The sequence below is a fragment of the Acinonyx jubatus genome, chromosome D3 (assembly GCF_027475565.1).
Source record: "Acinonyx jubatus isolate Ajub_Pintada_27869175 chromosome D3, VMU_Ajub_asm_v1.0, whole genome shotgun sequence".
Lineage (NCBI taxonomy): Eukaryota > Metazoa > Chordata > Mammalia > Carnivora > Felidae > Acinonyx > Acinonyx jubatus.
In genome coordinates this window covers 43,627,584-43,743,914 of record NC_069392.1, presented here as the reverse complement: position 1 = coordinate 43,743,914, position 116,331 = coordinate 43,627,584, and the positions used below count along the sequence as shown (strand labels likewise).

The 116,331-nt window shown below is 43.2% G+C and overlaps 2 long non-coding RNA genes across 2 annotated transcripts; both read right to left on the bottom strand.

The window, feature by feature from the left end:
• Positions 1–8,026: 8,026 nt before the first annotated feature.
• Positions 8,027–20,709, bottom strand: LOC128312445 (uncharacterized). Its single transcript, XR_008291785.1, has 5 exons — positions 19,859–20,709; positions 16,434–16,615; positions 15,759–15,797; positions 8,606–8,752; positions 8,027–8,142 (listed from the first exon to the last, which is right to left on the bottom strand). It is a non-coding gene; the product is annotated as an uncharacterized LOC128312445 (long non-coding RNA).
• A 32,856-nt stretch (positions 20,710–53,565) lies between these two features.
• On the bottom strand, positions 53,566–111,966 carry LOC106981859 (uncharacterized). Its single transcript, XR_001431277.3, has 3 exons — positions 111,163–111,966; positions 110,893–111,040; positions 53,566–54,150 (listed from the first exon to the last, which is right to left on the bottom strand). It is a non-coding gene; the product is annotated as an uncharacterized LOC106981859 (long non-coding RNA).
• Between the last annotated feature and the right edge of the window lie 4,365 nt (positions 111,967–116,331).

Here is a 116,331-nt window from a genome sequence, read left to right as displayed (position 1 = left end):
ATCACAGGCCTTACATCAAACGGTCGTAGTTCTCCAGAACTTATTCATCCTATGGATTAAGAAGATGTGGTCCATATATACAAGGAATACTACTCTGTGATAAAAAAAAAAAAAAAGGAATGAAATCTTGCCATTTGGAGCAATGTGGATGAAACTGGAGCGTATCATGCTAAGTGAAATAAGTCAGTCAGAGAAAGACAGGTATCATATGATTTCACTCACATGTGGAATTTGAGAAACTTAACAGATGATCACAGGGGAAGGGAAGGAAAAATAAGATACAAATAGAAAGGGAGGCAAAACATAAGAGACTCTTAAATACAGAGAACAAACTGAGGGTTGATGGGGGTGGGGAAAGTGGGTGATGGGCATCAAGGAGGGCAGTTGTTGGGATGAGCACTGGGTGTTGTACGTAAGTGTGAATCACTGGATTCTACTCTAAGACTACATTGTATGTTGTCTGACGCGAGAATAAAAAAATAAAATAATAAAAATAAAAAAGAACTTTTTCATCCTGCATGACCAAAACTTTGTACCCTTTGACCAGTATGTGCCTGTTTTCCCTTTCCCCCTGCCATCATTTTAGTTTCTGCTTCCACAAGTTTGATTATTGTATATTCCACAGATAAATGAGACTACACAATATTTGTGTTTTTTTCCCTCTGACATTTTTCATTTAACATAAGGTCCTCCAGGTCCATCCATGTCTTGCAAATGGCAGGATTTCCTTCTTCTGCAAGGCTGAACAATTTTCTATTATATATATTGGTCTCACATTTTCTTTATCCATTCATCTGTTGGTGGGCATTTAGGTTGTTTCCATGTCTTGGCTATTACAAATAATGTTGCAATGAGCATGAGAGTGCAGATATCTCTTCAAGATCCAGATTTCAATTCCTTTGGAAATATACCCAGAAGTGGGATTGCTTGATCAAATAGTAATTTTTTTTTTAATTTTTGAGGAACCTCCATATTGTTTTCCATAGTGGCTGCACCCTTTTGTATTCCCACCAACAGGGTAAAAGGATTCCCTTTCCTCTATATCCTTGCCAATACTTGTGATGTGTATGAGGAAGCCCTTTTATATATACGTATATATGCATAATCCATCCTAACAGGTGTATGGTGATAATTCATTGTGTTTTGTTTTCTAGGGGTGGGAAGAAACTTTTAGAGGTCGTGCATTAGTTTATGGCACTGATTGTAATGATGGTTTCATAGATGTATACTTATCTCCAAACACATCAAGTTGTGTGTCTGTAAGTCAATTGTGCTTCAGTTAAGTGGTTTTAAAAACAAAGGAATAATTTGAAGGAATAGGTAATTTAAATTCCTACATGGGCAACTGTGGATTTCCTTAAGAAGTTACAAGGTCTGGAGCCAAAACTTTTTACGCTAAAATATATGTTTACTTTATATCTCTAATCAAAATACTTCATCTCTCAGTCTAGGCTGCCATCTTTTCTCCAAGAATCAAAGGGTGGGAATTAGTTTCACACTGACATCACTAAAGCACCATGGGTTGGTTTCACCAAATCAAAAGAACACAAGCTCTTATGAACTGCAAAGAGGACCTGGATCTTGTTAGTTCTAAATTACTGTTCTATCTCAAGACTCCAGCAGTGGTAAATGTGAATATGAATATGAATATGAATATAAATATAAATATAAATATAAATATAAATATAAATATAAATATAAATATAAGTGAGTGAGTAAATGAATGAAGGTCTGGTTCAAAGGGAGGCAAGCCTCCCACTCCTAGGAAGCAGAAAAATGCTGGTAACTTTTACTTGGCACTATTTGCAGAAAGGGACCCTCTTTTTATTACAGTGGCTAAAAATATAAAACTACCTAAATGTTAAGTCACAGGAAGTTAATTAAATATACTACAGTCTAGACATGCTTTACAGACAATTAAATTAACATTACAGAAGTCAACTTCATGATATATCACTTACGATGTTTTCAGCTTCAAGTAACATAAAACTGGATGAAACTGACTTTAAAAGAAGTACTTTTATTATGGCACCTATCAGGAAGCCCAGAGGTAGGACAAGTTTCAGGTTGGTTGATCCCTGACCTCAATAATGTTATCAAGAACCACGTTCTTTCCATCACTCTGCTCTGCCATCCTTAGTGGGTCAGATTTGCTTTAGGGGATTCTCCTTCACTATTTAAAGATGGCTACAAGGTCCCAGACACCACATCCAAATACAGCAATGTCCAGAAACCCAAAGGACTATCTCTTCATAGTCCCATATCTAGAATCAGGGAAACTTCTCTTAGGAATCCCCAGCAGACCTCCCATTATGCCTACCCCTAAACTAACCACTGGAAAGAAGAATAGGATGGCAATTATTTGGGTAGACCAAAGAAGACGAACCCTCTTGGTCTTGGATACAGATCTGATGGTGAGAAGTAAGCCTCTAACCAGAATGATGAATGGGTATCAGATGTATCAATCAGGATAGGCTAGGTCATACTATAGAAATAAACATCACAAAAGTCCCAATGATTTAAAATAACAGAAGTCCGGGCACCTGGGTGGCTCAGTAGGTTAAGTGTCCAACTTTGGCTCAGGTCATGATCTCACAGTCCATGGATTCAAGCCCTGAGTTGGGCTCCGTGCTGACAGCTCAGAGCCTGGAGCTTGCTTTGGATTCTGTGTTACCTCTCTCTCTGTCCCTCCCCTACTCATGCTTTATCTCTCTGTCTCAAAAATAAATAAACATTAAAAAATTTGCATAACAGAAGTCTATTTCTTTCTCATGCCACGTGTACTTCACATCAGTGAAGGACTCTTTTCATCATCATCCCTCAGATATCCAGGCTGATGGAAAAACTGTGACCTCAAACATTGCTAGTCAACTTACCATAAGGAAATAAAGATCTCTGAAAGTTATCAAATAAGCGAATTTAATGCTCTGGCCTGGAAATTGTGTCAATTCCATTCTCAACTCATTTAACAAAGCTAGGCACATCGCCCATCCACTGCAAAGTGCCAGGAGGTGGGATCCTATTATATCCTTAAAGAAGGGAGAACCAGGAACATTTGGCAAACAGCATCCTTTTAGGTAAGCAATGGGAAAATATTCATGATACTCTATTAAGTGAAAAAAGTGTATGACAAAAACACATCCACTGTAGTATCCCAAGTATAAAACTCTGTGGGTGTGGGTGTACAACAAGTTGAAAATGATTGTTATCTTAACAACGGCAATAAAATTCTTCTACAAGAATATATTGTATTTGCTTAGAAAGATACCTTATTAAATCTCTTGAGATGGAGGTATGAGCCTGAAAACATAATCCACTGTGGAAGAGAAAAAAAGGGAATAGCTGAAGGGTTATACATTAGAAATAAATATGAATTTGGGATAATAGAGAACAAGGAAGATGGAACAGTAAAAAGGAATCAAAGGAAATTGTCAAGCACCATTGAATATGGTCCAAGTAGTCTCAGATATCTTAAAGCAGTATTTCTCAACAAAGACACTATTGAAATCTGGGGCTGGATATTTCACTCTGAGGGGGAGGGCCATCCTGAACATTATGTTTATCAACATCCCTGGTCTTTACTCACTTAGTTGTTAGAAGCGCTTGTGACAACCAAAAATGTGGTGACAACCAAAAAGATCTCTACTCATTGTCAAATATTCCCTAGGGGGAAAATTCACTTTTTAATTGAGAACCAGTGTATTAGAGGACTATCTAATATTCTGTTTTATTTGTGTTGCTACAATGTAAACTCTTCCCCCCTCCCCATATGCTGAAAATCTTTAGTAGAGCCTACCAGATACACAAAAATTTTGTGTGAGTTGCTTCTTTATTTTGTCTAGTTTTGATATCAGGGTAATTCTGGTCTTATAACATGATCCTTCTCTTGTATTTTCTGGAAGACAGTGCATATAAAAGGTATTGTTTCTTCCTTAAATGTTTGGTTAAGGGAACCAATTCCTTGAAAGACACAAACTTCCAAAGCTCTCTCATCTAAGATTTTTAATTTGTTGCCATAAACTTGTTCATAATATTTTCTTATAATTTTTAAAATTTCTATAGGGTTAGTATTGATGTCCCCTCTTTCATTCCTGATTTTGGAAATTTGTGTCTTCTTTCTGTTTTTCTGGTCAGTCTAACTAAAAGTTTATCTTTGTCTTTTTTTATTTTTCTCTTTTGAAAGAAAAGAGATTTTCTTAGAAAATCATTGATTTTCTTTATTATTTTTAAGCCTGACTTCCTATGCACAGCATAATGGTCATCCAATGACCACAGAGAGATCATACTCAACCACCTCAAGCCAGTAAGCCTTCTGTCCTACATCAATGGATCTGAATGTGGGTAGAGCAGAAAATTCAAAGATCAAGTCATTGTTGAGTCTTCCCAGTTATTACTTTCCACTGTGCCTTTTTGCGTCTCCTCTGTGTATGTGCATTGGCTCAGGGTTGGTCAGGACTCTGGCTGATTTGAGCTCTTTCCTGTCTTGCCACGTATTTAGGCAGCCTAGGCAGGAATATGTTTGTCCCAGCCACTACTGCTAGCTCAGACTGAAGCCATTGGCATGATCATTCACCTGCCTCTGAGGTCGTTAGATCTCAGATCTAACACCACCAAATCTCTAGATCAACACCACCAAATCAAGTGAGCCCCTTTTGACTGTGGTAGAGAAGCTGCCCGTACTCACCTGGCAAAACCTGGCCTTGGCAGAACCCCTGTGTGGACTGGATTTGTGGGTACTGCAGTGAGAGAGAAACGGGAGCCTCTGTAGGCCAGACAGCCACAGATTACCACATTCTTTAACCAACGTGTAGCAGTGTTTCAAGAATAAATGCTTCTCAGATTATTATAACCGTTAATTGGTTTCTAGAGTGCTGAATAGGTTCTTGTTTGTTTGTTTTCTCACTTTGTCCATGTTCATAATTGTTTTTCAGGGACAAAATTTGCCACTCTCCTCACTCAGCCATAGCCAGAGTGAGCGAGTAACTTAGTTTTGAAAAATATAGAAAGAACCTATTAAACATTAAGCTGTTAATTATATCTCTATACATTCCTTAACTTTTTTGTTATACATCTATTTTACACGATTGTAAGTAGTATGTACACATTGTGTTGAATTCTGCATTTTTTAGCATGTTATTTTATATATTCATTTCAACACATTGGCATAACTCAAGAATACCATCATGTTCATATTACTCCAACAACAGTGTACTTTTAAAAGTCTGCAAACACATGATTCTTTCAATTTTGTATGTGGGTTTGGAAGCCAACTTTGTTCTTTCCAGGTTGCTTAGAAAGCTTGCATAAGCTTTGTGAAATAAATATTCTTGTCACTGTCTCTGTGGCCTCTTATAGATTCAGTAAGAATAATCTCTTACAGATTGTAATGAAATTCTAGTGTTCAGAACAGATTCTTGACAGGCCTTAAGACCCACACTTATTATGGTAGTGAGTAATTGCAATAGTTATAAAGCCACATTACAATATGTAACTGTGATTTATAATGGTTTGGATGTTTGGTACTCTATTCTGGATAAAGACTTTCATAACATCCCCAATCTACACACAAATTCTACATGTCATCTGTTTAGTAGATTTATCTACATCTCTTCATCTATATATAATTAAAGTGAATTGAAATCATTGACATTGATAATCACTATTTTATGACAAACCTAGAGATGGCTGGATACATGCTGAGTATCACAAAACCAAATGTGATGGTTACAGTATAACTGTTAACACTCCTGCTTTTCAAGACATACTAATCCTACATTGGATAAAAATGCTTTAGACCAAAAAGCACCTAGAATGAGAATTCCATATTTCCTAAAATTTCATGAAATAAAATATTTCCAAAAGTATTAGTTCTCTATTACATACTTATTATTGAACATACTAAAGTCATTGTGCCTTACTTTCTATTTTCTAGTCTGTTACAGCATAAATCAAATTGATTTGGTGTGGCCTGGTCATTGCACACAATAATGTCCCAGAAGAAAGTGTTTTAGGAAAAGCAAAAAGAAACCTAAAGAGGTGACAGCTTTTCTTTTAAATCCATATGCAGTAATAAATATATCAATGCTACCTATGGATTTTTTAGAAAATTTTAAAAAGCTCTATAAAATTCATGTCTTAGTCTTCTGAACATATTTTATTAGTGAACAGCTGTTTAAGGTTAACCAAAATAAATCCTGCTGTATTTTAATACATTGGTTCCCCAAATCAGCACTTTGTATGCCTCATTTAGGTATTTTTTTTAATCAATTACACGGATACTGGATATGATCTGACTTGCTGGCAGTTCCTATGAAACTGAAGAATTGACAGCAAACTGTAAGAGCCAGCCCACGAAATGACTGCCACAAAAGCCAACAATGTGGATGGAAAGTGCAGAGTCGGACCACGAGTGATAGTCCTACCGCACTGTGCACTGGTGCCAGGCACATCAGAAAGACTGGGCTGAACTCCAGGCCACACTAGCGCCATACACAGGAGGCCAACAAAAATAGGTAGGAAAATGGAGGAGTTGCTGGGGGGGGGGGTGGGGGGTGGGGACCAAGGCGTTTTAACCTCGAAGAGAGAAAACTACAGGGAGATGTAAAAGCAATCTTTGAATATTTGAAGTGTGATTCTGGCAGGTTCTGTTCTCACGGCCCTTGCACCATCCATTCTCTCCACCCTACCTCCTTCTACCCCGCTAACCAAACAGATCTGTTTAGGTTATCGTCTTGATCTCACAGAGAAGAGGCGCCACCCAGCTCCTGGAAGTAGAAGCACGGTGGGTCTAAACCAGCCATGGTAATATCATCTCCCACAGCCAGCCTAGGGGTGACCGTGAACCCATTCTGGCTAAGGAGAAGTCCAATGAATCAGGCTTTCAGGAAAGTTTCTGCTTACCTTTTGAGAAGAAAAGAGTCAACTGGCATGCCTGTCACTGCCTAGTTCTTTCTTTCTTCCCACCTGAGGATATAGCAGAAAACGCACTACGAAGGGCTAAGAAGATGGACAGCACCTGTATCCTTAAAAGCTCTACCAGCTGGACTGTCAATCTCCAGACATTTTGCTTTGTGAGGAAGACAAGCTTGTATTTGTTTAACCACGGGAGTTAGGTATTCTGTTCACTGTAGCTAAACACTCCAAGCTGATCCTGTCATTATGAGAGGAAAAACACATTTGGTCTTCAGACATTCTAGAAGGCAAAACTGAAACTACAGAGTGGGAATTACAAGGAAGATTTTGGATCAGTGTCAGAACTCATTTTCTAACAACTAGAATTGCTGGAAAACAAGATTGCCCCTGGAGTCAATGATCCTTCATCCCAAACAAAGCCAAGTAGAAGGTGGCTGACCCTTTGGGAAGGACCCTAAGGAAGGAATTTCTGCATGAGTTAGGAGCTTCCATGGCCCGTTTGAGCTCTAATTACTATACTACGCCTTTATAGTTGAAAAAAGACACTACTGGTGTTTGCTGATCATATATGAAAAACCAGGCTTTAAAAGGGTGACAATTATTTTTTTAGATTGCTCAGGAGTAAGAACGATGCCTTCCTGATATCAGGTATCTCAATATTGGAAAACAGAGATTTTGTTCCAAGTTTCTTTCATCTTGGCGTTTGTGTTGAACCAGTCAGAAAGTGTCCCATGATTTAGACCGCAGTAGATTGCATTTGAATTACAGAGAACGCTGCTTTGCTCTGAATGAGTCACCTCATCTCTAAACGTTGAATGCCAAACAGGCTCACCTTCTGTGGTGTCATCTTTTCACCGGCCTCAGATATGTTATACATTACTGCGCTGTGTTCTAAAGGGGCTATTAAATTCTCCTTTATTCAAGTTTAAGGATGCCCCCGTGAGAAGCTGCTTCCATATATTATGACCTAGGTTCTGCGTGTAGTCAACAGGGCAGAGGCAACATTTTAATGACTACATTCTGGCTACTTTCTGGAAATTCAGTGTAGATCAATTTTTTTCCCAACCCACCCCCACTCCAAGTTGTAGATCAGTTTGATGTGAAATTTGACTTACCAGATGTGACACTGAGAAAATCACTCCTGACTTGCCATTTTGCGCACGTGTCTACACCCAAGTCTCACAATGTTTATTGAGCACCAGCTATGAAAAAGATGGTTCTTGGCAAAGACTCAAAAATAAATAGAATAGAAAGCACGTTAGGAAAAGGGTGATGAGAGAAGTAACAGTAATAATGCCTTTTACTTGTTTGCAACACTTTTCATTTTATATGTCAGAACAGATGTTATTGTCTCATTTTATAGATGGGGAAGTTGAGGCGCAGAGATATGCAGTAATTAATTATAAACAGGCCAAGTGAAACAGTGCCCTTGTAAAGGTACAGGTCCACTGTCCTTTATCTGAAACGTTGGGACCACATGAACATAGGACTTTTTCAGATTCTGGAGTGATAATGTACTGTATGTATCATTTATTAACTAACACCCACATCAGAGCCTGGAGTGTCCCTCTGTTATCAAACACATTAATATACTTATGCAGCAAAAATGTATGAATATTCATATCAGTGAGACAAATAAAGACTATCAAAACCCCAGGTCAGTAAGGTAAGATTCTACAGCCAAGAAACTTACATAAGAGCTTTTCATTGTCGGAGCTTTTTGGATTTCATAAGTACAGCAGGAACCATGGGCCTGTTCCAGCAGTACAGAACTAGTCTATTTGAATTGGAGAATTGAATTGACGGAGGTTTCACAAAGGAGGTGATGTTTTAGCCAGACCTGGAAGAACCAGTAGGACTTAAAAAACCAGAGAAGTAATATGCATCTTCTATAAAGGGAATTCAACAAACCCAGCACAGGAGAGGTGGTGCAGGAAAGGTGCTTTCTTTGGGTTACCACAAACTGGCTCCATGCGGTGTTTGCTGCTATCCCAAAAAGCCCACCAGCCCACTAGGGTGACCAGCCAGACCAGCCTGCCCAGTATGGTTCTAGTTATAGCACTGGAAGTTCTGCGTCTGGAGAAGCCTCCTGGCCCCAGATACACTGGGACCGTTGGTCATCTAGCAGCTCCCCTTTCTCTGTTGGTGAGGGTCTAACTCAGCTGAACTCGGGGTCGCCATTTGCGTTCATGCTGCCAGTGAGAGCCTTTGGCTGTTGCCAGCACAGGCCTTTCCCGAGCCAGTCATGAGCCCGGGTGTGGTGCCTGTGTGGGGAAAGGGTCTGCAGCCCAGGTGCTGGGGTCCATTTCAGCTGTGTGCCTCCAGATCCACACCCAGAGTCCACAAATAAACAGAATGAGGATTTCAATGTAGAACATGAAAATGGAGCATGTTCGGTCACTTTTTTTCTGTACAAATAATTCATTCTTGGTAAAGAGACTCTTGAGTTTGAATCACACCGATACGGATTACTTAGGGAGTTTTTTGTCGAAGGTTGTTAATCAAGAGCGTCAAGGAAGCCTGGCAGGTCAACACCAAGAGAGGAAAACTTCAGTCAAAAAAACAATGTTTGCGAATATCCAGATGTTCGGTGTCCCGTAGTCTCGACTTCGACGTTGATCATTTGGAATTAAGCTGAGGGTATGAGGCAATGTTCTTAGAGCATTTCACAGACAAAAATGTAAAGCTGGATTTAATATAGCAAAATGATAAAAGCCAAATCTAGATAACATTTTCTCCAGAAGAAGCAAACATGCCCAAACAACTTGGCTAACACCTATATTTAGTCATGAGGATAGTATTAATTACCATCAAGTGGTTGTGTCCTTTATTAATAGCATATCTGGAGTGTTTCCTGTCTCTAGTTTCCCAGAGGATGGAACAAGAAGTGTCACTACATTCTACACACGCCTGCCTAAAGCTGGCATAGGGCAGCCTCCCAGGGGCTCAAGCATGGACGTGACAGAGCTCAGCCAAACCCCTCCCTGCTCCGACATGGCCTTACAGAGAGCGCTGATAGGAGCTGTTTTAATTCCAATGGTTACCGAGTTGTACATACTCTTTAAGTGACACAACCATTATTTACAAACGAGGGTGTGTCTGCCTTGAGACATTTTTGTTTTCAGAAATAATCATAACCACAACCTTGGGCAACACAAACAAGAAAAAACTGAAAGAAGATATGATATACACTGACAAAGCAGGCTTTACAAAATCTGATGTATTTGGCATCATTTCATTTTCAAGAAGAGAATCAGTGACATTGAGCCAAATGAGGAGGACAAGCAAATGGGAAATAAAGACCTAATATATTACAAAACAACCAAGATATTCATAATAACTGCAATGAAAAAATAAAGTAAAATTGACAACATCTAAATAACATCCATGGAACTCTTTACCAACTTCAAGGGAAGGACACCTCCTACCCCACCACCGCTGGCAAAATAGTCAATGTCAAAGGGTGACTTATTATTTTGTTCATTCATTCATTCATTCATTCACTCATTCATTTATTCATATGTTCATTTAACAAATATTTATTCAGAGCCTACTATGTGTCAGATACTAGGACAGGATGTTGAAAATACTTGATTCCTGCTCTCAAAAACTTCACACTCCAGTAGGAGAGAATATCAAAGATCATGACAGAATAACCTGGTGACTGATGTGACTGTAATAACTAACAATCTTTCTCATTTAGAAATAACTTTGTAGTTTACAAGATTCCTTCCCATCTTTTTGTATCTCTCTGTGTCATTACGTTGAAGGCATGTCTCTTATAAGCTGAATATGGTTGGACGTTGTCTCCAAAATAATCTGAGATTTTCTGTCTTTTAACTGAAGAATTTGTTTACTGATGTTTTGACTTATTTCTACCATCTTTTCCTGTGTTTTCTAATACCATACTTCTTGTATCTGTTTCTCCACATTCATATCTTATAGGGGATCAAACTTGCTTTATCCTCTTTTGTATCCTTCTACTGACTTGAGTTTATAAATCGTATTTCTATTCTTTTGGAAAGTTACCATTGGAAATTTTTTAACACGGGCACATGATAAAGCCAAAAGTCACCATTGGCTCTACTCTATCCTTGTCCCCAACAAAGCAAGGGACACTCACCCTTACTGCCAGCCACATTATTATGCAGTGGTTTTAATTCCACTTTATTTTAACTCTTTCTAATTAGTCAGTATTATCGTTACTGATTTTGGGGGGTTGTTTGTTTTTACATCAATGCTTATTAATTTTACTTATATGTTTACCAAATTCTTTGTTTCCACTGGTTTCAATTTCTTTCTTACTGAAACACGGGAATACTCTGAAAAGTGATTTTTAGATGAACATTTTCCTGTTTTTAATTCCCAAATTTATAAGCCTTATTTATTTATGAATACAATATTTTTTTTGGCTTGGGCTTTTATAGAAAAAAAATTTATGTTCATCTCAAAATTTCATCATCACTTTCAACAAAGCACTGTTAAAAAAGAGTCTAAAGTGTTATTCCAAATACAATTGTTAGAATCATGTGAAGACGCTGAAAAGCCCTCCGAGAATCAACGAAGTGTCCCCTGTATGTTGTTGGTTCTAAAGAAAAGCGTCACAGTGTTACTCAAGACTGTTAATAGCCATCTCCACTATTTTCTAATCATGAAATAATGCTGTAAGCATTTATTTATTTAGGGATTTGATGGTTGTTACATGTTAATGTTTTCCTGTGGTTTGGTTTTATTTCAGGAAAGTGGTGGTTTCAGGTCAGCATATAAAAAATTAGATTTTTCCCATTGATATAATGAGAGATAGGCTTGATAGTATTTTCATTTAGAATGTCTGATTTTCAGGAAGGAATCATTGGAAGTAAGTGGGCAGCGCATGTATATTTTTAAGTAGCTCTTTAAGGGACTCTAAATTATTATCTGCAATGTATTCATTCTACCTCTTTTTCTGAATAACTTAGCTGGGTACTTATTCTAAGTTGACTGTTTTGTCTTCCATAATTTACAATATTCTGCCATCTTTTGGTATTATTTTTGAGAATTGTCTTCTGAACTGATTATCATTCCTTTGTAGGTAATCTGTCTTTGTCCTCTGGATTTTTAAAATATCTGTGTTGGTTACCTCAGTTTTCATTATGATGTGTCTGGTGTGGATCTGTATTTATATTTGCTGCTCAGGATTTATTCATTCACTCAGGATGTATTTACTGGACACCTACTACATGCCAGATCCAGACATGAAGGATCAACAAAGAGCAAATCAGACAAAGTCTCCATGTTCAAGCAGCTTACATTCTGGTGGGATGAAATGAGAATTAGACCATAATCCTACAAATAAACTATGTATGATAGTGATAAGTGCTATGGAGAAAAATAAATTAAGGTATGAAGGATAGTGAGTTCTGGGAGAGCACTAAATACGGTAATCAGGAAGTCCTTTTTGATAAGGAGACATATGAGGAGATACTGAAAAAAATGAGGACACCAATTATGTAAATATCTGAGGAAAAGAGCATTATGATGGAGGTCTAGCATATGCAAGAGCCCTGAGGTCAGAACACGCCTAGTGTGGTCAAAAAACAGCACAGAAGCCAATGTGGCTAACACGAGAAGTGAGAGAATGGTAGTGGATCAGATCAGACAAGTGGAGGAGTGGGTAATGCATTTGGACACTACAGCCCATTCTAAGGTCTTTGGAAAGACTCTGGAAAACCATTAGTCTTACACAATTGGAGTGGGATGTAATCTAAAAGGCTCACTCTGCTATGCAAAGAACAGGTTCTTTTTTAACGTTTATTTTTGAGACAGAGAGAGACAGAGCGCGAGAGGGGGAGGGGCAGAGAGAGGGAAGGAGACACAGAGTGTGCAACAGGCTCCAGGCTCTGAGCTGTCAGCACAGAACCCGACGCGGGGCTTGAGCCCACGAACCATGAGATCACGACCCGTGCCGAAGGTGGACGCTTAACCAACCGAGCCACCCAAGTGGCCCTATAACAGACATTTTTTTTTTTTTTTTTATGTAAGGAAGCAAGATGACCAATTAGCAGACCACGGAAGTGGTGCACAGGAAAGGTGATGGAGATTTGAACCACTGCAGTAATGGTGGAGATGTTGAGAACTGGTCGAATTCTGGATATATTTTGAGGGTAGAACAGATGGTATTTGTTGAATTGGATGTGGGGCATGAGATAAAGAGAAGATACAAGGATCACACCAAATTTCGTGAACCAAGTAATTCAAAGAACAGAATGGTCACTTTCTAAGATGGGAAATTTTCAAGAGGAGCAGTTGGCAAGGAGGTGTAGGGGAAATCAGGAGTTTCCTTTGGTATACACTAAGTTTGAGATGTCTATCAGACCTCCAAGTGGAAATATAGTATAGGAAGTTGGATATAGAAATCTGAAGTTCAGAGAAGAGATACAAACTGGAAAGGTAAAGTTGGGAGTGCCAGCACTTTCTACTTAGAGGAACATGATGGTGATGAGATTGCCTCAGAGAATAGAGAAGGAGACTATTTAAGGCTTCAACGACTTGGTCATTTAAGGTCGAGACATGCAAAGGAGCCCGTAGAGGATCCTGGGGAGGAACAGCCAGAGCAGTATGAGGAGAACCAAGAGAGAGTGGTGCCCTGGGAGCCAAGCAAAGAGAGGGTTTCAAGGATGAGGGAGCAGTCAGTTCTGTCAAACCCTTCTGACTGCACATAATGAGGACTGAGAATGCACCATTGGAGTTAACAACGTGGAGATCATGGATGACCTCTCTGTGGAGGAATGGGGATGACATCCGGATTAGAGGGGCTCCAAGAAAGACTAGGAGAGAGGGTGTAGATGATGAATACAGGCAACTCTTCAAATGAGTGTTGTTGTGAGAAGAACAGGGAGCTGGAGTTGCATCTGGAGGAGGGTGGGGGACATGGGAAATTTGTTTTATTTTACTATGACATGTTATTTCAATGTGTGTGCTTGCTGATGGTAATAATGTAGTAGAGAGGAGGAAATTGCTGAAGGGAGACTCTGTGCTCATATTTTTCTCCATTTCAAGAAAATAATCAGCTTCTCTGTCTTCAAATATTACATCTCTTTGGTTTTCTGACTTTCATTCCAGAACTTATAATTAAATCTATAATAGGTGTTTTTAGTCTGTTATCCATATCACTGAATCTCTCTTCAAATTTCCATTTCCTTATCTCTCTCTAATATATTCTGGGTGTTCCTTCTACCTTCTGGTTAAATGATTCTCCTTTCGACTGCAGTGAATTTCTTCTTTGACCCATCTACTGAATTCCAAACTTCAATATTTTTCATTTTTATAATTTCTTTTTTTTCTTTTTCAAATCTGCTTATTCTTTTCTTATAGGGTCATTTTCTTGAATTTTTAAAAATGTTTATTTATTTTTGAGAGATAGAGAGAGACAGAGCATGAGTCGGGGAGGAGCAGAGACAGAGGGAGACGCAGAATCTGAAGTAGACTCCAGGCTCTGAGCTGTCAGCACAGAGCCCAACGTGGGACTTGAACCCACAAGCCGTGAGATCACGACGGTTAACCAACTGAGCCACCCAGGTGCCCCGGGTCATTTTCTTATCTCACTATTTCCATAATTTATTTCTATTCATTTAAAACATTTCTATTTTGTGTCTCTTTGGGCTTGTTCTACTTTCTCACATCCTTGGGTGCCAGTATTCCCATTTGTCATACCTGGGACTCGACATCATGGTGGCCTTGTTCCTTATGGAGTCTGTAATTTTTTTAGCTTGTCTCCAGCAAAAGCTGTTTTTCCGTTGGAGCTTCATGTCCCCTTCCTTATGCAAAGGTCCCTCTGGAGAAACTATTAAATCTTTGCTTCTATAAAACCCTAGTTTTTAGTCTGACCCCAAAATATTGCTTTTACAATCCTTCTTTCAAAGGCCAGTGGCCCTTTGAGTGTCCCAGATTGAGGGCCACAGCCTCAGCCCTTAAGACCACGTCGGGGCACCTGAGTGGCTCAGTCGGTTGAGCGTCCGACTTCGGTTCAGGTCATGATCTCGCGGTTTGTGAGTTCGAGCCCTGCGTCGGGTCCTGTGCTGACAGCTCGGAGCCTGAAGCCTGCTTCAGATTCTGTGTCTCCTCTCTCTGCCCCTCCCCTACTTGTGCTCTGTCCCTCTCTATCAAAAACAAATAAATGTAGAAAAAAAAAAAAAAAAGACCACATCTTGTCACCATCTAAGTATTCAAACCGCTAGTGCCCAGCTCCTGAGTCCTATGCCCACGTCCCCCTGCTCCCCTTTAGGTTCGGGTCCCCTTTTTGAAGCCCAAGACTTTCCCTTTCCTTCCAGTTTAATGATATATTTTAAGATATTTTCTGAACTCTTTTTAACCTAACGTCTTTATGTAATTGCATTTTATGCAATCAGAGAAATGCTTGCCTAGGGTCAATCTACCAAATGTGGTAAACTCACAGGTCCAGTATAAAATACTGGTCCCAGAACACTTTGACTAATCTCAAAACTGAAGTTGGACCCCAAGTTCTTCTCAACCCAGGAAACAACCACCCATTTGTTAGAGCTGGTATGGGAAATGAAATTTTTTCCTATCTCTGTGTGTACTACAGAAAAAGAAATTAGTCCCCCCCACCCCCTCAGGCAATTAAGGAAAGATTCATTAACATATCTCCAAAGATCCATAGAAAGAATTCCTGCTTCCCAGGCTTTACCTGTATCTCTTAAAACCAAAGAGGTCTTTGCGGGGGAGGGGGTAGGCGCTTGGTAGCGCAGTCAGTTAACCGTCTGATTCTTGTTCTCACCGATGGTGAGTTCGAGCTTCGCATCTGGTGTGCGCTGATGGCACGGAGCCTGCTTGGGATTCTGTCTCACCTTCTCTCTGTCCCTCGCTTGCTTGTGTTCTCTCTCTTTCTGTCAAAATAAATAAATAAACTTTAAAAAATTTTTTAAATACCAGAGATCTCTTTAAATGAAGATTAAAATAACAGTAACAAATGAAATGCCCTGCCCTAATGTGCAGATACTCTGTGGGCCAGGCTGTCTGTTTCTCCAGTGTTCTCTTTCTGAGAAAGAAAATCTACCTTTGTCTTGGGAGTATGGAGAAGGAGGATATTTATGTTTCATCTAGGGAGAAGTCGGCATTTTTTAAACATTTGGAGCATAAGAAGTCATTGGTGGATTTTATTATTTTTAATTTTGAATAAGTGGCCCTTAATATATTGAAAAAAACATTAGGTTAAGAAATCATAACACACAAATATTTTAATATATGCCTAATAATTCTTATATATTTTTACCAGCCAAAGTAAAAGAGAGATGTAGCAATTATGTCATGAATCCTCTGTTTATGAAGTTGTTGGTGCTTGTAAATCTGAGACAGAAATTCCACTTTGCAACACAGATAATCCCATTCTATTGTTTTAATACATTTCCAATTCTACTTACAATGGGCTTTCCTGAAAGCAGAGATGTCGTTTATGAAGTAAAACCTTATGTTGAACTAATATCCAAGACAAAAACACTATTTAATTATTTTCATTTAATCACCTCAAACTACTCTTGCCCGCGGATCGTTCAGGTCCCTCTGGCCACTAGCAGAGGCTCCTAGCTGCCCCCCAGCACTTCCAGCCTCTCTTGGGGCTCTAGCTGAATCACAGTATCTCAAAATCCTCAAAGCAGTGCAAAAACCCAAAGGTGAGTAGCAGAGAACTCATATTCCTTTTTGCCATCTGGAACCCAAGCAAGAAAAAGGTAAAATTACTGTCTAGCTACAGAATGAAATTCAAAGCTGCTCTATACCTTTCCCACTACTCCACTCTCTGCAAACACAGATGCACGTGAACTATATTATATATATATACACATACATATGTATGTATACATAAATATACTGCACTATTATGTATACGTACACATACCTATGTTATATATATAATTCTACACTATTATATATACACACATACATATGTGTATATATATAAATATACTACAGTATTATATATACACACACATATATGTGTATATGCATAAAGATACACTATTATATATACATACACATACATATGTGTGTATATGTAAATATACTGCACTATTATGTATACATACACATACATATGTGTGTATATATACATATATACACACTACACTATTATATATACATACATATACATGTGTGTATACATATATACTACACTATTATATATACATACACATACATGCACATACATATATATGCATATATACACACTCCATTATTATATATACATACACATATATAGGTGTATATACATAAATATACTGCACTATTATACATACATACACATACATGGATGTGTATACATGCAGTTTTATGCTGTAGTTTGACCAATATTTAGGCCTTTGGGACACATCCCTAATTTTAAATTATAATCAGTAATAAAATATGATTCAATCCAAAAAAACTAACTCTACCCATGTATTTCAAGAATGCATGAATTCCATGCATGGAAAGAGGTTTGTGGTACCGAAAGACAGTAAAAAGACAGGTCATTTAGGAAGATGATTAAATACACAGGCTTTAGATTTATCCACTCTAATTTCAAATCTGTCTTGACCACTCACAAGCTATATAACCCACGATAAATATCAATCTCTCCAGGTTTTTCTGGAAAATGGAGAAGTAATACCTCTAGAATTGTAACAAATAAGATAGTATATTTAAAGCAATTAGCCCAATGTCTGAAACATAACAAGAATTTTAAAAGTTAGTTATTGTCATCCCTACCAACACTCTATCTCACTCTGACTTTCCCCCAGGAACAAGTACCGCGTTTTTAAAGCAGTATTGAAAATGTAAAGCAAAACCGTAGCCTCATTAAAAATAGGATTATTTGGGGAGCCTGGGTGATTCAGTCGGTTGAGCGTCCGACTCTGGGTCAGGTCATGATCTCACAGTTCATGAGTTCGAGTCCCACATCAGTCTCTGAGCTGACAGCTCAGAGCCTGGAGCCTGCTTCGGATTCTGTGTCTCCCTCTCCCTGCCCCTTCCCTGCTCTGTCTCTCAATAATAAATAAATGTTAAAAAAATTTTTTTAATAAAAATAAAAAAATAAAATAAAATAAAATAATAGGGTTAGTTCTATGCATTTGAAACAAATACTTCCTTTAATCCTTAGATTCTACGTAGATGTCTTTCGACCTCATATTAAGATGCTTGTTCTCACTCATGTGTGGAACTTAACAGAAGACCATGGGGGAAAGGGAGGGGAAAAAATAGTTACAGAGAGGGAGGGAGGCAAGCCATAAGAGACTCTTAAATACAGAGAACAAACTGAGGGTTCATGGGGGGAGGTTGGGGCAGAGGGGAAAGTGGGTGATGGGCACTGAGGAGGGTACTTTTTGGGATGAGCACTGGGTACTGTATGTAAGCGATGAATCACGGGAATCTACCCCCAAAACCAAGAGCACACTGTATACACTGTATGTTAGCCAACTTGACAATAAATTACATTTAAAAAATTAAATTAAAATTAAAGAATTAAAAATAAGTTAAAAAAAAAAAAAGATGCTTGTTCTCATCAGGCATTGGACATGGGTAGTAATTCCTGCTCCAAAGAAACAGATAACATTTCATTTGAATATCACTATTCCAGTTACTTGAAAAATAAAATTTGTGATGGGGCATAAATACATCTATATTTCCATTTGGCTCATCTATATAATACATGCAGACTTTTTTGTTTATTTTTGTCCTGTTTGTTTTCTGTAAGTGAGATCCTACTAAAGACAGTATACACAGTTGCTTGCGTTTTGTCTGACCAATACTTCATGGAAAGCCTTTCAATTCAACTGGGGTAGTTCCATTTCATGCTCGCTAATGGCTGCACAATATTTTATTACTGGGACAATCACTTTGTCACCAGCTTTTTGTTGTTTTGCTCTGCAATTTTGTTTTTCTTTCTGTTTTGTTACTATGAATAATCCCTCAATATTTTTCCAGATATCCCATTCCTGGGAATCTATCTCATACAAATAAAAACACCCATCCCTACAAGTGACTTCTGGGTCAAAGAGTGGATGAATTTTAAATTGCAGTAGAATCTACTAGGTAGCCTTTCAAAAAAATCTTAAATGATTCACATTTCTGTCAACACAGAAATGCAAAAAAGAATCTGAAGGGATTTAGAGAGAGCACCAACGCCATCCACTACAGAGAGAGGGAAAAGGAACTGAAAGTTTAAGAAAAAGAAAATAATTAAGCCTGTTATGGTTAAGTTGAAACTCAACAGAATATATGTGATATTAAAGACTGTAAATATGAAGACTATACAAAAGTGAAAAATAGTGTAGAAAATCATAAATAAGCTCATGCAAATGAGTGCAAAAAATATCCTCTGCATGCTGTCATGTCCCATACTAATGTAAAATGTTATTATTACAGGATGAAAAAAGCAAAACTCAAAATCATATCTCTTCACTATTACAACCATGTAAAACCTATGTTTAGGTATAAATAGATAGAAATACAGTTTCTTTGGGGATATATTTTAAATAAAATTTAAGTAAAATTATTTCAGTAGAAAAGTCTTCTTAAAACCATTCACTCCAAGAAAATATATCAAAATGGTAATATTGTGTGTTTTTTCTTTTTTTTTTTTTTACTTGCCTATCTTTTCTATATTTTCCTCTCCTGAGATTGATTATTTGAATTTTTTTTTTTTGCATGCCAAGTGCCTGTTGCAGTAGAGAGCATCTACAGTTTAGGGATTTATTCAAAGTAAGCGGTTTATCTTTACACGTTGCAGTTCGGCACATTCTGATGGAGCTCCCATCACTCAGGGCCCAGCCCCGCTCTGGTAAGAAGAGAACTCATTGAGCGAATCAATGGCGCATGAACACTGGCCTTCTTCAAACCCACCTGCTTCTCTCCTGGCACACGGCTACACATCTTCCCAGTGTGCACGGTGGATGGGTTGGGGTGAACCTATACTAACCTGTTCTCACCAGAAGTAGCAGCAGTAGTGACATTTCCAGAGAGGTCCCCAACAGCCCTTCCACGGGCAAAGCTATGGGCTCCTTTCATTTCTGCATGCTTGATGGAGATGAGCCGATAACCTAGAAGGCCTCACATTGATGATGAGGGAGCCCCAGCATGGAAGAGCCTGCCTCACCACCCTTGCTTAGAGAAGAGCTCCCTGCTGATCAGAAAAACTCATTTCAGGTTTGATGTGAGCAAGTCACTAAGTTCTAATGGTGTTAAGCTACTGAGATGTGTGTGTTGGCAAAACAGAAAAAGGAAAGGGAAGGGAAGGGAAGGGAAGAAGCAAAGAAGAAGAAAAGAAAAAAGAAAAGAAAAGAAATTCAAATAAAGGAAAAGAACAGAGATATGGAATGACAACAGATTCAGTTTGAAAGTACAATAAAAGTCAGCTTTGAATAATTGGTTTTCTACAGCTATTCCACATCAGTGGTGTTTATATAAGAGTAGTTTCCTCCACAGTCTTTAGCAACTCATGAATCACGGTTCTTATCCTCACTCGGAGACAGCTATGGGGACAAGCGAAATGAACATGTGACAGGAGTGAACGAACCTGAACTCTCCTCTAGCTGGCAACTCCCACAGACCCACATTCTCCTGGCTCGCCTTCATCCTCTCCGTGAGAGCTCTGGGGACCGGCGGACTCTCTCTCCCAGGTGTGAAGAGACTATCCCACTATCTGTATTTCACCCCAATATTCAGACCTTACCAGAACCCCCATCTTTCTTAGATACATCTCATATTAAATATATGAGAAATCTGAACAGCCTGTGCTGTGTGACTGTGGTGGAGACGTGCGCGCGTGGCCGTCAGAAGGCCTGGGTCTTCTGCATAAACAACCCCGAAGCTTGGACAGAGCCCCTAATTGCCCTCTGTTTTTTCATCTGTAAAACAGACGTCAAGGAGATTGTGGGCCACTTACCTCACAGAGCTGTTGTGAAGGGCGAAGTGAGATCACAGGCTTAAATAAGATGCAAGGTATTGTATTTATTTCTAGAACTGGCAGAAATACAAAACTAACTGACTTCCTAGCATCAAGGAAGTTGCCTGAATATTGTTTCATATGGACTTTTATCCCAAGGACTTTGAAGATCCTTCAAACGGTTTCTTGCTGTGCCTAAATGAGCCTGCCGGTGGTCCACCTCTTTAGCCGATGAGGGGTTAAACGTAAACCCGGGACCCCTGCTTTAAACAGGTACAAATTCCTATGCTTATCCTGATTAATCCACCCCTCCATTGGCCTGGAATACTCAATAGTTACTATATTAATAAGTCTTCTGTGAAGTATTTCCTGTTCTTATTTAATGTCCAGGAAACTTCATCCATTTATCAGAGGACATTTTCAGTATCAGAATGGCACATCCCTTCCCCTGGATCATCTGGTTGCTGTTGTATGTCATTTTTCTCACCGCGGTCTTCGCATCTACTTTAACACAACGTCCCCCAATCCTAAAAATGTTCGGCTCACCGACGTCACTGGGAGGCCAGATTTGCAAGGATGCTTGCAGGGGGATACAGGAAGTTCAAATTTGGCTGTGCTATTAAGTGCATTTAGAGGAACACCGGTTCATGGCCACATTCGGTACAGCTGCTTGATGTATTAACTTGCATTCAGGAGTCGAAATTTTCATGTGTAGCTGCTTCCTGTTTCCATTTTCGAAGGAACCAGTCAGGTCTCTCTGCAACTGCACGATCAGCCTGAAGTGGTGAAGCTGGCCAGTGAACTCTCTCTGTTACTTGAAGACTGGAACAGAGCACTTCTTCACCCCAAGTTCCTCCAAGGCTCTGACAAGTAGACAGGAAGACACATAAGCTCCGAGCATGGAAGAGTTCTCCTCAGTGCCTTTAAGTTCCTCACAGGATGGTCAGGCATTGACTTTGAAATGGACTCACACAGGCCTATCTTCACGGAAATTATTTCATTGTTGTCATAATCTAGAGCTGCATGCTACTTTCTCTGGGAATTTTGAAAGGGCAGAGTTTGATGCCTAAATTTGGTCCTACTCCATATAATTAAGAGTAAGAAGAATTAAAAATTCCAAGGCTGCCTGGAGAAAGCTGCCAGATATGATGACATCACCAAGATGGTAAAGCAGGCATCAGAGGGTCCCCTCAAGGGCATCCTGGGCTACACTGAGGACCGGGTTATTATCTCCTGAGACTCTAACGTGACACCCACTCTTCCACCTTCGATGCTGGGGCTGGCATTGCTCTCAGTGACCACGTTGTCAAGCTTATTTCCTGGTATCACAATGAATTTGGCTACAGCAACCAGGTGGTGGACTTTATGGTCCACTATGGCCTCCACAGAGTAAGAGCCCTCTGGACCACCAGCCCCAGCAAGAGCAAGAGGAAGAGAGAGGCCCTCAGCTGCTGGGGTATCCTTGCTGTAACTCACTGCCCAACACGTGGAGAATCTCCCAACCTCCACAGTTTCCATTGCAGACCCCTGGAAAAGGGTAGGGGCTTGGGGAGCCTGACCTTATTATGTACCATCAATAAAGTATACTATACCCGACCAAAAAAAAAATCTAAGAAAGTTGAAAGACAACAGAGAGAGAGCATGTAAACCAGCATGTGTCAGACTGATTGAGACTACAAATCTTGACCTTGACTTCCTTGATCGAAGGTCACAATTATACACATCAAAGAAGCGGCTGTGTGTGGCTGGGACACAATTGGACCAATGTTCAGCTATTATTTTTAATGTTTATTTTTGAGACAGAGAGAGAGACAGAGCATGAACGAGGGAGGGTCAGAGAGAGGGGGACACAGAATCTAAAACAGGCTCCAGGCTCTGAGCTGTCAGCACAGAGCCCGACGCGGGGTTCGAACTCACCGCAAGATCGTGACCCGAGCCGAAGTTGGCCGCTTAACCGACTGAGCCACCCAGGCGCCCCAATGTTCAGCTATTTTTAAAAGCCAGTGTGCAATAAACGGTTGAGAACACAGAAACTGAAGCCAGACTTTCTGGGTTTAAGTCAGGGCTCAGTCCCTAATTCTCAAAATGACCTTTAGCAGGTTATTTAAATTCTGTGACTCAGTTTCCTCATCTGTAAAATAAGCATCGTAAGCATGGTTATTTCATGGAGGATTAAATGAACAAATGCATATAAAGTGCTTAGAACAGTGACTGGAACTCAAAGATCTATTCTCACCATCCTTGCCTCCTTTACCGGGAACTTGGGAAACATCAGCTCCAATCTTGAGAATGTTACTCAGTTTTTGTGAGCCTCTATTGTCCCTTCCTCAAATTGGGGGTGATACTGCATACCTATCTCAAGGGCAGCTGTAGGGATTAAGTGCCAAGCTCATACTAAATGCCCCTCTTAATGGTAGAACTTCTCATAACCAGATATTTAATAGATAGATCTTGTTTCATTTCTTTACTCACTGTGCCACAGACTTTTCAGTATGAAAGCACATGGGAGGCAGATGAGTGTAGGAGTTGAAAGCAGTGCTCTAAATTCATTTGTTTCCTTGCTGTGTGGCCCTAGGCAAGTGACAACCTCTTTCTGACTCCATTTCCTCATCTATGACATTGGGAAAATAGGGGCCCAGCTCACTGAGGTCTTGTGAGGATTAAGTGAGATCATGTATGTAAGCACTTAGCACAGGGCTTGGCGCATTGTAAGTGTTCGGTAAATGTTAGCTGTTATATTACTATTATTACCAGGGTCATTATTTTTATGGCTGAGCAAGAAACAGAAGGCAATTCATAGCACTACACAGAGATGTGCTTTGAGCAACCTTTGTATGCTGAGAAAAATCCTCATTTTCTTTTTTTTAAGTTTATTTTTGAGAGAGAGTGTTTGTGAGAGGGGGAGGGGCAGAGAGAGAGGGGGACAGAGGATCTGAAGCGGGCTTTGTGCTGACCTCAGAGAACCCGATGAAGGGCTTGAACTCACAAACTGTGATATCATGACCTGAGCCGAAGTCAGACGCCTAACTGACTGAGCCCCCAGGCGCCCCTCCCATTTTCTTTTCACTTCTTACCTTGCCCAATCCCTGACACTGTCCAGTGGGCAGTTGAAATTATCTGCTTCATGTCCCAAACCTCTGCCTGTGGACAACTTATTCCATAAGACACTTATTCAGTGTGCTGAACGTGTTTGATCTCCCTCCTTTTGTAGAACATCAAGAGGAAAATACTGTGTGATGTGTATGTAATGATATCACAGTTTCCTTCTAAATCTAATGGAGCGGGAAAGATAATACAATGTTTCATGCTGGCTTGTTGTGTAGCTATCTGTATAGAGGGTTCCAGGCTATAAAACCAACACCATTTACCCACTGCCTTTGAAGAAAAATAACTGTTAAACATAAAGCGGAAAGAATCTTTGGGATAACTTTATCACTATGATCAGCCTGTTAGTCTAGCCCAGTCTAATCCTTTCCCGGACTATTTACTCAGGCACATTAAGTGCTTCTTGGTTAACCCTCGCCAGTACTGCTCGTCTCCAGTTGGGGTGACATGTTCTTTATGGGCTGTTCTTATATAGAATGTGAAGGATACACGATCACCTTGTGCAAAGGACAAAGAGAACATCATGATGTCTGTTCCAGCAGCATCCCCATGTTTTCATTTCCAGCAAATACCAGAGCCTTCCATCTTTCACCAGCTTGTGTGTGGGGAGGGATGAACAAAATGTTCTGATGTGAGCTTGTTTCAGAATTTCTACCAGGGAAGCAACTTGAGGGATTTAGCAGGAGAAACTGTGGGTGTGTTTTTCTGGTCATGCTTAAGGAACTTGGAAAACAGAGTCAGAAAATGGAGGGGGGGGGGGGGGGGGAGTTATGGCAGAGATAACTTGGCAGTAAAACAAAAGCAAACCAACAAAAACAACACGACCTGAAAGGGGAATTGAGGAGGCTGGCGGAGAAAGGGGGCATCAAATTGACAACTTGGCCAGAAATCTGGACACTGTAAGAGACAATTTAGTGCTGGGTCATGCCCTGGGCTGAATTTATTGCTTCTTTCCTTGTTAACTCGCCTCATGTTTAAAGTCAAAACTGCCGTAGGCTCCAAGGGACTTTATCTTTGTCATTTGTCTGATCTGCCTCAAAATACATACCCTTAAAGGTGTCTCCTCCGCTTTGAGGTTTCTTATCCCAAGTGAGTTCTCAGAATGACATCCCCACCCCCTATCAAAGTGAAGAAAGCAGAGATGCTGTCTTTATGGATGATGAAATACATTTTTGAAAGTTGGTGGATTTGAAGGGAGCTTCTGAATGAGGCTAGTGCTCCGAGAAATGAGGCAGGGAGGTGGGGAGAGGCTGGGTGCGCTGCATGGTGGCAGGGACGCATAGTGAGAGGGACGCATGTAAGGCCGCAGAGCAGTAAGAAGCATGCGGACCCCCGGGCCTACAGAGGGGACCAGCCATCACCGCTCGCCATGGCTTGGTGGCAAGAGGATTCTGCTCTCTTCTCGCGCCGAGGAGATCAAACATTGTTATGAAACCACGTTTTGCCAGTTCCAGGTGAGTAGGGAAGATTTCCTCCTGAGTCAAAGATGTTACAAATGAGGTGCGTTAAGAACCCAGCACGGACATCAATCACCCTTGGGTGCAGAAAAGGAAGCGGCGCGCCTCCCCCCTGTCGCGTCTAGGAAGCAGGGCGCTTGGGAATGCAACACAAAGGCGGAGAGGCAAGGTCTCCATCCTCTTCTCCAACGCGGGCAGGCCGCAATTGGCAAGGCGAAATTAAAAACGCACAGTGTGTCGGCTCCCGAGGCTAACGATGTTTACACAGACATACCACGCCGATGGAATGGTCCCAACATTCCGCGCACCGCGCAGGGGAGAGGAGGTGGGGGCGCGGCCGGGCCCCCCCCGCTCCCCCGCCGCCTTCCTGCGCCGCAACCTGGACTTGACCCCCGCGAGCCTGGCGCGGCGCGGCCGGGGCCGCCCCGCCGGAGCCGGGCGCTGAGACGGGGCCGCCGGGGCCGGCGTCGCGGCGCGCGCTCGCGGAGCCCACGCGCCGCAAGGTGACCGGAGCCCGGTCCGCTACGGCGGCAGGGAGCTCTTTCAAACGCTTGGACCTCCTGTTTGATTAGGGGTGGGGGGCGAGGGGGTGCAGGAAGAGGGTTTTGTCTCAAAGTGTTGAGCTGTAAAAGAGGAGGGACAGAGCAGAGAACTGGAGGTGTGCAAGCCCCAGGGGGACGGCGTTCCACCCCGGCAGGATGTTGCTGGACAAGTCGCTCCCGTTCTCTGGGCCTCTGTCCCTGCTGTAAAACCAGGGCATGCGGCTAGGGCTTTTCCAAGGGCCCTTCCAGCCCTAGCATTCTGACTTGTCTCGTGTGGATCAGGACTGCTGGCAAAAGGAAAAAAAAAACAAAACCCAAAAAGCTCCATAACTAGGAATTAGCGAAAGCTCAGCTCTAGAGAGGCAAAAGCAAACAAACAAAACGTCTCAAATAACCCCAAACACTAGAACCCAGTGCATTTTAACTCTATTACTCTTCAGAGATTATTTATTTCTTTAGTAACAAAGGTAATTGATTAGAGTTAGTGCTGAAAAAAAAAATGTGCTTGGGTCATTTGTCTTAAGGAGGAAACATAAATCCATAAATCCTCCAGGCTCAAAGAAATAAAACTCTTTCTATTCCCAAATTAGGCAGATCTCCCAAACAAGTCTTCTTTTTTCTTTCTAAATGTTTGCTCTTAGCCACCTAAAATCGGTGGCTTTCTTTTCCTGAGATTCATATACATCTTTAAATAAAGGGAGAAAAGAGAGCCCCGTTAGGCAACCTGGCCTTGGAAAGCTGTGCCCAGAAAGAAGGATACTGAGATTTTATTTTGAGAGGGCTATGCATATGAAACAAAAGGATTTTTCGTCTCCTAAAACTGTATGTAAAATAATTTGTAAACTAGGTGTTACACAAATAAATTACAGTAGGATTCTTAGACTATCTCTGGTTGGGAAAAGGAACACAGATCTTCTAGTTACACCACGAATGTACTATACACGGTGATTCACAGGGTAGGTGATCTTTCCCCACCTCCTCCCGAACAGTCACATTAACAATAAGGATTATATTTCTGACATTTAAGGTTTTAAAAATGAGCAGGAGGGTGATTGATTGAAACTCCAGTTGTTACCAAAACAAGGTAACAAGGTGCTTGGTGTACACGAAGTATTAGAGGTGCAAATCTCATTCCAATTAACAGCCTCCTGAGTAACTTTCCAAAATGCTGAATGAAGTATTCTTCACCCCCTCCAGCAAGTTTCCTCCTCCCCACCTCCCTCCTGTCTTCCCCCAAATGTTCCCTCTCCAATGAGCACCCCCTCCCCCCCCCCCTCACTCCCCCCCCACCCCCCCCCCCCACCCCCCGCCGCCCACGCGGCCTCCCATGGGCTAGAGACTGAGACAAACGGGAGAGACGAAACACCGTCCCCCACCCCCTGCTTCCCAGGGACAGTCTTACAATCTTTGCAGTGGGGTGAGTTTGTTGTGCTGACCTTGTGAGCGAGTGACCCACACAGAAGGACACTGTGTGCGGTCACTGAGTTTTCTGGCCTCATCTGTCTGTGTTCCTATCAATGAGGCCGCCAGGGGGAGGGGAAAGAGGAAGTGGGGAAGGAGGATTATAAGGACATGCAAGACCAGAGACCCGACCGCAGCTGCTTTGGTGACAATGAATAAATGGGTTGTTTCCTTGAAGTTGTTTTAAAATGAAGGTGGGCCTGGTGTCCACAACACGTGCACAGCCTCCCCCCTCACTTCCTCCCACATGCTCCCAGCCTCCTGTCTCAGGAGAACGCTCTTACTCAAGGCCGGCACCCAATGCTCAGGACCCAGACGCCAGAACCAAATGAACCAGGTCTGAATCCCACTTGTGCTTACCTTCTCTGGACACAGTTCATCACCTGCAAAGGGGAATGAGAATAGTTCTAGCTCGCCAGAGCGCTCTGAGATTTAAACAAACTAACGTATGTTTAGAATGATTCTCCGCAGTGCATGCAGCATTCTAAACGTTTCCTTCTGTGACTGTTTTATTTGGGTCTCCTCGCCCGGCAAGGGCTGCCTGCCTTACTCACTGTTGCTCCATGCCATTGTGAGCAAGGGTCACACCTCGTCTTGTCCACAGAGCAGGGGAGGGTTGCTAGGGTCGTGTCAGAAAAGAGGTCATGGAGAAACTAAGAAAGTGTAGAAGACTTCAGAAAAAGCCTCACTGGGAAAGCTGCTATGTGTAGAACCCAACTTAATAAACACCAGTGAGTACATCATTCCATTTAAACTTCACAGGGGCCCCAAGGTGAGTATTTTTACTTCATTTTACAAGGAGGAAATGAAGGCTATATGAAGGGGTCAATAATGTCCCTGGTTGCAAAACTAGGATCAGAACACACCAATAGTAAATAACACTTACTGATCAGCCGTATTGCCTGTCTTCACTCGTGTAATGCTCTCGGCAACCCTGTGAGATGGATACCATTTCTCTCCCCATATACAGCCGAGGAACTGAGGCGGCATGAATGAACTCCTTGCCCAGAGCCCACGAGTACAAAGTGGCAGAGCTGTGGCTGAAGTGCGAGCCCACAGCCCAGCCACAGCACACAATCCCTCCGTTTGTCTGCCCACTGGTGATGGGAGAGCCCTGGCCACACCAGGCCCCATTGCCGATGGCTGCTGTCCCCATCCAGAATGTCCTTGCGAACTACAGACCTTTTAAGAGTCAGCCCCTTGAGAGGGGCGACAGGGCGGTTCAGTCAGTTGAGCATCCGACTTCAGCTCAGGTCATGGTCTCACGGTTGGGGAGTTTGAGCCCCATGTTGGGCTTTGTACTGACAAAATGGAGCCTGCTTCAGACTCTCTCTCTCTCTGTCTCTCTCTCTCTCTCTCTCTGCCCCTCCCCTGCTCATGCTCTTTCCCTCTCTTAAAAATAAATAAACATTAAAAAATTAAAAAATAATAATAAAATAAAAAGTCAGCCCCATCAGAAACACAAGGCTACCATATATCATTGCTCTGTACTTGAATTTTCAAGACGGAATGGATGTTGATTTTTCTTTGTTCTGATTTTTGTTGTGGTTTCCAATAATCATAATGTAAGTTCTCTGTATTGAGAAAGGATGACCTTTTTCTGTCACTTGCAAGGAGTTTTCCCCTTGAATATTAAAAACTAGAGCACCCTCAGTACTTTCTATGGGGCCTGAGCTGGCTCCAATGTGGAAAGTGCACAGAGCAACTAGGGGAGGCCCATAATGAATCTTCCACAAGAGTCAAAAAGAAGCTCCTGGTACCAGGCTGGCCAGGGGAGCTGGAAGAGGCACAGCTCTTCCTGTGCAGGCAGAACATGGCAAGGACACTCAGTCCCTCACTATGCCTTCCGCACCTTGACCTTCAGCTCTCTAATGTGCTCAGAAAAACATTGCCAACGGATGCTTCCTGTTGCTCTTTTGCAAAGACAGACATTTGCATGGTTCCCCGCCCCCCGCCTTTTCTCCAAACAGGCTTATATTTAGAAGTTATTTAAAGCATTAAAAGTAAAAGTTGAATTCTTTCACTTTCCCGAAGGTATGCCTCTAGAATTGAAATAAGCAAACATTTTGGAAGGGGAGCCCAAGATCTCGCAGCTGGTGAAGGACAGACAGCAGGCTGTCCAGCCAAGTCTCCTAACCCAGTGCTAAAGCTCCTCCCTCTGCACTTGACCTGGATGACGGCCCTAGCCGCCAGGGCTCCGAGATGCAAGGAAGTGACAGCATTAGGGACTCAGGGCTGCCATAAGTAACTCATTTCCATTCCCATTACTGTAATTCAGTTCTTCAAAGATCAGCCTGCCCTTCTAGTAAAGGAAAAAATGTAAACACACACACACACACACACACACACACACACCACTCTGATTTTCAGCTCAGAAGCTCTGTGCCCAACAGCTAAAATAGTGTTTTGAAATAGAGAGTGGGGCAGACAGAAGCCCTGGTTATTATAGTTAATTCAATTTAATTAAAGCCATAAAAGCAAACCACAGCTTTGCAGTGGGTACTGACCATTCTGATTGCTTGAAGGACTCAGAGGAGTCCTGCTCTTAACTGATGGGCAGAGACCCAAGTCCCTGCCATTACTCAGCCCCTGTCAAAGGGCCTCTTTACCTTGATCCGTCCAGTTATTCTTTTGTACACTATTTCTCTCCTGTATTCTTTAGTTTTGAAGGTGAGTGCTGTGGTTCTTTTTCATTTTAGTAAGAACTGCACTTTTTTTCCCTTTCCCGAAGAAGCTTGAAAAGCTGAGTAAAATTTTCCACTTCTTTCCCCTTTTCTGTTTTCTCTCCATCTCTTGATATCCTGTCCCTCCCTGCCTCTCCATTCTCTTCCTGTTTCCCTTCTGGTCAGCCACCTTCAGCTGGCCCCAGACCGCCATCCAACCCGAAGCTGGTGAGCACCTGCTCTCGCCAGGCCCCGCGCCTGGCGCACAAAGATAGTCCCTGCCCTCAACCCGCCCTCAGTCCAGTGGGGGAGGTTCATTAGAACACAAGTGGTCCTGGAGCAGTGCGGCGGATATATCCCTGGACTACGAGGGCACTGGGACAGGAGGGATGCCTAACCCTGGGTTGAGGACATTACCTCGAGAGGAGACTTTTCAGGCAGATGGGATTGTCAGGTAAGAAGGCACAGAGCAAGTGAATGGCAATTCAAGGAACTGCTAGTGGTTTCCTACCTTTGCTTTGCTGGCTTACAAATCTCAGTGTGGTCAGGCCTCTGCCCACCCCTCCAACTCTTTCCTTCCTTCCTTCCTTCCTTCCTTCCTTCCTTCCTTCCTTCCTTCTTTCCTCTTTCTTTCTTTCTTCCTTCCTTCCTTTCTTTCTTTCTTTCCATTTTTGGTTCAGTTTCTATCCCTCAATCACACAGAATTTTTTTCTTTCTTGCTTCAGCCTTTACTCATGCTGTCAGGAACATTTTTCTCCCCTCCCCAACCCTCTGTTGGCTTACTCGTATCCTGGCAACTTACCTTGTGGGTCCCCAATTAAACGTCCCTTCCTCCAGGAAGCATCCTGACCTCCCAAGTCCGTGTGGCATCCCGTTTACTCCTTCCCATCCCTAACATTTATCACACAGCATTGTTGACACCTGTTTATTTGTTTGTACTCCACCATGGACCACAAGCCCTGTGGAGGCAGGAATACCATCTGTACTGTTTATCTTTGTCTCTCCAGGCCAGAAATGATGTAAGGCACACAGTAGGTGCTTTACAGAGGTTTTCCTGGTGCACTAAATACAGCTGGAAAAGAGGATATGGGGACATAGTGGCATGAAGTGAAAGCAAAGAGGTGAGCAGTAAAGGTCCTCACACACTGCCCTAGAGAGGAGAGCACTGAGGTGAGATGGGGAGACAGCGCGTGAGGAGAGAGCATGTCAGGGAGAACCCTCCTGGAGCAGAGTCGTTCAATGCCAGCACAAATGTCCTCAAGCCACTCACTGGACTCACAGCCAGAGTTAGCTCACCCCAATTTGAATGAATTTCTTCAAAGAAAAAGAGAGAAGTCCTTAGGCAGCCAGAGCCATCTTGAATTCTCTTGTAACAAGACAGCAGAGTCCGATGGAGACAGCTACTATCTGTCTCAGCACTTCCTTCACCAGCATATAACTTGAGGAGCGTTCACATTTGAAATAAACGAGAAGCTTCTGGAGACAAGAAGAGACACATGCGTAACAAAGAGGCTAAGGCTGTCTCAGGGTTGGGACTGGGCGGCTGTCACCGGTCATCTCCCTCAATGACCGTTTCCAGGTGCTTTCACTCCCCACAGCCGGCACTGCCACCTGGGTCAGGAGCTGCCCTCACATGCTGGAGCCCACCTCACCTGCGTGCAGGGAGTGCCTGGGAATTCCGAACCCTGTAGGGCAGCCCTTAGCCATTTGTAGGAGAGCAAACACTCCATCCTCTGACCCCCGCGAGCAGGACACCCAGGGAGTGTGTCCTGCCCTGTCCTCAGAGACCCACTGGAGGACTTGGCTTCATATCCCCTCTTTGCTCAGCCTCCTTCCCTTGGCTGCCCCATGCCACTCCCCTGGACTTCCTGGGGGCATTCATTCAAAACTCACCTGCACCAGAGTCCTCGTCTCCAGGCTCCATCTGGGGAACCCAGCCCACACCAACAGTGGTCCCAAACCTCAAGGCCAAAACAATCATTCTGCTGGAAGAGGCAATGCCCTGTGTTCTTTAGCCCTACTGTTCACACACACAGTATTGCCATCAAAACTGTGGTCACTGGAGGCGAGGGCACACGTTTAGAATGATCTCTCACCCGAATGGGGTATTTTCAACGAAAAGGAGATATTTTATTTTTCACCTCCAAAATGGAGCCCACCTCCAATCCTGTGAATTCAAAGCCTGAGGGTTTCGAGCTTTGGTCAGGTGTCATCTGATGGATTCACGTTTGACCTGGGACGATCACCTCCTACCCAAACTGAATGTGTCAGGGAAGGGATAGTGGGCGATACATTCCAACTCTCCAGAGAACATGGCAGCCTTTCAAAATTTGCCTGGAACCAGAGAATTGTGTCCGAGGTGTGTCTATGCATGCTCAAGGAACTATAAAGTTGGAAATGGTCAGTAAGTCTAATTTTCTATCTCAGGTTTTTATCAAAGGGAAAAATTTCAAAGTTTGTAGGTGAAGAGGAGAAATCTTAAACTCTGTAGGTCAGCTTTTGGAAGCTTATAATGCTGGCAATGCATGAAATTGCTCACATGTTCTTCTTCCTGACCTTTACCTTAGCTTTAAGTTTCAATATTTTACGTCGAGATGCTGCTGCATTAAAAGTAATGGAATGGAACATGGATGCCTAGGTGGCTCAGTTGGCTAAGTGTCCGACTCTTGGTTTCGGCTCAGGTCATGATCTCATGGTTCATGGGTTCGTGTGCTGACAGTGCAGAGCCTGCTCGCGATTCTCCCAATCTCTCTCTCTCTCTTGCCCCTCCCTCCCTCAAAATAAATAAACTAAAAACATTTTTTTTTTAAAGAAAAGTAATGGAACAGGTTAATGAAAAAGTAAAAGACAAGCATTCTTAATAAACAAGAAGGAAAAACACCTTTTTGCATTGTTGTCCCTTAAATGAGAAACAGAGATTTCTGTGTATTTATTTAAACCCATAGCTTTGGGTTCAACAGGTGAACATTAAAATCATTTTTGACTAGTAATTTTTTTCTCAGCCTGGTGTTAATCAAGTTCAAGAAAGATTAGATACAGCATCTAAAGATCATCAGGCTTGGGGCGCCTGGGTGGCTAGTTGGTTAAGTGTCTGACTTCGGCTCATGTCATGATCTCGTGGTTTGTGAGTTTGAGCCCTGCATCAGGCTCTGTGCTGACAGTTTGCTCAGACCCTGGAGCCTGGTCCGGGTTCTGTCTCCCTTTCTCTCTGCCCCTCCCCCCACTCACACTCTGTGTCTGTCTCTCTCAAAAATAAATAAACATTAAAAAAATTTAAAAAAAAAAGATCATCAGGCTTTCTGGATGGCAAATCCAAGGCCTGCCCTGCGCCCAGCGCCCCCCTCGGCCATCCAGCAGCCTGGGTGTGGGGTTAGGGAGGCTCAGCACCCACCTGGCCCAGGTCAGTATCTGGGGTTCTGCTTCATTTCAGCGTCCGAAGCCCTTCCTTGAAGCTGAAGCCCAGACAGCGGTGTCCCGTCTAACCCCCGTGAGTCAGTTCTTCTGGCTAATGGGCAGCTCTGTGATTTATTGGGCGCCAGCTTCATGCCAGGCAGCAAGTGGGGTACTCCTCAGCACAAGTGCCCCACACTAGTATCATTAACCCCTTGGTGCCTGTAACTGAGAAGTCGGCTGAGCACCTTTTCCCATTCCTGGGTAGTGTGGCCTCTTTGCTCCACATCAACCCCGACACAAGTGTCAGCCCTTCCTCTGGTTATCCCAAAAGATCTCTTCACACCAAATCATTCGTGAGCTTGGTAACTTTGCTGGAGACTTGAGGGTCGAGAAGAGGAAGGGGCATAATGCACATCGTGCAGCGGTCTCCCGCCCTCCCCTGGCTCTCCCTAGCTGGAGCCCATGTCCTGGGGCATCAGTCTCATTCCCCAAACAAGACATCATGGCACTTCTATAAAACACAACGCTCTCCTCAGGAGTAATTCTGGTGAACACAATCGAATACACTTGCCCTTGCACTGTAACCCATGGCTGGGTGGCCCACAGAGTCGATTTGCTCAAGTTCAAGAGCAAGCCTCAAGCCTCAAGAGGCTGATTTGCTCAAGTTCACTCAGCTAATAATCGTAATGGGAATTTGAGCCCAGGTCAGTCTGAAAGCCCCCTCTCTCTAATATGTCATGTTGCGTCTCCATCACTGAATCACCTGCTGGCATCTCATTTCCTCCAAAGACAGGCCCTGTTCTGTGCCCTCCTTTTCCTCACAGACTTAGAGTCTTGACCCCGATTCCATCTGAGCAGCTGGAGCCAGTTCCTGACTGTAGTCCCTGACCCCTACCACGTACCACCCATACCTCCCGGGACCTGCCCTGACTCTGCTCTGCCTGCCTTCCTGCACTGAACCTCTCGTTCTATTTAATGGGGACCAATTGCTCGGCCATCTGCCAGTCTACTCTCCCCACATTCTCTGTCTTACTGGGCTTTCTCTCATCACCTGTCACTGAACCCTTGATCTGCCCCCTGGGCCACCTCCTGTCCTGCTCAGTGCCCACAGGCAGCTCCCACAGAGCCTTACTGATGGTATTTGCTGTTTTCAGAAGACAATGAATCTCTCATCTCTTCCTTTCCAGTCCCTATCACCGGCAAAGAATGTCTGCCTAAGAAGAATGATTCAGTTTTCCACTGTCCCTAATTGCCAGGGCGCTCTAGGGAGGACCTTAAAGTCAGTAGTGTTTAATGGAGTGACTAAGACATCTCTACCTCCCTTCTCCCCTCTTTTGCTCCATGTTGGCTGAGAAGGCAGCTGCCCTGGAAAAGATTTTTGGCTGTTCCATTTTCTCCCTGCCGGCTCAGACTTTCCCATGCAAAGCTAAAAATAGCAACTCATTGCTGTTCTCAAACTGAAAGAAGCAGATTCCCACCATCTGGCAAGGAAATGGTGGTCCTGCCATTGTGTGGGCAGGTGTGGGGGCCCCAGCCCCGGGCATCATGAAGGAGCAGGAAGAAACCCGCGGGAGGGGCTGGTATGCATTTAACATCCAAAGGGATGGACAGCTACTGTCATAGGTATCAACTCGCAATATTACAGTGCAAGTCAGAATTCTCAGACAATCTGGCAACCACTTGGGGCTTTCCAGAAGGCCTCATGTGGCCCACCGACGCACACGTCCCTGGACGGCCAGCTGAGGGGTAAGTTCACCACATAGGCAATGTGGCCCCTGAGCTCTGGAGGCTGCAGATCAAATGGAAAGTCACCCTGGGGGCTCTTGGCCTGTGCTGAAGAACTGTGATATATGCAACTCCAAGGCAGGGGCCAAATTATGCAACCGCCCCCATTTCATCACTCACTTCTCCCTCCTCCTCCACAAAGCCTTCCCAGGCAGGCCCACCAGCCATGTCTCTTCCTCCGCTGAGTTTCTGGCTGTACCAAGCACTGGGCACATAAAGAGATGAGGTCTTTGTGGCATTTCCAGCATCTTATATGGAAAGCTCACCTGCTGCGTTACTCTGTAAAGAAGTGTGCAACGAGCGTGTGGGTGTGTCCTGACAAGTGAGCTCTGGTGGGGAGCAGAATTATGACTTAAAATAGTTCCACCAAAGAAGCAGCTCGCAGCTACTGAGCTCTTCCCAAACACCAGCACTTTCCATGCTTCAGCTCACCTGATCCTCCCAAAGACCCTCTAAAGTGCTGTGAAGAACGTCTTAAGACTTCTGACCTTTGTGTCTTAGCTGCCCAGTGTCTGGCCCCCCTTCTTGGGTGTGGGGAAATTCTCCCTCTCTGGGCTTGCAGGCTCCCTTTCTCTCATCCGTGACCAGAGGCCACAAAGCAGACACTTGCTTTCTCCTTCCACCTGGCAACCAGGACGTGGGCATGTGACCCGGTCTGGCCATCAGATTTTAATCAGGAACAAGTGGCAGAAAGAAGGAGCCAGGGAGAATTTGTTCTCGCAGCAGCACTGGTAGCAACATCTGGATGCCAGAGGCAACAGGTCAGGTGGCTCCTCCCTTGTTTCCAGCACATTTTCTGAGCCTGGTTGGACCCACCCTTCTCAGTGATTCTTTGAGCTCTTCAAATCCCATCACAAAACTTCTCTTGTACCTAAATAAGTCAGAATAAATTCTCATTACTTGCAGCCAAGAACCCTGGCTGTGGAACAAAATTCTTGTATCACAGGGTAGGATTTGAAGCTGAGACAGGTGAAGTGATAGGATAGGATAAAACAATTATATTGCTGAAGATAGTATACATCAGTACAATCTTTGTAGAAGGCAAGCCTGGGATATGCATCAAGCCCTTTAAAATATTCAAGCCCTTTGAGTTACTATTTCCATTTCTGTGTCTCTATTCCCAGGCAGTTTTTCTTACCCTTCCTTTTTCTTACCGGCCCTTTATTGAAAAGCCTTTTTAAGCAATTTTTTCCTTTTGTCTCCTACAATTTTATAACAAAGATACACTATATATTTATGTGCTACATTTATATCTGTGTTTTATACATAAACACATTATATCTGTGTTTTATACATAAAAAGATTAAGATTTATTTCACACCCCCCCCCAGGGACAATTGTTGCTCTCATTGAGAAATCATATATTAAGGCAAGAGATTCATGTACAAAGATGTTGGACATTAATTAGTTAATAGTTGAAAGTGCACAGCAAAAAGGAATAATATACTTGCCAATTTGAGTAATAGCCAGTTTAAGTGATTTTAACAAATAAAAACTCACCATTTGGAATTTTAAAAATAATAAACAACTCTTAAGTCAAATTTGAGATCTAAATTGAGAACATTAGAAAATTCAGAAAGTACTATTAATAAAAACACACCATTGCCCAAACAGACTTTTCCCAGAGGCGAAGTCATTGCCTACAACACTTATAATTGCTAATCTGGAAAAAATAAAAACAAACCATTTGTGTTTAACTAAGGAAGTTATAAAAAGGGCAGTAATAAAGTTTATAAAGTTTGTCATACCTTTTAAAATGCTTCCCCATTAACAGGAACTTTTAAAAATCAGGACAAAATTATATTTATTATATGATTAAAACTTTATAAAACAAAAGTCTCCATGGATTCAAGTATGAACAAGACACAATATTATCACAGTAGTGGGGGCCTTGAATGGTTGAATTTGGAACAATGGTTTTCCTTGTCCTTTTCCATATTTTCTAACGTTTTATAATGAGCTTGTGTCGCTTTTCACTAGGAAAAGACTATGTTTTCTAGGTGAGCTAATTTCCCCAACTGGATTCTGGCTGGGTTGGGGAGTCTATAGGCCGCCGAGGAACGGCTGTCAGCTCCATGTTCTCTGCCACTGCCTGACTCCCTCCCTTGCTTAAGATGTGTGTCCCCACTTCCACATGCCAAATGCACCACAGTACCAGTGATCAGGGATGTGGAAGCCGAAAGAAGGAGAATTATCTGCTGGCAGTTCAGGGCCTTCCTTACATCCCTCACAGGTGCTCAGGAACCCTGGGCAACCCCTTAAGCCTTCGGATCAGTTGTTACTGGGCTGATATCTAAGTCTGTCCTGGACAGAGGCGTTGGGTCCATCACCGTTGGCAAAGTAATGGCTATGAATGCTCTTCTCTCCCCGGTGCTGGGGTGACTTCCACCACATGTGCAGCGTCGCAGGCACTCTCTGCAAGCGGGCTGCACCAAGACCAGGCAATCACCTCTAATGACAAGCATCACATCCGCTGCTGGGAGTCCTGTCAGCTCTGAAAGTCCAATGCTTGGAAATGCCACCTAGCACCTCTGGGGCATGAAGTCATTGCAGATCAAGAGTCAGATGCTCCTGGCACCCCGCTCAGGGCCCAGAGAGCCCTGGGCTTTTGCTTGGACATGTGGCCTGAGAAAAAGTGGAGCCCAGGCTGTCTCTGCATGGAGTGCACTGCCTGGCTCCAGAAGGAGACAACTGCTACGGACTGGATTGTGTCCCTCACAATGCATATGTTGAAGCCTAACCCCACCGCAGTGTGACAGTTTTTGAAGACGGGCCTTTAGGAGGTAATTAAAGCAAAATGAGGTCATTAGGGTGGGTCCCTAAACCAATAAGATTGGTGACCTTATAAGAAGAGGCAGATCTAGGGGCGCCCGGGTGGCTTAGTCAGTTAAGCATCCAACTTCGGCTCAGGTCATGATCTTGGGGTTCATGAGTTCGAGCCCTGCATCGGTCTCTGTGCTGACAGCCTGAAGCCTGCTTCATATTCTGTGTCTCCCTCCCTCTCTGCCCCCCTCCTGCTCACACTCTGTCTCTCTCTATCTCAAAAAATATATAATAATAATAAACATTAAAAAAATTTAAAAATTAAAAAAAGAAGAGGCAGGTCTTTACCTCCCCCTCTCCCACCCCCCACCTTATATCCCGGGCCATGTGAGGACATCACAAGAAGGCAGCTGTCCATAAGCCAGGAAGGGTTCTCACCAGAAATCAAACCCTGCTCGAACTTGATCTTGAAATTCCCAGCCTCCAGAACTGAGAGAGAATACATTTCTGTCGTTTGAGGCGCCCAGTCTATGGTAGTTTGTTATAGCAGCCTGAGTGATCCAAGACAATATCCTTCTTAATTGGGGGGCATGCAGACACTCCACCCACCTACTCAACAGGCCCCAGAAAGAAGTCTTCCCCCGCTCATCCCTCCCTCCATGGTCAGCCCTTACCTTGGGTCCTCCTCCATCCCCACCTGGAAGCCCCTGCAAGTTCCTCCAGGCTCGCTCCACCCCCAGCCAGGAACCTAGTCCTGTCTTGTCACAGCATCCTCAGTCTTGATACAGGCCTGGTGCTTGTTAGGAGGTCAGCAAGAGTGGGAGGGATGCATAAGTAACCAGGCGCTCCTGCCAGGGCATCCCTCCAGCCAGGTGTGAAGAAGCAGAGGATGCTCTTCGCCAGCAATCAGCAATCACCCTTCCGGTGTCAGTTCTTCTCTGTTTTCCCTGTTCCACTGGTCCCACAGCCACAGGTGGCGGTTCAGCACAGTCTTCTGGTTCAGCACAGTCTTAATGAATGCCGGCCATGGACCCTTGACTCTGCTAACCCCTCAGCTATAACATTGAACAAGACCATGGTGAGCATCCCGAGCAATAAGCAAACAAGTGCTTGAAGTGATGATAGCAGATAAAATTACAAAGAATTTAAAAACAGGGGGGCGTAACATCTTTACAACATGTGAGGAAATCCCGTGGCGCTGAATCATGTCCCGCGCAGAGCTCTGCATTACCTGATGAGATGGGCTCACGTCTGAGCATTAAACCTCCCTCCGGATGCACCATGTCACCCCTCCTGTCTCTCACTCTGCCTCTGTTCTGTCCCAAAGCCCATGGGACAAGGGCTACCTCCCCCCAACTGCCTTGTTTGCTTCTCAGCAGCCCCCCCCCCCCCCCCACTCACCGTCAGGCTAGACTGGGCCCTTCCTCCATCACCTCCACAGCCGTTAGAGTAGCTGATTTTATGTGCTTCAGAAAGGTCTATTGCATTTCTAACGGTGAAAATATTTTCTTCTTCGAGGAAATTGGAAGGCTTCTATGGAGACTGTTAGAATATAACAGCAAGTTGCACTATAGGTTTAAATGCTGCGAAGAGTCTATGCAAGGTCTGAGAAGAGAGAAGTCAATTGCACAGAAAGGCAGGGTTTGGGGGGGAAGGCAGGGCAAGCCTTTCTGAAGATGTAGTATTTGAGCTACATCTTAAACAATGAGTGGGGGTTGGCCAAGCTGGCAAGGAGGAGGTAGAAGAGGGCTTTCCATGCATTAGGAAGATCAGAAGCAAAGGCATGGGTCCATGAAATTTCCAGGGCTCTACGCTAATATCTGTTGCTGCCGAACAAGTTACCCACAAACTTAATGGCTTAAAAGAACACACATGATCTCACAGTGTCTGTAGGGCAACAATCTGGGCACGGCTTAGTTGGGTCCTTGCCCCTCAGGGCCTCTCACAAGGTGGCAATCAAGGTGCTGGCCCGGGCTGGGGGCTTATCTGACGGCGTGTAAGAGGGACCCATTGCCAAGCTCACGTGGTTGTTAGCAGACTTCTGTTCTTCGAGGGTTGTTGGCCTGAGGGTCTTGGTCTAGCTGGCTGGAGGCTGCCTTTGGTTCCCTGCCAAGTGGTCTTCTCCAACATGGCCACTGGTCTCATTGAAGCGTGCAAGCCAGGAAGGCAGCAGAGACTGCTAGGAGGACAGAAGTGACACCCCATCACCTTTGTCATACTCTGATACAAGCAAGTCGCTAGATCAGCCCACACTCAAGGGGAGGGGATACTATACATAGGTGACTACCAGGAGGTGGAGATCCTTGGGGACCCTGAGAGTCTGCCCCCCACAGCCCACTTGGGGAACTGCAGGCAGTCTCACTCTAGGGAGGTGGTGCAGCACCACCAGAGGTGGAGGTTGATGGGTACAGACCCCAAGGGGCTTCAGAAACCATGCCGAGAGCTAGGGCGTTGTCATGGAAAAGGTGGGATTCCTTCTCTTGTTTTAAGGCATCTTTTGGATTGTCAAAATCACTTCAGCTTCTTTAGTTCCCCGAAATCCCCATTACATTTACACACACTGTACACCGTCAGGTTCCATCCCCTTCCCATGGGCCCACCCTCTGATGGTAGTGGCACATCCGTCATTTAGACATACCTAAGTAAGACTCAAACAGATGCAGATGACATCTATTAAATCCCCAGGCCCCAAACAGGTGACACCCCCATATCCATCACCGAGACTTTGGCAAGAAGTTGTTCCTGGCGGTCTGAAAAACTAGAATGGATGAGGGGAGGAGAGGGAGTAGGTCAGGCAAGGACTGGAACGCCTCCTGGGGACTCAGCCCTTCCCTCCAGTGTCTGAGCTGTTCCGAGTCACGGTGCTGTCTCTAGGCCTCCGTCGATCCAAATCTATCATCGGCTCCACCGTTCAGAGAGAGGCCCCAGAAAAGCCCAAACTTCCCAAACCATAACCAGCTTTCCCTGAGGAAATGGCCTAACGTCATGATCCCTCATCGCTGGAAATGTCACTCGATTATGGTTGTCACAATTAGGTTTTCACCTAAGTTGAAAAATGTCCACAGTTCTGGCTTTTAAAGGTTTTTACTGGCTTCTTTACCTTGATCACTTTTCCCGCACGTGTAAGAGTGTGTTCTTGCCAAACTCATTTCTCTGTGCTTAATAAAGCATTTTATGGGCTACTTTTTTGGCAGGAAGTCGCCGTCCGCCATCCTTTGATGTGTGGACTCTGCGTGGACAGAACTAATACTGAGTGAGCATTACCCTTCCAAACGCCACTAGCCACGTCCAAAATATAACCTCCCAGGTTCCATCTGGAAGCCCTGAGGGACTCTTCCTGTGATCCCTAGATCCCTCTGGCTTTGGTCCTTGCCCCACCCATTATTAATCTCCCAGGGAAAGGAATAAAAGCTGTGATAATTCATGGATTTTGATGATTTCCACTCAAGTGCTTCTCGTGACCACACTCACTGGTTACTGCGCATCCATCTGGAAGATGGCCACCTTTTAAAAAGGGATCATGACAACATTCCAAATGCAACAGCTTTGATCTCTCAGCCAGAAGACATCTGCTCGCCTGTTATGACATTTTTACCTTCTAGGTTCAGGCCAGAATTGTCCCCCAGCTCCCCAAGCATGTCTCCCTGCTGGAGTATCATTCCTTCTCTAGTTCCTTGGCTTCGTGTTATCACCTTCTCCTTCCAAAACTTTTGCCTCATCCCTCCGTGAAATATTTTACCTAGGACAAAGAGAAATTCTGCAGCTGACAGGCGACTATATTGTCTTTGAAGTGTGCTGGCTCTAGGCTAGCCCCTGGCCAGAGAAACAACTTACTGGAATTACTTAGAAGTCTCCTCTCCACTTTCGTTTCCTTCTCTGTGTTTATTCACGGGGGAGAATGTCAGTGATGTGGAAGAAAGGCACCAGAAGCCTGTTTTCTCCGTGAATCAGTGGAGGATGCATTTTCTGCTTCCTCCCCTCCCACAAAAAGCCAGGATATTGAACGAAGTCTCTCTTTCCTTAATGACCTCCATGTCCAATTGCCTCTCCTTCCTAGTCCCCAGCATCACCCTTGTGTGGGAGAAGCACTGACGTTTAAATCGGGTGTTATCCACCTACCAAGAGAAGCCTGACTAGAATCTCCCTGCAAAGAAACATTTCCCTTTGGGTTTCACCTGCATGCCTGCTCCCTTTGCAAAATATGGACAGACATGGGCCTCAGTGGGTTACAAGGAGATTTGTTTAACTGCTTCCAAATTATTATTTGCATGCAGAAGACCTTGGAACAAAAGCCCCTGTGTGTGTAAAAATGCCACAGGATTAAGGTTTTATTTGGATCCCTTCTGAAAAGAAGTGTGATCATACAAATAGCAAGGCCACCTGAGAGCTAATGAGCTATCAAATGACCTAATAGACTTGGCAAAAGAAACCTAATCTGGCACACGGCCTCCATTCCCACAGTACCCTGCTCAGTTACACTACACGACTGGCCCTCATTTCTCTGCGTGTCGTGCCTTTGTCTCCAGGAAAGGGGTCTGCAGCCAGGTCTTCTGGCAGAGCCAAGAAAGATAAGCCAGGGAGGGGGACCGTGCAGGAAAGGAGTCAGTGGGTGCACAGTGCCCGGCACTTACAAGGACCCAGAAAATGTTACTCAATAAGTCATTCAGGCTACCAAGGCATGACCCGCCAGTTACTGAGATGAATAAAACTGGAGTCAAGATCGAAGAAATGGCCAGACCACACAGGAGTTATGGACACACATGCACATCTGACAAAAGTATTTATTTATAAGGAAATAACAAAGACAAAATTCAAGAGGGTTGTTCTATACGAGGAGAGAGGGATGGGATGGAGTGGAGAATATAGGTTTTTGTGAGTTATTGTCAATATTCTACTTCTGGGGTTCATTGGTACCTTCACGGGCGTTCGCTAGAGACGGGATAAATAGCAAAGCCATGCATGAACTGAAGGTGGTAATGTGTCATGAGCCCAGAATGGTCATTAATCTGATCCTGTGCACTGAAAAGATATAAAGTAATTCCCCGGGAGCTAAAACTTTTCTTTTTCTGGAATAATTGTCTCTATCACTTTACTTAAAGAAAACCTAAGTTAACACCTGCTTAACTGAGAAGTTTTCTCCAAAGCTTTTGGTGGATTTGTTCCCCAGCGGTAAGGGAGGCATGGCTGCTGTGTTTTGTCCCTTCCACACGACGCACCGAGCAGCACGTGGTTCATGGTGTCTGGACCACAGGGTCAAGTTCAGGAGAGACTGGACTGGAAGATGCTGGGCGGGGTGCCTGTGACAGCTAGCCCAAACATGACCCAGATGCCTTGGTGACCCTGGCACTTACTGTCAGATGTCAGAGCAGTGTTGGGAGTCAGACCCAAGTTCAAGTCCCAGGTCTGCTGCCACCAATGAGCTGACTTGAGGCAAATCCTTTAGCCTGACTGAGCCTCAGTTTCTCAAACGTCAACTGAGGAGTTTTAGCTCCCTAGGGCTGCCATAACAAAGGACTACAAATGAGGTGGCTTGAAACAACAGAAACCTATCCCCTCCCAGTTCTGGCAGGACCATGTTCCCTCTGAAGGCTCTAAGGAAGGACTGCCCTTGCCTTGTCTAGCCCCTGGTGGCCTCTAACATTCCCTGGCATTCTTTGGCTGTGGCAATACCTCTGTCATCTCCGTCTTCATTGTCACCTGGCATCTTCCCTGTGTTTCTCTATATATTTTCATGGCCTTTTCAAAAAACAGTTATCTTTGAAAGAGCACAATCGGGGCAGGGGCAGACAGAGGGGGCAGAGGATCCCAAGTAGGCTCTACACTGATAGGCTCACAGGCTGACAGCAGCATGCATGATGTGGGGCTTGAACTCACCAACCATGAGATCATGACCTGAGCCCAAATCGGAAGCTTAACCAACTGAGCCACCCAGGCGCCCCCTCATGGCCTCCTTATAAGAAAACCAGTCATTGGATTTAGGGGCCACCCTGATCCAGTAGAACCTCAACCTAACTAATTACATCTGCAAAGACCCTTTTTTCCAAATAAGGTGACATTTTGAGGCTTTGGATAGACGTGAATTTCAGAGGCATACTATTCAACCCAATACGTGGAGATGAGGAGGATATATATATAACAAAAGGACTATTAGAAGAATTAAATTAAATAATGTATATAAAGCAGTGTTCATCATCATCCACCATCTCAGAGAAAAGATTCTATTTCTGAAAACACTCCACCCTGCTAGTTAAGGTAACCAGAAGTGAAATTGTCAAACGGGCCTAGGTTCAAACCTTGGCTGGCCAACCTCTGGCAAATTACCTAACGTCTCTGAGCCTCAGCTACTTTATTCACACTACTGGATTAGGGGATGCACGCACACACACATTTATGTACACATACGTGTCCAACACTTAACACTGGCATTTACTATATGCCAGGCACTGTGCTAAGAGATTTACAAATACTATCTTCGTCAGTCATCAGAACAACCCTGTGAGTTAGGTATTTCTATTATCTCTATTTGACAATCAAGGAAATTAAATCAGCAGGTATTTAAGACAGTTGCCAAAGGTCACATAGGAAATAAGTGGTGGAGCCAGAATTCAAACCCTGGCTGTCCGGCTCCAGAATTCCTCCAGTATTAAAATAGAAGGTTTAAATAAAATGGTCAGTCAGTTCTTTGGATACATGAAGCAGTCAGTAAATGGTGCTATAGTAACTATGCTCCTTCTCCCAAACCTTTCCCCTTTGCTGACCTCAGGATGGCCTCTCCTCCCTCTCTCAGTTCAGATACCCTGTTGACATTAAACCAGAGCCAAGTTTCCATGTTTAAATGTTCAGACTGCTCAAGTTCCATTCAGCCTCCTGGGGTATCTTGTCCTCTTTTTTATCTTGTTCTTACTCTCTCCAGCGTCCTGTGGCCATGGTGGCTGGAAGGGTCACGGAACGGGAGGATGCTGTGGCTCTCTCTGGCGACTGGTAAACTGTGGCTCTTCTTTGCTGGGGTGGGGACAGTGTTAAGCAACAGACTGTAAGACATAGCTCGGGGACCTCTTCCTAAGGGATGTCTACTCATTAGCCCAAGAACTTGTGTGCTGTCCTTGGCGTAAAGTTCCTGGGCAGATCCATTGTGGAAAGTCACTATTAGGGGAGAACATGGAAAATTCTCCCATGGAGACTGTGAATCCATGATGGTGTCAGAGGCAGGTGGAGTGAGCTAACTCCTGAGCCTCCACCCTTGGGGGAAGTGGGTTCCCAGCCAGGGTGCCCCTCCTATCACCCTGCCCTGCCTACTCGGAGGCTTTCACACATGGCTAGTCCAGTTTTCTGGGACTTGACATCAACTGCTACCTGCTGCTAACAGGTGCAACAGGAGGCGTAGAACCCTACCCCAGCCGGGTTCTCGTCCTGCCTTTCTGGCTATTGCCAGAATCCACCCCCACCCCCCATGGACATGGCATCTGTCACAGAAAATCCACCATTAAGATAGTGTGTACCTCCATACCTAGGACAAGAGAACTAGGTAGATCCAGTTATAGATTGAGCAATTTCTGGCCCAATGTGTTCACCTTCCCCAAACCAATCATATGAGGACAGGCTTTCTCCGAGAGGTAAAGTGAGGGACGGCAGTTGGCAAACTGGGAAGCAAGCTGCTTCCCCTTTTGGGGTCTCTCCCACCTCCATCCTGGGGACCTCATGCCCTTGTGCCATGTGGAGGCGTCTACCCGCTGAAGCAGCCCTCCCTTCCCTCCTCTCTTCTTCCCGAGGCATACCTTTCGTGACTCGCCCCCAGCCTTCTGGGGGCTCCTGTCATTTTGGTAGTAGTGGACATTACTGAAGGAACAAATCCCAGCTAATTTGCCAACCGGCTAGCTGACTGTACCTCCCAGGTGCCATTATGCCTTCATCCGAGTGAAATGCACAAAAGATGCAGCTAGTGGAGTATCTTTAGGTAATTCCTAAGTTCTCTGCTGCTCACCTGTGGGCTGCTAAGATGTATACAGAGTTTGCACTTGATGCTGAGAAGTGAGGGTGGGGGCGTCGTTTCTATGAACTGGTTACTAAGCCCACGAAAACACGCTAACAGAAGTGATCGAATCTTTGTGCTGGGAGCCAGGGGGAAGTCGGACACGCAATTGCATCCCACGCGTGCCCAAGCTCCAGGGTGAGATCACGACTCAGATCACTCACCCTTCACTAGCTCCCCGACATGTGCCCCCTGCAAATAACTCTCCCAGTCCCTCCTCTGCCCGGCCCTGACCCCAGCCATCCCCTGCGCAGCCCTCAGGACTGGGCTGTTAGCGTGAAATGGTTAAAGGGGATGGAGAGGTACAAAGTTCTAGTTATAAAATAAGACACGAGGATGTCAACGATACTATAGTAAGTTTGTGTGGTGACAGCGTGGTGAGCATTTTGTAATGCATAGAGTTGTCGGCTCATTCTGCTGTACACCCGAAACTAATATATTGTATGTCAACTATACTTCAATTTAAAAAAAAAAAGACTGGGCTGTCAGTGACAGGGCTCAACTCAGCCCATACGTTTTAACAGAGATCCGAGGCTCCTAAGGATTGAAATAAATTGTACCCTCTGGGAAGCATAAATTATAACCAATTTTTTTTTCCTATCTGCACTCACTTGGCTTGCCGTTCACTTCTGTCTGAAATGCATGGAAAACCTCAGATTCTTCCTTGCCTAATACCCTCCTCATGTGTGTTGCTATATTATGAAAGCAGTAAAAAGAAATTCGTATATATTATTTCTCCATTCCAAGTTCCCCACTTAAGGGGGATTGTGCAATATTTGTGTTCCACTTATATGAGGTGCCTACAATACTCAGATGCATAGAAGGGAGGTTGCTAGGGGCTGGGAGGGGGAACGGGGAGGTACAGTGTTTAATGGGAACCGAGTTTCAGTTTAAGATGAAAAACTCTGGAGATGGATATGGGTTATGGTTGTACAACAATGGGAATATACTTAATGACACTGAACACTTAAAAATGGTTAAAATGGTGGCTCAGTTGATTGAGCGTCCGACTCCGATTCAGGTAATGATCTCGCGTTTGCGAGTTTGGGCCTCACGTCGGGCTTGCTGCTGTCAGCCTGTCAGCGGAGAGCTCACTTCGGATCCTCTGTGCCCCCTCTCTGCCCCTCCCCTGCTTGCCCTCTCTCAAAAATAAACATTCTTTAAAAAATGGTTAAAATGGTAACTTCCACATTATGTGTATTTTACCACCAATATATAAAATGTATGTTAAATATATGCATAGGCTCAACTCTTCTCTAGATATGTAACTAATTTCAGACAGTTTACATTTTACTTTTGATCTCTCCCCCCCCTCTTCATATTGTGTTCTTTGGTTGGGGCCTTTAATCTCCTGAATATTTTCTGGGTTTGGGTTTTACAGAACCAAAAAGAGTACGACTCCAGGAAAAAAAACCACGGCCCTCTCTTCCTTCTTCCTTCCCCACAGCCACTTTCTTCTTGGCTGCTTTTAAGCAGAAAGCTTTCCTAGTTAAAGAGAAAGTCCGTGATTTTCAGTGGTACATTTAATAATTCATAAATCACGAGAGGTTCAAACAGGTTCAAAGTTTAAAAGTTTAAAAGTTTTGCTAAAGCTTTAAAGTTTAAACTGTCAGAGGCTTTGACAAAAAACTTTTCCTGTCTGGAATATTTAAGATTGTTGTGCCATATAATATTCAGGACTCTATTATATCCTTCTCTCCCAAAATGTTTCTCCTAAGAAAATCCAGGCGCCGTTGGCTTCAGGCATTTTCCTTTGTGGCCCCGAGGCCCCGGGGTCCTGGAGGCCAGCAGGTACAGGGAGCCGGCCCGAGGAGGGGTGGGGGTTCTGACATCTGCACTTGGGGGAAAAGCACTTAGTTGGCCAGAATCACCATTGTGTGGGGATTTCTCTTTAAAAGAATGGAAATTGTAAAATGAGATCCTGGCAAAAGTGTGTAATGAGGTCTTGGCGGAAGACAGTGAGTTGTACATAATCTGCTATTTCAAAATCTGGAAGCAGAGAGGCCAAATCTTCCGCTGGCCTCCAGCTGACCTCTAATTTTTCAGGCATAATTACTGTATTTGCATGTGCAATTGAGTGTGGTGTCAGCCACCCACGCCAAAGCACTTTTCGGAGTTTATTGGGACAAGAACAAACACGGTCGTTTCCACTGCAGACTGTGTTTGACCAAGCAAGCACACAACATGGAGGTCATGTCTGATAATCTGGCCTTGGCCCCTGATGCTGCATATACTATGTTGTTTGATAACGTCACTCCGTTTCTCAGAAACCTTCCGTGGCTCCCCCTGGCCTTTCAGGTCAGATCCAAGGACTTAGTCATGAAATTTCAGTGCCATTACGCCTCACATCAGATACTCACGGCAGACAAGCAACCCGCCCTCCTTTCCCCACCTGCCTTGCTCAGTGCCACCTCCGGTGGCACTTCTGGTACTTTCTTTTTTCTGTTGTCCACAGCTGAGAAGGGTTGCTCTCTCCTTTTCACTAAACCCTTCTTTACAATTTCTTCAGAATTCTCCTCTTCCTTATGGTTCCACAAGACATTAGCACCAGTGCCAGGAACAGCTCAGCATAATCAAAATCTTTTCCTAGTTTCCAGGATTTGGTGACAGGATGTTGTAAGATGAGTCCGTGACGTGAACGTAGTAATACTGGACTCCCAACGCTAGTTTCCACCGCGGGACACTGAGGAGCGTGTTTTCGCATAAATCGCCTCCTTTCATCCTAACATCCTCCCATCCACGACTTCACCTGAGTCTTCAGACCTAGGAGCTCTGCTGGCCACTCACGGCTCCTTATGAGAAAACGCACCATGGGTCTTCAGGACTCTCCCACGTGGCCCCTGGTGGCATCCGACACGAGCCAGAACTCTCTTCTTGAATCTTTCTGTTCTCTTGTCTTGTGTGCTCCTCCTCCAGCCGCTCTCCCTGCAGCGTGGGGTGCTCTGCATGGCACATTCGCAGCCAGCCTTCTCTTCTCCGCTGCTGCCCCCAGCAAGCTCCTTCCCCTGGGGCTTGAGCTGCAACCCCTCTCCTAGTGGCCCCACACCTGGGTGCGTACTCCTCAGCTCTCTCGTGGGCCCCGCACCCCCTTTCCATCTCCCCACTGCCTCCACACACAAGAATCCCACAAAGTCAACAACCACAATTGATAGTCAGCCATCTAAGATAGAAACCAGTAGGATACTCACCCTGCAGAACAGCCCCCTTTCCCACAACCATTGGAAAATCCGATGGAAAATCCATCCAATGAGAAATCCATTGGAAATCCATCCAATGGAAAATTGATATTATGCTTTCTTTCTGCCGATGCTCCTTTTGTGTGTCCTCTTTAGTCAAGTACCTGGTTGTGCAGAGTAGAAACCTCTGTCGCCCCTAATGTCTTCCCCCCTCGACTTTCCCACCTGATGGAGAACAACCCCCATGACCTTACAGCCTTCCTCTCCTTCTCCTCCATCCCACTGCCACTTCTTAATTCGATCTGTCATCACCTCCTGTCATAACATCACAATGGCCTCCTCTCTGGTTGCTCTTCTCTGGCCTTTCCTGCTTCCAATCTCCACAAACATGGAACAGTCACGTTGCTGCCTGTGGATGGTACCCTTTCTCAGAGCTGCAGCCCTGGAAACACAAGCCCCTTCCCTGTCAGACGCCCCTTGGCCTTATCAGCTACATATTCTGCCGCAACCCTCCTCCTACTCTCTCTCCACTCTCTGCTTCAGCCAGACCTACCTTCCTTCTTTTCCCTGAGCATGCAGCCTTGTTCATGCCTCCGTACCTTTACAAATACAGGTATCTCCTATCTGGGAGGCCTTCTCCTACTTTCTACCTGGTGAGACCCCATTCATCCACTGGACCTAGCTCACCTCCACCATGAAGCCCCCCACAATTCCTATCAGTAGGGAGATACTCCCCCTCCCTCACTTCTAGACCACCGTGTTCTACACACACAGCCCCTCCATTGGTCATGCTTGTCTTACCTGTGTGACTCCAGACTGCTTATCTCTGATCCCTCAGCACCTAACATAGGGTCTGGCACTGGTGCCAATCTCTTTTCTGAAGGAATTAAATCTTGTGGCAGCGAGTGACATCCTCTGGAGAACTAAGTACACTCAGTATGGGAAAGCACAGTCTCCAATCTGGATTCTTTGTCCTCTCTGGTTGCAACCTGCTATAATTTTCACTATTCTTAAATGGGGAGTGTGAACCATTAGAAAAGAGAGAAAAATTCTCATTTAAATGACTCCTCTCTCCCCAGCAGACTCACATACCTTCTTCTGTGGGCTGTAAAATCCACCTATGCAGTGGCACGCATTTTAGTTATCATGGGTAACATTCTGGTTTCTACCAGAGTGGATGTAAATCGTTTTATGCTAAAACCATGCAGATATTCGTATGGTTCATAGAGAGCTCTGTAGTTAAGCCTCTGTTCCGGCATATGAATTAAGGATGTCTTAGGGAAACACAGGCGCTGGGATATTTGTGGGTAGTTTGCTTACATCCATGGGGAGATGGCTTAACCTTGTACGTGTCAGGCTTTGAAGACAGAGACCAGGGTTAAGTCCTGGCTCCATCAGAACGTGACCTGCGGCACATCACTTCATCTCTCTGCCTCAGTTTCTTCATCTGTAACGTGGTAAAGGTGATACCTCACAGGGCTGCTGTAAAAATTAAATGAGATCACATCTTTAAACATTTATCCCAGAAGAAACCCTCAATCACTGCTAGTAGGCACCTGAGTGCTAATGATTGCCCTGACCATTAGCACCGTAAGTGCTTTATATACTTTGTAACTACACACACACACACACACACACACACACACAGAAATATGTAAATATATATAATATGTGCGTATATATCTATATATTTATATTTGTATATAATTTATAAATATAGTATATTTATACACATATTGGCTATGACAACATATAATCCTACAACAACCCTATGATGTAGGAACTATGATTGTCTCCACTTTACGGGTGAAGAAACGGAGACAAGTTAGGTAACTTGCCCCAAGTCACACAGCTAGTAAGCAGCAGACCTGGAATTTCAACCTAGACAATCAATCTGTAACCAAAGTCCATGCTCCTAACACCCATTAAAAGGCCTCATGTTGCCATCAAGTCAATAAATGCCAACTATCATCATCACCATCATCATCGTCTTCGTCATGGATGCCACCCTGTCTATGCCATACTACAAAAGTGCTCTCGCGAGGCTGGCTACTCAGACGGCTCTCGGGTGGTAACTTGGTTGCACAAGCAAAACGATATTCATCTTGCAGCCTCTGAGGCTGCCCCGAAGGTCTGTTCCATGCAACTCTAATACTTGGGTGGTAAAAAGTACTGTCAAGGGAGGCCTTGGGATTCTGAAAGAGTGAAGCCAGGATACGAGCTGGCCCGAAGTCAGAGTGTGTGGCCCTGGAACAACTTCCTCCCATTTGCCTGAAGTCTTCCCTCTCTTAGCTGGAGAAAGAGCCCAATGGATTCCTGCCTCCCAACCAACCCCAGCCAGACTGGGATTTTGTAATCGTGTCTGTCTCGGATGACGGCCCACAGAAGTCAGACGTGGAAGCGCTTGGGTTGTCCACACATTCCACCCCTGAGCCAGGAAATGAGAACTTCTAACCCAGTGTCACTGTGTTGCTGTAAAAATCACATCTATTTGTAAAATATGCAAGTGGACTTAAATGTATCTTGATGTCATTGGCTTGTTTACCAGAAGTTTCATTTAGCCTGTGTTTTCTTTTCTTCCTTGTCCTTTTCTACCTCATTTTCCCCCAACTCCATTGCAAAGTATGATTTTGGTCTTGGCCCTATTAAGGGTCTTTGTCCTCTGTTATCTGTGTAACACATGCTTTCCCGAAATATTTTTACTTTGGGAGTCAGGTAAGTCTGCCTTTCATTTCTGACCCTGCTTCGCATTAGGCAAGTTGCCTTCTTGAAGCCTAAGTTTTACCTATGTAAAATGGGTATAATAAAGAACCCAATTTGATAGAGTCGTTGTGAGGATTGTATGCAATCATTAACAGTAACTAACACTCACTGAAAGTTAACACATGTTGATTGCCATGCTAGCTTCTCCCAAGCTTGCAGACAAAACTACTGGGTAAAGAGATTATAGGAGCACCTGGGTGGTTCGGTCGGCTGTCTGACTTTGGCTCAGGTCATGATCTCACAGTTAGTGGGTTCAAGCCCCGTGTTGGGCTCTGTGCTGACAGCTCAGAGCCTGGAGCCTGCTTCGGATTCTGTGTCTCCCTCTCTCTCTCTGGTCCTCCCCTGCTCACGCTCTGTCTCTCTCTCTCTCTCACACACACACACACATAAATAAATAAACATTAAAGAAATTTAAAAAAAAAGAAAGAAAGAGATTATAATGTTCTATTTGGCACCAAGATGCATCAGGCACGTCTACCCTGATAGGATGGAACAAAGACCATCTCCTCAGTCAGACCTCTGCACACAGCATCGTCCACAAAACCCTACAAAGAAGCTATTGTTCCTTTTCCCGTTTCACAAAAGAGGAACAGAAGGTAAGAAAGTCACTTGCCCAAGGTCACCCAATGGATAAGTGGCAGAGGGGGTACACATAATCACCATGTGATATAACAATACTGAACAGCGGCAGTAACAGCAATAACAGTTAGTGGTTATTGAGCACTTACCATGTGCCAGGCACAGTTACTAGGAGCTGCGTGTGGATTATTTCATTTAGTCCTCATACCAACTCTGTGAGGTAGATAGTCTTACTAAGCTTGTTTTACAAATGTGTAGATTGAGGGGAAAGAGTGTTAAGTGACTTGCTGAAGGTCATGTGGTTGGTAAGTTGACAGCCAGACTTGGAACTCGTGTTCCAAATTCAGCACTAGAATGTCTCCTACGTTGTATCTTTAAAAATGAAATAATTGGGGCACCTGGGTGGCTCATGGGCACCTGGGTGGCTTAGTCAGTTAAGCATTCGACTCGTGATTTTGGCTCAGGTCATGATCTCACCATCATGAGATCGAGCCCCACATTGGGCTCTGCACTGAGCATGGAGCCTGCTTAAGATTCTCTCTCTCCCTCTCCCTCTACCCCTCCCCAACTCACGCTTTCTCAAAAAAAAAAAAAAAAATATGCATAAAAGGGCTTAGCCCAGTGCCTGGTATGCACACATGCATACACACACGCGCGCCCAAACATTTTTGTCATTGTTATCACTAGTAAAATGATAGTCAATATTTAATATTCTTCTGCTTTTCCAGGCATCTCCACTCATCTGTGAGATGTGAATGTCCAGCACGAATCTGAGTGGACGGGAGCCCATATTCTCTGATTCATTTGATCTTTGGTCACCTTAACTGCCTTCTGCACATGTCAACAGCAAGACCCCCTTCCTAACCCAGGTTTGATATCACCCTGAGTTTTCTTTTCCAGAAGCCCTTCTACTAAACTGATTCTGAAAATCACTTTTCTTTCTGCCACAGCTTTGCATTAATTTTTCATTGCTGTAAAACAAAACAAAACAAAAACAAAAAAATTACACCAAATTTAGTAGCTTGAAACAACACATGTTTATTATCTCACAGTTTCTGGATCCTGTGCTCAGGATCCCGCTAGGCTGCAGCCAAGCTGTTAGCAGAGCTGTGTTCCTTCTGGATCTCAGGGTCTTCTTCGGAGCTCATGTGGTTGTGGGGGGAATTCAGGTCATCATGGAGACGGGACAGAGGGCCCCTGGTTTCTTCCTGGTTAGAGGCTCTCCCCACGGTTCCCTGCTTTGCGGCTTTCTACACGGGAAGCCCATGTCCCAGCAGCTTGCTTCTTCAAGGCTGGCAGGAGCACCTCTCACCCTGGTCTGCGAACACGTGGAGTCTTAGAGAACGGAACATAATGGTGTGCCATCACCTTTACCATATTCTACTGGTTAGAGGCAGGTCACAGGTGTCACCCACATTCCGCAGAAGAGAATTCTACAAGTCAGGTCATTAAGGATCACCTTAGGGTGTGTCCACCACAAGCTCCTTGCCTGCTTGCCTCAGTTCCCTTTTTATTCCCAAAGAGGATTATTTCATCTTCATTTTCATCTCAACACAAAAATACTTTCTGTGTCTGCAAATTCTAAGATCTGCTCTTTCTTTTTTCCTCACCTGTAAAAAGGTAGAGCCCAAGTCAAGATCTCTCCTTTTCTCTCCATTTCACCCAAAACCATAGTCTCTTCCTTTCCAAAACCTTTATTAGTATGTAACTTACATACCATAACATTAAAGTGTACCACCCAGTGGATATTTATAGACTTAATGAATCATCATCGTAATATCAATGTTAGAACATTTTTCATCACCCCAAAAGGAAACTTCCAATCATGACACCCCTTCCCCTCCCATCTCAGCCCTGTGTAACAGCTAATCTATTTTCTGTCTCTATAGATTTTCCTGTTCTGGACATTTCATATAAATGGAATTATCCAATATGTGGTCTTCTAGGACTGGCTGCTTTCAGTGAGCATCAGTTTGTAAGTTTCTGAGGCTCATCTGTGTTGCAGCATAAACAGTATTATGATGGCCATATAGGATGTTTAGAGTGCTATAGACAAAACAGCAAGGAAATGAAGGATGTTTACTCCCAAAAGTAGGGTGAGGAATAAGTATCTTTATTCATTTTCCACCTCACAAGTTTTGATAGGAATTTACTCTACATAGGGCCCTGGAGGGAAGAAAAGGTACGTAAGATTCAGCCACTGTCCTTAAGGAACTTGGGCTGTAAAGACAAAAGGCATAGTTCTGATTTATTCCTAAGCATCAAGGAGGGGAAATGCACAGTGAAATTTCAACTCACTGGGACAAAACAGAAGCTAAAACTAGTCTCTCAAACATATGAATTGTTTTTTAAGGGAAAAAAAAATGTTAACCAGTATTCCTTGCTTTTAGTTACGTGGAGCTGAATGATTTTTAAAAATGGGCCAGGGGGTGTTCTGAGAGCAATCTCAGGTCAAGCACAAGGGAACAGACTGGCTCACGAGTCTATTAGGAGAACTCCGGGGGAGGGGCAGGACTGTGCCCCGGGCTGGTGTTCCCTTGTCTTGACATCAGCCCCAGGGATCCCATTCTGCAGCCAGGCGCTCATCAGCATATGCTCCAAGCCTGGAGGAATTTCCCTGCAATGTAACGATTTTTCATTTGCCCAAAGGTCAGCATGTGAATATCAAAAACACTTCTGATTTAGACAAGCTGAGGAATGATGAAACTAACCGGTTTCTATCAGCAGGAGCGAACCTCTACCCGGAACTTTGGATATTTCACAAAAAGGCAAGTTCAAGCAAGAATCCTTAAAACTAAGAGGTGTCTATGGCATCAGCTGAAGAGAACAGTAAGATGGTGAAACACTTACCACCAATGTAATATTATTAGTGTTTCCAAACATTCCTCTGGGATAAGCAAGGCTGTTGCTCAAGATTTGCAGACAGGGCCCCACGACTTCAAACTCCAATCATGGAGCAAGGCCAGAGTCTCAGCGATGGGACCAGTCCCTCCCACGGCCAGCAGCCTGGGCCTCCCATCACCAGCTGCTGGCTACCTTGGAGCAGGGCTGTCTTCAGGAGCAGGCCTAGGGTAGCCGCAGGAAGATTCCTCACTCCTAAAGCCCTCTTCCACCTGGCTTGCTGATCTGAAATTCCACCCTTCAAAATTTATGTCTTTGCTCCAATGCAAATACTCCTGGGAGAAGAAACACATCTTTTAGCAGCCATTTACACCTCAGTGCAAATGTGTTTATCAGAGCCTTTGCCAAAACGTCTGTTTTAGAGGAGAGGAGGCAAAAGGAACTAAGAACAAAAAATGCCTGAGGATGAAGAGAAAGTAATCGAAAGTCGCAAGAAGACAGAAAAGGACCACAAGGTTGCACCAAAGGCAAATAAACCTAGGTTCTTCCTGGGAGGGCTTCCTGAGAGGATTGACAGCTTACCCAGACTTGTTGGGATCGAATGGGGGAAGAGTGGTGCACAGGAATTGCTGAGACTCAACACTGAGCCTCTGGCTGTAAAAGTAGGGATTAGGGCCTGGCGCCTGACTTTTCTGTTGTGCTTGTCTTCTCTCAGAGGGACACTCTCGCGAGGAGCAGCAATGCCCAAACAAAGGAGGAGGAAGCCAACACCTGTCTCACCCATCATGGATAGTGCTTTGTTCTGCTTTACTACACCGCCAAGAGCCTCGAATCTGCTTAATTACACACAGACTTTTTGCACCGAAAGAAAGTGATTAGTGTTTGTCTAAAAGAATGTGATCTTGCACCCTGTGGGGGTGGGGAGCCCTGCCCCAGCACTCACACTGAGCTACTGTCTCAGACCTGTCAACAAGGTGAGCCCCAAACCTGGCGAGATGATTGCTTGCTTATATAACACGATGATTTCACAACACTCACAAGAGATTAAAACTCAGAGCTGTCCAATTCCACTGGACGTCAGGGAACTCTGTGAGAAGTCGTTTCAGAATTAATTAACTGCATTCAGAAAAAATCCTCTTGGCTTCCTATAGCTGGTATTAGTCCAGAGAACTGCAATCCTTAGCCAGGCCTCTCTGAAAAGCTCAAATTTCCCAAAGGTATAGTCAGTTTAGGTCACTGGTGACAAGTCAAGCACGGTTGGACTGTGTGTGCACGTAGACCAAACCTAGGGTATTGATCAATAAAGGTGAATCAGGGGCACCTGGGTAGCTCAGTTGGTTAAGCATCTCACTCTTGGTTTCTGCTCAGGTCGTGATCTCACGGTTCATGGGTTCAAGCCCTGCATCAGGCTCTGTGCTGACAGCACAGAGCCCACTTGGGATTCTCTCTCTCTCCCTCCCTCTGCCCCTCCACCACCCGTACTCTATCTCTCTCTCTCTCTCTCTCTCTCTCTCTCTCTCTCAAAATAAATTAAAAAGAAAACCATGGTGAGTCAAGGGGGACATTTAATATCAGCCCTAAATATGTATATATCCACACCTTAATCTTTTTTAAATTTTTTTTAATATTTATTTTTGAGAGAGACAGAGACAGAATGCGAGTGGGTTAGGGGCAGACAGACAGGGAGACACAGAATCCAAAGCAGGCTCCAGGCTCCGAGCTGTCAGCACAGAGCCCGACACGGGGCTCAAACTCACCAGCCGTGAGATCATGACCTGAGCTGAAGTCAGACACTTAACTGACTGAACCACCCAGTCGCCCCAACCACACCTTAATTTTTAAGATTTAGATGTTTAGATGGTTCTTTTCAAAAAAGATGTGAAGGGCTATGCTCAGTGCGTGGGGGTGAAGGATTTTATTTTACTTAAAAAAATTTATTCTCCTTACTTTCATTTAATCAAAATTACAAAATGTTTTATGAACAATTTTTCACATAATTTTTGCTCTTTTCACATTGATTAATTAGGTAAGCATTCTTTTTTTTTTTAAGGGTTTAAATATAATTTATTGTCAAGTTAGCTAACATACAGAGTATACAGTGTACTCTTGGCTTCGGGAGTAGATTCCCATGATTCATCACTTACATACAACACCCAGACTCTTAAATACAGAGAACAAACTGAGGGTTGATGGGGAAGGAGGCAGGCAGGGGGGAGGGGAAAATGGGTGATGGGCATTGAGGAGGGCACTTATTGGGATGAGCACTGAGAGTGAAGGATTTACACAGGATGCTGCCCAAGTAATTTCACCCACCAAAAACACAAAGAACCTGCAAGAGGAAACTCCAGCTCTCTTTAATTTGCCTGGCATCTGATTCTCATTCTAGAGCCTGCAGCCTTCTGGACTTTGAGGAGGAAAATGCCTACCTTAAGAATTACAGTGTTAAAAGATCCTCCTTGGGGGCGCCTGGGTGGCGCAGTCGGTTAAGCGTCCGACTTCAGCCAGGTCACGATCTCGCGGTCCGTGAGTTCGAGCCCCGCGTCAGGCTCTGGGCTGATGGCTCGGAGCCTGGAGCCTGTTTCCGATTCTGTGTCTCCCTCTCTCTCTGCCCCTCCCCCGTTCAGGCTCTGTCTCTCTCTGTCCCAAAAATAAATAAAAACGTTGAAAAAAAATTTAAAAAAAAAAAAGATCCTCCTTGTAAGTGAATATTTAATGAACTGCAACACCCATCACAAAACACTTCATATGGCTTTAGTTACTCCACGAGCCAAACTATGCCTCCAGCATACAAAATGAGACCTTGCTCATCTTTTCAAATGCCATGAGAAGCCTATATCAACAGGACTCCCTCCTTATTTTCCCATGCTAGTGCCCTTTTTTTTTTTTTACCGTATTTATTTATTTATTTGGTTAAAAAGATTGGAGAATTTAATTGTCTTTCTCTTCCTAGAGAAGATTGGTTCTGAAATGCTTTTTAGAGTGTGTTTTGTGGCATCTGAAAGTTCCCTACCTCCCACACTCAAGTTCTAAAGTTTGAAAGAATACATCATTGCTAGTTTGATGTATGGCCAAGACCGAGAACACAATGCAGGGAGTGTAGGCATATTTCACTCCACAGTGGACTCACAGTCTTTCCTTAGACATGGTTTTAGCATAAAGTAAATTGTATTTCCAGGATTGCTGCCAAACGCAACAATACAAATAACGATGACCAAAAACAGCAAAATGCGGGTGAACCAGAAGTGATGATATTTCATAAGGAAATCCCATAAATGTTCTTAATATGCTTTGGATTGATTTGAAGATTAATTAGTTAAACCAGGTTGGCGAAGTCCCAACATATAAAACTGTACTAGAAGAGAATTCTACAGAAACTCAACAGGGATACAAATAGTGATTTAATACTTCTTAATGCAAATGATGAGATATATTTCAACAATCAATGGTTCTGAAAATGAAATTAGAATAGTCTGATTTTTTTTTTTTTTTGGCACTGGCTAAATACTTAATAGTGACTATTTTCCAGACTCTCTACGTTACTCCAGGTTTGGATTATAAGGATTTCTAGCAAATCATCAACACATCAGTATCAAATCACTCATAGAGCATCCATATAAATTTGCCTCCCTACTATTCTTCAACTGAGTTGGGAGTAGGGAAAAGAATGAAGATTTGTCCCAGGGACTTTGCTAGGCTCTTCCATGAATTTCCCAGGTTCTCTTCACAGCAACACTGTAAGATGGATAGCATTATCTCTATTTCACAGATAAAGAAATTTAAGTTCCGAAAAGTAAATTATTCAAGTTCAAACATACTATAGCTTTCAGAAGTGGAAAGGAAATAAATAAATAAAAGAGTATTTCTCTATGTATTACTTTCCATTATTCAAGAAATTCAAGTGAAGGTACTGGCTTATTTTAAAACTGCTTTAGACTTCAGACTCCCAAGCTGTGCTCCTCAGACAGCAGAACTACTCTGAGACTGAACCATGAGGCTCTCAGCATTACGGCTTTCCTGTGCAGTGTTTCACCAAAATGAGGGACAAACGATTTTAAGCGGTACTATAATAAGATATTATATCACTGAATTAAAGTTATTCTATTTGTCTTCTGTTTTCTCAGTTGAGGTAAAATTCACCTGACATAGACTATTTTAACCATTTTATTTTGTTGTTTTTAATATGAAATTTATTGTCAAATTGGTTTCCATACAACACCCAGTGCTGCTCCCAAAAGGTGCCCTCCTCAATGCCCATCACGCACCCTCCCCTCCCTCCTACCCCCCCGCCCCACTCCCCATCAACCTTCAGTTTATTCTCAGTTTTTAAGAGTCTCTTATGGTTTGGCTCTCTCCCTCTCTTTTTTTTCCCCTTCCCCTCCCCCATGGTCTTCTGTTAAGTTTCTCAGGATCCACATAAAAGTGAAAACATATGGTATCTTTCTCTGTATGACTTATTTCACTTAGCATCACACTCTCCAGTTCCATCCACGTTGCCACAAATGGCCAGATTTCATTCTTTCTCATTGCCTAGTAGTATTCCATTGTATATATAAACAACTTCTTTATCCATTCATCAGTTGATGGACATTTAGGCTCTTTCCATAATTTGGCTATTGTTGAAAGTGCTGCTATAAACATTGGGGTACAAGTGCCCCTATGCATCAGCACTCCTGTATCCCTTGGGTAAATTCCTAGCAGTGCTATTGCTGGGTCATAGGATAGATCTATTTTTAATTTTTTGAGGAACCTCCACACTGCTTTCCAGAGTGGCTGCACCAGTTTGCATCCCCACCAACAATGCAAGAGCGTTCCCGTTTCTCCACATCCTCTCCAGCATCTATAGTCTCCTGATTTGTTCATTTTAGCCACTCTGGCGTGAGGTGGTATCTCAGTGTGGTTTTGATTTGTATTTCCCTGATGAGGAGTGACGAGCATCTTTTCATGTGCCTATTGGCCATCTGGATGTCTTCTTTAGAGAAGTGTCTAATATTTTAACCATTTTAATATGTACAGTTTGGTGGCTTCTAGTACATTCGCAGTGCTGTGCAAACAGCATTTCTCTTTCAATATGTCAGACTGTGTCAAGGAGAAAGTCTCAGCTTAGTGCTGTTATGTCTCTAATAGCTCTAATATTTGATAATCTCCCTTCCAGGGAAAAAGACAAAGCAAGCTCATAGCCCTTAGTAAATAAGCATACAACTAGAATTTGGTAACATAGATTTGGTGTTTCATTTGCATTTATTTTTTATTTACCCTGAATTTCTACTTATGTAGTAACAAAATTTCCTTATCAAAAAATATTTAAATAAAATGATGAGTTGATTTAAAGAAAACTTTTAGGTAAATAATAGCATCGGTGGCACATACATATGGCCAAAAAAATCACAAAGGAGGTACATGAATGGCTGAAGTTCTAGAACCACCCTCTGGAGGTCAGATGGAAAGTGACAAGGAAGGAGGACCGGGTCATGGGTGTTTAGAAGGAGGAGGCTGAGCAGACTGAAATAATTCGTCAAAATGTCACAGGAATGAGGGGCTAGGACTTGGGAAGGTAGACTCTAATGGTCAATTCTAGAATGTGACTCTTCTTTCCTGGTGAAAGTCCACTGTCCCGGCTTGCCTTCCACCGGGGGTCCTAGAGGTATCTCCACCCTCCGAGTTACAGAAAAATACCCCTTCTGAGAGCAGGGGCACATCCACTTGCAGACTGGGCAGAGAAGGAAGGGCAGCACACTCTCTCCATAAAGGCCAAGCTGAAAAGAAGCTCAGAGGCGGGCCAAGGGAGCTGAAAGAGGAGGCCACAGCTTCACCGCTGCACGGTGCCGTGCAAAGAAATGTTCAGCCTCCCAGAGAGCTGCAAAGGAAGGAGGGAGAGAGGAGAGGTGGGGCAGAGACTTGGAAGGTGATCCCTAAATGGAGTGCTTGTCCTTTTGGCCTCAGGCTTTCTGATGAAGGCTTGTGGTTGGAGCAGCGGTGTGGGAGGGCACATGTGTAAAGAGTTGTCTCCCCTCCCATAGATCTGCTCCCAGGGCCCATTTGTGCAAGGAACTGACGGCATGCCTCAGAAGTGAGGCTCTGCTGCTGGAAGAGCCTTCTCCACCTACAAATCTGTTTCTAATGATTCACCATTTGTAAATGGAACTCCCATCCCTGGCTCTTCATTAGTAAAAGGTTATCGAAAAGAAAAATGGAGCACCCATCTGGAGATAAAAATCCCTGATGCCTAACAGATTGTCAGGAAGATTTCCAGCTCACCAGATTTGAAGACAATGCAAGTACACGCGCGCACACACACACACACACACACAGTCCAGAGCTAGTTGTAGCTAGAATATTCTTTCTAGCTACCCAACATATATTAGACTATCTACTGCATGAAATGTAAAGTTCCTCCTTTTAAAATGCAAATTATACGAAAGAAATAGCACATGAAACCATCAGTCAGGTACAAATTAGTCTAGGTGATGCCTTTTCCTAGCACCTTTGAGAGATCAGAGGAAAAATCAGATCTTGACCCATAGAAATTGCATTTCCCTCCAGTTACTCTCACCTTTCTATGTTTTCCTTCCTGCAAAATTTGTCTTAAGAGTTGTTCATTATCCCGTGTCCACCTCATCTCCTGAGCTCATTCCTACCTGGCTAAGTCACCAGTGATATCACATGGTCAAATCCAAGGGCCACATTTCGGTCTTCCTCCTCGACTCTTGGCAGCATCTGTCACAGTTAAATTCTCTAATTTGAAACATTTTCTTATCTCGGCTTCTGTAACACTAAACTCTTCTGATTCTCATCCAACCTCACAGGCCACTCCTTCTCAATCTCCTTCCCATCTGCTACTTTCTACAAGGAGGAGAGCCCCAGGGCCACAGCTAGGCTCTTTTCTCCAACTGGGTGAGTGCCTCTAGTCCCGAGACACCAGACACCATGCCGAGGCTGACAGTTCCAAATTTCTCAGATCCTGACCCTTCTCCTGAGTTCTGGACTCAATATCCACCTATTTACTTGAAATCTCTAATTTTATGTCTGAGAGGCATTTCAAAGTTAACCCATCCTCAACAGCACTTTGATTTCCCCTCCCATATTTCTTCCTCTGTCTTCTCCTTCTCAATAATGGCACCAACATCCAATCAATGGCTAAAATAAAATATCTTGCTAAGACTATTGCCTTCTAGCTGGTCTTCCTACTTCTCTTTCTCTATTCAAAATTCTCCAATGGCTTTCCGCCTCAAAATCATCGTATCAAAGTCCTGATCTTAGCCTGTGATTTGCCCACCCACCGACTTCTCCATGACCTCATCTCCTCCCACTTCCTGTCCACACCCTTCCCACCATAGTGCCTAAGAGCTGCCCCTCCAGCATGCCCCTCACATGGTTTGTGAATTCCACCCCACGGCCTCTGCACTCGCTGTTTTCTCTTCCTGGGGCACCCTTGCCTCAGATACCTGCATGGCTTACTTCCTCACTTCTTTGCTCAAATATCATCCCATCAAAGAAAACTCCCTGATTATCTTATCTAAAAATAGCCATCCAAGTCCCTCTTTATCCCCTCACAATGCTTTGCTTTTCTTCACTATCCCCACCTAAATAAATATGTGGTTTATTACTATCTGTTTCTCTCCACTAGAGTGTAAGATCTGGGAGAGCAGGGACTTGATCTATTTTGTGCACTACTCTGTCCCCAGAGCCTAGAAGAGCACCTGGCACATAGCTGGTGTTAAATCAATATTTGTTGAATTCTCTAATAAATCTTCATTTCTCTTTTCCTGGCCTCCTCGTGTTCAATCCATCTGAAAAGTCATCCTTTCATGTCAATCCCAAATACATCCAATTCTATCCTAGTTTAAACCACCATCATATCTCACTGGGGCTCCTGCTTCATGGCCTCAGAGGCATCCCTGTTTTTCTCTAGAATCCATTCTCCAAACTGCAGCCAGTGACTTAAAAAAAAACCAGAAACAAAAAACACACAAATCAGGCCCATTAATGTTAAAACCCCATTAATGTTCTTGGAATAAAGTATAAACCTTTAACCCAGGGCAAAAGGCCACGCATGACCTGGCACCATGACCCCTTCCTTGCTCACTAAGCCTCCATCACACTAATCATTGCCTCGAACACACCAAGTGTGTTCCTGCCTCATGGATTTTGCACATGCTCTGCCTTCTGTGCAGATAGCTCTTCCCTGGATAGCCACATGACTGGTGCCTTCTCTCTATCCAAGTCTCAAGTGTCACCTTCTCAAAGCAAGGCTCCACCCATTCTCTTTCAGTTTGCTATTGTGCTTTATTTTCTTCATAGCACTCATAAACATATTGTTTATTCACTTGTATATTTTTATCTGCCTTCCCCAGCAAAATATTCAGCCCTGTCCAGAATTTATTCCCAGTATGCTATATACATCTCAGTATTATTATTATTGTTATTTGCACATAGGTAGTTATTCATCAACTATTTGTTAAACTGGATTAAATTTGGTAGCTCTAAGAATTTTTTCTTGCAGGGGCACCTGGGTGGCTCAGTCAGTTAAGCCTCCGACTCTTGATTTTGGCTCAGGTCATGGGTTTGTGAGTTCAATTTCCACATTGGGCTCTGTGCTGACAGTGCAGAGCCTGGCTGGGATTCTCTCTCTCTCCCCCTTTGGCTTTTCCCTCACTCTTTCACTCTCAAAATAAATAAAAATAATTTTTTAAATAAAATTTTTTTAAAAAGAGTTTTTTCTTAAACAGGAATTTTTTTTTTTAAGTATAATTGTTCTAAATCTTGAGATGATTAAAGACATCATTATTTACTCAAGCTAATAATATTAACAAACAACACTAAAACCTCAGGGGCTTAAATCAATCAAAGTAGATTTTGCATTCATTTCACTGCTTAATAAAGGTGTTATGTGGGCAGCGACCTAGACAATTACTCCAGGCCCCAGGTCTCTTCTATCTTGTGGCTCTACCATACTCTACCTTCAAATCTTCTACTGGGTTTTCTTCATCTGACTAGCCAGCATGCAAAGAGAAAGAGCAAGCCAAGATCTCCTCAGGTGTTGGAGGCCAGGCCCGGGAATGGAAGACATCACTTTTACCCAAATTCTATTGACCAGAACTAATCATACTGCTCTGACTTAACTGCGAGGAAGGCTAGGCCTGCCTAGGAAGACGATTCAGGATTGGCAAGCATCTACCCAGTCCCTGCTCCACATTTTTATGTTCTGCAGAGAGCACCATGACTTAGTTGTCTATCACATGAATGACTTTGGCTATCACCTTTTAGGCACTTGGGGTTCACAGGGCTGACAAATCATCATCCTCAGCAGACAAGGGAGACCAAAAGCTAGTGTGCTTCTTGGCCCTATCAGAGCAGAGGAACATGAAACTCTGCCAAAACAAAGCTAACCCCTGCAACATGTGACTTCACATTTTTAGCATTCATTCTTGGGAGGACCATATTTGGGGCTCAACGCCAGCCATCAAATCAGCCCAAACTTACAGTCTTCAACAGCTAACTTGAGTCTCTGAATTTCAAGGCCTAGTTTCTTGCTAAGACAAATAGATTTTGAGAGCCACAATTTTAAGGTAACTCATCTTTATGTAGTTTCTCCCTTTTAGCTTGTCTTAGACCTACCCTAACTATTTTTGTTTGGTTATACACAATATTTTATCATAGATCTTTAAGATAGATGATATTTTATCCAATATCATGGGAAACAGACTGCATGAATCAATTATAAATAGCTCAGCCAGGGTGAGAACAAATTCCAACAGATAGCTACCCTTTGGAGCTTCGAAAGGAGTGTATTTGAAAATATTCAAATTTTTTGTGAATTAAATCTCATGAGAGTAGATCTCAGTAAGGACATTTTTACTATGTTCCTTTCATTTAATATCATTCCCCTTGGGCTTAGTCTGTGATCTGCATGTCATAATTGTTTCACTTAGGTATGGAAATTACAAGTCCATAAAGATAAGAAACGAAGGTATATTTAAGAACAATTGTCATATTTTGTGACTGAAATGAGAAGATTTAAACCTTAAACCCACTCCAAAAACAAGTAGGAGGGCATTACAGCAAAACACGTGAAATAAATGTGTTGAGTCTTCTATGTCTGAATTTGTTGATCTAATCACATTAAATACCAAATTGCATCCAGCTAGACCCATGTAGGAAGAGAAAACAAATAAAACAGACCAGTTGAGGAGAGATGAGGTATGTAAGTAAAACAAATATAGAACAACCTTAAAGCAATCTTCAATTCGTTTGAAGCAATTGGATAAATACAGAGCATAATCAGAAATATTACATATAAAGGACAGGTCACCGTAGAATGGAGTGGTGGTGAGCAGTCTTTGGGATATTGAAGGAAAGACATCATGTGGAGGTGAGAAGAGGCTCTCCAGGGAGCGTAGAGCATAGGCAAAGACATGAAGGTGGAGACATGTGGGTAAAAGAGAGACGAGGACATGAAGAAAAGCAGCTTGCTGAAGTAGGGCATGTGCAGTGGGTTGCTCTGTGGGAGAAAATGGAAAAATATGATTTATTGAGCAAGATTCATTGTTAACAAGCTAAGGAGTCCAGACTTGAAATAATCAGAAATAAGGCAATAGCGTAGGGTCTTAATCAGGGGGGAGATGATGAAAGCAATGATGAATCTGGCAACAGTCTGCGGGATAAATTGAAAGGGAAGAGACCAGTGAAGAGACGGCTGTAGTAATTTATATGGGACTTGATAGGGACTTGGCTCTGAGAGGTGGCACTGAAACTGAGACCTGGGTACAGATCCAAGAGACTCTGCAGAGGAAGGAAAGATGCTTTCAAATGACTGGATACAAGGAGTGACGGAGAGGGACGGAGTGAAAAGCCGGAACCCAGGGCACGGTGGTGGCACCAAACAAGAGAAATTAATGAAGTATACGAAGCATCCTGCAGAATAAATTTTGCAATATTTATTACCAACTTAGTCATCATGGAAATTTCTTTTTAATTTCTTATTCTAAGACACATGGTAAAAATTAAGGTTAATATTCTTGTTGGCTTAAGTTTCATAGAACTTTGAAATTCACCAAGTTGGGGGGATTTTGAGCATACGCATCAAAATAGTATAGAGTTGCCAGATCATGTTTTCATTTATAACAGAAGAGCAGAACAGCACTACATGGAATCAAAACATATTTTGCTAGGGGAGGCAATCAGGGCTTAAAATCACAATGGTTCTTGAATATGTGTAGCTGGTCTAAGATAGCTAACGGCTCTTTTAGATACCATGTAAACTTTTACCTGACATTTTCTGCTCTGTAGTTACTTCCATAGCAAGTAGAAAGAGGTGCAAACTGATGCCAAAATCCACAGAAAGAGACACTCCACCCAGAAGAAGGTAGACACCAGGAAAGATGTTAACAAACTTGGTGAAAAGCAAGGCATGCAAATATCAGAAAAAAGAAATGTCCGTATGTGAAATGAAGGTAAGCACGAAGATCTGTCAAGAGCAAATGGGAGGGAAAGGCAAAAGAACGAGCAAGCCCTCCCCAACCATGAGCGGAGGAGTTAGGAGACCGCTGTGGTAAACAGAAGTGAATTGGAGATACAAAAATTAGAAATGTATGCATTAACATGAAATAAAATAAAATATTTAGCAGAGGGATGTTAACCTTTGGCACCATCAAAAGTAGAATCTTTTCTCAGATTCATGAACCTCCAGTTTACTAGAAAAGTGTTACCTTCCGTGTCTGAGCAAAGGTAGCACGACTCACGGTGCTGTGGAGGGTGGGAGAGAGCCAGTGGGAAAACAGGTACGTTCCTCACTAAAAGAATTATGTTCCCAAAGGCAAGACTTACAAGTAAGTAGTTCCGAACCAGTAATCCTACTTCTGGGTATATATCCAAAGGAGATAAAGACAGGACCTGGAGGAATATCTGCCTTCCTGTGGTCACTGCATCATTATTCACAACAGCAAGACATGGAAACAACATAAGTGTCTGTCAAAGATGAATGCATAAGGAAGAAATGAGATGACTGATAGGTAGATGATAGATAGATAGACAGATAGAGATAAGAGTATCATTCAACCATGAGAAAGAAGGAAATCCTGCCATTTGCAACAACATGGATGGACCTTAAGGACATAATGATAAGTGAAATAAATCAGACAGAAAAAGACAAATACTGTAACAGATCATTTATATGTGGAATCTAAAAACGCCAAACTCATAGAAACAGAAGTAGAGTGGTTTTTAACCAGTGGTGGAGTGGGGAGTGGGGGAAATGGGGAGGGTAGAAACTTCCAGTTATAAGATGAGTAAGTTCTGGGGGCCCCTGGGTGGCTCAGTTGGTTAGGCGGCCGACTTCAGCTCAGGTCACCATCTCGCGGTCCGTGGGTTCGAGCCCCGCGTCGGGCTCTGGGCTGATGGCTCGGAGCCTGCAGCCTGCTTCCGATTCTGTGTCTCCCTCTCTCTCTGCCCCTCCCCCGCTCATGCTCTGTCTCTCTCTCTGTCTCAAAAATAAAATAAAAAACATTAAAAAAAAATTTAAAAATGAGTAAGTTCTGGGGCTTAGTCGGTTAAGTGTCCAACTTCGGCTTAGGTCATGATCTCACAGTTCATGAGTTCAAGCCCCGCGTCAGGCTCTGTGCTGACAGCTCAGAGCCTGGAGACTGCTTCGGATTCTGTGTCTCCCTCTCTCTCTGCCCCTTCCCTGTTTGTGCTCTGTCTCTCTTCGCTCTCTAAAAAAATAAATACACGTTAAAAAAAAAAATTTTTTTAAAAGATGAGTAAGTTCTTAGGATCCATGGTGATTATAATTAATAGAACTGTATTTTATGCTTTAAAGTTGCTGAGAGAGTAAATCTCAAATGTTCCCACCACACCCAAAAAGAAAACACTGGTCCTGGGATGTGATGGAGGTGCTAGCCAACACTATGGTAGTAATCATTTTGCAATATATAAGTGTATCAGATCAATACACAGTACACCTTAAGCTTGCACAATATATATATTTTTAATTTGAAAGAGAGAGAGAATGAGCAGGGGAAAGAGCCAGAGGAAGAGAGACAGAGAGACAGAGAGAGAGAATCTTCAGCAGGCTCCACGCTCCAGAGCAGAGCCTGCCCTGGGGCTCAATCCCACCACTCTGGGATCATGACCTGAGCTGAAATCAAGAGGCAGATGCTCAACTGACTGAGCCACCCAGGCGCCCCAACCTTAGGCAGTATTATACGTCAGTTACATCTCAATAAGCCTGGTAAATAAATTGAATTAAATAGTTTCTAAAATTTGGATGCTTAAAGGACATTATAGAAGGAAGAAGCTGGGAATTTCTTTGGAGTTATGGTACATGTCACGGATTTCTAACCAGGCTCTCTTATCTAATCTCCCCTTCTTGCACAGTAACAGAACTTCCAAATGTTAGCAGGACACATGGTTGCCTAAAATAAAAACTATATTTCTTAGCATCCATTGCTACAGAGTTATATCCATCTGACCAAGTTTTTGTCAATGGATTAAAAGAGGAAGTGGTATGTATAACTTCAGAACATGTCTTTAAAAGGAGGGAGTCCAGGGGCACCTGGGTGGCTCAGTTGGTTAAACATCCAACTCTTGATTTCAATTCAGATCATGATCTCAGGGTTGTGAGATCGAGCCCCATGTCAGGCTCTGTGCTGAGTGTGGAGCCTGCTTGAGATTCTCTCTCTCTCTCTCTCTCTCTCTCTCAAAAGAATGAGAAGAAAGAGAAAGAAGGAGAAGGGAGCTTGCCCTATTCTTCTGTCTTTTGTATTCCTGGTCACTGACATGTAAGTGTGATGGCTGAGATTAGAGAAGCCAACTCAGACCTCAGTGTGAAAGCTACATGTTGAGGATAGTGACACAAAAGCGTAGGAGCCTGGGTCTCTGATGATAACGGAGCCGTCATACCAGCCATAGATAATGTTTACTTAAAAGCAAGATAAACTTCTATCTTGGTACGTCCCTGATAATTACCTAATAAAAGTTATCTTTAGGATAACTAGAACTTACAAAGGCAGGACAGGCTGAATTCAAACCAAATTGGTATGAGGCTTCTAGCACTAGAAGCTGACCAGGTCTTTGCAAAGTAAATATTAGGGTACTTCTGATCAGTGTGAATAAACATGAGTTTTAGCTTGACATTGAGGGGAAAAAGAAGAAAATAAAGTAATGCAAGCACCTCGGTAGACAACTGACCCAGTGGGGCTTGGGGAAAGTGAAGCGAACATACATAGCACCTTCTGCTTTGCAACACATAAAACAGAAAAGGAGGATTCGGCCCTTGCGCTGAAAGTTGGAGGACTTTCCAAAGCAATTTTTAGGAGAAAGAAGGTCAGCAATGCACTGAGCGCTGCCCAGTAACAAGCATGGAAGAGGAGGAAACGCGTTGCCCAGAAGACACTGTATATGTGGCACAAAATCAACAGCAACCCTGGAAAATTCTTGCAGAAAGAAAGTACAGTCGGATTTTTCTAGGCAGGAATTTCATGGTTAAGTCATGACTATGTTGCTATGGGGCTTTACTATCAGCCAAAAATCTGTGAGATGAAACTAAAAATGTTAAGTGAAAGTGAAGAAACCACAACATCAAGTAAGGCGGAAAAATGGCAGACCTCATTTTATCACACAAGGGGAGGCACAGCCTGGGGACCAAACAAAAGATTGCTCCTTAGAATTCACAAACAAAGGAACCATTGTGGTCATGGCTTTGAGTGTTTTCACAGGAATCACTACATTAACAGTTGTTACAACACAATTTAGTTCCACATTCTGGAAGAAAACTTTAAAAATCCATCAAGCAGTTACCCAACTCTAAAAAGGGAACTGTAACCGACCCACAAGCAGTACCTTGGGCCGGGGCGGAGCAGGGGGAGGGATGTTAAAAGGAGTCACATAAAGGGAAATTAATTGAGAAAGCTAGTTTATGGCTAAAACATTACTAGAAATCCAAAAAAAGTATTTGCCACGAATAAAAAAGATGTTTCTTTTAAAAAATTATATAATAACTGATTGTTAATAACAAACAAAAACCACCTCTATTTTAGGAGGAATCTCTTTCTCTCTCTCTCTCTCTCTCTCTCTCTCTCTCTTTAATGTAAAGATTGACTCAGTAAGAGGAATAAGAAAACAGAGTTTGAAAGACAGGTGTAAACCAGAAATTGGGCAGCAGAAGGGTCTGCCAGGAAGCTTCAAACACAGGGGTAAGAGATGAGGGAAGTTCGGCTGGAAGCCTGCCCTTTTGATCATGGTGCAAAAGATTTGATTGAAGCTGAAAGTAAAAAGAGACTAAATGGAGTTTTTAGGGAAACTCTGTCTCCCAAATTCAGTTTGGAAGTACACTAATGGGACCTATTAAATGCCCAGAATGTTCTAGACAAGGTTGACAGAACAAAAGTCATCAGAGCCAGAGAGCAGCTACTCCAGAGTGCTGAAGGAACTGTTACCCAAAATGTGCAAGAAGCCAGCATCGATGCGTGACTATCAGACTGCCAGCAAGAGCCTCGTCCACATGTGCACACGAAAGGGTAGATTGACTTACAGTACAGGTGAACTAGTAGAAGATAAAATCAAGCAGAAACCCTATATATTTTCTTTTTTTTTTTTAATTTTTTTTCAACATTTTTTATTATTTTTGGGACAGAGAGAGACAGAGCATGAACGGGGGAGGGGCAGAGAGACAGAGGGAGACACAGAATCGGAAACAGGCTCCAGGCTCTGAGCCATCAGCCCAGAGCCCGACACGGGGCTTGAACTCACGGACCGCCAGATCGTGACCTGGCTGAAGTCGGACGCTCAACCGACTGCGCCACCCAGGCGCCCCAAAAACCCTATATATTTTCTAAATGTGGCAAAATGGGGGCGGGGGGTAGCAGGAATCTCACTAAATTAATCTATAATTTTAGAAGGGAAATATACGTAGGGGTGCCTGGGTTGCTCAGTCAGCTGTGCGTCAGACTCTTGATTTTGGCTCAGGTCAGGATCTCACAGTACGTGGGTTCAAGCCCTGCATTGGGCTCCACACTCACAGCGTGGAGTCTGCTTGGGATTCTCTCTCTCCCTCTGCCCCTCCCCTGCTCTCTCTCTCCTTCTCTCTCTCAAAAATAAATAAACTTACAAAAAAAAAAAAAGGAAGAGAAACATAACAAAAAAAGGGAATTGATGGACATAATTCATAATTTAGAGCCTCAAAATTCTTTACATGGATACCTGAACTATAATGGGGCTTGTTTTAAAAAAACAAAAGAAAACAAAAGTCAGACCTCACTCAGGCCTTCCAATATACAGTAAAACCTTGGATTGTAACTTGTTCTGCGAGTGTTCCACAAGACAAGCAAACATTTCTCATAAATTTTAACTTGATAAATGGGCAATGTCTTGCAATATGAGTAGTATGTGATGCGAATGTCACATGATCATAACTGAGCCAATGGTTCTTGAAATTTACCTTGATATACAAGTGTTTTGGATTACAAGCATCTTTGGAACAAGTTATGCTCACAAACCAAGGTTTTACTGTAATGTCGTTTTTCTTGATGGTTTCTCAAGGACCTGCGGGAAGATGTGATTTTCTTTCAGTCTCTCTCTTCTCCATGAACCTTCTCCCTGAGACAGGCCTTCTCCCTCCTTCTCCACACCCCAGTTCCCTCTGAGGGCTGCCCCTTTGCAGACCTTTCACCCTCTCGCCCTCCCCACAATCTGGGCCATTGTACACCCCCCACCTCACCCCCACCAGCCACCCACACACCCCCCCGGAAGGCCAAAGCTATCTCAATGGCATTAGCATGAGAAAAGTCCCCCTTCTTCCAATTCTACTTCTAATTCTGTATGCTCTTGGGAATACTCAATTCTCGCAGTCATAGGAGATAGAAAATGTGTCAGATAAAAAAATTCTATCTTTACACATGTGGCAAAAATGATAACAACAGGTAACACCTTTATAGCGTTTACTAATGCTTTCTGTTGCTTAACTCCTTTCATCTCTCTCTCATCCTCATCACCACCACCATCATCATCACCATTCCCTTTTTACATGTGAAGAAACTGAGGTCACACAACTTAATTAGCAAGACAGGTGTCTGAACCTTGCTCTTTAGTCTGGCTCCAGAACCCACATTCTTAACCACCACACCATAGGGACTCGCCTCTCTCCCCAGTTAAGATTCTCTTGCTGAGTTTCCTGTCTCTGTGGACGGCACCCCTACATATCCACTAACCCCTTGCCCTCAGTCCCATCCGCTAGGTGCCTGGGCCTGCATGGATCTCTGCAGCAGCCTCTCCCTGCCTGTGTGTCTGCACAAGCAGGTACCTTCACGCTCACACACACACACACACACACACACACACACACCATATTTTCAGCACATGTAGCCAGAGTGGGGGGTGTCCAGCACTTTAGCTAACAAGATTAAACGCACACATACACACACAGCAAAAACAAAAACAAAAACAAACAAACAAAAACAAAAACAGCCCCCAAACCAAAAACAAGGAGCACATAGATCTACTTTTTAAATTATTAAAACAAAAATGTTGAATGTGTTGTGGAGTGTTATGAAACTAGATCTCAACATTTCTGAATGCCTGAGGGTGAAATTAGGGACAAAAGGTATTGGAAATCTTCCAGAAACTTGCTTCCTGCGGCTCTAAAAGTGGAAGTAAGAATGTGTCTCCTGGGCAGGCTGTTCTTGGCTCTGGGAGGGAACAAGTTAATGACCTCAGAGTAGTGGCCACTCAGGGTCCACGTGGTAGTGGTTGCTGGAGCCTGTCCCAAGCCAGCCCTCTCAAGATCACTAGCACCCAGGAAACTGGCAGTGAAAATAGTGGATTTTAAAAGTAGAATGTTGGGAGTAGGCCAGTTCGGCGTGGGAGTTTGCACGCGTGTTGGGGGTGGGGGGGTCTCTGTTTGTGTCAGGGGAAGGGCGGGTCTGACAGGAGTTGAGCCTCTTTACCCTTCAAACAGTAACCATGTGCCACAGCAGTGACCCAAAACAGAGACCCAGACATGGCTTGTGTTTTGGAATAAAACCAGCATCAATGAAGTGTTGTTGGAACTCAGCAAGGTGGTTCCTCCAGCCTGAAAGGTCACCTGCATTCTGTGTCCAGCTTAAGATGAGAGATACAGACAAGACCCTGTAGATTACTGGCCACATAAGGGAGAGAGGGGAGCTTAGAGAAAGAGAGAGAGAGAGAGAGAGAGAGAGAGGACTTCCTGTTTAGGCATGTGGAGAGTAGAGAAGGTCTTATCTTCAAAAAAAGATGAAATGTGATCTTATTGGTCCCTCTGTGTACATGAAATGGGTCCTATCAATTATACTGGCTACTTTGACAATTATTTCCCTCTTCTCCCCATTCCTTCTGTGTGACCATGGCTTGAGACTGGGGACTCCTTCGAACTTTCATGAGTCAACACTGTATATCACTGTGACCCTATTCTGCCATGACATCATTTCTTCATTAAAGGGAGCCGAGATGTTCATGGTCCAGTCAGGTCCTTAAATTTGCAGAACCACAAAAAGCATTTTATCTATTCACTCTGTACAGTCTGGTGGTTGGGAAACCGATTCACACTAATTAAACCCACAAGAGGCTGATTTGTACACTTGGAGAACAACGTGGCAAATTACTCAGAAAGAAAACTGACCCAAAAAGCAAGAACATGCATTTAGACTGGACACTGTGTTTGAGATAAGTCCACCCCAGAAGCCAAACAACAAAGCAAAGAATTGCCTTGTCAATATAAGATCAAAGCAAAGGTGTTTGTATTTTGTCACATGATAGTTATAGAAAGTCCTGGTAGACTGAGAAATTGGTCTTCCATCATAGCTATGCTTGAAAAACCAAGATGAGTATTCAGACTGAGATGTCCCTTTCCGTCAAGGGTGCCAGAATATCACTGATAAATTCTTATGGCCCAACCTTCATTTTCCCATTGTCATTGAGACTAACTCTCGTCCTATTTGTACTTGTCACTGTGCTTAGAATTATTAAACTTACAGGTAATGTTTATCAATTATGTTTTAATGAGTAACTTAAATTGGGGCAAATAAGTCTAAGTAAGTATCATAGCATAGCACCTAGAGCTGAAAGGACACCAGCCATCATCTAGGTCTCTGGTTTTCCAATTGTGTCTCACGGATTCAAGGTGCTGCTGAATTGGGCAGCTGGAGGTATGAGGAGTAGGGCAAAGAGACAGGTGGCAGCTGACCACCCCTTTGTAAGGAGTTCGGATTATTCCAAGTGCAGAAATCATTATATGTTTTAATATAAAGTGACAGGATGAAGTTTGTTTTTTATTTATTTTTTAAAATGTTTATTTATTTAGAGAGAGACAGAGCACAATCAGGGGAGGGACAGAGAAAGAGGGAGACACAGAATCTGAAGCAGGCTCCAGGCTCTGAGCTGTCAGCACAGAGCCCAACGTGGGGCTCGAACCCATGAACTGTGAGATCATAACCTGAGCTGAAGTCGGATGACTAACCGACTGAGTCACCCAGGTGCCCCTGATGTTTGCTTTTTAAATAAGAAAGTGATTGGAGGAAGGCAAGAGTAGAAGTCAGGAGACCACCTGAGAAGGTAGAGCCTTTGTCCGGGGGAGAGCTGATGGTGTTGTGGATCAGGGTAACAGCAGTAGAGCCAGAGAGAAGAGGATGGATTTGAGATGTGGTTTAAAAGTAGAACAGATAGAGGAGTGCTTGGGTGGCTCAGTCAGTTAAGCATCGTCCAACTTCAGCTCAGGTCATGATCTCGCAGTTCACAAGTTCCAGCCCCACATGGGGCTTTGTGCTGACAGCTCAGAGCCTGGAGCCTGCTTCGGATTCTGTGTCTCCATCTCTCTCTGCTCCTCTGCTGCTTGTGCTCTGTTTCTCTCTGTCTCTCAAAAGTAAATAAACATTAAAAAAAAAAAAAAAAAAAAAGGAGAATAGACAGAACTTGGCTAGTGAGGGAGCAGATGTTACCAAGGATTCACTCATTTATCTATCCCATCCAGAAAGTTTATTGAGTGCTTACAATGGGTTAGGAATTGGGCTAGGTGCTCAGCTAGACAGCCAATGCCCTGCCCTTCCTGGATTTCATATTCTAGCAGAGGGAGACAGACAATCCATGGGCACACAAATAGGTAAAATATTAACATGCTTGATAAATCAATTGTAGGGCTCACATTGTTTCCCTCCTCCCAGGGACTATTGTCCTGCATCACCTCTTTTCCAATCAACCAGCTGTCCAATCCCTTGAAAATCATTTCAAATATTTTGCCCAGTTTTTTAGTCTGTAAGATAAAAGGGTGAATCTACTCCCTGTTACTCTATCATGGCCAGAAGTGGAAGTTACTTTTTCTTGCATGAATTTGATATAAGGGATAAAGAAAAGGGAGGAGTCAAAACTCACCACCAGGTTCTGACTTTAATGGTTCAGTGGATGGTCATGAGGCAGAAACAGAAGGCTCTGGATTTATTTTTGTACTTCCTTTCTTCCAGTTTCCCTCCCTCCCTCCGTCCCTCCTTTTCTTCCTTCCTTCCTTCCTTCCTTCCTTCCTTCCTTCCTTCTTTCCTTCTATCCTTCCTTCCTGGGTATGTCTGTTTAAAAATATGTTTTGTTTTGAAGATGCTTGAGAACAGAACAATAGCAGAAAAGATGGAAATCAAGAAGCTAGTTTGGGGCATGTTGAGTCTGCAATGCCTGTAAGACATGTGATACCAGAGTTCAAAGAGCAGAAATAGACCAGAGACGCCCTGTAGAAGCTGGGTACACAGAGATACAGTTCCCCGGGAAGAATCTGGTGGCAGGAGCAGATTTGTGGAGCGCCATCTGCACTCGGATTTTCTGATGCCATTTGAAATGTCTATGAGACATTCAAATAACAGTACCAATTAGGCAGTTCAGTATTGGCATCTGGAGCTCAGAAAACAGAGCTGGGCTGCAGTTATAAATGTGGGGCTCTTCAGCATATAGGTATCATTTAAATCATAAGGACAAGGTTACCCCAAAAAGGGGAGAGAAGAGAGGGAGAAGAGAAAAGGGGAAGAAAGAACAGAGCAGAAGAGAAAAGATAAGATGAAAAGGCCCAAGAACAAGTCGTGGGGAATACCAGTCATTAGAGGCAGCACAGCATAAGAGAAACCATCAGAGGATAACAGAAGGGACTGGCCTTTGAAGAAGGAAACCAGACAGTGGATTTTCAAAGAAGAGTATTTCAAGAGGGAATATCAATTGGTTCAAATGCTGCTAAGAGTCAAGTAAGATAAGAATTTGGAAAGATCCATTGGATTAATTTGGAAGTCATTTGTGAGCTTATCAAGAGCAGTTTCAGTGGGATCATAGAGGGAAAGGTGGACCAGACTCCACTAAAGAATGAATGGGAGGTAAAGAGCAGGTAGCATGTGCAAACAGCTCTTCCATGGAGAATGGGAAAGTGGGGTAATCCTGGAGGGACTGATGAGTTAGCAGAGGTTAGTTGTTTATTTTTAAGACACAGAGCATATTGGGATGATGAAACCAAGAGGTTAAGAATGCAGAGAGAGGGATTAACCAAAGAGCAACGCTCCTGAAAAAGCTCCTAAAAGGTCCAGGATCCGGCTCACTTTCTTTTTATTATTATTATATTAGAGAGAGAGAGAGAGAGAGAGTGCGCATGCGAGCACACACAGCAGGGCAGAGGGGTAGAGGGAGAAAGAGAGAGAGAAAACCTTAAACAGGCTCCACCCTCAGTGCAGAGCCCAACATGTGGCCACATGGGACTTGATCCCACGACCCTGGGATCATGACCTGAGCTGAAATCAAGAGGCAGACACTCAACCAACTGAGCCTCCCAGGCACCCCTAGAACTCACTTCCTAATGGTCCTTACCACAGTCTCTCCGTCAGCCTTTGCTAACAGATCACCCCCCCCCCAACCAGTTGAGACCTCTCTAAATACGGGGATCACGTCCTCAATTCTTTTCTGAGCCCATGTGTGGCATGGCATATAACAAGTGTTTGAAATATTTCTTCACTAAATTAACGTATACACAGTTGGAAGTGCATACACAAACGGATGAAGGAAGTTTATCTGGTAAAATCTGCCCTGAAAAGTGAAGCAAAGATATCTATGTATTTAATTACCTCAAGATCAGAAAATACTTTCTGTAGGGACCCCTGGGTAGCTCAGTCAGTTAAGCATCCAACTTTAGCTCAGGTCATGATCTCGCAGTTTGTGAGTTCGAGCCCCACGTCCAGCTCTGTGCTGACAGCTCAGAGCCTGGAGCCTGCTTCAGATTCTGTGTCTCCCTCTCTCTCTGTCTCCCCCCACCCCCCTGCTTGTGCTCTGTCTCTCTCTCTTTCAAAAATAAATAAAGATTAAAAAAATTTTTAATTAAAAAAATTAAAAAAAGAAGATACTTGCTGTAGATTCTGGTTAGTGTTCCCAGAGTGGAAAATAAGCACAATAAAAACAAAATTCTTATTAATTTTTTAGAGACATGCAATGTGGTTTTTTCCCCCCAAATTAATCACAACTGATGAATAGCTACTTCCTGTGTAGATCCAAAGGCTTCTTTCAGCATTCTAGGGCAAAGAGTAATTGCCGTATTTTACATCTGAAATCCAATCTCATTTATCAAAAAACACTTCAGTTTGGTAAGTGCTATATAATTATTTCCATTATTTCTATAGCATCTCTATATGTTGACTTAGTATTATTATGTCATCGATTCTCAATCATTAGATTAGTGACAGAACCAAATTCTGGAGGACCCAAAACAGTGAATAATAAATAGAGTAGGGACAGCAAGTTTGTCATCCCAATTTGGGCTCATTTGGGCAAATAGCCCATGTCAACACACAGATGACAGAGTTTCAGCTCAGAAGCTCTTTGTGTGGTGAGCGATCTGCTTAGGATGTTTTTCATTAATGAGACTGATTCACCAAACGGATCAAGAACTGATGGAAAGGATAGAGCCCCCCATAAACAGAAGGTTATACAATTCAAAAACATAGCAAAGGCAAAATTGGACTCAGAATTTAGAACTAAGAACTAGAACTGAGAAATTGCCCAGTCCTTCTCCCTCATTTTACACATGAATATAAAATGCAGAGAGATTGCATAACTTGCTCTGAGTCACACGAAAAATTAGTGAAGCGTCCTCCCAACGAATGACGTCTCACGTAACGAATGACGTCTCACATCACTCCCAGGCCAGTGTGCTACACCATCTTGCATCCCCAAGATGAAATTCTTCGGCATATTTGCATTCTTCTGCAAAAGAAAGAAAGAAAGAAAGAAAGAAAGAGAAAAAGAAAGAAAGAAGAAAGAAAGAAAGAGAAAAAGAAAGAAAGAAAGAAAGAAAGAAAGAAGAAAAAGAAAAATCTTCAAATTCTAATGGACAGTTAAAAATGTAAAGAATAAGTTGAAATCCAAGACACATAAGGCATTAAGAGAAAATTCAGATTGTTAAAGCTTATGATACACTACGCACTTTCCCAGCTGTTAACTCACAAAATTCTTTCAAGTCTCTGTCAGGTTTTATTCCCTCTTACAAATGAGGACTAAGTAATTTACCCCAGGTCAAAAGCAACTAGACAAGAATTTAGGTCTACAACGCTGGGTACACTTCTCTTTCCATTATATAACATTTCAAGCTAGGTCACATCTTCCAGCCCAGACAGATCATAACCTGAAGCAATAAAAGACTCAAAGATGTTATTGTGCAACTACTGTTGGCAATCTTGGTGGGGTGTGAGGTAGGGGGAGACATGAACAAAAGAGGCCAGAAAACTAGAAAATAGCTTTTGATTGTGAAATTTGAGAAAACCTAGATTCTGGGAACTACAATTCGGTCAAAGCAAATTCCTGATGTCAACCTGTCAACCTTTGGCAAAAATCGAGAATGAAATTACCAAATATATGGTTTGTGAACCACTTAGAAAAGAATGCTGTGATCACAGGGAGCCAACATGGATTCACTAAATCATGATGCCAAAACATCAAACATATCCACTAGGAATTAAGGTTAAGTCTATTGGGATGTCACTGTGGTCAAAGTGAAAATATGCGATTAAGATAACAGGGCAGTTGGATATATTCACAATTGGTTAAAGTTGCCAGTGACCTGTCATATAACCCTGCCTGATATAATTCTATTAAAAATTTTAGCAATGTTTTTTTCAACTTTGAAAATCCTCAGATTTGTGGATAATTTGAAGTTTGAAGGCAGATGTCATATGATAAACACCAATAATCATTTTGACAGACTGAAATGGTCAACCCCTCCATTTCAGATTTAATAGGAAAAGCATAGCTATACATTGAAGTAAAAACAAATAGGGGCATCTGGGTGGCTTAGTCAGTTAAGCGTCCAACTTTGGCTCAGGTCATGATCTCATGGTTCATGGGTTCGAGCCCCACATCAAGCTCTGTGTTGACAGCTCAGAGCCTGGAACCTGCTTTGGATTCTGTGTCTCTGTCTCTCTCTGCCCCTCCTCAGCTCATACTCCATCTCTCTTTGTGTCTCTCAAAAATGAATAAATGTTAGAAAAAATTTTTAAATAAATAGATGGGTACATGACAGATGATAGACAGACGATAGATGATAGATAAATAGATAGATAGGGAATCACATAAATTCCAAATGGTGAAAATCTGACTTGATCAAAATTTGTTAGAGAGAAAAGACTGAAGTTTAGTAAAAGACACAAATTCAGTACATGCCAATAGCACACAGATGCCCTACGACATAATGAATAAGAGCTTGAGCTTGAGCATCAACAAAGCTGGGTTCACAGTCAAGTGCACCACTTAATATCTGTGTGACCTTTCCTTAATTTTAAAGCCTCAGCTTCCTATTCTATAAAATGAGTATTATACAATGTCACACTGCTAGTAATAGAACTTGGATCATAATTCAAGTCTTCTGATTCCTCTGCTGTTTTTCCATGGAGGGCTACTTTCAAATAGTTTAAAAAGATGTTTTAGAAAAAAGAATTGAATAATTATTTTATCCTTAGAGGACCAACCAACACCAGATTAACAGAGGAACGCTATCAAAGGCCAAGTTCAGCCCTCTTCTTGGGAGAACATTGTACCTGATGGGCTAACATGGAATAGACCTCCCCATGAAGCAGAGAAATCATGGAGCACTGAGCAAACCGGCAGCAGGTGTCTGATCAACGGTCAGGAATTCTGCTGCAGTGATTCCAATGAGGATGAAAACTACCACCAACGATCCCTGAGGTCTCTTCAGCTCTCAGAGTCAGAGATTTCTCCAATGCTTGGTTACTATGATTTTGCAACTGATGTGAAGAAAGGTTTTTGTGAAAGAATTTATTATCATTGATTTTGCTTTATGGAAAGTCAAATTTACCCGTGTTGGAAGCGACCAGGGAAATAGATCCCTTTTCTCAGCATTCACCTGAGGGCTAACATAATAGAAAGCACAAATGATTCTGAAGTCTCCCACAATTCCAAATGGCTCATGAACAATGGAGACTTGCACCCCTATGTTCTGACAATTACTTTTCCATCTTTTGGCAAGTTTGTGAAATATCACTGGCACACGCTCCCTTGTGAGTTTATCTGCTGCACTGTGCTGTCCCCTGCTGCAGATGCCCAGCTTCCTGATGCTGTCTCCTGTTCCATCCAAAGCAGAAATGGGCAGCTTCATTTTCCCTAAATCATTAGCTTATTTATTCACTCCCTCAACAAATAAAAATGACATGCTACTTATAAATAGTTCCCATTTAATGAACACAGGCCACATGCCTGCAGCTTTATACATTTTAGCTCAACTAATTGCCTAAATAACTCTGGGAGATTTACACCACCTGAAGATAAAAAAAATCAAAATTCACAGAATCAAATTAATCCGCTCAAGATTGCACAACTAAAAAGTGGTGAGGCTATGGTGTTCTCATTCTACTGCATTATTATAAGTAAGGCATTGTGCTGTGAACAAGAGGGGAGTAGGAGAAAATCTCTTCTATCCAATCACTTACTCCTGAATAGTGCATATTACATGCACACAGGTAACTATATTAGGAATGGGTACGTGGTAATTACATAATATACTCTGGACAGAAACATGATTAGAATAGCCCTCTGGGGAGCACCTTGGTAATATACATCCAAGGTCTTTAGACGTTGTAACGGTTTGTTTTATGTGTCAACTTGACTGGGCTAAGTGATACCCAGAGAACAGGTAAAACATTATTTTGGGTGTGTCTGTGAGGGTATTTCTGGAAGAGATTAGCATTTGAATCCATAGACTCAGATACCAGCCCTCATCTGGCATCACCCAACCACCGAGGGGCCTGAACAGGGAGAAGAAGGGCGATTTTATCTCTTTCACTTCTTGAGCTAGGACGTGGAATATCCATCTTCTGCCTTTCTGCATCAGAGCTCTTGCTCTTCGGGCGCTGAGCCCTGGGACTTACACCAGCGTCCCCACCACCACCCTCCCCACTCTCAGGCCCTTGGCCTCAGACTGGGATTCACACCATCAGCTACTCTGGTCTCAGGGCTTCGGATGCAACGCCACCCACTCTCCTCCTTCTTCAGCTTACAGACAGCAGACGCAGACACCTCTCAGCCTGTATGATTGCATAAGCCAATTCCCATAATAAATCTCCTCTTATATATCTATACTGACTCTGTTTCTCTGGGGAACAGTGACTAATACAGAAGTCCGTATTATTTGACATTAAATGGTCACTTCTGGTAACTTAACTTTGCGGCTATGATGTAGTAGATTGTAGCAGACTAGTACTCCCACAGAAAACAGCCAGAAAAGCTGAATATAATATAAAAGTGTAAGTGTTTGAGGTGGTGAAAGAGCTGCTTGGGCTGCCAGGACATGAGGACTCAAGATTCTAGAAAGAAGAGGTCTCTGAGGTAATCCCAACATTTTGCATGCAACCTCTGTTTCCCGGTGACATTTGTTCATTCCGGGTGCAGGGGTAGAAGGGGCTGAAAAACTAGATAAAGGACCACTGTTAAGAAGCAGGAACTCAACCGATATTTCAAGCGATCCCAGGGGATTGGGGAGACAAATTAAAACTGGAGGAGTATGCAAAAGGGAGAAGCTTCCAGTTATAAAATAAAGAAGTTCCAGGGATGTAATGTGCAGCATGGTGACCATGCTGAACAGCACTGTATTATATATTTTTTGAAAGTTCTCATCACCAGAAAAAAATTATCACATGCATGGTGATGGGTGGAAACTGGACACATCGTGGAGATTATTTCACAATAAATATATACAAATATCAAATCATTATATTGTGGCCCTGAAACCCATATAATGTTATATGGCAATTATACCTCAGTTAAAACAAAACAAAGTTCCCCCCTCTCTTAAGTCACTGGGGCTGCTATAACTGAATACCATAGACGGGGTGGCCTATAAACAACGGACACTGATTTCTGAAGGTTCCAAAGGCTGGGAAGTCCAAGTTCAAGAGCCAGCAGATCTCATGTCTGGTGGGAGCCTACTCCTCACTGACAGCCATCTTATCACTGTGACCTGGCATGAGGGATCTCTCTGGGTTCTCTGCTATAAGGACGCTAATCCCATTCACGAGACCTCCTCCATCATGACCTAATTACCTCTCAAAGGCCCCACCTCCAAACACCAGCACATTAGGCTTCATATGAATTTGGCATGGGAGGTGGGGGAGGGAGGGGACACATTAAAAAAATAATAAAATTTTTAAAATATGGGGTGCCTGGGTGGCTCAGTTAGTTAAGCCTCCGACTTCAGTTTAGGTCATGATCTCACGATTCGTGAGTTCAAGCCCCGTGTCTATCTCTGCGCTGACAGCTCAGAGCCTGGAGCCTGCCTCGGATTCTGTGTCTCCCTCGCTGCCCCTCCCCTGTTCACATTCTCTCTTTCTCTCTCCCTCTCTCTCTCTCAAAAATAAATAAACACTAATTGTTTTTAATAAGTAAATAAATATTTTAAAATACAATAAAATTGGGGAAGTATGGTTCTCAGGCAGCTAGGACGGAAACAACAGTGTCCCTGAGAGAATGGAGGTACAGAAAAATGAGCCCAACATTTGACAATGACATTTTGAGGCACTTTCCAAATTCTTAAGCTACACAGAGAAAGAGACAGTAGTTTCACAGTGCTGAAAATTAAAGAAAAAACAAAACAAAAACTGAAGTTTAAGTCCCGCCAGGAAGGAACTGCCGTTATAAACGCTCCAGGTCTTAGTCGGGACATCTGCAAGTGTCCGCCACAGAGATGAAGAACAAACCAAAGACAGACGATCCTCACAGAGGCCACAGCTCAGTCTCAAGACAGCCCTGCTTTAACTGCCAATTAGAAGAGAGTGTGAATCCTTTCTGGAAGAAGATCATTTCATCCAGAGTTTCTTATGTTTTTTTATACAAAATGTCTGGTCTTTAATCAATAGTTACCAGTCACGAGAAGAAACAAGACTAAAAAAATAAATCGGCCATAGAAACAGACAAGTAACCCAGATGTTGGCGTTATCAGAGACCGGAATTTGCATGTTCAGAAAAATAGATAGCAAGGTGGAAATTAACACCAAAAGGGAAGAAAGAGGACACAAAATAGGGCAGAAGCAGTATATGAAGAAATAACATCTTAGATGTTTCAAAAACTCACAAAAGTCATCAAGGAAAAATCTAAACTGTTCTAGAACCTAAGGAGGATAAACAAAGAAAACCATACCTGGTACAGCTTCATAAAACTGCTAAAAACAGAGACAAAGACAAAAGTCTTAGAAACAGCCAGGGAAAGCAGACACATTACTTTCAGCGGAGACAGAATAAGACCCCAAACAAACAAGAAAACAAAGAAATGCCATCTTTAAAGTGAAAGAAAATAAATGCCCACCTAAAATTCTGTATCACCAACTGAAAATAGCCTTCAAAAGTGAAGATAAATTAGAAACAAATTTTCAGGCATATAAAAAACAATCACATAATTCCTTGTCAGCAGACTTCCGTTAAAGGAAATATTACATTACGTGGTGGTGGATGTTAACAAGGCTTATTGTGCTGATCACTGCATAATTTATACAAATACCAAATCATTATGTTGTACACCTGAGGCTAATATAAGGTTATATGTCAATTACTTCTCAGGAAAAAAAGTGGGGGAGGGGAGAAAATACTGATGAAAATTCTTAGATAAGGAAGACACTACCAGATAGAAACATAGAAGTGCAGGAATAAAAAAGGTGAATTTGTAACATTTAATCTTGATTGCATCAAGGAGCAGTCAAAATGTCTTGTAGAGTCTGCAATGTATGTAGAATTAAAATGTGTGCCAACAATAACAAAAAGAGGCAAGAAGGGGAAATTAGTTAAATTATTACTCAAGAAGCATTGTTTAACGGGCAATGGTGAGACTACAGATTATCTGATATGCAAATAAATCAAGGAATGATATTTTAATCTCTACACCAATAACTAAAAGCATACATAACAAGCTCATAAAAGGAAATGTGGAATAATAAAAAAAAAACCTTGATTAAAAGAAAATAAGGCAGAAAAGGAGAGACAAGGAATCATAAAATGTGTGAACATAAAGAAAGCAAACATAAGATAGATATACACCAATTATCTCAGTAATTACATTAAATGTAAGCAGAATAAAAGCTCCAACTGAAAAGTTCATAGTCAGTCTGTAACAACCACGAAAACAACAGCAGAACCCAGACAACTCTGCAGCTTAGAAGATACACATCCTAAATATGAGGGCGTGACTCCAAGTCCTCAATCACAGAGAGATTGAAAGTAAAACAGGGAAAAAGATTAGCCATGAGAATGTTAACGAAAAAGTACTATAACTACATTAATACCAAGCAAAGAAAACTTCAAGGCAAGAAACATTACTAAAGATAAAAGACATTCATAATGATAAAAAATGTAAATCCATCTAATTCTAAATAACATAGCTTCAAAAATTGAAGAACTGAAGGAAGAAACGCACAGTGAGAGAAGGAGACTTTAACAAGCCTCTTGTAGATGAGGTAAAAACAGGCAAAAATAAATCAATAAATTGGTAAGAACACAGGAGATATGAATGACAAAATCAACAAATCTGATTTATTTGACGAATGCAGAATACTCCACCCAACAGTAAAAAGTCCTCAATCATTCCAAGAACACATGGAACATCTACAAAAGTGGCCTTATGCTGTCGATAAATAAATTCTTAACAAATTTCAAGTTTTAAAAATCTTTCAGAGTGTATTTGCTGACCACAGTGAAATGCCCAAATGTTTGGAAATTAAGCAACTCACCTTTAAAAATAAATTAATATTTAAAAAAACTCACCCTGAGTCAAAGAGTAAGTCACAATAAAAACTGGAAAACATGTTGAACTGGGGCGCCTGGATAGCTCAGTTGGTTGAGCGTCCGACTTCAACTCAGGTCATGATTTCACAGTTCGTGGGTTTGAGCCCAGCATCGGGCTCTGTGCTGACAGCTCAGAGCCTGGAGCCTACTTCAGATTCTGTCCCCCTCTCTCTCTCTGTCCCACCCCTGCTTGTGCTCTGTCTCTCTCTGTCTTTCAAAAATGAATAAACATTAAAAAAATTAAAAAAAAAAAAAGAAAACATGTTGAACTATATACTATAATGAAAATATGACCTCGACCTGTGGAATGTGGCTAAAATTCTGGTTAAGGAAAATATGTAGTATTAAGTGCATATGCTAGCCAAAAGAAAGAGCTGAAAATCAAATAAGAAGTTAGTGCAAAAAGTGGCAAATTAAATACAAATAAGTAAGAAAAATAAAAAATAACATGAATTAAGGAAATAGAAAACAAACATACGAGAGAGAAAATCAATAAAGTTGGTCCCTTAAAAAGATAATATTTATAAACACCTAGCAAGACTAATCAAGAAAAAAGAATGCAAATACTGTCCAAATCCAAATGGAATGTAAAAGGAAACATCATGGCAGATCCTTGGATTTAAGGGATCCGATCAGAGGCTCCAGGTGGCTGGGTGGGGCCCACGGTGACAGGTGCGAAAGACGTCACTGTCCCTGCAGCATAGAGGCAGGTCTGCAGGGCGCACTCACCATCACCAGGGCCTGGGTAAGGACTGCCAGCTGGCCCCCGTTTGCCCACAGACTCGGTGGCCTTGTTAACAGACCAGCTCAGGAATCTCCTTCTCCAGGCCTTCGCTCGCCCCACATCCTAAAGTCCCCACTGAGGGGCACTTGTTCACGTCCTTGCAGCCCAGGCCCCTATGTCCAGGCCAGTGAGACGCTCCTGGGTAGGTTCCCTATGCCTGTGTGTGATGGGGTATGGGAATGTTAAAGGCGGAGGGACCACCATGTGTAAAAAGCCTTAGAGGTGAGACTGAGCCAGAAAGATTCAGGAAAGCTGGGGGCCTTCCTGTGTCTGCAGGGAACAAGGCACAGTCACATTGAGAATGGTGGGCTGGGGAGTTGTACTTCATTCTCAGGGCCCTGGCAGGTTGTGAACAGAAAGGGGATTCAATGAGTTAGAGTTGTAAGAGTTTTCCAAAAGCTGCGCAGAGGAAGAACAGCTAGAATGGGAATGGTGGAGACACTGAGGCACAGGAAGGTTGATCGCTTGTGAGAGGTCACAGAGCTGGTAAGGGGTGGCACTGAGGACTGAAGCACCAAGGTCAGTCAGATAGCTTGAGGTCATCTGGCTCCAGGTTGGGCAGGGGTACAAGGGAGGCTCGAGCCCATGGAGCCCAGCCATGGTCACCTGCCACTTACCCCAAGTTCAGATGGCTGAGGAAGCACTTGTGGAATGTGCACAGGGAAACAGAGGGTTTCCCAGTCCTTCCCTGATCCCAACTGCATTCATACGGTCTCTGAGATTATGGTGTCCTGGGACTCTCCACCTGCTATTTTCCCAAGCCTTGGGTCTGGAGACTCTAGAGAGAGCCCAAGTCCAGGGTCCTGAGTCCAGGACAGGGGTTATGGGGAAGGCTTCCCATTTTTGGCAACCAGTGCTAAAAGGTGTGGATGTTTATCCCAGGAACTGGTAGCCGGATGTGCACATTCTGAGAGGTAAACCTGAGCTAGGTCTGCTCAGGAAACCATAGGTCCCCTTTCTTTCAATAAAGAGAATAAGGCAAGAGTGAGGGCTGTAATAGCTGCCTGAGAAGTTGGGCATCTATTATAGAGATAATGGGAGGTTTGGATCAGAGGAAGGAGGAAGTCTTGCCCAAGTACAAACAAGCTCCATCTGGCTGCAGGGCTGGGAATAGACCGTGGGGGGAAGGGAAGAGGCCTGGAGTCCAGGAAGAGGCTACTGGAATAGTCCAAGTGAATGTTGGACCAGAATGGCCTTGGAACTGAGAGAAGTGCTTGCATTCTGACTTCATTTTTTAAAGAAAAGACAGCAGATTTTTGGATGTTGTAGGAGACAGAGATGAAAGGAGGAGTCAGAAATGACCTCAGAGATTTTGATCCCAGCAGCTGAAAGGATTGAGAGCTCCATCAGCTGGGGTGGGTTTAATGGCCTGAATTGTGTCCTCCTAAAATTTGTATGTAGAAGTACATGTACCCCAAAATGTAACTGTATTTAGAAATAAGGTATTTGAAGAGGTGATGAAGTTAAAATGAAGCCTTTAAAGTGAGCTCTAATTCTATATAAATGATGTCCTTATAAGAAGAGGAAGAAACACAGGAATGTATGCTTGCAGAGTAACAACCCTGACAAGAAGCAGAACAGGATGCAATTCTTCAAGCCAAAGAGAGAAGCCTCAGGAGGAGAAACCAAATTTGTCCACACTTTGATCTTGGACTTTCAGCCACCAGAACTATGGAAAAGAAAAAAACAAAAACAAAAACACAAAAACTTTTACCTTGTTTAAGCTTAATAATAATAATAATAATAATGATAATAGAGGATGCCAAGATGATTCAAAGGACAGACTTTTAAACAAATGATACTTGGAAAATTGGATATCCACATGCAAAAGAATAAAGTTGAACTCTTACATAAACCATATACAAAAATGAACCCCAAATCAATCAAAGACCTACACATAATAGTTAAAACTATAAAACTCTTAGAAGAAACAGAGGGGAAAAGCTACATGACACTGGATTTGGTAATGACTTCCCAGATATGACACCAAAAGAACAGGCAACAAAAGACAAAATAGATCATTTGTACTTCATCAAAGTTTAAAAGTTCTGTGCTTTAAAAGACACTATCAAGAGAATGAGAAAACAATCCACAGAATGAGAGAAAATATTTGCAAATCATATTTCTGACAATGGGTTAATATCCAGAATGCATAAAGAATGCCTACAATTCAACAAGAAAACAAATAACCAAACTCAAAAATGGGCAAAGGGCTTGAATAGACATTTCTCAAAAAAAAAAAAAAAATGTACAAGCAGTCAATAGGCACATAAAAGATGCTCAACATCACTAATGTTGATCAAACCCATGAGATATCAACTTCATACTTATTAAGATAACTATTATAAAAAAGAAACAGACAATAACAAGTGTCGGGGTGCCTGGGTGGCTCAGTCAGTTAAGCGTCTGACTCTTGGTTTCGGCTCACGTCATGATCTCACAGCTTGTGAGTTCGAGCCCCACATTGCGCTCTGTGCTGACTATGCAGAGCCTGGTTGGAATTCTCTCTCTCCCTCTCTCTCTGCCCCTTCCCCACTCATTCTCTCTCTCTCTCTCTCTCTCTCTCTCTCTCTCTCAAAAATAAATATTTAAAAAAAAATAAAAGAACAAGTGTTGACAGGATGTGGCAAAATTGAGACTCTTGTACATTGCTGATGGGAATGTAAAATGGTGCAGCCACCATACAAAACTATTTGAAGGCTCTTTGGAAAGTTGAATATAGAATTACCATATGATTCAGCAATTCTATTTCTATGTACATACCCCAAAGAATTGAAAGTGGGGACTCAAACAGGTTCTTGTAAACCCATGTTCATAGCAGCATTATTCACAATAGTCAAAACATGTAAACAACCCCAGTGTCCATCAACAGATGAGTAGATAAATGAAATGTAATACATACATACAAAGGAATATTATTCAACCTGAAGAAGGAATGAAATTCTGGGATACGCTACAACGTAGATAACTTTGAGGACATTATGCTAAGTGAAATAAGCACAATACAAAAGGACAAATATTGGATTATTTCATTTACATGAGATACCTACAATAGTCAAATTCATAAAAGACAATGGAATAGAGGTTACCAGGGGCTGAGGGGAGACGGGAAAGATAATTTATTATTTAATGGCTACAGAAATTTCTGTTTGAGATAATAAAAATGATCTGGAATTGAATAATGATAATGGTTGCACAACATAGGGACTATACTTAATGTCACAGAATGTATACCTAAAAATTGTTTAAATGATTAGCTTCATGTGAGACATATGATACTGCAGTTTTTTAAAAGTTATACAAAAAAATTCAATCAAAATAATTCACTATATTTACAGAATAAAGAAGAGAATTCATAATCATTTCAATAGATGAAGAAAAACCATTTGATAAAATTCAACACCTATTTGTGATTTTTTAAAAAGTTTTAGCTTACAAGGGATGAAAGGGTACTTAACTAAATATCTTAATTATCTAAAACTACAACAAATGTAATACCTAGCAAATATTGAAAGCCTCCCCCTAAGATTGAGAATAAAATAAGAATGTTCACTATCACTACTTCAAGTCAACATTATTCTGGAACGCCTATAAATCAAGAAAAGGAAATAAAAGTTTTAGAAATTAGAAAAGAGAGATAGACTTGTCATTATTTTAGATAACATGATAATATGCATAGGAAATCCAGAAACATTCTATAATTGAAATTACTAAGTGAACAGCAAGGTCTCTACTTACAAGATGAATATACAAAAATCCTATATACCACCACAAGCAATTAGCAAATGAAAGTTTTTAGGTGATAGCATTTATAATATGATTTTAAAAACTGAATACCTAAAAATAAATTTAACAAAATGTGAATGAGACCTGTACACAGAAAACTATATAACATTATTGAGAGAAATTAACAAAAACCTAAGTAAACTGAGGTATATACCATGTACATGGACCCAACCCAACATAGATGTTAATTCTTCCCAAATCCATCTATAGACTCAATGTAATCTCAATAAAAATCCTAGCATGAATGTGTGTGTGTGTGTGTGTGTGTGTGTGTGTGTTGGCAAAATGATTCTAAAATTTTTATGGAAATACAAAGGGCCAAGAACAGTCAAGGCAATATTAAAAACTGAAGGAAAAAGTTAAAAGACTTGCCTTTCTAGATCATGACATATCAGGCTATAGAGATTAAGACAATATCATTTTGGCACAAAGATAAATAGACCAATAGAAGAGCATAGAGACTCCCAAACCTACTCACGTCTGTAAGGTGACCAGACTTATGACAAAGGTGATACTACCACATACTAGAAAAAGAGTGGTCTTTTTCCATAAATGATGTACTTTCAATTGGGAACCCAAAAGGTGAAAATCAATTTTTACCCCATACCAGACACAAAATGCTATTCCTAGTAGTTGTAGATTTAAATGTACAATAAAACAGTAGGGCTTCTAGAAGAAAGCATGGGAGAATAACTTTGTAGGTAGGAACAAGCTTAAATGGGACACAAAGAGCAATGTAGTCTAGAGGTAAGAGTGTACATTCCAGACTCAAACCACTTAAGTTTGAAATCTGATTCTACTCTTGGACAAGTTTTTTGTTTGTTTATTTTTTAATTCCAGTATAATTAACATACAGCATTATATTAGTTTCAGGTATACAATATAGTGATCCAACAATTCTATATATTATTCAGTGCTCATCATGATAAGTGTACTCTTAATCCCTTTCACCTATTTCCTCCATTCCCCCACCCACCTCCCCTCTGGTAACCACCAGCTTGTTCTCTATAGTTAAGAATCTGTTTTTTGCTTTGTCTCTTTATTTTCTTTGTTCACTTATTTTGTTTCTTAAGTTCCACATGAATGAAATCATATGGTATTTGTCTTTCTCTGATTGACATATTTCATTTAGCATTATACCCTCTAGATCTACCCATGCTGTTGCAAATGGCAAAATTTCATTCTTTTTATGGCTGAGTAATATTTCGTTATGTGTTTGTGTGTGTGTGTGTGTGTGTGTATGTAGACATATATATATGTCTATATATATGTCTATATATATATGCCTATATATATAGTCTCTGTCTCTCTCTCTCTCTCTCTCTCTCTCTCTATATATATATATATATATATAAACACACACATACATATACACATACATACCACATTTTCTTTATCCATTCATCTATGGATGGATGCTTGGGCTGCTTCCATATCTTGGCTATTGTAAATAATGCTGCAATAAACATAGGGGTGCATATATCTTTTTGACTTAGTGTTTTCATTTTGAGTGGGCAACTACCCAGTAGTGGAATTACTACTACATATGGTAATTCTATTTTTAATTTTTTTTCCATACTGTTTTCCACAGTAGCTGTTCCAGTTTGCATTTCCATCAACAGTGCAAAAGGATTCCCCTTTCTCCACATCCTTGCCAACACCTGTTGTTTCTTGTGTTGTTGATTTTAGCCATTCTGACAGGTGTGAGGTGATATCTCATTGTGGTTTTGATTTGCATTTCTCTGATGATTAGTTATGTTGAGCATCTTTTCATGTGTCTGTTGATCATCTGTATGTCTTCTTTGGCAAAATGTCTGTTCATGTCTTTTGCCCATTTTTAACTGAATTGGTTTTTTGGTGTTGAGTTGTAGAAGTTCATTATATGTTTTGGATATTAACCCTTATCAGATATACCATTTGCAAATGTCTTCTCCCATTTGGGGGCTATCTTTCCTTTTAGTGGATGGCTTCCTTTGCTGTGCAAAACCTTTTTATTTTGTTGTAGTCCCAAAGGTTTAATTTTGGCTTTGTTTCTCTTGCCAAAGGAGACATCTAGAAAAATGTTTCTACAGCTGATGTCAAAAAAATTACTGCCTATGTTTTCTTGTAGGAGTTTTATGGTTTCAGGTCTCACATTTATGTCTTTAATCCACTTTGAGTTTATCTGAGTGTAAGGTATAAGAAAGTCCGGTTTCATTCTTTTGCATGTAGCTGTCCAATTTTCCCAGTACCATTTGTTCAAGAAACTATCCTTTTCCAATTGCATAGTTTTGACTCTTGGGCAAACTTTTAGCCTTTCTGTGCCTTGGTTTCCTCATTTTTAAAATGAGGATAGCAATAGGCAGAAGACTAGTGTGAAGATCAAATACAGTGATACATGTAAATTGCCCTAGAACAGCGCCTGACACATAGCAAGTGCGTAACAAGAGTTACTATTTTTATCCTTTACATGAATACTAAGAAGACCTCCTCTGAGGGGCAGGTACTTGTTTTTATTTTGTGTAGAAACCTTATGTTCAGCACTCTGATACACAGCACAACTTCACTTGGAGATACCATTTTGGTGGCACTGCTTCACAATCCACAAGCATTTGCTGAACACCTGCCTGCTGTGTACTAGAATCAGGTTGGGGCAGGAGGAGGAAGGTGGGGAAGATGCTTATGCAGGAAGCAGCTGACACATTTCTTCCCAGTTGCAGAAAGCTTCCCATGTATTGGGGCAGGAAGATATAAGCCTGAGAAATTACTGGAGAATGTGACAGCACATAAATGAGGAAGTGCTCGACTTCACAAAGTAGATTAGGAAACATGACAGCATGTTATTGGTGTTAACTGCACATACAGATGTGAATGCAGTGAGGAGTTGGGGGAGGGAGAAATCAGAGTCACAGATGAGGCAGTGACACTGAGTCATGAAAAACAGTCATGAATAGTTGCCCTGGAATACAATCTATAAAAGGTGACAACCCCTAATACTGGCATGATTTGCTCTATTTGCTTAAGAAACACCCAGACCTGGAATTGCTCAGGCAGGGATTACAGGTTTGGACAAGGGAGCTCTGGCAGGGAGAGGAGAGAGGAAGTCATCCTGGGGACACCCACCCACGGCCCTCTCCCCACTGACATCAGCCCTCTCCCAGGGCACTTTGTCAAATGATAACTCTAAGAAGCCCTTTGTATACTGCTATGGCACTGCTGATCCATTTTCAGCAAATAAAAATGTATGCATCTTCTTCTTCCCACTCCTACCTTCTTATTTAACCAACTTTGGGGGTGAAACCAAATGCTGCTTCTCACTACTGTCCAGAACCCTCCAAAATAAGATGACTAAATCAAAAAGAAATGAATTTTGAGTCCACACTCTGGCTAACCTTGGGAACACAACCCCACATTCATTCTTAACTTCTCCCAGGCTTGCCTGCTTGGTATTCTGACCTCTACCTGATTTAAGCATTTCAAGTATCAGGTTGTGGATTATCCAAGCCCCATCTCTCTCTCCTTCTGTTGTTTTCATGTTTTGCTCTTCACCACTTATTCTAGAATATCCATTAGAGGATAATGGGGGGGGGGGGCGGGATGGCAGATTGAAATGCAATTAATTAAATGTCAGGGAGAAGGTAGAAAATATCTGAAGTCAGGGTTTTTACATTTTTTAATTAGTATTATATTATATGTGGTTGTCCTTTACCCAGCCTCTCTCTTTCCCAATCTTTCTTTTTAAGTTTTCCTCCTGCCTATCTTAAACCATGAAGGTCATTTGGGCTCAGATGTTGCTTGGTCCTGGATGAGAATAATGGACTATGCAACATCCCCGTTAGACATGCTTTGTGAGAATTTGTTATTGCAGATAATTTCTTTGATTACTGAATTCCAGATGTAATGAAAGAAAAGCACATTTGAACCATTATGTTCCTAGACTGTGAGATCTATACAACTAAAACTTCTTTCAAAAGGAGCAAAATAATCTTCTACCCTCCAAACATGTTCTTCCTCTTTTATTCTAAAAATGTCTCCATTGGTAGCACCAGGCCCTCAGTTGCCTAAACTAGATAACTGGGAATCACCCTTAACTTGTCCCTTCCCTCCACCTTCCACCCCAGCCATTACAAGTCCTGTTACATTCACTTGCTGTTCATTTCTGGGTGTCCCTGCCTCCCCTCCTTCTTTAGAGGACCCGCCCACATCCCCCTCACCAGTCTTCACCCAATGGCTGCTGTAGTCTGGTACCCTGACCCTTGCCTGTGGTCTCCCCCTCCAATCTGTCTTCTGCACAGAATCATCTATCTCAAATGAGAATATATATTCAATCAACAGCTCGGACAGCCTTAAGGATGAAGGTCAAAGGCCCTAGTGGAGCATGGAAGGGCTCCAGAAAAGCCCCTCTCTCCAGGCTCTTTGCCTACCTTCCCAGATTTGTACTTTCTTTGTAGTTGCCCCTGAGCCCCTTCTGTTTCTCATATCCACACCTTTCTCACATCAGAAGTCCTCCTTGACCCATTCTCTGCTGTTTGTACCTAAGTCCTTTCAGGTACCCCAGTAACTCCCTTCTCTATGCTAGCTTATAACTACCAGTTTATGTGGCTGTGGCTTCCCACTCTTCAGGGACTGTCTTGCCTCTGCATCACCAACACCTAGCTTGGCACATAGCAGGTACTCAACAAATATTGACTGGATACATTGGATGGATAGGTGCATAGCTAACAGGTATATTTAAATACTTTAGAAGTTAGGTATATAAAACATAACATATGAAAGAATAAAAACAAATATGTTTTTGAAGCTTTTGCATTGCTTTGGATCCAGAGCACAGAACCAGTCCTTTGTTCTTCCCACAAATCAGTGGCATTCAGCCAATGCATTGGATTGCTTTTGCTTCCTGAATAATCAGAGTAAACATCTATTGCATTACTTGTTAAATGCAGGTGCTGAATGCTTTGCCTTTAATCTGCAGAACTATCTTATAAGGTAAGAACTACTGTTACATCTGAGGAAATGGAGGCTTAGTAAAATTAAAATGTTAGCTGGTTGATATTGGAAGAACTGGGATTTGGAATCTGACCCCAAAGTTCATGCTCTCCACTACTGTAATTTCTACAGGAGCTAGGGTCAGAAGATCATATATTGGTGAAAAACATGTAGAGTTGAAATTATTCCTGGAAATTCCTTTTCATTAGAAATCTATACCTCTCTGGCAGGAAGGTCAAACATGTGTTAAAATTCATAGGCACACACTCATAATCCAGTTCCTCCAGGAACAAATCAGGTGCCAGGTCAGTCTTCACTAAAATCTTATACATATTTGACTTGTCCCCTGGATGATCATTGTAGTACTTGATGCCACGGCTTGATGATTTTTTTCTCCCTCAAATCTTCATGATCCCTGCTATACTGAGCAAGGCCATAATTGTGAACCATGTTGGAGGTGGACATCCCATCTCCCAGGAAGCTCAGTATAGCCAGCTCTTGCCCTAGAGTTGAAACTAACAACCACTAGGCATTCAATGAGGATAATGACTTGTGTGTGGAAGCCATGCTGTATGGGAATAAAAACCACTAGAATCACACTCAGCAAGATGAGTTGTTTTCACTGACGTCAAGGAAGAAAATCCAGTTGTGAGGTATAAATTCCTGTAACCCCATACTGTCTTCCTGTGGGACCTTGGGTTGAATGATAGACCAAACTGTCAGCTCTATTTAAATGTGTGCATATTTGAGTTCATGTAAATTAAATACACAGATGGAATGATTCCATTACATCTGGAACCTCCCATTACCCTGAGGGCCAGAGCATCTGATATGGGCAATGAAATCCACCTTTTTGAAGTTTATTTATCTATTTTGACAGAGAGCACAAGTGGGGGAGGGGCAGTGCAGAGCCTAACGTGGGGTTCGAACTCATGAACCGTGAGATCATGACCTGAGCCGAGGTCGAATGCTTAACCAGCTGAGCCACCCGGGTGCCCCAATGATATCCACTTTTATTTTGAGATCTCAGTCTAACTGACCTGCAGTTTTTCCTTTCCTCTGGCCTAAATCTCTTAAGCCTGAATCTTAAAATGGTCTCTACTTGCCTTATTCTTCTCAGAGGTGGAGAACTGAAACCTCATCCCCAGAGGATCAAAAGACGTACCTGCAACTCCCAAAATTTACTCGTGCAGTCTGTATTTCTTTCCTTCGCAATCAGATTAAATCAGATCAGATGTTTACAGTTTCCTTGAACCATAGATGATAGATAAGTAGACAGATAGATAGGTGGTAGATAGATAGATAGAGGCAGAACTGAAAGTCTGGGCCAATAAATGCTTTTTAAATTCCTTTGAGAAATTTTAAGGAAGACTTCCGTTTTCTCATAGGAAATTATGATTCAAGCCTTTTTTTTTTTTTTTTCTGTTTACACCCAATAAACTATGGCCAAACTCGAACTAAAGTTAAAGGAGGTCAAAAACAAAAGGGGTGAATTAGCATAAAGAAATCATCAACTCTCACAGAACACAAAGACTACAATGTAATCTACTCTATGATATTTTGGGGGAGGTAGACATAGTAGCTTAGCAACATATTTACTTCCTGTTATAAAAAAAAAAATGGGTCCTATAAAGTGAAGAGTTCCTGCATGGTGAATCATATACGCAGCTACAGTATTCCTTACAAAATTATGTGTAGAGCCCTAGGAAATAGAAGAAGGAAAAATGAATGTCAGTAACAGCAACGAGTCCAAAGTTCCTAGCAGAGCCATCCCAGCGCAAATCGAGGTGCTCCTGGTGCTGGTTTTCAATGCCATGGCTCAGCACAGCTCAGGGAGCCTACCCAGTGGCAGAAAGAACTGGCTCCCAGAGGCTCATTTCGTCAGGCCACAGGGCACCAAAGCTAGCAGATAAGCCTCGACCTCCCATCCCACGTACCCCTCCAGCTGCATGCTGCATTCTTCAGCCTCCACAGTTTTAAACTCCTATTTATTTGTTTGCTTTAATTTTGGTAATATGCATTTACATCACATTTACTATCCTAGCCATTTTTAGTGTGGAGTTCAATAGTGTTCACTACGTTCACAGTGTTGTGCAGCCATCACCACCATCTGTCTGCAGTTGCAGAGCTCTCAAGTTGCAAAACTGAAACCATGACCATAAACGCTCATTCCCCATTCTCTCCCCGCAGCCCCCAGCAACCACCATTCTACTTTCTATGCTATGGATCTGACTTCTCTAGGTACCTCCTAGAAGTAGAACCAGACAGTGTCTGTCCTTTCGTGACTGGCTTATTTCACTTAGCATAATGTCCTCAAGGTTGATCCATGTTGTAGCCTGTGTTGGAATTTCCTTCCTTTTTATGGCTGGTTAATAGTCCACGTGTCATATTGCAGAATATTTGTGTGGAGGAAGGGGTGTAAGAGCCTGGTTAGTAATTTGCCTGCTCCTCTCACCCGCCATGGGAATGATGAACTTGATCCCAGGAATATCACTTTGTGTCTATCACTAATGGAGCCACAGAGCATCCAGAAAAAAATCCCCCATCCAATATATTATGAGACCATGTTAGACTGGGAATTCCAAACTAGGGTCCATAGACCCTTAATGAATCCAGGGATGGGCTCCAAGAAGTTTGTGAGCTTCCTGGAACTTGAACCAAAATTGTAGGTCTTTGTTCTTTTTCTGGGGAAAGAGTCCATAGTTTTCATTTTCTTTTCAAAGGGGTATTTGACCCCCAAATGCTAAGCATCACTGGTCTCAACTGCATTCCATTAAACTGAGAGCTGGAGGAATTGTTATGGTCCCTTCCGTCTCGGTGCACAGGTCCACGAGGATGGCGCGTGGTCTTCTCCAATACCTCCAACAAGGGAAACTCTCCACTGTACCCTGAACCCCTGGAGCACCTGCTTGTGCAGCCAGCTGTGCTTGGTCTAATTATTCTTGAGAGTATGTAAGAAATTATTTCTGCAATCACAGGAAAAATTTAATACTCAAAATACTTTCACTAGATTCAATTTCCAACGAATGTGATATGGGAAGTAGAAAAGGCATACGAAGAACGGTCCCTGATCTCGAGGAACATGAACTCAATCATGTGAGAGAGGCAGAGCTTGAACACCACTGGTGAGCACTATTCTTGAACTCAGCACCACTCGTGAACAGCACAGAAGCCGGGGGTGCAGCACTGACCTCAATTTGCTAGAGGAAATTTCAGAGAATCACAGTCTGTTCAAAATCATGCTGCCCCAATGGAGAAAACTCCTATCCACGCTACGGTCTAGAAAGAGTCTAGGTTCTGATACAAATAAGCATGTTTTCACTTCTTCCACAAGTAAAACCATATAACTGACCTCATCATCCTTTAAAATTTGGCCACCAGGAAGCTCAGAGTCCTATTTCAGTCTCCACAATGGCAACTCTGGAAATCCAAACGATCACCACATATTTGTTTTGTTATCCAGCTTTCTCTCTTTCCCCATACTTGACCTTGAATTTGTGTTTTCTGTGGTCTGGATTCTACTTTTAAATATATATTTCTTCCTTTGTGGTGTGTTTTTGCTGTGCACTGGCCCAGCGCTTTGAATGAGATTTGTTGTCTGTGATACAGGCAATAAATAGGAGCTGGGGTAGAACTAGGAGACATGATTGATGTCTGCCATGCTGGCTATTTTCTGCTTCCCTCCAGGTAGACTCCTCACCCTTCACCCTGCTCTTTTTTTTTTTTTTTAATGTTTATTTATTTTTGAGAGAGAGAGAGACAGAGTGCAAGCAGAGTGGGGACAGAGAGAGAGGGAGACACAGAATCCAAAGCAGGCTCCAGGCCCTGAGCTGTCAGCACAGAGCCCAACACGGGGCTCGAACTCGTGAACCATGACATCATGACCTGAGCTGCAGTCGGACACTTAACAGACTGAGCCACCTAGGCGCCCATTCAGCATCTTTCTGCCAGGCTGTGGACTGGCAGTGGCTATGTCTTTTACCAAAGTCCCCGGCTCTTATCCGACAGACTTCTTCTATGCTCATAGCTGTAGCTTTCTTGGGATTTTAATCACTGGTCCCTCCACTTGCTGCTTCAGTGCTAGAAGTGGTAACAGTTCCTCCTTTCTTCTTCTACTGGCCCCAGGGTGTGCCCCACTCCTCACTGGTTCCTTCGAACATGCCCATATCTATGTGGGTACTGCCCCTGCAATCTCCTCAGTTACTCCATTTGAGTGAGAGCTGGGAAAGTGGCTAACTAGTCTAGCAGAATGAGTTGGGGTTCTTGGCATTTCTCCACACACTTGGCATTTCTTCCAGTCACATTGATTTCTGTGTATTTCTGTGAAAGCCCCAGCTCCTCCTCACCTCTGGATCTTTATACATTCTTTTTTTTTTTTTAAGTTTATTTATTTAGTTTGAGAGAGAGAGGGAAAGTACAGTGTGGGGAGGAGCAAGAGAGAGAGAAAGAATCCCAAGCAGACTTTGCACTGTCAGCTCAGAGCCCAATGTGGGGCTCAAACCCACGAACAAAACCATGAGATCATGACCTGAGCCGAAATCAGATGCTTAACCTAAGCCTGAGTCACCCTGGTGCCCCTATATCTTTACATATTCTTTTTCCTCCACCTGAAACCCCCTTGTTCCATCTCAGCCTCCTTGATTCTCTTCTATACACTCATGGGGTCTAGTTGATGTTACCACGCAGACTTATCTACTGAGCCATCATTCTTTGTTTCTGAGTCTGTCCCCTCCACTGAGCTGTAAGGGAAGTCTTGTGCCTGAATATCTGTTGTGTTCTAACAGCTGGTGTTTAACAAAAAATGGCTGAATGGATGAATGAATACAAGAGTGAATACAAGGGTTTGGCTTTTCCATTGTGCAGTGCTGCCTCTGGGCTGCATCTTAGGTACTTGCCTGTCTAGGGGCTAGAGCCCAGAGCTGCCCTGGTGCCGCCTAGAGAAGGCAGAAGGTGGGATGGGCTGTGTCCATGAAGGGCACCCAGGGGGGCGTGGTTGAGAGTGACTGAGGGAAGATAAAAGATGAGGAGGGAAGGGAAGGTCACTGTCGGCACCTTACTGAGACTCTTGGGCTTGACCCTAAAATAACTGAAGTCATGGGGCGCCTGGATGCCTCAGTCAGTTGAGCGTCCAACTTCAGCTCAGGTCATAATCTTATGATTTGTGGGTTCGAGTCCTGCACTGGGCTCTGTGCTGACAGCTCAGAGCCTGGAGCCTGCCTCGGATTCTGTGCCTCCTCTCTCTACCCCTCCCCCACTTGTTCTCTCTCTCTCTCTCTCTCTCTCTCTCAAAAATAAACATTAAAGAAAAAATTTTTAATAAAAAAAATCATCATAACTGAAGTCACTCAGGCTCCAAGGAGCAAGATGACACATCAACAGTGACCCAGGAAAAAGGAGTTTGGATATGGATGTGGGATAAATGGGGGGTGGTAGTTGAGCCATGAAAGATAAGGAGGAACATGGCCATGGTGTGTCCCTCCAAACTAACAGCTTCCCTCCTTTTCTTGTCTCCCCAAAGTTTCCCTTAGCCCCAAGTAGCCATGACGACCTTAGCCACAGCTCTGAAGTTCAAGGCTACAGTATCAGGCCACTTTTGCATGAAATCAGCATCCATTAGTAACTGAGAATGTGGCCTCTGGTATCACAAAACCCTCACTGTGAGTCCTGGCTCTGCCCCTCACCCACCATGTCACCCTGGTCAAATGATCCCAATGCTTCAAGAGGCTGCTCTCTCAGCTGCAAAGTGGGGACAGCAATGGTACCCACTGCCTAAGGTCTTTTGAGTATTGTTTCTACATGTAGAATGACAGCCCCACTACCTGACACATGATACAAGTTTTACTGGTTTTATTTTATTGCTGTGATTTTATACTTAATTTCTAAAGTAACCCACCACAGGGAAATCAGCTAAGATCATAAACAAAATATAGAAGTTCTACTAAATCTGTCCATCATACTCCATTTAAGAAGGGGGGAAGAATCAGACAGGACTTTAAAATGGTACATCACAAACACCATGGGTACTGTTTTACTCTGTTTTTTTTAAATGTTTGTTTATTTTTGAGAGAGTGCAAACAGGGGAGGGGCAGAGAGAGCGGGACAGAGGACCCGAAGCAGACTCTATGCTGACAGCAGAGAGCCTGATGTGAGACTTGAACTCACGAACCCCAAGATCATGACCTGAGCCAAAGTCAGATGCTCAACTGACTGACCCACCCAGGTGCCCCCTGTTTTATTTTTTTAACAACAAAAGATTATAGGTTTTGAATCCCTACCACCGTTGGACCTGGGTTCAGCTCTTTTCACACATTATCTTAACTCCTCACAACAAGCCCCAAGTTCAACATAATTTCCCCCACTTTGAAGAAGCAGAAACCAAAGGGAGGCTTATTGGGTTTGCTGAAGGCCCAAAATGACAGAAAAGAGGGTCGGCACAAAGGTCTGTGCCTGTCCTACGGGGTCACTGTGCCTTCTCAAAGTGACATCCGCAGCGTTTCCAACATTATTTAGATGCAGTTGCTATCAAACACGTGAAACTCAACGGCTCTGTCTGTTAGAAAACGCTTGTGTGTTTATGAAAAGGAATTTGCTGGTTGGTGTAAGTGATGAGCTCCGAAATGCCGACCTACGACATCCATTGCCCTGTCCAGAAACGTATTTTAAATTCTTCCCTGCAAGTTGAACATCCGTCACGTTGGCCTCCTTTACCTGCATAAGCCAGGACTCTGCAGCACGTGGGGCACATTTCAGCCCCCCACTGTTGCTGGCATTGGGTGATCAGCTTGCTGGGGGGACTCGGGGCCTGAGCCTGTCCCTGGAACATCTCAAAATTCTTGCCTCCATGTGTAATGTTTGGACCATTCCTGACCACCGTCACCCGGCCTGCACCACATCCTTGACACGTCTGCAGATACTCTGGGCAAGGTGGGGTTGAGCGAAAGAAGTAAAGCCCAGAAGCAATTGAGCAGTAATAGTTTCAGCCGTACACAAGTGCTATTTTGGTAGCTTGGCTTGTACCTGACAAACGAGTAGGAATTCTGAGTGGAAACATAGATGTCTATTAGTATGAGAAGTCAAGAGAGGAGTGGGCCCCTCATAATGCCCACTTCGTTCTCAGCCAGAGTATGCCATGTCCAAACCCAACTGCCACTTTCATTTAGCTTGTCCTTAAAATGCCCTACAGGAAAATAAAAGACTCATTATGATAACACACAATATAAGGCCTACAACATACACCCATGGACTGCGATTCATAGCAAACCAGAGAGGTCAACAGAGCTGATATTACTCCAGATGAGGAAACTGAGGCACAGGAGTTAAGTCAATAAGCCAGGGTCATGGAACTAGTGAAATCAAAACTCACATCCAAGATCTAGTTGGTCTGAACCCAAGTCCAGTGTGTTTTTTCCTTTATCTATCTACTTATCTATAGACCAATAAATACATAAGTAGATAGATGATAGATAGATGGATATAGAGATATAGATATAGATACAGATATTTTGTTAAATTTTTTAAATGTTTATTTATTTTCGATGGAAAGAAAGACAGAGAATGAACAGGACAGGGGCAGAGAGAGAGGGAGACACAGAATCCGAAGCAGGCTCCAGGCTCTGAGCCATCAACACAGAGCCCGACGCGGGGCTTGAATTCACCAACTGCAAGTTCATGACCTGAGCCGAAGTTGGACACTTAACCAAGCCACCAAGGTGCCCCTAGATCTAGATATTTTTGTTACCACAGCCACCAGTGCCAGAAGCAAAGCTTCCCAGAGAAAATTTGGGGAAGTACTAGGACAGGGTGCTAGAGCGAGACAGACTCAAAGACCCCAAGTAGCAACCCTATAAATGGCTGTTTCCATCTGCTTCACTGAGCCTGCCCACCCTGCCTGATGCTGTGGCCTTTGCCTTTTTCTGCTCAGGCAGCCACTGTCCTCGACAGACCCACTGGTGTCAGGGGCCACAGGGCTGCAGGTTGTATTGCCCCAATTCGAGGATGGCTCATCCTCAACACCATAGCTTGGCCACTTCCTGCTCCTGCCCAGCTTCTCACACGAGGAAGCAAATAGCTTCTTCCCCAGTTTACCAAAGAACAAACTGAGGCTCAGAGACAGGAATACTGATTGAGCCCAAGGTCACACGGCTGGTTCATGGCATAGCTGGGAACTATGACCCAACAAAGGCAGCTCTTTGCTTATCTCCAGGTATCACATGAGCACACCCCAGGCCCAGTGCAGGGTAAGGGAGGCCTCGAGGCAGCACAGAGGCGTGGTGCACCGGCCTGGGAAAGGGGCCCAGCTTTCCTGGCTTCCAGTCTGGGACTCCTGCCAGGGGGACCATGCCACTCTCCCTCAATAAAACAATCTGGAAGTGGACAGCGGATCTCACTAACACCAGGCAGTCAGGTGTAGGGGTATTTTCCAGATGAATATTAGGGGAAAGGGAGAAAAGAAAAAAAAAAAAAAAAGAAAGTTCAGGTTAATGCAGAGATCTATGGCCCAAAATACCAAAAGGGAAAGTACGGTAATTCACAGAGAGCTTAAAAAGAAAACAAAGGAGGGAAAATTGAAACAAAAGTTATCTCACTGACAATCTGCCATTTCCTTTTTTCCAGTTGCTTTTTTTCCCTCTTGGGAAACTGGCATCTGTCTCTCCCATCACCCAGCACATAACATGTAAAGACAGGGCTTGAATCACTAGGTCTAATGAAGCATTAATAGAATGTGACTGTGGAGCCCAGACATCTTCCATCCCCCGAAGTTCACCAGACTGGCTCAATCCACGGCCAGGCGAGGGGAGTCCCACCTGCTTTGGAAGCAATTTATCGACACTCAGTGATTTACACAAGGCCACAAGTTTCAAAACAGGCCCCTTTCCTGAATTTTATTGCCTGGCTCCATATTGTTTGACTAAAAATAATTTACTTCCCACAATATGCCTTTCACTGAGCTCTCATTTAGCAACAGCAAGGTTAAAATGAGAGCCGAGAGCTTCGCATAAAACAAATAAATGATCCAAAAAGAAGAAAAATCTACCGTAGGTCATTCACCTTTTTTAAAGTTCGAAAGAGAACGACAAAGGTTTCTTGAACTTGCTAAACTGAGCGAGCACTTAAAAGAGGTCTTGTGACAAGGCAGATGGCTTCCACTCTGCCACCAAATGGACGCGTGATTCTGTTTTCCTTCTCAATGGCTGTCGATAAAATGGACACACCCTCAGGCAGCATTGGCTATCACACCAACAGTTGGTGTGGTAGGCAGGATTTCTAAGAATGGCCCCTAAGATTCTTCCCCCTGATGCCAGAACGTGCGAACATGATGAAATATCGTATCATGTTATGTTATGTGGCACAGTTGACCTTAAAAAGGGGAGATTATCCAAGTTAGTCAGCATGGTCACATGGGCCCATAAACTCGGAGAATGTTCTGTAGCTAGAAGCAAAGGGGAAGGTAAAAGGACACAGAGGGACTGAAGCCCAAGAGGGACTCGATACACTGTCGCTGGCTTGAAGATGCCAGAGACCATATGAGAAGGAAAGTGGGAGCCCCCAGTTGCAGAGAGTGGCTGGGCTGACAAGTCAGCAAGGAAACAGGACCTCAGTCCTACAACCATAGGGAACTGGATCCTGCCAACAAACTGAAAGGGCTTAGAAGCAGAATCTTCTGGGCTGCCTGGGTGGCTTAGTCGGTTAAGCATCCGACTTTGACTCAGGTTATGATCTCCTGGTTTGTGAGTTGGATCCCTATGTCAGGCTCTCAGCTGACAGCTCAAAGCCTGAAGCCTACTTCGGATTCTGTGTCTTCCTCTCTCTCTACTCCCTCCCTGCTCACACACTCTGTCTCTCTCTCTTTCTCTCTCTCAAAAATAAAAGTAAACACTGGGGCGCCTGGGTGGCGCAGTCGGTTAAGCGTCCGACTTCAGCCAGGTCACGATCTCGCGGTCCATGAGTTCGAGCCCCGCGTCAGGCTCTAGGCTGATGGCTCGGAGCCTGGAGCCTGTTTCCGATTCTGTGTCTCGCTCTCTCTCTGCCCCTCCCCCGTTCATGCTCTGTCTCTCTCTGTCCCAAAAATAAATAAAAAATGTTGAAAAAAAAATTAAAAAAAAAGTATATATTAAAGAACATTAAAGAAACATAAAAGTAACATTAAAGAAATAAAGAAGCAGAATATTCTGCAGAGCCTGCAGGCAGGAGCCCAGCCAGACGACATCTCGACCTGAGCCAATGAGCAAAGCCCAGTTATAAGGAGCCCACTTACACTCCTGACCTACAGGACTTTGGCATAATAAATAGGTTTTGTTTTAAGCCATTATGTTTGTGTTAATTTGTGACGGCAGCAATAGAAAACCTATGCAGTTGGCGCCAAAGAATCATGACAACACCCAAAGATTGGGGCAGAAACGAAGAAAAAGAAAAAAAATCAGGGCAGGACTATGGAAAGGAAAGAGCGAAGACGAGATTTTAGGCTAGGACTCTCTGAACGGCCCCTTACTGCCATTTCAAGTTTTGATCTGGTTAACTCAGATCCTCAGAGGACTAACAGGTAACTAGAGAAGTCTCTTCTGATCCCTAAGAAGAGGGTTTTTTCTTTCCAAACAGTGACTTTTTCTGCTCCTAACCAATGAGTACCAGATTTTTATCAGCCAGGAAGCTCTGCCAGGTGTTACATGAAGACAGGAAAGGCTGCAGGGAAATGCCCCCACAGTCCGGCCTTCGGGCAGAGATACAGTGCCCCGGGCAAAGACAGGAGCCCCCCACCTCCAAAACCCTCTCCCCTGGCTCCCTGTCCCTCCAGCCACTAGCTCCTCTCAGTTTAGTCCACAAATGCTTCCTTTTTCTATCAGCTTTCTTCCTTGTCACAATCTTGGCCAGATTCAATTTATTTTCTTAGAGGCAGTCACAATAGTTACAAAATAAATATTATTTGGGGGAAAGGTCATTATTTTAAGTTTATTTCTTTATTTTGAGAGCAGGGGTGGGGGGGGGAGGGAAAGAGAGAGAAGGAGAAAATCCCAAGCCGGCTCCAGCTGCCAGTGCAGAGCCCCACGCGGGGCTCGATCAGATCATGACCTGAACCAAAATCAAGAGTCAGACACCTAACCGAATGAGCCACCAAGGTGTCCCGGAAAAGTCATTTCTGAATTGTACACTCTTCCTATTCAAATCCCATCTTTTCCTTGATGTCTAATCAATCTGAAGTAAAATGAAAGCAAAGGAAGAGGATGGGTGGTTTCAAGAGCCTCATGAAATCTAGAATTTCAGATTCTCTTTCCTATAGTTCATCTAAGGGCTTTTACCGGCTGAAGTCAGCCAAGGACTTACCTTACTCTTCACGTTTATTCAAGCTTTCATTTCACTCCAACAAATATGTGCTGAGGGTCTCCTACCTGTGCTAGGCCCAGGTACTAATGGGATTCGCTCACAGCATCGAATCTTGGCACAAATAATTCAAACACAATCGCCTGAGTTGGGACTTTGGGAAGAGTATTACAGAGATCTATAGCCTCAGCGTCACTTGCCCCAGGGCAACGGAGGAGTAAAGCCACTAAGAATGCAGGCCACAGGGGATCCCAGCAAACTGCAGAGCACACGTCCCAAGCATTAAAGTCATGGCATCACCACTCACTCCACAAACCCTGCTTGCACCTTTTCTCTATGCAGGCACTAGGTGGGGGGCTCCACATAGGCTGCACATAGGCTCCACAAAGGTGGCCTTGGAAAAGGAAAGCTGCCTGTGGGGTGCCTGGGTGGCTCAGTCAGTTAAGTGTCTGACTCTGGATTTCGGTTCAGGTCATGATCTCATGGCTCTTGGCTTTGAGCCCCCATATTGGGCTCTGCACTGACAGCATAGAACCTGCTTGGGATTCTCTCTCTCCCTCTCTCTCTTTCTCTGCCTGCCCCTCCTCCTCTCTCTTTCTCTCTTTTTCTCTCTCAAAATAAATAAACATTAAAAAAAAAAAGGGATATTCTCTTTTGAATAGACTTCACTTGTTTAGAGTAGTTTTAGGTTTTACAGTGGATAACCTTCTAAGTAAGGTAGGGTGTGTATGGTTGCATGTATTTTCAAGTAAGGAAAAGAAGAGTTTTGGCAACAAGCCAGGAAGGCAGTGGCAAGGTAGGAAGACAATAATCCTAAACCGAACTAATATTAAATAAGAGGCCTCAGCAGCACCTTCCATGCGCATCTGGCTTCCCTCGTCTTTCACAAGATCATCTCATGTAACGACATGAGGCCGGCAGGAAAGGAGGCTATGAAAATGAAGTGAGATCAGTGCCCGCTCCGCAGCAGACCCCTGGGAAACCAAGGCTGCTCCTGCCTGCAGTGGAGGATGCTGAGCCCTGCCCTAAGTCACGCAGCAGGAAGGAGCCAAGCCCGCCAGGATCCCAGATCTTCTCTCCCCACACCCACCACTCTCCTTCAGTCATGCCAGCTCCCACGTCAGTTTCAAGACCCACATGATTCTGGGGCACCTCGGTGGCTCAGTTGGTTACGTGTCCAACTCTTGAATTCAGCTCAGGTCACGATCTCACCGTTCCTGAGTTCGAGCCTCACATTGGGCTCCACACTGACAACGTGGAGCCCGCTTGGGATTCTCTCTCGCCCCCTCTGTCCCCCTCCCCCACTAAAGCTCTCTAAATAAATAAACTTTAAAAAAAATAAACAAGACCCACATTATTCTAATCCCATATATTTCATCCCCTGAGGGACGTGGGGCACCATTACCTGCAGGAAGCCGCTGCAGACCACACCTCCTTGATGCCCACACAGAAAGCCAGCAGGATGGTCTGTCTAGAGCTAGAGACTGAAGGGCTGTCTCCAGACACTCAGGACAAGCACCAGTGGCCAGAAGGGCATCTCTCTGGATTCTCCTGTTGAATCATCTGGACGAATCATAAACATTCCCAAGGGCTTGTATCTAGAATGGCCTAGAGTTCACCTCTGTGGAGATGCTTTATCCTCTTTCGAGGATGCATTAGAAATGCCAAAGCACATTCAGAGAAGAGAGCGGGAACCTGGCTGCGCTATTCAGAGCCCCCTACAGGCCGCCCAGGCCTCTGAGAGCCTCCCCACCCCCTGACCCTGTGTGTCCAGAGCACAGGATGACGCTGCCTCGCTGGACACCTTCCGTCACCCCCGAAGCTCAGGAGGTTCCTGGTGACAGCTCAGGATGCACAGGCCCTAAAATAACTGATTAAGAGGTGGGTGCTATTTCTAAAAAGTACAGCCTGTTCTGTTTCGAATGCCAGGGGAATATGTCATGTTATCCGTTTCCATCGCAAAAGGATGCTTCTCTGGCCTTTAGAGGACCGACTCCCAATGCCTACTTCACTAAGTGGTTCCTGCATAAGTTGAGGCCAGGAATACCAACCAGGTGAAAGGTAGGAGTTTCCCCTTAGATCCCAAGTGAAGGAGATTTGAAAACATTCAATCAAGAGAACAGACATTCCAGGTTGACAGGTTTGCTGTGTGGGAGAAGGGACCGAAACCCTGAAACTCATAGGGCTCCCAAGTGGCCTGAAAGGGTGGAGGACAGAGATTCATTCCCAGGCAAGGAGAGCAGCTCCTTTGCCCTGAAGCATATGACAGGTGCCATCAAGGGAGGGAAAAGTGGCAAAGCCCTTTTTGCCAAAGGGGGAAGAACGTGTGTGACCCAAGACCGCCAACCACAGGCTGGAAGTGGTTAAGAACCAACTCGAAGCTCGGGCTGCCTGGGTTTGGATTCTAATTCTGCCACTTGGCCACTTGCTAACAGCGGGCTTTGGGCAGGACACCCAAACCGTCCTGCCTCTGCAGAAAGAGGTCAATGTTAATATCTAGTGTGTAGAATTGTTACAGGGACAAAATGAGTCAATGTTAACATTTTAAACCTTTTTTAAAGGGCTGACACATTAAAAGTACATGTGTTTTAACATAAATTTAGAAGTTAGGCTGCTATCCTGACTCCAGAAGGATTTTCATCTAACCACCACATACTGCTGCATCTCTGTGTCCATAAAGCCCCAGCATCAGAAATCTATTCACGAACCGACTCTTCTAAGCCCCAGGGACTAACAATACAGTGAGTGATGCAGATTTTTAAATGCTTTTTTAAAAATGTAAATAGGGGCGGGGCCCCTGAGTGACTCAGTTGGTTAAGAGTCCAGCTTCGGCTCAAGTCATGATCTCACGGTTTGTGAGTTCGAGCCCCACATCGGGCTTGCTGCTGTCAGTTTAGAGCCCGCTTTGGATCCTCTGTCCTGATCTCTCTGCCCCTCCCCTGCTCTCTCCCTCTCTCTCTCTCAAAGATAAATAAACACTTAAAAAATTTTTTTAATGTAAATAGGGGTAGCTGGGTGGCTCAGTCCAATAAGCATCAACTCTTGATTTCAGCTCAGGTCATGATCTCATGGTTCGTGAGATCAAGCCCCAGGTCAGGCTCTGCGCTGACAGGAATCCAATCTCTCTCCCTCTCTCTCTGCCCCTCCCCTGCTCATGCTCTCTCTCTCTCTCTTTCTCTCAAAATAAATAAATAAACTTAAAAAAAACTTTTTTTTTAATGTAAATAAAACAATGGCGGAGGCTGACCTGTCAATAGAGCTTAGGTCATTTATTCAGAGCCTTCCTATCTATCAAAAGGCAAAAGAATGCCTGTAGTTTGGGGAACTCTCCTAAAAATAAGTTGGACGGGGGAGGGGAGAAAAAGAGTCTTTTTTCTCAATCCCCAAATATTTCAAGCTACATAATAGATTTCAGAAATTATTATAATTGTCAGTCTGCATCTGGAGCAGAAAGAAACTTTCCCTGTGACAATGAAAGGCAGGAACATCCTTGGGTCGAAAAATGTCAAAGGCTCTGCGACCTGTTTCAGTGTTGCAGGGGAAGAATCTTCATTCACGGCAGAATAAAAACGGAGCTTCTCTATGCAGGGACACATTATGAGCCAAATTTCAACTCTGGGCTGTGGGAGGCACCTGTGAAAACAGACTCTCCCACCTGGACCTGCCAAAGCCCGGAGTGTGTGCGACTGTTGCCATCTCTGGAGAGCGGGAGGGGTGGGGGGAGGTCGCAGGCAGGCCTGGGGGTGAGACTCTGTTCACAAGCTGGGACTGAGAGCGGCTTCACTGGCACTTAGAAACGAGCCCCAAACACAGCGCTGGTTCTGACTACAAAAGTTCCCATCCCCCCACCTTTATTTAGTATTTTGTTTAACTAACTGTTTACAGCTACAAGGATCCCCACCGCAGGAATGCTCTCTGCCACCTGCAATGGGGAACTTTTCTAGGATTTGGACGTTATCTGTGCTGGGACACACTTGTTACCACTTGAAGATATTTAATGAGAGAAACAGGAATATGTGTTTTTCTCAAGAGGAACATCTCAGGAACATAAAACCGAACACATATGTGGAGGAAATGCCTGTTGGGCTTCAAGAGGTAAAAATGAGTAAGTATTTTTTAAAATCGTGAAGAAGAAAATAACCTTAGGTTTAAAGTAGGTGTGACAAGGCTTTCTTTCCTCATCAGTGAGAACAAAGTAAACAGTAAATAATATTCTTTACCCTGTTTTACACACACTCTTGTGAACACATACACAATGGGAGGCGATTCGTTCCCTCGTTTAGCAAGTATCTAGTTGGCACGGGCCACGTTCTAAGTGTTGAGGATCCGTCAATGAACTCCAGGGATATGTGGCTGCTCTCCGGGCACTTACCTGTCATGGAGAAAGACAACAAGCCAGTGAAGCCTGTGGAATTTTGGACAGTGCTCAGTGCTCCCGAGGAGATGAAACAGAGAAGTGGGAGAGAACCTTCACCAGAAACCGTACCCTGCTGGAACCCTCAGCTTGGACATCCCAGAGTCTAGAATTGTGCAGAAAAAAAAATTCTGTTGCTTAAGGTACCTAGTTTGTGGTACTTTGTTATGACAGCCCAAGCAGACTGGAGTTGGACACCAAGGAGGGGGATACTACTCTAACGAATACCTAAAAATGCGGAAGCAGCTTTGGAACTGGGTAATGGGTAGACGTTAGAGTTTGATGGTGCTTGCCAGAGAAAGCCTAAATTGCCACCAAAGGACTGTTGTTGGAAATGTGGATGTTAAAGGCAGTTCTGGTGAGGTCTCAGAAAGAACAGAGGGGAGCTATAGAGAGAGTCTCCATCTTCTTAGAGAATACAGGAACAGAATGTTGGTAGAAATGACATCACAAGCCTTTCTGGTGAGGTCTCAGGCAGAAGTGAGGCACAGGTCATTGGAAAATAGATCTTTGCCATATGGTGAGAAAGAGCCAGGCTGAATTGTGATTTAGCATTCTATAGAACGTAGAACTTGCCAACAATGAAGTTGGGTATTTAGCTGAGGATATTTCTAAGCAAAGTGCTGAAGGTATGGTGTGGTTTTCTCTTACCACTGAAAGAAAATGAGAACAGAGAAATAAATTGAAGGAATTTTTTTTTTAAGCAAAAAAGAACCAGAACTTGAAGATTTGGAAAATTCTCTGCCTATCCGTACTGCAAAAAAAAAAAAAAAAAAAAAAAAAATGAGAAGAAAGTGTTCTGAAGAGAACACAAGGGTGTGGCTGAAACATCATTTGATAAGGAGATCAATATGGGTGTGAACCATGAATTTAATCAGCCACCTTGGAAGAAGCCAGAAAGAGATGGGATTATACCAGCAGAAATACTGCCAGGACAAGGGAAAGAAATGAAAGATAAATGAAGGAAGACTGTCAGACTTCTTGGATTTCACAGAACTGGACAAAACTGCTGTTTGGCTGCAAATGCTCACTATTCTTTTTTTTTTTTTTTAATTTTTTTTAACGTTTATTTATTTTTGAGACAGGGAGAGACAGAGCATGAATGGGGGAGGGGCAGAGAGAGAGGGAGACACAGAATCCGAAACAGGCTCCAGGCTCTGAGCTGTCAGCCCAGAGCCCGATGCGGGGCTCGAACTCACAGAGTGCGAGATCGTGACCCAGGCCGAAGTCGGCCGCTTAACCGACTGAGCCACCCAGGCGCCCCTATGCTCACTATTCTTAAAGAAAAGGGAACAAGGACCCCAAAGGTGATTCAGAGATCATTAGGGCCACCTCCATCTCAGTTTCAAAGGGTGGGGCCACCAACGTGGTTTCAACAGGCTGAGCAGCCACCAGCCAGAGCCGTGGGGATAGGACCCCCACCCAGCAGTGCGACACAAGCAGGGACCCCTCTCTAGGGCCACAGGATGGGCTGGAAGGCACAGTGATGAGCCAAAGAGGAGGATTTTTGTGGCTCAAAATCTAATGGAATTTGCCTTGCTGGGTTTTGGTCTTACTTGGGATCTGTCACCTCTTTCTTTCAGATCCCTCCCTTTTGGAAAGGGAATACCTATCCTGTGCTGCCCCACCACTGTATTTTGGAAGCACTTAACTTGTCTGGTTTTGCAGGTGCACAGCTGGAGAGGAATTTGGCCTCAGGATGAATTGTATCTCCAGTCACACCCATACCTGATTGACATGATATTTAGCTGATAGAGACTTTGGGGTTTACAGGTGACGTTGGGATGAGTTAAAAATTAGGGGGTTGTTGGGACGGAAAGAATGTATTTTGCATATAATAAGGGCAAGAATTGGGGGGGGGGGCAGGGGTGGAATGCCATGGCCTGAACTGTGTTCTCCTCAAATTCATGTTGAAGCCCTAACCCTCAGCGTAGCCAAATGTGGAGATGGGCCTTTAGGTGGTAATTGAGGTTAAAGGAGTTCATAAGGGTGGGGTCTTCATCTGATAGGATTAGTGTCCTTATAAGAAGAAATACCAGAGTGCTCTCTCCTTCTGTTTCATCCTCCCCTTCCCCACTTCTTCCCCTCCTTCTCCCCATGCTCAAAGGAAAGGCCATGTAAGGCCAAAGCTACCATCTGCAAGCCAAGAAGGAAAGCGTCACCAAAAACCAAACCCTGCTGGAAACTTGATCTTCCCTTTCAGCCTCTGGAATAAAGAAACTTAATTTCTGTTGTTGAATCCATGCTTTGCTATTTTGTTATGGCAGCCCAAGCCGATTAAGACAGGCCTGCACGCAGGAGCATACCTACTAAGTTTGTGGAAAAGCAACGTGATCAGTGGGACTCAGGGTGAGAGAGAGGGAAAGTGGTAGAAATGAGGTCAGAGAGGAAACGGGTCAGACCATGTGGGGCTTGGAGGGCTCATTTGTCATTCATGAATCTGTAGGGAGTTGTTATAATCCATACGTGATGCTGGGGATATAACAGTGAACAAAATCCTCAGGTAGTAACAAATAATCCCATAAATAAATGTGAATAACATACCAATAAATAAGCTATTTAAAGAAAAATTAGAAGGCCCCTGAAGGTTTATAATAAGGTCACCCAAGCTGGGGGAATCATGGGGCATTGGCGATGTCTCCTTGAGGACAAGACATCCCTGCTGAGATCTGGGGGTTACTAGGATTTAATCAGGGAGGCAGGGATGTAAAGGGGGGAGGAGGATTTCAGGCAGAGGGGAAAGCTTGTGTAAAGGCCTGAAGTATGTGGGACACCAGTGTTTCCAGGAGCTGAAAGGGAGCCAACATGACTACAGAGAGGAGATTCGTGATCCAGGGGCGAGTGGCATAAATAAATCTGGAAGAAAGGCCGAACAAGATCTAACAGGGCCTTGTAAATTATGCTGAAAGATTCTAAACTCGAGAGCAAGGGGATGTCAGGAGGATTTTCAGTTAAAGAGGGGCATCATTTTTCCATGTGCATTTTCAATGGCAAATGGATTGTGGGAGCAAACATGAAGAAGAGAGCCCTGTTGGGAAGCTCTTGCAGAAGGTCCAGATGAGAGGTCCCAGCAGGGGGTCTGGGGCACTGGTTATTATGTATTACCTGAAGCCACCCACAAGTGCTGCCATTCAGTTCCTAAGCCCAAGCCTGAAGCAGTGAAATGGATCATAAATGCAAAGGAGTGAGCAGGGCTGAAGCAACAGGCCCCAGGTCTCAGAGAGAGCAGCACAGGACATTCAGTGCAGCCAAAGACAATGAGGGGCAGAAGGTCACCTCCAATAGTGAAAGGTACATTGGAAGGACAAGAAAAAAGCTAGTGCCTACTACTGCCTGGGCTGAAGCTTTGAGCAACCGACAGGCCCAGGCAGACAAAAGGACACAGTTACCACGGGTAACTGAGTCAAGCTGCCTGCCAGCTCTGTAACCAGATCTGTGATAGCTCCAAATCCCTGCAGGACCAAAGTTCTGAAAACCCCTTTGGAACCTGGCTCTGACCTGGGGACCCCAGAGAACTGGTGGAGGAAATCTCAAAAACAGTGTGTGTTGTGGGGGCAAGAGGGAAGCAGTGGGGACAAGCCAGAGTAAGAAAGGCTAATTCAATGAAAGAAAGCCGATGAAATCAGCAATCAGAATAAAACTCACGCCAAACTAAATTTACTTTATAGAACACAAACTATATCATTTAGAGGGCTCAAACAATGGAATAACTTTCATTTTAAAAGTATAAGAATAATTTTAAAAACAAAAAAGGACAAACAAGTGTAAGAAACTATGAGACAGAAATAGTAAGAAATGAAACATGAACTAATGGATGTCAATAATCAAAAATCTTGGAAGTAAAAAAGACGGTCATTAGCATAACAACAAATAACTGGGATAAACTCTAGACTGAACCAGAGAATGAGTGACAAGGAACGAGTCCTGATGAAGGTCAGGCCTGTTCTCTCTAAAACTGTCAAAGGCAGGGGCCTTAAAGAAGGACTGAGGAATTGTTCTAGACCGGAGAAGACGGAAGAAACGTGGGACCTAAACGCATCGTGTTTCTGGATGAGATCCTAGACCAGAAACCAAAAGCAGACGTTAATGGGACATACGGCAAAATCTGAACGGCATCTATTGGCAATACAGCAATGATTTGTCAATGTTGAGTTGGAAGTTATTTAATGATTATATGGGGAAGTGCTGGGGAATCGCACCCCAGAATATTTGGGATTTAAGGAGCATTATGTCTGCAGTTCATTCTCAGATGGTTCGGAGAGACACTAATGGTAACCATTAGGAAGAGTCAGGGGTGTGGGGTGAAGGAAATGGGTGACGGTGGTAAAAAGGTACAAACACTCAGTTATAAAATAAGTAAGTCCTGGGGATATAATGTCCAGCACTGTGACTATAGTTAACAATACTGTATTGTATACTTGAAAGTTGATAAGAAAGTAAATCTTAAAAATTCTCATCATGGGGCACCTGGGTGGCTCAGTTGATTAAGCATCTGACTTCGGCTCTGGTCATGATCTAACCATTCGTGAGTTCAAGCCCTGGGTCAGGCTTTGTGCTGACAGAAAGAAGCCTGCTTCAGATTCTCTGTCTCCCTCTTTCTCTGCCCCTCCCCCCTCTCAAAATAAATATTTTTTTAAAACTCTCATCACAAGAAAAATCATGTAACTATGCAAGGTGATGGATGGTAACTTATTGTGGTAATCATTTTACAATTATATTCACATATGAAATCATTCGGGTGTACACCTTAAACTAATACAATGTTATATGTCAATTATATCTCAACAAAACTGGGAAAACTCATCAGGGAGAGAGGGAAATGGTGATAGAGCACACACAGTGAAATATTAATAGTTGGGGAAATTGGGCAGGGAGATTTGGGAGTTCTTTGCACTGTTCTTGCAATTTCTCTGGAATTTTTAAATTACTTCAAACTCTCTATATTATAAATAGAAGTCTTAACTATATTCGCTACTATGACCCAGCATAGCCTTAAGCATGAATAGCAGATTCTTCATACCAACAATTCTTAATGAAACAAGAAAACATGTGTCTTACTACCTAAAAACTATTTCTAAAACCCAGAAATAGGACGTCACCACTCTTCCTCTTGAAAGTAAGAAAGAAGGAAAGAAGGAAAGAAAGGTAGGAAGGACGGAAGGACGGAAGGATGGAAGGAAGGAAGGAAGGAAGAAAGGAAGGAAGGCCCAATTAGGCTTTATCTCAGGAAAAGAAATAAGATTGCTGTCTCTGCTTATCAATTGTGAATTGATTTTTTCTGTTTATCCTTCAGAAGGCAAGACCTCCTTAAAGAGTCAGGAAGGTTATGGGGTGCCTGGGTGGCTCAGTCAGTTGAGCGTCCTGCTTTGGCCCAGGTCATGATTTCACAGCTCATGA